The 144179-nt window shown below is 42.9% G+C and overlaps 5 protein-coding genes across 7 annotated transcripts; 2 read left to right on the plus strand and 3 right to left on the minus strand.

Annotated features, from left to right (window-relative positions):
* Positions 1–5099: 5099 nt before the first annotated feature.
* Positions 5100–8314, plus strand: LOC308133140 (ataxin-1-like; the record flags this gene model as incomplete). The annotated part of the gene is made up of 2 exons (XM_080500434.1): positions 5100–6972; positions 7637–8314. Exons 1-2 carry the CDS (start codon positions 5164–5166, stop codon positions 8312–8314), a joined length of 2487 nt encoding a protein of 828 aa, XP_080356560.1. The 5' UTR covers positions 5100–5163.
* A 6620-nt stretch (positions 8315–14934) lies between these two features.
* itga8 (integrin, alpha 8) lies at positions 14935–55536 on the minus strand (the record flags this gene model as incomplete). The annotated part of the gene is made up of 30 exons (XM_080500326.1): positions 14935–16286; positions 16357–16479; positions 16578–16679; positions 17020–17133; positions 17250–17366; positions 18745–18903; positions 20187–20292; positions 22103–22183; positions 22660–22739; positions 25361–25453; positions 26140–26287; positions 26924–26991; positions 27697–27828; positions 28168–28325; positions 28661–28716; positions 33687–33794; positions 33993–34038; positions 38216–38413; positions 41459–41664; positions 41746–41798; positions 42001–42057; positions 43631–43674; positions 44829–44873; positions 45311–45436; positions 47460–47505; positions 47959–48020; positions 51750–51873; positions 52006–52106; positions 54930–55060; positions 55343–55536. 30 exons carry the CDS (start codon positions 55534–55536, stop codon positions 16197–16199), a joined length of 3168 nt encoding a protein of 1055 aa, XP_080356452.1. The 3' UTR covers positions 14935–16196.
* A 2262-nt stretch (positions 55537–57798) lies between these two features.
* On the minus strand, positions 57799–76920 carry mindy3 (MINDY lysine 48 deubiquitinase 3). Of its 2 annotated transcripts, none has more exons than XM_080501649.1 (16): positions 76839–76920; positions 76061–76386; positions 75150–75229; positions 74625–74685; positions 74318–74530; positions 74083–74134; positions 73181–73295; positions 72918–72991; positions 72694–72773; positions 72461–72531; positions 71551–71631; positions 64455–64527; positions 62390–62462; positions 60486–60573; positions 59554–59625; positions 57799–58774 (listed from the first exon to the last, which is right to left on the minus strand). In XM_080501649.1, the coding sequence occupies exons 2-16, from the start codon at positions 76152–76154 to the stop codon at positions 58625–58627; spliced, it is 1377 nt and encodes a 458-aa protein (XP_080357775.1). In that variant the 5' UTR covers positions 76155–76386; positions 76839–76920; the 3' UTR covers positions 57799–58624. The 2 variants fall into 2 exon arrangements, with proteins under 2 accessions (XP_080357775.1, XP_080357776.1); XM_080501650.1 differs by lacking the exon at positions 76839–76920 and adding an exon at positions 75902–75930 and having other exon boundaries at positions 76061–76139.
* Positions 76921–77340: 420 nt separating this feature from the next.
* On the plus strand, positions 77341–104929 carry LOC308133092 (uncharacterized protein). Of its 2 annotated transcripts, XM_080500369.1 has the most exons (11): positions 77341–77506; positions 77636–77745; positions 77834–77979; positions 78110–78263; positions 79896–80002; positions 80102–80225; positions 81692–81784; positions 82433–82501; positions 88989–89042; positions 93866–94009; positions 103938–104929. In XM_080500369.1, exons 1-11 carry the CDS (start codon positions 77440–77442, stop codon positions 104115–104117), a joined length of 1248 nt encoding a protein of 415 aa, XP_080356495.1. In that variant the 5' UTR covers positions 77341–77439; the 3' UTR covers positions 104118–104929. The 2 variants fall into 2 exon arrangements, with proteins under 2 accessions (XP_080356495.1, XP_080356496.1); XM_080500370.1 differs by lacking the exon at positions 77341–77506 and having other exon boundaries at positions 77688–77745; positions 77838–77979.
* Positions 104930–112856: 7927 nt separating this feature from the next.
* Positions 112857–127996, minus strand: znf804b (zinc finger protein 804B; the record flags this gene model as incomplete). The annotated part of the gene is made up of 6 exons (XM_080501325.1): positions 112857–113506; positions 114296–117830; positions 118818–118948; positions 124341–124478; positions 127751–127804; positions 127925–127996. 6 exons carry the CDS (start codon positions 127994–127996, stop codon positions 113294–113296), a joined length of 4143 nt encoding a protein of 1380 aa, XP_080357451.1. The 3' UTR covers positions 112857–113293.
* Positions 127997–144179: the final 16183 nt, after the last annotated feature.

A 144179-nucleotide genomic window follows, 5' to 3' on the forward strand; every position in this document is an offset into this window, starting at 1 on the left:
TGCCTGTCTGCTGCATAACTCTTTCTGCCGTCAGCTGCACAGGATAAGGAGGAGGCCTTAGGGCGAGGAGGGCCCCAGTGCCAAGTGTCCGGGTGGGCGGGTGGGGGGTGTTTATCAGCACTGCCTGCCTGCACTGAGGGGAACATCTCTGGGGAAGAGATTGGGGAGGCCTGGGGAGTCCTGATGGGTTACTCTGCTGCTGAATAGAGGCTGAGAATGTAATTGTAGGGCAGCTCACTGGGCAGATTAGGGGGAGATTTGTCACTACGTGGAAACTGCATATGAAAATGAACGAGAAGGGAGCAGTGCATTAACGCGGCTTCGCCATGCTAACACACAAAAGCAATTTAATCCTCTGTTGGTTTCTCCTGCGCGCTCCTCTGTCAGTGTTTCTGCATGTTGTATATGCCCATGTAAATATATCCCACAGTTGTTCACATTCAGGCAGTATGTCTGTCTGAGCAAAACCCTTTCTGAATCTCTTCTCATTCTCCCTCCCTCGCTCTCCGTCTGTTGCTTCCTCCCTCCCTCCCTCCCTCCCTCCTTCTCTCCCTCTCTCTGTGTGTGAGCGTAGTCTGGGCGCTGAGCCAAGTAGAGTGTGTTTTTTTGAATGAATACCTGATGCGGCTGATGAGGCTGGCTGGGGGAGGAGCTGTGTCAGTGGAGTACTGAGAGAGAAAGGAAGGGGAGGGGGGGAGGCAGAGAGGGAAAAGGGAGAGAGGCAGAAACACACACTGAGCGAGAGAGAGCGAGAGAGAGAGAGAGAGAGAGAGAGCGAAAGAGAGAGAGAGAGAAGCAACCAGGCAGAGAGGGAGCTGGCGGTCTGGTGGCCTTGCATAACACACGTTGAAGCAGCCTTGCACGCAGGTCTTGGTGTGAGCTTCAGCAGTGGGGAACTTCCTTCACCGTCAGCCCATTGCAGGGGCAACTGGATCCTCCAGACCGGAATCCAGAGAGAGGAAGGCAGAGCTGGAGCACCACAGCTCAGGCTGCTGGAGAGAGAGCGGCACAAAGGAGAGACTCAGGAAGAGGAGTCCTAGGAAACACGTCTCCAACACACAGACACCCACATACGCACATACACACACACACACAGTGACAGGCAGCAAGAATCCTTGGACATGTTCTGCAAACAGTGGCTGTGGAGAGACTGGTGAGCTATTCTTGGTACTTTAACTAGGGGAGGGGAGGGGGGAGGGGGGTCTTTTCTTCTTGATTTGTGGCATAGTAGTATTTTCTGCCCTGCTACTACACTCGTGCGCGCGCACTGTCATCCTAAAGCCCCCAGAGGCGACAGTCACATCATCGGTCCCCTGATCTGACCACGGTCACCACTGTGGGATGGAGCAGTGTTGACCCTGTGCATCAGTAGTGCTGCTGGCTGACAGGGATGCCCGTGTGCACGCCTGTGCACGTAGATGGTGCGATCAGTGTGTTTGTGCGCGTGTGTGTGTGCGTGCGTGCGTGCATGTGTGTGTGTTTGTGTGTGTGTGTGTGTCAAGCAGTGATGCAGAACTCTGGAGTCATTGTAAAGACAAACAGCCTGAACCTCACTGCCTGTTCTTACTGTCTGCTTTAGTCTGCCACACGGTCGGTCCGCCTCTTAAAGGCACAGGCACCACAGTTGTAGAGCGAAGGGGCCGTAAAATGGCTCTTTTCAATATAAGGAAAAGCAGTGCACTGTGTTGAGCTGCCCTGTGGTTAAAGCAGCTCCCCTTGGGAGAGGGGATTGACGTGAGGTCCTTCTTATCTGCAGCGACTCGCACGTAAACGCATGTACATATTGTCTTCCATAGTAACCCCCCCCACCCCCCCCATGCCACAGCTCAGATTGATAATGATGTTTTTGTTTTCTATATATAGCCATTTGCAGTAGAGGGTATTCACCGAGTATTTATGATTGGTCGTGCAGGTGAACCGGGATGCACAGCTGTCCTGACAGCAAGTTTGTCTCCACTATGTCCTTGCGTTAGCTTTTTTTTTTTTTTTCCTTAAATCATTTGCATAAAGGTACATTTGAGGACACTGCCGCTAAAAAATCCCCCCCCCCCCCAAAAAAAATTGGGGTGTCTTCATGTTGCATCTCTACAAAATCCCCTGCAGAGAATTTGTTACTGCTACGGAGTAATGGCTCAATGCAAGGAGTAAACACAGCGGGTCTGTGAGCATGTGAGAAGACTGGGGGCTCTGGGGGAGGAGATATAGAAAGGTGGGGGGGACTGGAGAGGTTGCTGCATGAGAGAGAAGATGTAACTCTGCCCATGGGCTTCTCACCTGGAGACAGCAGTGAGGGGACGCTGAATGAACTCATCTCCGCCACGCAGTGACGGGGGGGCACACACCGCTGCACAAACCTATTTCTGTGGCTTGTGTAGCTTTTTCTGTGGGAGTATTGAGAGAAGATCACACGTAGGGGCTGGCTCCATCACTCTGTCTGAGCTGAACGGCAGCAGCGTGAAGAAATAGAGATGCCCCCCCCCCCTCCCACACTCCCAACCCCCACCCTCAATGTTGTCATTCTTGCATAAATGTCTAAAAGGTGTCAGTTGTAGGTCTGGGGACTGACTCAGGGCCCCCATGCTGTGTGGTTCACTGTGACAATCATGTCTTGAAAGCTTGCCTTTGTTCTTCATAGTATCACATAAGCCTTATGTTTGTTGGTGTCACTGTTCTAATAATAGGCTGACGCTGGAATATCTAGAGAGGCTTTTGGCTGCTGAGCTGTGTGTGACTGTGTGCAGAGTGTGGAGTCAAGCAAAGGGAGAGACACCTTCCTGTTTTACGTCTCGTCTGCTGACACGAGTGATGTTTCTGGCGGTATTTGAAAATCAGAGCATGCTGTCTTTGTCTTCCAGTAGTGCTATGAAGATAGGAGGTCCTTGTTCTTTAGATGTGATGTCATTACAGTGTTGACACACTGTTGTTAAGGTGGGGTTGTTGCCACTGAGCGATGCTGCACAGCGTAGTTCAGACTGTAGCGGCGGCTGTGTTGCTGATCAGGGATCTCTCAGCTCGGTGGGGGCAATGGCGCTCTGATGCTGCAGGCGCTACTCAATGTGGGTCAGGAGAAGCAGCACTCTGTCTTCTTCCCATTCCCCCATCTTTTCTCCCTTTTCCCCCCTCACTCCTAATCTTCTTTCTCCTCTCACTCTTTTCTATATCTCTCTCTCTCATTCCTTGCTCTCTCTCTCCTCTAACACAGTACTGTCTGTCATCTTGCATTGCCTTTTTTTCCCTGTCCTCCCCCTCATTCTCCTCTTTCTGTTTCTGTTTCCCTCTCTCTCTGCTGCTTTCCTCCTTTGTTACATCTGGTGGACCTACCACCTCAGTGGTTGTCGCTGTTTTTGGATGCAATGACCTTGTCATTGCCCGTGTAAGAAGTAGATGTGTCTAAATAGAAAATGACCAAGGTCGCCTTCAGTTTTTTTTTTCCCTCCATGTATTTACGTAACGTGTCTGTGGTTGCCTGCTGTAGTGAACCTCTAGTGTAATATGAAAGCATACTTCAGTATTGTCAGGTAGAGTGGAACACAGGGTGGAAACTGAAGGGATGGAGGTCCACACATGTGTCATGTAGTCCATTTTGGTGCTGCCTTTGGCTAATGAACAACTTGGAGCAGTGTGCATTGACCCACAGATAAGCTTGCAGGAAAGAATAACCACTCTGAAAGAGCAACTGTGGGAAAAAAGGGCTCACGCAAAGCAAAACATGGAAAGTTGACGCTATGTCAATCTAAAATATGCACGCCTTATAAGTGAAACAGACACCATATAAAAGTTTGAGTTCAAGTGGCCCTGCTGACAAAAAAAAAGTTCAAAATACGAGTGGCTACTTAAAATGCTTTCTGGGTTTGTTTTCACAGTGTGTTCTATAAATCACTTTGTTTCAAATAAAGAACTTGTTTCTCATGATAGACTCAACCCAGCCTTCCGCTTGTCTCGTGCTAAACCAATAAAAGTTTGACTGTTGTCCATCATGTGTCCCCTTAAACTTAAAAAAAAAAGTTTTCATTCATACAAGGCAGTTGACTGGCATTGTTCAATTATTTGCAAAAAGACCCAAGCTATAATCCTTCCATATGTTCTGTGATCAGGTTAAAGGTATTGTGGTTTCATTTCATTTTTCGGATCCTTCCTTAGTGAGGGTGTTATTTTGACAGCAGTCACACTAACTCAATACACTGTCTGGGATTGTTAAGACAAGAACCAAAACACAAACTCTGAGGTAATTTCTTATCCTTTCTCTCTGTTCAGCTTTTGTGCATCAGACAACTAAGCAAGATAACAGCCAATGGCAATACACATACGATGGCCCTTATCACACACACATTAACGCAAGAGTTGAGAAAACTCCTGACCAATGTTAAAATGTGCAAAAAACCCTTCTTCCTGTTGCGCAACATATGTTTTGTCTAGTATCTCAATAACTAATACTCGTGAACATGCTTGACAGATAACCTTTAGGTCCTTTGAAGAAGGATTCTTAAACATGTCTGTTGGAAGAATGTGCACAGAATCGACATGTTGGGTTGAAGTGCATTCGATTCAACTCAGATCCAATACCATCTAGTGGCAAAACAAAAGCACAACATCTTCACAAACATGAAAGCAGAGTCAAGTATTTTGGTGGTTGCTGTTTTGCATTTACAGCCCTGCTGGAACATTTTTAGAATATGGCTCGTAAACACACGGCTCTGCTCACTGAGGTGCTTCTGCAGTGCAATTAGATTAATGAGACCGAATTGAATTTTAAGTTGCGTCAAGTAAAGTCAAGTTTATTTATATAGCTCAACGGCAGAAGAGAGGCTTTCAAATCTTTGCAGCATATGATTAGAGATTTCAAACTTGTCTTCACATTACCGGAGGGCCTAAACTTTTCTTTCTCTCTGCCCTCAGATTTCTGTCAACAGCGTGGAAGACGTGGAGCAATCAGAGATGATTCCTCATGAAGTCAGTGCAGCTCATTTTCTGAGCTGGAGTGACTCTGTCTTCTCTGGTGTGGGCACTGGACCTCTCCACCAGTAAAACACAAAGACAGCCAGAGCCGCCCAGCATACAGAGAGGTGGGCCTCGTAACCACTGAGTGCAGGAGAGAAAGCAAGAAGATAGCCCTGGAAGATATAACAAGTTATACCAAGGCATATTATAACCATACGTGGCACTATGAAAGCCAACCAAGAGCGGAGTAATGGATGCCTGCCACCGAAGAAGCGTGAGATCTTGGCTTTGGAGCAGAGGCCGGTGGTAGTAGCCACAGCAACACCTCCTGCTGTGGTGGCCGCTGAGAATCCCCACACAGAAAACCTGGCATGGCTGGCCAGCGTGGCCAGTGAACGCTGCAAGTCCAGGGAGGTAGAAAGCCCGAAGTGTCCTGTTGTGTCCTCTTCCTCCTGCTCTCCTTCCACCTCTCTCCCATCTGCAGTGACCCCTCTTTCTGCACTGCCCTTGGCTTCTCTGCCTGCAGTTTATCCCACAGCCCTACCTCAGCAAGCCGGGACCATCCAGTTTGCTCAGCTGGGACCCAACGTTCAGTTCATCAGCTCTGGTCCCTATGCCGGCTACATCTCCTCTCACATCATCTCCACCAATGCTAATTCTGCACCCAACAGCTCGGGCTTTGTAGGGCAGCGTCCTCAGCTCGATGGTTACACCACTGCCCTCATTTCACCCAACACCAAAGGGGAGCAGCAGTTTCAAATTGGCCTCTCCCCCACAGAACTGACTCCTGTTTCGCTACCAAGCTCCCCTCAAGTTACCAGCCAGTACATCCACCTGGACAGCAGAACGCCTCTGACTGTCAGTGGGAACGCTGTAACCTCACCAACAACCCACCACCTTCAGCTTCACCCTCACGCAGCTGTTCTCCCACAGACTCTTACTCTCGCCCCCTCACAGCTGGTGGTTCAATATGCAGATGGTTCGGCTGGAAAGAAACCAGAGGGGCATGCCAAAGGTGTGCTCAATGGGGAGTTGGAGGTGGTGAAACAAGCAAAGGCCTCCAGCCATACATTGAACCATCAGCCAGTTCAGAGCTATGAGGCCAGGCACATCCTGCTACCTGCAGACTATGGCCAGAATCCCGCAGGACTCCAGACCTCGCTGGTGCTCGTAGCTCAGCCGAACCACGGAGCCGAACATGAGCCTGGCTCAAATAAAATCTCCATAGTTCAGACCGAGAAAGGAGGCATTTGTTTGGGGAAACCGGTGTCCAGATCATCATCGTTCACCTCTCTCTCCTCCTCAGACATGGTGAAGTCTATGGGTCCTCACACAGTCATCCAGACTACGCTACCCCCTGAGGAGCTGCCAGCCAGCCTTTACTCCTCCACACAGCCGCCCATTATCGGCTACATCACCAGTGCGAACCAGCATGCTGTGAGCTACCACGCCACACTGCCACAGCACCTTGTCATCCCCAGTGGTCAGTCGCTCCTCATCCCAGTGAGTAGTGCCAATAGTGGCACGGAAATGGAGGTTAGTCGCAATGTCAGTGCCCTGACTGCTACTACGACACCTCAGATATCCACTGCCATGCCACATGCCTATCTGGCTACCGCCCTATCCAAGTGCGAGGCTCTCGGGCCAGATGGACATCAACCACTCCCTGCTGTGGCCCAGGCTCCAGCTTTGCCAGTACTGCCCCCAATCCCAGTTCCTGCAGTGGTGACACCTCCCTCCCCGACTCCCACTCCTGTTTCCACTCCTGCTCCCGCTTCCATCCAAGCTTCTCCATCCATCTCCTCTCCCTCTTCCCCGGTGGCGCTTCCTCCGTTCTTCATGCGAGGCTCAATTATCCAGCTGGCCGACGGGGAGCTAAAGCGCGTGGAGGACCTCAAAACCGAAGACTTCATTCAGAGTGCGGAAATTAGCAGTGAGCTCAAGATCGACTCGAGCACTGTGGAGCGTATTGACAGTGGTCAAAGTCCGAATGCTGTGGTCATACAGTTTTCTGTGGGAGAGCTTAAAGCTCAGGTAAGTCACTCATGACTTGTGTAAGATTGTTTTCAAGTGTTTTAGTTAGTATGTGTCGACTTTGGAATCTGAAGTTATTGATATTATAAAGCTGCACTGATGCCTAAAAAAATTAATAATTAGTAATAGAGACTAATAGTTTCTACTGGTATTTGAAAGTGAAGTAATAACAACTTGTCTTGAACAATTCAGTGAGAGAAACAAAAAAAACAGCTTTCTTATTTCCTATTTTTCATGCATGCTGAAACTACTGAACTACTACTTCAACAGGTGGATGCATCAGGACGTGTTACGTTTATAATTTTAAAGGTTATCAGACAGAGTAGACAGAGAACTTTATGAAGGCTCACTTCTAAGTGCCACAGTAAGTGGCGACAGGCGGTGAGCCAGTAACCCTAAAGCTAAAAATCCTTAAAATGTTATTATCTATACCTGTGCATTCTCTCTTTGAGGAAACACAGTAATTACACACGTAATTGTCTTCCTTCTCATCAATACAATAAATTGAATATTACAAAAACAAATAAGTATGTGCTCATATGATTCTGTTGAAGTTCTACACGTAATGCTTTGGAATGTTTGAACTTCTTTTAAAAATCATCAATTCAGGGTCCATGTCGAGCAGAACGCTAACTGTGTGTGTTCTGAATGTGTTTCCCTGCAGGTGTGTGTGGAAGTGCTGGTGGAGTACCCTTTTTTTGTATTTGGCCAGGGCTGGTCGTCGTGCTGTCCGGACCGTACCACGGAGCTGTTCGAGCTGTCTTGCGCTAAGCTGTGTGTGGGTGATGTGTGTGTATCACTGACCCTCCGTGGATTGAGGAATGGATCTGTCACAGACAGCCAGGTTTTTGGGGCCAAGCTGAAAACTGGTTTCCTATCTGAGTCCTGTCACAGCATGGATCCCAGTGTCAGGAACAGTATGAGTCCAAACGCTGCAGGCGGTAACAGTGGCCTCCTCATGAAGGCGTCCGGTACGGACCGGCTCGAGAGGCAGCACGTCGCTGGACAAGGACCGGGAGTAGAGGTACCAGCAGGACTGGGGGTAGTTCCAGGACAAGAAGAGGGGATCTACAGAGCTGGACCAATGGTGGCGGTCTCTGGAACTGAAGAAGTGCGACAGGAATCTATGAAAACTAAACGACAATGTGGCGATCCAGAGAGGCCAACGGTCCGCAAGAGACGGTGGTCAGCTCCAGAGCGGGACCAAACTGAGAGACCTGAGGAGGAGCCTCCCGTGACTCTCCCCAAACCCTCCTTCATCCCTCAGGAGGTCAAAATTAGCATAGAGGGCCACTCCAGTACAGGGAGTGAAAGATGTTTGGGCAAACGAGTGGACTGCTGAGGGAACATTTGAAATCCCCGTGGTTTGCTATGTTTCCCGTGTGTCTTTTCTCTTTATCCAGACTACTGTGTGATTATAGACTTGAGTTTACGCAGTATTTACACGTTTCCTGTCTTATCTTTTTCTTCACCCAAGTCTGATATCTACATTTGAAGTCCAGAAAAGCATCTTCATAAGTGGTATCACACACAAGATCAGTGCAATCAATGCTTGAGTGCAGAGTGAATGTTGGGCACGAATGGCCATCACGCGTTCGAGAGACTGGCGTGTTACATATCGAGAGCTGGATCTCCTTTGTCATGGAGCTTTCACCCGTTAGACGCAGAGCGCTTTGCCATTTGGTTTTTTTTGTTTGTTATTTTCTTCTTACATGAACAAGCACAGACCCCGATGTCAGTGTGTGGAAAGTGGTTTGATATAATTTGAATAGTTTTGTGTGCGTGTGTGTGTGTGTGGTAGTACAGAGTTTGAGTCCGAGAGAGTTGGTGTTTTAATGACAATGCTGAATCATCTTGGCTGTTATTTCTGCCGTCTTATACACCTAAATGAGGTTTTTGGCTTTATACTCGAAAGTATTTTTGTTTTTTTCTTTCCTTTCATTATTCAGATCTCTACAACTACGAGCACTGCTGCAGGTGGCCTTGTCTCTCTGTGTCGTTGTGTTTGTGCCTGCGTGTCGTTTCGTGTGTTTTCTTTTCTGTGCGACTGTCAAACAGAGCACAGGATTGAGCTGTGTGTGTGTGTGTGCCTGCACGCACGTGTGTATGTGTGTGTGTGTGTGTGTGACGCTAGTTGCTGTGAGCTCAGTTATCAACCTGCAAATCAAGACTTAAAAGGCCTGAATGTAAACCACTCAGCTTGTCCTCAATACTGACTCATGATTCACGCATGTGCTGCTTGACATCCCACTGATATCCTGAGAATTCCTCACCCGTGATTTTTTTGCTATTTGTGTCATGAGAACTTGACATTGAGCTTTTATCTCATACTCACTTTCAATGTCTGCAAGTTTAGCAAATTGAAACCCAATAAAAGCTGTGGTAGCCATACGTGGGAATGCCAAGCCTCTATAAGTAGAGTAAAAACAATTATTTCTACCCTCACCACCACATGACATGTTAACCGATATGTGTAAGAGTTCACCTCACAATGAAACCTAACTTACAAATATATTTTTGACAACTTGTGGGCAACGGAACGACCTCCAAGTGTAACGACCGATGATGGCAGCTCCATGAAAAATATATGAAAGCGACAGAATATAAGAAACAGCTGCCAATATGATGCAGTCCAGGTCAACACCGCTGCAAACTTTAACCTCAACAATGAACATGGTGTTGGAAAAAAAAAAGAAAGAAAGAAAGAAACTCTCTGACAATCTCAAGCCAAATCGTAACATCATTACCTCTGTGAAGGCAGAATTTATGGCGGAGCTGTTTCACAATGATCACATTATATTGTGCAATTGTATCCAATAATAATAATAATAGCATAATAAAAAAATTAAAAAAAGGCCAACGAGTGGATATGCTCATACTAAGTTCTGCATCACGTTCACCAGCTCTTTACCAACTTGCCTGTTTGCTGATTGGTGCTGGGCAAGTAGTTCATAGTCGGTTTATCAGAGCTTTTCACAAAAAAACAAAGCAAAACAAAAAAACATCTGCCTGCTGGGTCCTAAAATAAACCCAGAGGAGAGTGTTGCAGGCTGTACAACTGCAATATTAAAATGAAGGAGGCTGAAAAGCTCTGATGAAGTGAGAGGAAATGCATGCAATCAGCTTGGGATTTCTTGTGTTTTACTTGTGAGGATGAGCGATCATGTTCATTGCTTTCTTTACAGAAACTATGGCCTTAGATATACAATATGTACCTATAGTTCACAGCAGCACAGGATTTTGTAGGGTTTTACCATGAAAACCTCAGTGACGGTATGCTTTCCTGAAGTCCATACCTGTTATATCAGTGACAACAAACTCCTTCTTATCGTCAGTAGACCAGTGTTCATGTCACTTTCTTTCTTGGAGTAGATGAATAACTTATAGTTCGTACTCAGGAACAGCGGTAACTGTTTGTGTGTGTAAATAGAATGCAACGTGTGTGTGTGTGTGTGTGTGTGTGTGTGTGTGTGTGAGTGTGCGTGCGTGTAATAGCAGTATGTACTATATATGTCCATTTTCACATGTATGCTATCTGAACAGCAGCACTTTGATAAAGCATCCGACCGGAGTGCGGTGGATAAGTGGAAAAGTGCTCTTTTCCTCGGCTGGTAGGAAAAAACAGACTGTTTTTCTCATGGCGTCACACGTCCCACAAGTTTATCACTGAGAGAAAAACATTATAGAGCTGGGCAGGGAATGTACTTTGGGCAAGCTATCTCAACTTTATATTTTTGATGATTTATAGAGCTACTATTCAGAGAGAGAGAGAGAGAGAGATGCAGAGATAACTAGCCAGCGAGTGTCGATCATGTACAGAAAAGTGTAACCTAGAAAATGTAGTGCGTATTCTAATCCTTATGTAGCCGATGTACTGTATGTGCCACAGGGCCTCCTTCTTCAGTCATTCCATTAACCAACCAAGTGGTCCTGCTCTGGTTTTTGTCAGTTCTGCTCTTGATCAAATGTTCATGAATGTGCCACAGCTCTTTGGGATCATCTGCACACTTCGCCCCTCATATTGACTTTAACTTGCACACTGTAACATACAGAATGTGTGAATATGGACTGCAATTTATCGTAATAGCCATTAAACTCCTGAAAGGTGTTTTATCGGAAACCAAGTAATCAGACTGTTCTGTTTGTGTTTGACTGCTCAGGCTAAACACTGCCCAGTGACTGTTCTCCTGCAAAATGTATGTAGTCTTATATCTGTCATTGTTACACAGTGGAGCTACTGTTTGATCAGTTTGTCTTTGTAGCCATTTTCACTCTCTTAGCCTGACCTGTGTTTGTACTTTCCTAAAAACAAAAAAAATTGCTTTTCAGCTGCAGACCAGAAAGAGGCTTCATATTTTTCTCACTGTTTACAAATCCCTTCCACTTGGCCTGGGCTCCTTCATTTGCACTGATTACAAATATTTCCATATAAAGAAACACAAAGGTGCCGTCGGGGGGGGGGGGGGGGACAACAAAAAACCAGCCAGAAAACTTCACACATTTCGAAACTGTAAATTGAAGTTTTTCGTGCTACAGTGAAACAGAACGCCTTAAATACAAACAGACAGCATGCACTAATAAAGAGTAGCACATTCACATACGTTTCAAAAACATTTCTACAATACAAGAGGGTGGGACTCAGTAATAAGAGAGAGAAAAAAAGAAATGATGGTGTGGGATTTGTTAACAGTAAGTGAAATATATTACCAACCTCTTCCTTTGAACTCCTGCAGACACACGCTGTTCATCTTTCTAGTTAGACCTGTGCTCAGCACACCCTGCTGTGCATTAAATTGGTGACTCCATGCACTAATAAGAATGATAAAAGTGAACATTATCTTACCCTAACAGGTGCAGGATCACTGCATGCCTTCAAAGTTCTGAGAAAGAGATCAAATTAAAATAATAAAAAAAAAGCGACATGCAATCATCTGTAAGAATGGAGCCGATGTTGCTTGCAGGTTCGCTGGGGCTTTTAACGTTGATTCGGAAGGTATAATATTCATAATTTACCCTCCCCCCCCCCCCCCCCCCCACCCCCGTGTTCACAAATTCGCTTAAGCAAAGACCCATAAAATATGTAATTGTCAACAGCCTTTCTTTGCAATCTTGAATATGGCATAGAAGGGCCACCCTGTGGTGAGATATGGAATTGCACTTTCAAATGTGGGTTGGGGGGGTGTTGTGTTGTGTGTGTGTGTGTGTGTGTGTGTGTGTGTGTGTGTGTGTGTGTGTGTGTGTGTGTGTGTGTGTGTGTGTGTGTGTGTGTGTCACGAATGCACAAAAGAAATGTACAGCATGTCTGAGAGGAATTGTACGATACCTGTACAACATCTCAGCGATTTGTAAATAGCCAAAGTCTTCCATTATGATGTTGGTATGACCTTGTTGCAAGTGGAGAGAGAGAGAGAGAGAGGGAGAGAGAGGGAGAGAGAGAGAGAGAGAAAGAGACAGAGAGAGAGAGAGAGAGAGTAAACACTGATCCCCATGTACAGACTTTTGAAGTGATTACTTTAAAATACAACTCATCATATATTTGACAGAAACACAAGATATTGCTTCACCTAAGATGTTTTTTTTTTTTTTTTTGCACCAGCTCAAACACCCATGCAGGAAACTATGGGAGTAAAAGACTTAAAAAGATATTTTGTAATTTGGGTCCTCTTTGGTCAAATCTCAGCTAAGATACAGGTATGTCTTATGCGTACAGTATGTAGTAAGTATCAATAATGTTCCTTTATTTTAATGGTGTTGAGATTTGCTAGTCAGAAACTGTAAAATCTTTACTCCAGATGTTTTATTTGACATTCGATCAAATATATTCAAAGAAATAAAGAGTCTGTAAAAAAAACAAAAAAACAACCCAGGCTGTGTGTGCATGATTTACTGTTGCCTATGTTTCAATTTTGTGTAGTCGGGCTTGTGTTTTTCTATTTCATGGTGACAGTTATAAATCTATATATAGACAGTGAGAGAGTTGTTGCGCTGTGACAGTATTTTATATGTGCATATATACGATTTGCCATCTGGGTGAGTGTGATAAATGTTTCCCCTTGAGATATGCCGGATAAAATCTTCACCTCTGCTCCCTTGCTTTGATATTTCAGACAACAAACTTTCATCTTCCGAGGATGGGTCAGGGCTGACAACATGGAGGGAAATGATTGATGCTGTTTAGTTTTCTTTAAGGTAATTTTCATTATGAAAGTATACAATACATGGGCTCTTGGTTACAACTTATTTTCATATTATCATCAACATCTGGTTAAAAGACTGCACGGCACATTAACAGTATCTTCTGAGTTCGTAGTTGATTTACACAATATAATCTTTTTAGAATAGATTAAAGCCCAATTTAAAGTAATCAATTAACATTGCATGCATGTTTTTGGACTGTGGGAGGAAATCAGTGCAAGGTATGAAACACCCCCCCCCCCATCTCTATTTTATCCTTTCTGTCCCAAAGCCCCTCACACCACTAAAAAGTCACTATTTAAACTTCTGTTTACTCTAGTCATTCACCCTCTATATCAATGAGTCAGACTTGGTAAATATGTTGAAAATCTTTATGCACATACCAAAATCACACATATTCAATAATTCTCTGGCTTCAAAACTTTCCGTATTGGATATATTTCTCACTTGATTTATGTATAAGATTGACAGAGGAACTAATTATCCTGTGCTCTTTTATAATGTATTATAGAAAACTACCATATATATAACTTATTAAAAGCATCAGGCATATGTTATGTTTGAGAAATTGCTCTGGTGTTATTTATGCAATGCTTTGCCCAAGCATGGTGTTCCAGAGTTGATTTAATGCATATAAATACATCAATCCGGTGAACAGACTGGAAATAAATGCTGTTTTCTCTGAGTAATGGGTCAAAACAAGCTTCGACTCGGATCTCAATGTTCAGCATAACAATTCAATAATGTACTTCATGATCGCCGTCACCAATATACAATCATTAGTTTAAAATAGACAGGAAGAAATACAGAAGTTTTGTCCACTCAAGGATGAATATGAAATACATTGATACATTACCACTCCTAAATAAAACATCAGCTTCACTTTATGAGACCTCCCTGCTGCTGTCTGCATGTTTTTATCACCTTTTTTCTCTCTCACAGATTTCACATTTCCTTTCAAGAAACACATGATTTTTCTGGTATTATTTTGTGTCTTCCTCCATTCACACAAGCAAATATTCCTCCCTACTTTTCTAAATCAGTAACAAGAAACGTAATTAACTACTGATCTCCACTTGCAACGCTGCACAGCAGCAGATATATTCATAAATCAGCCAACTTTTCTGCTCCTGAATTGTGTTACATGTTATATCAGTGGCTGCCGCAAGATGGCGCTGTCATTCTTTGTGTGCAGATTTGTAGGTTTATTTCAATGCTGCTCCACATGAGGGAGCAACAGTCCTTTTCTTTCAGGTGGAACCACTCGGCTGACAAAGGAAGAAACGTGATATTGGACCGGAGAGGATTGAATCTGGTGAAATCATCCATATAATAGATGTAAAGAGTAAAAACACATGTAGATCTAGTCTTTAAAGAGAATAATCTCCACATAGCCAATCACAGAATGGCAAAAATAAGTCCACCCAACCCAGAATTACTCACATTTTCTACCTTTGTGCTTACGCAGGGAGCGAAGTCTGTCTAAAGTGATACAGAGACGACTGTAGAACGTGGAACACGATGTGACAGAAATGTTTCCACTTGTTTCCATGTCCGCTGAAACCCGTTGTAAATCCAGTATAACACATGTTGCATTTTCCACCGACATAAACAAGCAAAGTCGGGTTTGTTGCTGTGAGGCCAGCGCGCCAACCACTACACCAGCATAGAGTCGTGATCAGACTTTATGCATTAAATCCAAGGTGAAACATCGTTCAAACAGGATTTTATTCTGATAAAACTCCACACTTGATAGACGAGCAGAAAAACAACTCAACGGAAGCAAGTTTAACTGAGGGTACTGTTGATGCATTGACAGCATTGTCCTGCCTGCCGGTGGATGATACATGAATAAAAACAACACGTGAACGCTTAAGACGCTGCTAACTGTCAGTGAGTACATATGCACAGTCTTGAAACTTTGTTGTGTCGCTGATATGGAGTGTTTACCTTAGCATTTGGCTGTTTGTGAAGAATATCTGCTTCATTAGAAATTTAAAAAAAAAAAAAAAAAAACACCCACAATAACTGACACATGAAAGCCTTCAACTGGCAGGGGCTCGGCTGTGAAGACGTGGCCTGTTCTTCAAAGATAAATCTCTGTAGTCACTGTGACACAATAATTAGTTATTTATTTGTTTTCTAGTCTCCTGACTTTGTTCTCTTGGTTATGTGGTGGGTTTCAACAAGTCTTAAGCACTGCTTTTGCTGTTCAGCCGTATCAATATCTTATATAGCAATGAATCACTTACACTATATACATAAAACAAGCTCTAAGAAAATAAAAATAAAAATGCCAGTGTAAACAAGCCTCAGTATCACACAACGCCCAAATATTGCACATACATTCATAAATATACACTTCAGCTTTGTGCCTTTTGGTTTATGCATGTGGCTGCATCGTGTGTGTGTGTGTGTGTGTGTGTGTGTGTGTGTGTGTGTGTGTGTGTGTGTGTGTGTGTGTGTGTGTGTGTGTTTGAGAGAAGAAAACAGAGATAAATTAAATAAAATTTGTGGCAAAATAATTCACTCACTGGATGAAGGACACATGATACAAGTGGATCTAATGAACACATACATATGTACAGTACACGCACACATGAACACACGCGCGCACACAAACAAACACGCACAAAAACACACACACGTAACAGCACTTGTGCATAGATCTCTCGTCTCTTTGTGCCTCTCTTACACAGAAGCACAAAATAGTTCCGTTACAGAGACATTTGAAGACTTGTCTTCACAACAATAGTCGTCAGGTCTGGTGCTTCATCACAGCCTGTGTCCTCTTGAGCCCGATGAAAGTGTCGCTTCCTCTGTTTCTGCTTTGATCCGTCTCCAGTGGTCGTCCTCCGTGTGGCGCTGCAGTCTTCACTTCGTCCCTACGCAAAGCTTCTGTAACAGGAGGGAGCAAAGAGCTTCCAGCCCAAGAATGTCAGATCTCAGCCTCCGATTGAAGTCACTCAGAAGGTGCACATCCCTCCCAACACCGCGACCGTCCAAACCGGGAGCTGTCCCGCGGCGTCTTAGGCGTCTCCGGTTTGATCGGACGTCAGCTGCTCTTGGTCGGAGATGTCATCGTCGGCCGGGGGCCGCGCCCGGTCAAAGAAGCCACACTGAAGAGGTCACGTGAAATACTTAATGTTGTATTGGACAATTAAACTACAGAAAAGAACGTGCGTTTACCTTCCACATGGCTAACGTTAGCATCGCCAGCACGAGGAGTCCCAGCAGTATGGCCAGGATGATGACCCAGAGTGGAACGGCGAAGGACACGTCGGGAGTCCCCCACAGCACCAGAGTCCCCATCTCATAGAAAGTCAAAACAAGCGGTGTTGATAAAGATGTCTTATTCCTTTGTTTCGGCCGGGCATGAGCTGAAACGTTCAGTGACGTGTCCAGCTTACCGAAGTTCGATGCTGAGGCAGCGCCGGAGCCTGGAGGCGATACGGCATGGATGTGACCATGACCGACACAGTTGAGTTGAGGACGTACGGGTCGTTACGGCGCTTCAAGACAAAACATACATTGTTGTGTAAATTTTAATGCCAAATGCTAAAACCTCCACTTTTATACTGATCAACATTGTCGTGATTAATAAAACAATTCCATTTTACAGATTAGAGTTCGGGGCACCACCGTTACGGCAGCCATCGCCCCAAGGCTTCGCCTGCTCTGATGTTGTCAAAATGACATTTGCACACATCAAAGGAGAAAATTTGGAATCGAGAGCAGACCCGAGAAACTCATTTTAAAACCCCCTGCTTCTATAAGTCGGCAAATCAGACTGGAGAGTAACGTGATGCAAATGATGGAAACAGTCTGCAGCCTCGGTGCAACGACACGAACCTGCAGGAAGGTGTGAGCCCAGAGTCTCGACCGAACCTTCACCACCGCACTCTGGCCGCGATCCAGCCGACCGACCACGCACAGGACCCTCAGACAGGAGATGTTGGTGCAGTTCTGCACGCGGAGAGGATTTGTAGAGTGAGAGAGCGAGTAAAAGACAACAAACACCTGTGAATCGCCAGTGGACGTTTGGTTTAGTTTGTTTTCTCTGGACGTGTGATGCGACTCACCAGAGTTTTACTGCTGTAACCGTGGGGGCCGCTGACGGATCGTTTGTGGCGGCGAGGAGGCGCGCTGGTGTTTCTCAAGAAACCCAATAATTCAGGTGTGTCCTGGAGAGCGGAAATCTGGAACAGGCGAGGAGAGCGCAGAAGGCGGGACAGTTATCAACACTTTAATATTGCAGGCCGGAGACTGAAAACGACAAAATCTGGACAAAGTCAGGTTTGCAGACCTTATCCTGCTTTAATGAGACGGTAATTCTATATATTTAACCCAAATGATGAAGGATTTTGGCAAATGTGAGAGAATTACAGAAAGAAAACAATAAACTATCTTGCACCAGAGCTCACTGTCATTAGTGTGAGCTAATGATTCTTTTGGAGGACTGAGATTATCCTGGACTACCAATGAGAACAACCTGAGGATTATAGAGACGTTCAAAAGAAATGTGATAAAACAATGCAATACATCCATCGTTCAAAAACAGGCACAGCATTCAGAAATCTGATCAAAAGCCGGTATGCTGAACTTAAAGGGATTTAATTTCCTGCCGATACAATCGAGCAAACAACAATAAAAGAGAGACGGACAACCAGCGGGGGTGAAAAACCTGAACGTCCTCCAGTCTCAGATTTATTTAAAAAAAACAACAAAAAAAAAAAAGGATAGCGAGGTATTTTAATTGTTTCTCCGCTGGGAGTTTGGCTTTGAACAGATTGAACTGTGAGAACAGCTTGAATGAGTATTTTAATTGAAATATTAAGGAAATTCCAGCAGCTGCGTCGGACGTGATTTACATATTGATACTTTAGTTTAAACTTTCCAAACAATGATTAAACAGCCCAGTGTTTAGAGACTCTGCCACTTCAGGAAATAAACGTGACGAAAACGGTGACTTTGCTAATCAGTTTCGTTATCAAACCAATGGGAATTTGATTAATTAACCAACTGGACAATTATAATTAAGAGACGCCGAACGAAAAGAGGAAATGTGAGGAACATTGCATGCGCAGTCATGAAATCGCACCGCTGTCTTTTCAGGTGAAATATGCTCTAATCATTTCAGTCGACAATGTTGATCTCATAGATGATTATGGCTTCACATTTCGAAAACAACTGCACATTTCAAATGACTGAGCAGATGATATCATAAACATTAGGAAAACCTTCCAGATCTCAATCGGGCTCATCAGCGTTAAACTCGCTTCTTGTGTTGAGCCAACTGGCAGCGAGTAACGAGTAGTTATGTTTGAAATAAGTGGATATAAATGATGGAGAAACTGACAAGGAAAAACCTGCAAGCAACGCTGTGAATAAAAAAATCTGAAAAAGGAGTAGGATCAGAGATTTTATCGCATGCTTGCAGATATGTGGTTAGAAATGACAGGCAATTTACATCCGTTATGTTTCGGTCTTGAGACAGTTTTTATGAAGATGTTTGCATATACATAACCTTGAAATAGGTTCATGTGTTTTTTTTGTTTTTTGTTTTTTTTAGGTTACCTGAAGACCAAGTGGGTTGAGGCTGGTGTTTGTCCGGCAGCTAATTGGTCCGTCAGTTTTAATCTCCATGGCATACAGCAGGTTCTCGTCATAGAAACGAGAGGGCCAGCCGATCTGAAGCTCAGCCTCCTGAATACTGCTGGGACCAGAGTTATGGAGCTGGGGAGGGAGAGGGAGGGAGAGAGAGAGAGAGAGAGAGAGAGAGAGAGATGTCAGTATTTTACTCTCTTTTGTCTTATGAGAGGGTCTCGAGTGGTCGAGGCTTTAATCAGGTTGCCATAACTGTGGGATGATGACGACAGAGGCCACCTGTGTTTTTATGAAGATAATACTAATGCTGCTCTCAGCCGCTGGGGATCGAAACACAAGACAAGTAAAGCCTTCGACATCGCCTCTCGCACCGTCCCGCAAGAATGGATGAATACATTTTGAATTCTTATACCGTCACCATCAATTCAATTCCGCTTCGTGGGTCACACACACACACACACACACACACACACACACACACACACACACACACACACACACACACACACACACACACACACACACACACACACACACACACACACACACACACACACACACACACACACACACACACAGACTAGGTCATTAACACTGAAGCAAGTCATCCAAACAGGACATGATCCCGGTGCTGCAGGGCAGGAATTCTGCAAGAGCAAAAAAAAAAAAGAAGGAAAAAAAAAAAGAAAACCTCTGTCGTCTCTAACTAGAAGCAGCTGCCCGCTGGGAAAAGCACCACAAATGAAAATCATTATCAGCTGGGGGACAGACCAGACACTGCTGCGCTCCACTTCAATGAAGCTGCCGTCCATTTAAAACAAAAAGAAATCACATGTACGGCACACAGACCTATTGTAAACTGTCGCCAGTCTGTCTGCCGTTCTCCCTCCGTGTATCTATTTGTCTGTAACTCTGTTTGACCCGCTTTTCTTATTCCTGACAGTGATTATTAACTATCGCACTGCATCCTCTCTTAACAACAGTTAACATCCGTCTTCCCTTCCGCGCTTCACTCCTTATTCCTTTCTCTGTTTTCCCTCCCATCTCACTCTTTCCTGCCTCCACAACAACGGTAATTAGTCTTGAGCTGGAGACCTTTGATCAGCCAGAGCTCAATTATTTATAGAGCTACTGGTGTTGCTGTGCGTGTGTGTGTGTGTGTGTGTGTGTGTGTGTGTGTGTGTGTGTGTGTGTGTGTGTGTGTGTGTGTGTGCTTTTTAGTTCAGAGCCCTGATGACTCTTTTCCCAACTTTACACACCTACGGCTTCAATGCTTTCCATCTCAGCATTTGCTTTCTAAACAAAACAAACTTCCACCTCTCCATCTTTACATCAATAAATGCATTTTCTGTCTCTTCTTAGCAGCGGACCTGACAGCCCGGCCACGTTTCAGCTTACAGAGCCGCTCTCACCTCATAGATGTGAGTGACTTGTGGTCCGACTTCGTCCTCTTTGACCGGCTTCTCTTTCGGTTCCCAGTTCGGGAAGGGAAGCACCACCTGAGAGGGGTGAGACACGCTGGGGGAAGAGGAGAGAAAGATCTCACTTATTACCATTAATAGATCATGGCTTTAGAATCACGTTAGCACAACATTTACTGTGATGATTTTAACCAATGATTCCTTGCCTTGCCTACAATTTAGCTCTTTGTTCGGTACAGTTCACAAGATAAAGTTGCTTCAGGAAGAAAACCACTTCGAGCCTTTACCACAATTTAGTCTTTCAACATAACAACATTTATGTAAAAATTACTTTGGCAAGAAACAGTTTTACAGCTATTAAACCTTATCAGAGAAAAGAAAGCTCAGAGTGTTCTTTCATAAGTACGTAGACACTGATCTGCTATAAATTCAACTTTTTAAAGGTTTATGAGATTTGACTCCAGTAAAATTCAGTTTATTAGTGTCCGGGCACTGAAAGTCCCAGAGGACCCTATTGAAACTCCAGGGTTTATTATTATTATCCTCCTGACAAAACAAATGTGTTTTTGAGGGGCTTAAACGTGCTTGAAAAGTTGCGAAACTTTGCACTCAGATCAGACGCTGCTCTTAATGTGATAATTAGGGGGAAATTACACATGTGAATGGCACAATGGCTCAACAGCGCCACCTGCAAAATAAAAAAAAAATCAGGCCTTGGATCACACCTCAACTACAGCTATAAAATTTGGCACACATATGTAACACAAGACAAAAAAAATGGTCTTACATGTGTCGTGAAAACGTTTTAGGAATGTGACAGATTTTGGCCAATTATGGACCAAATTCCACATTTTCTTACCATTGGAATGACAACATTATTGTTTTGTACAAGTGAAAAAAAAATAAAAAAAATTTCTTTAAAAAACTGGAATCAGTTAAACATTAATTATTTGTACAGGAAATTAATCACATATCTTCTACACTTTATTCAGCATAAGGTTGTGAGTTGCTGGAGCCGATCGCAGTAAAGCACAGATCATAAATCAGACTACATAGTGACCTGAAATAAGATCATATTCAGATGGAAAGCTCATTCAACTGAAATAGTAAAGGCTTCAATGTAACCTGACCTACTGGAGATGTAACGTAATGGAAATGCAAATGAAGGAGTTTAGCAGAAAGCCACATGACATAATCAAAAAGAGGTAAATGTAATTTCATTTGTTTGTTGTGTCTTCTGCCATTGCATATCATAACAGCACAGATTCCATAGGTGAAATGCATAAATGTGAGATGGACAGCTGTTGTAAACACTGAAATGTACCCTCCTTTGTCTCATCCCAGGCCGTTGGATTGTTTATGTGCACAGCTGACCACACCCAAACAAGGCCATGCAGAGTCTCCTTTAAACTGCGGCTACATGCGTGCGTGTTCACGTGTATTACGGCATCTGTGAACATGTCAAAGCCCATGTGCACATGATTTAGTTCAAATGCTTTTCTCGAAGTTTGTTTTCCATCTGCGTATAAACAGGGCGCACTATAAAGGAGCAGTAATGTCCTGCAAACAATCACAGAATTTGGACTGGAACGGGATCAGCTGTGTCTGAGAGGCTCACTGCGGGGCGATGTTGGTGGTTTAAATACCTTTGAGTGTCAGCCTGCAGCTGAAGTACCTACGTATAGATCCCAACCTGCTGAGCCGACCACCACACAACCCGAGCTACACATGGCAGCTCCGCCCCTCTCACAGCACTAACCCTCTGTCCCTGCCGAGATGAGCCCCGCTTCCCATCTGCTGAGCGTCAGGTGCATGCACAGCGTGGCCGGCCTATGTGTGGGAACTATGTGTGTCGAAGAAGCGAGTTAAAATTGGGAGACTGGAGTGTATAAAGTTGCTTGACTCACCCGCGTAAATCCAGTTGAGCTACGGCAACGATGGAGAGATTCAAGCTGACCAGGTTGCTGTCGGGGTTATCTTTGTTGGAGCTGTGGAAACACACACAAAGGATTTGAAAATGAGGTATAAAATCGCCACAATATATGTTTACACAGTTTATGTCCAAAACATTTAAAACAAGGTTACGATGCAGCGTGAGGGGAGGAAAAAAAAAAAAGAAAGACATGAAATAAAACTGCCTTTTTTTCCCCCCGTGTTCAGCTGACCAAGAAGAAATCCCCGAGCATTTAACCATCTGTATCTACTGGTGTATCAGAATTAATGCATTGAAGCAAACAGTGGGTTTGTTGTGTGGAACTTGTCTTCTGTCTGCAGTTCCTCTGGGCTATCTGTCATCTTCTGTCTCTGTGGTTAGTTTCATCAAACCCCAAACAGTGACGGGACCAGGACAGACACAGGACTTATTTACTTGGATCAGATGAAAGACAAACAGCTCTTTGTCCGTATGTGTGTGTGAGAGAGAAATGGGTTGGAGGGTATGCGTGAGTGTCGGTGGGCGTGTCACCTGTGGATCTGCAGCTCAAAGCTGATTTTGGGTCCGGCGTCTTCCAGCCTCTGAACCGAAAACCTCAAACCAACAGACAGCTGTGCGGGAGTGAGGAGCAAACGTAAGAAGAGAGGCAATGTAGTGAAGACATGACAGGAAAAAGGAGAACACACACATGAAAAAAAAAAAAAAAGAGGTTGAGAGGAAAGATAGCCAGAAATAACATGCATCTGGACATCAAAAGCCTCATGACGTCTGAAGTGTCCAGTAACAGACGGTAAAATCCCTGTTGGAAACATCCTTCCCGGTTTCTTCATCGGAGGAATATGTGAGTCTGTGTGTGTGTGTGTGTGTGTGTGTGTGTGTGTGTGTACACACGCTGATAATGGCAAAGTATTTTAAATCTTGAGAAAATCCAGACAACAGACACACACTTAAAAGCCACAGTTAAGTTTCTTGTCTCTCCTCGGTTTAAATCCCCTGTCCACCAGGCTAACGCAAAACACGTGGAGGATTTGATTCATCATCAACTGGGTGCGACAATGTGTGTGTGTGTGTGTGTGTGTGTGTGTGTGATATTCTCAGAACATCAGGTTAGCCACATGATCCAGAAAGGGAAATGACAGCTTGCAGACTTGCTCTAACACCTCAAGAGACGGGCCAGAGTCTGTGTGTGTGTGTGTGTGTGTGTGTGTGTGTGTGTGTGTGTGTGTGTGTGTGTGTGTGTGTGTGTGTGTGTGTGTGTGTGTGTGTGTGTGCGTGTGTGTGTGTGTGAGTGTGTGTGTGTGTGTGTGTGTGTGTGTGTGATGGGGTGAATATGTTGCGCTGAACTATAAAGTCTCGTTGTCTTTATGGGACACATTAGAGTGGCTCTAGGACATGAAGCAGGCTCGGGAGATCTAAAGAGACAGACACTGAGTAAGTATGAGAAACTCAGGCCAGAGTCGTCCTTATCAGCTCCCTGTCACTGATAAACGTAGGAGGAGGAGCGCTGTTCGAGGTATGGTGGTCAAACAAGGATTTACAGCACCTGATAGCCAGCCTGAATGTATATTGGTTATTGTGGTGGAGAAAATGAATCCAATATCTATGAAAACATTCCAAGAGAACTGTTTTCATATTCTCTGGGTTGCCCCTGTGCTGCATGTGTATTCAAGAGAATCGTCATTGGTCCACAGATTCTGAATGAATATTTTTGCTCAAGTGTTCGTGTATTGCCTTCTTGGCAGCCACAAAGCTTTGTCACAGTGTGTATAGCCACGATTTAGTAAAACAACCATCTTTTGGAACAACAGTGACAGAAGTGGGTTTATATTGCTGAAGCGGCGGTTTCGGAGGTTTTCATTGTTATACTTTCGGTCAGCTTTACAAGGCTGGTACGAACTGGAACGAACAAATCTGCCGCCAAACACTGTTGCAAAGCCGACAACAGAATTAAGCCACAAATTCTAAGCAGACATCTGCAGGTCTTACAGTTCACAAAGGGCATGTCTTGTACCAAAGCTTGGGGTAGCCATCAGGAGGGAGGGACAATGTCTCTACATCAAGACAATGATTTACATTTCGATAATGCTCAATTAGTACAGAGGTGCCAAGAAAACGTCCTCCCTGTACAGCCATGCTTTTATATTATTTATCCTATACTTTACTCCTGCCTTCTAAATGTTGCAGCAGACTTGTGACACCAGGCATCAAAGTCACTTAAATCATATTTCCTCAAAAATGGAATACTTAGATTTTAAATATTTGAGTTTTGTTAAAAGTCAAAAAGGAACTTAACAGCTTATGTGACGCAAATATTGCAGCCAGTGAGTGAGAAAATGATTACAATGTTTTTATTTGCCGAGAACAAGTACATTAAGATTCATCCACACGAATAACGGCTTGCATCTGGCCAAAGTCTAAAGAGCAACATGCATGCGAAACCTTGGCATTGAGTGGTTTAATAAGCTCAGTTACTAAAGTTAATCCAAAAAAGTGAAACAGATGTAGTCAAATGAGCACAAATACTGCAGTCTGCTTTCCTTCAGGCATTAACCACCTACTTGGAGGACTCTGCTCAGCGAGACGCTGCATCTCTTTGTCATGTGGCACAAGGGCCTGAACTCAAGCGATGAGAAGTATTTAGCTGCTCCATAGAGGCACAGTCTGCATGGGGTACATGGAAGTATGTTCTGCATAAGCTCATGGATTCCTGAACGTCCAACGGGGCGAGGAGAGAGTTAAATATGGGAAACATCTGGACGGCCGAGAGGGGGGGGGGGGGTTTGCACGCACAGACACCGACTCACACGTGCACGCGTAACGCCATCCTGCCCCCCACCAGTGAAACCTGACCACATAATTGATTTATCAGAATGCTGTGTGTCACCAGCCAGAGCACCACCACCACCACCACCACACCACTGGCCTTGACACCTCCTGGAACGGCGCTTTCACACGTGTGACGGGCTTTGCAGCAGGGATGTTCTAAACCAGCATGGTGGGATTTTCATGTAGAAAGGGACCACTCTTCACTCTGCAAAGCCCCGGCTTCCTTTACATGTCACCAAAGAGCTAAGTGGATCATTATCGCTCGACTGTGCACGACGGCCATGGGAGTCAGAATGTGAGGAACCGGAGGTCAGGGTGTTCAGCGGTAATCAGTGGTGAATAAAACCCGAGGAGTCACATGGATTGCTGAGGGCTGTTTTATATTAAAGTGTGTGCAAGCTCTCACCTCTGTGTCAGCCACCATTGGATTCCCGAGGTCACACACCACCATCCTGGAGTCATTGATCATCTTGTACTCGCAGTTTAACTCAGACAGTGTCTGGAGGAGGACGGGTCCAAAAAGCAAAAAAAAAAAAAAAAGAAGAAGAAGAAGAATGGGACAAGAACATTGAGTGAGGGTAAGTGAATGAAAGTGACAAATAGGGAGCAGTGAGAGTCAAGTGGTGAAAGAAAAGAACCACAGAGGGAAGCAGAAGACCGTCAGAGAGAGGGGAAGGAGCGAGAGGGAGTTAAAAAAAAAAAAGACAAGGAAACAGGGGAGTGGGGGGAGGAGAGGAGAGGAAGGGTGATGAATGCACTGACAGTAACAATGTCATCAATCAAGTGGGCCCATTACACACTCATTAGCGCACACACATGTGCAAAAAACACACACATTCGCACACACAAGCGTTGACCCCATCCATTTCCGTGGTCACTAATGCAGCGAGTAAATCATAAAAGGGGCATTTGGGCCGCTGCCAGCGAAGCCCTGCTGATAGCCTTTACTTAATCACGTCAAACAAACACACTCCACAAAAGACACAACCGGATGTGGCGTTTTACTGTAACCTCGGCTTCAAATAGCTCACTTCCTCGCTTCATACTTGACCTCACTCATGACGAGGCCACTGTCTCAGTCTCCGCCCCGCCGGCCCTCAACATCAAACAGCATAATTGACGTCAGGCAGAGTGTGCGGCGTGTGTCGCCGTGAGCCTATCGTGCGTCTTGTTGTGTGCGCTTACCTCCACTCTGCGCTGCACGCCGATGTAGTCGGCCTCCGGAGGAATGAGCGTGTAAAGTTCTGTCTCGTAGGCTCCCTCTCCTCGGTTCACCGCAGTGATGGTCAACATGACCAGATTGTCGTCTCCAATTACGATCTCGGCACGGTCCCTGTGGTTTTTTTTGTGTGTTTCGTTGGGGAAAAACAACAGTGCACAAGAAAAGGTTTTCAGTCATCTATAGGTCACAGAAAATTAAGCACTTTGCCGAAAAACCCCAAATCCTGCCCTATGGCATCTATTTTGTCAAATTAAGTTCAGTATTTCAAGGTTGGACTTCATGAGCAATATACTCAGCTGCAAGGAATGTGTTCCCTACGACCTCAACGCTAACCCCAATACTGTGTGTGTGTGTGTGTGTGTGTGTGTGTGTGTGTGTGTGTGTGTGTGTGTGTGTGTGTGTGTGTGTGTCAATGCATAGAGGGTGACAGGATGTTTGTGTAACGCTGCCATGGAGATACCGTACAGCTGGAAACACTATAGTGTGTAGGGTAATTCAACTACACATATGCACACAAACAGCCCCCCTCACACACTCACGCACACACCAATGGTAGATGGGGACTATGATGTGAGTATGTTCAGTGTAAACCTTGCTCATTGTGTGAGGGAGAACAGGCATACTTCCCTGGGTTTTTCGTTTTTTTTTCTTTTTTTTTTCTTCAGTGTGTGGATGTGTGGACATATTTGGCTGAAGTGCTGAGAGTTTACAAGCGGAGGTCGGAGGCCACAGCCGTCTGAGACTTACAAGCTGGCGGAGAGCTGGAGGTCAGGGATGCAGATATTGTCGTCACCGCAGTCCAGGAGTATGTAGGCCTGGGAAGAAAAGAAAGGTACACTAGATGTCATCATGGCACCAAAAATAGAGGATCGAGTAACCCGACGCGCTGAATGCAGGTGTACAGACGCACACAGGCACTGTGAAGGTTTGATTAAAAGTCAACACGGCAAAAACTTCTGAGTATTTATTTGAACACCTTCTTTGAGTGAGAGAGCAATCACTTGACTGTGTATTTTTCCATCGGTGTGCTTGTTTGACAAATAAAAGCCAAGTCTGAAGTTGGTCCAATGCAGGAAATTTCTATAGGCTACTATTATCATTTATATCTTATATAATAGGTTGAAAGTTAACCTCATTTTCGTACACAGGGTGGAAAACAGGCAAAGTGGAGCTTGATATCAAGTGAAGCAGATGTTTTTTTCTATTCCTGAGTAAGCCTTTTCAAAGCCAAGGTAAGCATTTTCATCAAAGAATGCCTGAATAAAATATACGATCAGGTTCTTGGGAGGGTCTCAAACTTGGCAGAATGCGCTCAGAGTTGGGCTTCATCAAATCACGTTGATTTATACAACACAGTGTCACAAACCACAAATGTGTTCCAGGGAGTTTTGCTATTTATGCGTCTCATGACACCACTGCTTTGGATGAGAATAGATACGATCTCCCTGAAAAGATGCTTTATATTCGGGGTGATGTGGAATCTGTCGAAGTCCTCCTGCAGCTAAGGCTTGTGTACTGACCTGCTCTTGAAGGAAGGTGCTGCTGTAGTGGTTGAGTACAGGCGGGAGGCTTTGGTCCCGGTGAGGTGGAGCCATACTGTAGTTCAGAGCCAGAGAGATGGGGGTCAATTTGTCCCTGAACTCATCATCCTCCTTTAGAGAAGAAACACAAACCAAGGACAATGAGCCATCAGCTTTGAACCATAAGTTGTAGAGTTTGCACAGCTAATTCCAACATTTAAGCAAATTAGTGCTTTTGTGTGTGAGCAGTAGAGGCCTGGAGGTTAGAGAAGTGGACTTGGGATCAGTGGTTTCAATCCTCTGCATGGCTCCCAGAGCATGACCCCCTGACCCCCCCAGCCCACGTTCTCCCAGCATGTCTTTGAGGTCAGCCATGAATAGGATGAGTTAAATGCACAGAAGAAATTCCCCCAAGGGGATCAATGAAGTCTGCTTTGTCTCTGATGTATGTGTCTCGTGTGATTGGCTCACCCGTAGATAAATGGTGTAGCTCAGGCAGGCATGTGGGTGGTTGTGACCAAGCCTGAGGAGCCCCGTGCGCTGGGGCTGCTGGGTATCCAAGAAGAGGACTCTCTTCACTCCACCCCTGGTGCCTTTCAACCAATCCAGCTGCAGCTCGGCTCTCAGGTCTGGACGGAGGAAGATAGCGAGGGAGAGAATGGAGAGTATTAATGAACAGGTGGAGGAGTCAGCAAGTCAGACGACACGAGGTCTAACGTGTTGTGTGGGCAACTATCGGCGTTTCACTCCACAGAGACTCGTCAGACGTTGGAAACAACACACGCCTCCGCTGTCTGCGTCTCGTGTGTCCTTTACTTGTCTTTCCTCTCTCGGCGTTTTCACCTCCACTTAAAACTGGAGCAGGAGTTTCTTAGCAGGAAACCCTAATGAGGTGTGCCGCAAAGTTGGCTGTCTTCACTTCTTCCACCTGCACCAACCCCCCCCCCCCAAAACAGCTGCTTACCTACGGAGCTGGGGATCCCCACTCCGCTCACTGCCGCACACACCTCCACCTTCAGGCTTGAAGAAAAAAAGAATATGAGAAAAACGTGATGACAGTTTACAATGTATGATAATAAATTAAAGCCTTCAGATGTCGCCCGTTCCGACACAGACTAGTGGTGTTTCAATACTCATTCAAATGAGCGAAAGCACACTAGAAGTCAAGTGCCTTTCACAGCCGACACTTGGAATGGCTCTGTAATAAACGTAGGTGTCTACTCTTTCATCTATTGCAAATGTGTAAAGCGAGCATTTCCTCGACAATTGCACGGATGCAAAAGAATTGAAAAATGAAGCGTACGAGTAAATAACTGTTCATAAATAAGGCATTTCTTCCTTCCTGTACTCCAGGGGGCGGTGGAAATTACCACGGGCCCCCCCATTAGGTGCAGACATGGGAGACTGGGAATCGTTTCTGCATTTCCTCTATTTATGTGAGTGTTACCCCCATGGGCAAGTGCGCTTTTGTGTGCGTGTGCATGTTTGTTATCGCGCCTCTCATCAAGAGCAGGAAAGTGACTCACACAGAGGAGCCTGCGCTAATGCTAAAGTTAATGCCAACTAATCATGGGAAGCTTACGGACAAACTGCTCATCTACACTGAAGACATATGAGGCATGAAGTAAATGACTCCGTGTGTTTACGGTTTGTTTGGTTTAGGTTCACGAAACCCCAACAACCAAAGTGCAGCTGTTGACTACACTTGTACGTTTGTTAATGATTAGAATCCCCATTAGACGACACAGTAATGATGAGCTCGTTTGGCCTCCTTCAACATTTATGCGGCGCAGATGTGAGTTCATGTGTGTTTCTGTTTCTGATGCAAAAATTGCTCCCTTAAGAGATTTTGACCTCTCCAGGTGGTTTGCATGGTTGTTTAATACGAGCTGCATATAAGCCTGTGAGTGTTTCATGGTTTTGGGAGGAGTGTGCATAAGTGTGACTTTAATAAGCACCGTGTGGCAAACGTATGCGGCCCTCCCAGTTTGCTGCTCTGATTCTGGGTTAGCGATTCCTGCATGTCATTTCCACCAATTTCCCACCCTGCACCCTATAGACAGAACTCAAATATCCCCTTCCTACATAACCACAGGTTCCCTGACTATACAAGAAGAATCACGGTCAAACGAAGAAAAGGTGGCACAGCTGAGAAACTGCAGAATCACTTTGTTTCCTTCTGTGGCTTCTGCTGTTTTCACAAGGGCCAGCGTTTCACTTTGCCATGATCTGGAGTGTTCGGCTCACATATAATCACTTTCTAGTCCCAATGCGGCCGAACGCAACACACAATGGACCGACGCACTTCTTAACACTAACTGGCTGAGTGTTTTCATTTCCACTGATCTTTCATCGTCAGACAAAGTCACACTGTGAAATACTCCCCACAACAACAAAAGGGCGAAACATTAGATTTTCAAAAAAAAATTATCAACACATTCAATCAACAATTTTCCTTTCTCCTCATTTTCAAAACACTATCGACGAGTTCATCCAGCAAATTAATCTGCAGTTTGTGTCCGTGTCATCAAAGCAAATTCACACACCTTTCAGAGTTTCAGCTTTTAATGGTCACAAAATGGTACGGAGGGAAACAGCTCATCAAGTCATTAATTTCTTATCACGATGAGAGACCTCAATAACTCAATGATTGTTATTTTTTCTTTCTTTCTCTCTCTTTCTTATTGCTAGCTATTTTCCAACTCTGAAAAGCAAATAATACCAAACATTTTGTTGTCAATATAAAGTGAAATGGCACAGATAGGGACATAAATGAAGAGCAGACGCTCATTCACACTAATAGTCAATTTACAATCACCAGTTAGGCTCAAACGCAAGAGGTGGACATTCAAACTCTACGCAGGAAAGCCACCAAGGCCAAAAATCAAGCAGAGATATTCTTACTTACTGTAAATGAGAGTACATAAAAAAAAACTGCAATATAACTGGCAATAAAAATTCAACTCATGTTTATGTTGAGAAAGTACATAGGTATAATTCTTTTCGTTCAGAAAACAAAGTGGAGCCTGGGAAACTGACCCCCCCTTTTTCTTTTTCTTTTGATCAGAGGGAATAATCTTTTAGCCAGCGGGTTCGAAGGATCTGTGAGAATAGTGGAAACTCACTCAGAACAACAGTCAGTGTTGTTCAATCACCTTCAGGGCCAGAGACCACCGGGTAATTATTTTTCAGGAAATCATGTGCTTCGCTGTGCGGCTCAGATATAACGGTGGTACGTGAAGCACAAACCTGGGCTCCCACATGCTTTTCTCCGGCTCCTCCAAACGTTCAAACCCTTCACCCGTCTGAAACCAAACAGCCTCAGACGTCCCCCAACTTTACTGCTGCTGTGAACTCCCTGTGTGAGTGGAAGCCATATCTAATTCCACGGCTCGGACCACAGTTTTTATGGCGGTTTATTTAAATACGCTGAGTTTTGTTTTGACAAAATTCCACAGTTTAGTGCTCGCCGTCTGTCCGACTCAAACCCCATTCCCCTTTTTTCACCCGCTGCCAGTACTCACACCACACACCACCACTCAGACCCCAACGTGGCAACTGGCCGAGCCCACGTCTCGTCCAAGAAAAGTCCCGCAGCGGCTCTCCAGCCCGAGAAACTCACGACCAACAGTCGACTGTGGTGAAGCAGCGGGAGCCTCGAGGACGGTTCTCCTCAACTAAACTCACCCCCAGACTGTTCAAAGCCATCCTGCCACCCACAGGAACAAAAATATAATCAAAACAGAATTATGCAGCTTCAAATTAATTGCACAGTCTCATAAATCTGAATTTCCAGGGGTTTAGCGAGCAGGCTTTTTCAATGTACCGATACATTAGTGCATTCGAGCCTCAGACAAACAGACTTTGGCCGACGGCAGAAATTTAGAGCATGGGGTGGAATATTTGTCACATCTGTCAGAGTGAGTGTGATTTGTGAAAGTGTATACTTTATACTGCATACCATTTCGTGATACAGTATAAGCAATGCAACGTCTGTTACAGGTCTGAGGTCCAGGGCAGCGTGGGCCTCATTAGGGACTTGTTTGTTTAAGACTTTGATCCTACACGCGTATTCAATTACAGGAGGTAACTGTAACTTACTGCAGTCTTTATCCTAAAACACCTCCAATTAACGGGACCTGTTTGTATTAACAAACTGAGGTTCAACATTAGTGATTAGATTTTTTTTTTTTATAACAGTCACAGCTGCTAAACCAGAACCAAACAAAGGTGTTGTCAAGTTGTGCAGGTGTGTAATTTTAATCAGCAAAGCCGTTTTTTTCTCTCAAAAGCGACGCTTTTAAAATAACACCATTAGAGTATATGGGCTCACGCAGAGCAATGCACTCCGGCACCATGCTGTTTTACCATTTCGCATCGTGTTTTACCTCAGGTGTTATCAACAAAGCCAGCGCAGAGCTTTTTTTAATTTATTATTTTTTCATGAAGGCTGAAATGCAACGCTAACCACTTCACATTCACAATTGCTGAGATGTCGCCACAGTGTGACTTAGTCTCATCACGGAAATCAGGTCCCTTTATTTGGATGTAAATACTGGAAAATAACAACTTGAAGAACTACTGACATCAATCAGAAGCAGCAACAAAACAGCCGAGATAAACTCAAAATATCCAGACAGAAGCGGACAGCATTTTCTAAAGGTATTAGAATTTGACCATAGTGGTCAGTGAAGGTTACTGAGGCTTGGCATAAAGGTATGAATATGTTGGAACACAATATGAAAAAAATTACGACATGTTTAGCCACATTTGACCACTGTCCATCTGGATAGTGTCCCAAAAACAAAATGACCTATAATCACATTTGGAAAAGTTTCTGTGGAAAACCTAGACCAGGGATCTGCAGCCTCATGTGGCTGCTCTGTATCCATTCTGTAGTGAAAATGCTAAAATTAAAAAAAAGTAAAATTAAAAGAAAAGAAAAAAAAAATCTTTAAAAATAAACAAAAAAACTGCTTAAAAAAAGAGCCAAAATATTCAGACCCCTGATGTGGTCTGATGAGGAGACATAGCATCCGTCCTGTGTGGATGGCGCAGCTGAAAGCTTTCTGTCTTGGACAACCAACCAAAAGTCTTTTGACTCTCATCAAAATCCTCTCGATGAGGTGTTGACAACCAACACAGAGTCAAACGCTTCTAAATAAATCTAGGGTCTTGTTTTAAATAAGCCTCACCAAATAAAACGGTGTTGGAATGGAGGGAGCTGAAATGAGGAGAAATTGTCCCCCACTTTATTACTTTCAAACTAAAAACTGAACCTTGTTGAAGATAGTTAGAGAAAAACACAAGCAGTCTGTTTCTGAACTGCAACTAATCACAGTTGTTGACACAGCAAACACAGCTTGACTGCTCAAAACTGTCACTTTTCCATTTTATCTAGACTTAGAATTTGGTGCTGATGGATGCTATTGTTCTACAAACGGAAGTGGCACATCGACACGTGGCTGAAGACTTTGAAGAATGTGGTAAAGAGTGCGAGAAACAGCTTGGAAAGCAAAACAAAAATGACAAATTGTGGGAGAGAGAGATAGAGAGAGTTTGCTTTTTTATATATGGAGTAGTGATCCAAAGTCTGCATCTGGTTCATTAATCGTAGTGTTGAACTTTATATCAGAATGTTTCGTTTAGTTTGTTTAAACTTGGAAGAAAAGAGCAGCTCTGAAGCGTTGTCAATCCAGTTAAGATGTGTGCGTAGATAAGAGTTTCCAAAACTGAAATCTTTAAAAAAAAAAAAAAAAGAAGGAAGATATCAAATGTAGAAACAGTTTATCAGATGTTCTGTAATTTGAGGAAACAATGTCCGGGCCACAAATGAGCCACATATTATTTAGATTTTAAAACACATATGTAAACTTGGGATGGGCCCAAGAAGAGAGTCATAGGTTTTATTATACATGATTCACAGCCTGGGGATGTCTGATATGTACATTACTGAGGTGAATGTGAACAGATGTTTTATTTTATTTTACCAGGTCACCATGATGTCGGTCTGAGGCAGGTGACACTGGCGGTCATCTGGATTCAGGATTCTGGGATTGAGGGTCATCGCAGCTTCCACGGACACCACAGCTTGAGACCTGCACACACACACACACACACACACACACACACACACACACACACACACACACACACACACACACACACACACACACACACACACACACACACACACACACACACACACACACACACACACACACGCACAGATAAGATAACGCCATTGGAGATATGTGGGGCAAAAATATAATGAGACTAATTGCTTTGTGAATTACCTGTATACTGACACCTCGCCTGTGCCGAACGCTCCCACAATCAAATCTGGAGGGTAAAAGAAAGAGAGAGAGAGAGATAGAGAGAGAGAGAGAGAGAGAGAGAGAGAGAGAGTGAGAGAGTGAGAGAGAGAGACGGGAAGTAAAGAGCTTCAAAGAATGCCACAGATGGGACTGATTTCAAGGTCTCCAGCAATCTTCATCAAGCGCAGACTTCTCACGTCTAATACAGGCACAAACACACACACACACACACACACACACACACACACACACACACACACACACACACACACACACACACACACACACACACACACACACACACACACACACACACACACACACACACACACACACACACACACACACACATAAACAGACACACTCACACTCACACACATACAGTCCCACACAAGCTTTCTAATATTACCTTGTTTTTCCTTTCGCATAGAACCCATACAGATTTGATTTGAGAATCGAACATGTCTTAATGTGTGTGTCCATAAACACATATTAGCCATATACATATATTATGGCTAGTGTGTGTACTCGAACGTGTCCATGCTGCATGAACATGTGTGTGTGTGTGTCTGTGTGTGTGTACGCTGGAGACAGGGACCCCACGCCACATTCCTGTGCCATTGTAAAGTTCACGTCGCTCCAATCGTGTTTTGCTGAACATTTCCCATCAGCCTCAACAGCAACGACTCGGACGTGTAAGCAGCACCAGATTCCATCTATATGTGATTTTTATTTTATTTGCTTTCATGGCTTTTTGTGACGAACACACATTTTTAATTGGCTCTTATGGTTTAAAATATAGCTGGAATTTAATGGATGCGGTCAGGGGACACATACCAATGCTACACACGCACGCACGCACGCACGCACGCACGCACGCACACACACACACACAAACATGCTGATTAAAACAATGTGAAACTGAAGAGAAGCTCTTAATGGATACAAGTCTCCACTTCCAGATGCTGGAGAAACTTTTGGGAGTTTTGTGATCTGAGACAGACAAAATAACCTAATTCTGCTCAGTGACTCAACTTGTGTTAGTACGCGTAGGTCTTTTTTTCTCTGAAAAATGACCAAATTATAATTGTCTCTATTTCAAACACGAGTTGCGTGACGCGACCAAAAAGTTTTTTACATATTCAAGAGTTCATAAGGTCTCTGATGAGAACAAACAGTGATCATCATCTGAGCTATCTGCTAAAGGAGAATGGATTAAGTGGAAGTGTACTCTTGTCGACTTGTCTTGTCATTAGCGCTGCCTCCCCTCTCCTGTGTATTTAAGAAGAAAGGGACTAATTGAATCTGAGAGCGGCACATCTGTTTCTGCCTTCGGCTGCAGTCACCAAGTCCCCCTGAAACCACAACATTAAACATTTAAGCCTCGTCCCTTCTCCCCCTGGGGGTGAGTTATGTCACTGAGTGAATATGCTGCTGTGTGCCTGCAAGGGCTTTGTATAGAAAATCTCAGAATGAAAAAAAGGTCCTGGAGATGTGAGAAAGGGTAAAAAGAAAAAAAAAAAAATCAAGCACAGGAATGAAATAAGGGCAGAGGATCATGCACTTGGTCTTTAAACCACAATCTGTGAAAGCCATTAGACGCAAGGTGTGTTTTCAGCAGCTAGAGTGTGTGTGCTTAGAGGGAGCACCTCCTCAGTCCAAATTCCTGCGTCCATCCCACCGTTAGGGATTATGTAACAAAAAAATCCCCCACAACTCCACTACTGCAATAAGTAGATAAAAAGTGTTTAATTTAGTGGTTTGTCTGTGCTCCCGATCATAAAACTCATGCTTGCAGGAAGAAGAGACGACTGTGAATAAGCCACCTTGAGGTTAAGTGTGTGTTCGAGTGTAAGTGTGGCTCGCAGCCGCATCAAGGCCTAAATCAAATAACAGCCCACTTTCCTCTTCATGTCAATCCCATTTCCTCGTGCACACGAGGAAAAGCTCTGCTGGCACTGCCGGTTGCTGCGATCGCTTTGTGTGTGTGTGTGTGTGTGTGTGTGTGTGTGTGTGTGTGTGTGTGTGTGTGTGTGTGTGTGTGTGTGTGTGTGTGTGTGCGTGTGTGTGTGTGTGTGTGTGTACTCGAACACGCCGATCCATAGCCACTCTCCAGCGTTCATACACTCCTCTCTTTGATAACAATTCTCCGTGCAGGTATGGATTTTGGTAACCGAGCTGCTTTTGCTGACGGTGGCTGTGAAAACACAACCTCCATCCAGAGTTTAGACAGACTGTCAAGCTGTCACTGGCTGTCTGCCCCGACTGCCTGTTTAGCTGCAGGGGGACTGGCCCTGTTGATGAGGTGGCAAAGGTCAATGGCACTCAGTGGGAAAAAAAAAGAGGTAGTTTTAGTAAAAAAAAAAAAAAAAAAGATGATCTAAGAATTCTTGGATACTTGTGTGCTTAATAATTTCCCAGCTTTCATACATATTCGAAACTTTCCTCTGTAGAGCAGGGGGAATTAGAGTTTTTTAGAGGAGAAAAAACAAAACATAATTTACCATTGTTTTCTATTAATTTAGCTCAAAGTATAGCCTTTGTATTGTGAAAGTAAGGGGTTGTAATTTGCTGGGAGGCTATGGTGGAGATCTGCCCCCTTTGAGTCAGCAGGAAGTGATGTCGACGTCACTTTCCTTTCTATTTCATCCTTAATCTCTCTTTTATTTAGTTTCCGAAACACATGACATCATTATGTGAGATAAAGTCAATTAAGAGCTAAAAGCGGAGCCTCGTCACCATCTCGCCTTTCCTCCTGCAGGCGGCTAATGACAATAAATGTCAATGAGTACATATGGCAACTGGAGCAAAGCCTCTCAGACGCCTGTGCAGTCGTCTCGTAACGCTGATCAAACATCCACCGCTCCTTTGAACAGTGTGACTTTACTGCCCTGCAAACGACACGCCATGTGTGTGCGTATCACTTCCGGCCACCGGCTCTCTAATGACAGACGACACAAGCGCTGCACTTAGTGTGTGCCACTGTTTATATGGTGTGTGTGTGTGTGTGCGTGCGTGTGTGTGTGTTGGCAGTGAGCTTTGCCACCCGTGAGTTTCTCCTCTACTTCTTCCTCCCAAAGGGCCCACATCAGCGCGAGCCTGAACCTGTAATCCCTGCGTGTGTATTTATTGTATAATGTTTTGTTTTGTTTTGTTCTGCATTCTTTACTGCAAAATGTTTTTAATTATGTGGGTCTGCACAGGTCCGACTGTGACCTGCACCCTGGCACACACTCAACACACACACTCTCTGGATCCTGGCCAGTGAAACTGATCACAAGCCACACATGAGAACCTGTGTGTGTGTGTGTGTGTGTGTGTGTGTGTGTGTGTGTGTGTGTGTGTGTGTGTGTGTGTGTGTGTGTGTGTGTGTGTGTGTGTGTGTGTGTGTGTGTGTTCATTCGACAAACGTCGAATGAAGAAATCTGTGATTACAGCAGAATGAAAAGGAAAAACTGTAATGGGGGCAGAAAAAGAATGAAACTAAACAAATTTCTCATTTCATGTCCAATCTGTGGAAGTTTGAAGCCAAATAAATTCTGAGAGCAGATCGGCTCTAAATCAGGGAGAAAATGGGGCAGTAAAACATTGGTTTTTACAGACCTGCTTTGTTTAGGTGGACTATGCACACAAGTATATAAATAACTTGAAAGGTATTCTCCTTTGTTTGTTTTATTTCGCTAGTAGAGATTTTGTTATATATGAGAAGTCAAATGTGGGAAAGTAAGTAGGTGTTACTTTTGCAAAGAAGACCATTTCGGTATGTAACTTGACTAAAAGCTGCGTTTTCTTGCCAAAGACTCAGCGATGTAGGCAAAGGCTTGAATGTCTGACAGGCCGAACATGCGGATAATATATCATACTTTCTTTCTTCCCTTCAATCTGAACTCTAAGGTCTCCTTCTCAAATACTATAAACCCCTAAAGAATGGATGCGGCAGCAGTTTATGGCACAACTCCTTTTACCCCTTCTGATGACTTTAGCAGAGAGGAGGAGGAGGAGGAAAGCAATATGGGAAAACATGGAGGGATGGTAGCAGAGCAGTGCATGGGGGAACGATGAAATGTGGGGTTCAGTGATGGAGAAGGGAGCCCGTAATGAGAGGGGCTGGAAGTGAATAAGTGGAGGAATGCAAGTCGGGGGAAAGAATTTTGATTGTAACATGGTGAGCGGAGAATAGACGAGCTGAGCCGGGTATTTACCAGGATACTGATTGCTGTCCAGATCTTGGCCTCCTCTCAGAGTGAATCCAAAACCGGGCAGGCTGCCACTGGGGGTCGAGGCTGCTTTCAGCTCCTGGCTCAGCTTCAGACCTTGTGTCGATACGTATCTGTTGCCATTAAAGATCAATACTCTCCCTCCACGCTCCTCGCCGCCAAACGGACAGCCAACCGCCACGTCTGAGGGATGACACACACACACACACACACACACACACACACACACACACACACACACACACACACACACACACACACACACACACACACACACACACACACACACACACACACACACACACACACACACACACACACACACACACGTATGGTTAAGGCATTAACGGGGTTAAGGCCCCGCTGAGACAGGAGCAAAGGAAAACATACAGGTAGAAAGGAAAGGAAAGAGAGAGACGGAAAAGAGCTTGACCTCTTTATACCGTGGGACCATGCCAGCATGGCCACTCATTCAGTTTGTTTAACCCTTTATCAGGCAAGTCATTATCACATTTCACCCATCTCCTTTTAAAATAAACATGGTAATATATTGATAATCACAAAAATTCATAATTTTATAATTGTTCTATACTTTGTGAAAGAAATTGCTCATTAGAGTCTATATATCTACATAATTCAGGTAATTTAGTGACTAGAAAGCATTTGTTATACCTCCATTTCTGACTTTTCTTATCTGACTGCAATGTAGTTGTTACTTTTCGTTCAATGTTTCTGCTCTGCATGGGGAACATTTGTGTAAACAACAAGAAGAAACCAGCGGTGACAGAGGGAACAGGGTGAAACAGCTAATGTTACCCCGCTTTAAACTGTTTAAACATATTTGTGGAATAACACGACACCTACACGCCAAAGGACAAATAAATACAGCGCCCCAACAAGTAGGGTACTGTAAGCACCTGCTCTGAGATAAACAGGCGCAGATTCCAAACGTCACGCACATTGAAGTATTTTCCTTTTACCTCTTGATGACCATCTACTGCACTGATCTGCATTAACGTGTGTATCAGTACTGTAACTGTCCAAACACCTCTAGACATCCTGTTCGTCTCCATCCCCCCCTCAGCCTAAACAACTGGTTCCACATGAAGAAGATTGTGGGGTAGAGAGGATAAATGCAACCATGTGTGTACGCAAGTGTATATGTGAGTTCTGTGTGTGTGCGTGAGTGTGTGTGTCTATGTGCATAACTGAATAGCTGCGTAAAATAAAAACAAAAAAACTTCTAACTTGATACTTCATTGAACTTGAAATAATGTGAAAGTCACTTATAGCTGTTGCTCAGAGGTTTCCACACAATTCCGACATGCACAACAAAAAGACAAAGAAACTCTCTTAAGAACACCCACTGTGATTGAGACCAAAACTATAGGAGAGCGTTAGTCAAGAGTCAAAAACAGGCCGACACAGCGTGAGTAATGGTGATGACACACACACACACACCACACAGCAAATTGAGTGAACGAAATGCTAAACTTCTGACAGCTGACACTCAGCAAAAGCCATAAAGAACGAGAGGAAATGGGTACGTTCGGTCCTCAGGAGGAATTTTGGAAATGAAGAGATGATGTCTCTGTTGTGGGAGGAGGAAGAGGCTCAAAGTCATCACTCGGCGAAGTATCTGTCTGTAATTATGTACCGACACAACTCAGGGCTCAGGTACACTCGAACGCAGCGGTTTGGCATTAGTGAAAAGAGGCGGCTCAAAACCCTGATGACAGTGTTTTCATGGTGACTTTGTGCCATAATTCTGCGTAATGAACTCATGCGCAGGCATGAAGGTGATCTCATCAGATTAACCCTCAACAGGCCGACTGGCTCCGTCTCCTCCCCGGACACACGGCTGGTCCTGAGAGGCCGTCAAACACTGACAGACAGCAGATGTGATTTATGTGTCGAAGCAGGAAAAAGCTTCAGTATTGATCCAAAGGCTATTGATCCAAAGGCTATTGATCCAATGGTTAATGGGTTAAAAGGGGTTTGTACACACATGAACACACAACGTCCCAAAATAAATAAAACATAAATCATTGGGATTGATGCCATACACACTCCAGATGTGTGTCCATTCATTCATTTTTAAGGCGGCAGGCTTTAGCTTAGCTGAAGCAGTCGAGCCTCAGGCTGCAGGCTTGTGTGTGTGTGTGTGTGTGTGTGTGTGTGTGTGTGTGTGTGTGTGTGTGTGTGTGTGTGTGTGTGTGTACGCATGTGTGTGTGTGTGTCTTTGTCAAATCAAAGTGAGGATAAAACAAACACATCGAAGTGGAATGAACTCTGGGCAGGAGGACAGAAACTCCCAGATGATTTTATCTCAGGGCACATCTGGCGAGGTAAAAATAACTCCAACATACACACACGCACGCACGCACGCACGCACGCACGCACACACACACACACACACACACACACATACGGCTCAAATCAGACCGTCATAGTAAGAAACACGCAGACAACCTTTCATCGCCACACTTCCCGATTGGCTGAAGAGCTTTAAGTTCTCTCAACCAGCAGCACCTGATAGGATTTCCTCAGTCGCACAGAGACCAAACAGACCAAAAGCCACCGTAACAAAGAAAAACATGGGTCTATTTTGAGGTTTACTTGAAAACATAGGCTCCATATGGACCGACAAGAACAAGAGGAAGAGGCTCTCAGACTGGAACACAATGTATGCCAAAGAATTTTGAACTCTTCCTCTGAGGAAACTGGAATTTAAAATAGAACTAATTCCTAATTGCTTTTAATGATCTTTGCTGGATTACTGAAGGTCTCTCCACGTCCATCCACACATATATTTTCTATAGTGCTTTATTCATCATAGGGTTGTGTCGCACTGGACTACAGCAGAAGTGAAAACACTAAAGAGTCACCAATTAACCTCAAATGCATGTTTTTGGACTGCAGATGTAAACCGGACGAGCAAGAGAATCACAAATTATTTCAACGTTATTTTTAATTTACTGAAATCACTCATCAATAGTGGTCCAAAGTGGAAACCGCATTGAGCCAGACGGCATGGTCATAAATCTCCAAGGCTGCACATGTGATGCACATGATCCCATGCAACTAACTGGACTTAAAGGAGCTGCTAAAGAGTCGGTCTCCATTAAAAGGTTTGTGCTGTTTGGGGTGCGGTAGGAGGACTGAAACATGAATAAACACTGGGGGAAATCATGTGATGGCAAAATGGTAAACGTAATGTGAGCGTACCATTGTATCCGTCCTGGTTGACGTCTCCCAGCGGCGCTATAGCTGTGCCGAATCGTCCGAAGACGTGGGTGCCAGTGAGGGGCACCGGTGGGGAAAAAGAGAGCGGGGCCAGCTGCAGGTAGAGGTAAACCCGTCCCACCTCTCTGGGTTTGGATTCCATCTCTCTCTCCATATAGAGGGGCGCACCGACCAGCACATCGTCCGTTCTATGGAGACATGTTGTTGATCCGGTGATAGAAATTGTTATTTTCAGGAGTATAAAGGATGTATTTTTTTTTTTTACTTACCCATCTCCATTCAAGTCAGTGACAGCCACAGAGTAGCCAAAATAGGAGGCCATCTGTCAGACAGAAAAGGAAAAGCAATTTTAGAATTTAACCAAAACCTAATAGTGTACATGTTTTTCCATCTAAGTTCTTCCTTCTTCCACCCTCTTCTTGACTGAGTTGATTAAGGAATAAATGGAAGAAAATCAATATCAGGTGCAGCTCAGTAGTTTATTAGTAACATCCCAGACAAGTGGGAGGTGTCGATGCTCTCACCTGCTCCCCCGTGAAGTTTTGGATGAAGGTCAGATTGGTGGAGTTGATCATCGCCACCTAAATCAAGAACAAACTCTATCAGACACAACACAGCAGAACTAATAAGGAAGCAGGACTTGTCCTCGCACAACACGGGGAACGAACACGGCCGAGCTGTCTGACAAACAGACACGAGAAGAATGTTGGCGAAAACTCAAGAAACCACAAGAATAAAGCTTGTACTTCACTGAAACTCCTCTTTTCTCACTGACCTCCTGCGCCACCGCCATCTTTGTGCCTTTACCCCCCCCCCCCCCCCGTCTTTCTATCCTTCCCCCAATCCTAACCCCAGTTGCAGGGATAGAGGGAGGGGGGAGGCTGAGAATTCCTTCATAAGACTTAAAATAACAACCACATGGAGATGGCCGGGGGCTACGCGCGCACACACACACACACACACACACACACACACAAACACACACACACACACACACACACACACACACACACACACACACACACACACACACACACACACACACACACACACACACACACACACACACACACACACACACACACACACACACACACACACACAGAGGCAGGAGGATACACGTTGACCCAATCACAGATGTCTCAGTGACTTACCAAACGGGGATAGACTTATGAACATGGACATATGAGGACGTGTAAACACAAATTATTAAATCAAAAGCTTCAGAGTTAACTTCTCTTTGGTCTCAGTAGTCCGACTGGTCATAGAGGAAACCTGCTCGGGCCTGACAGCTTCCCCCAGTGCCAAGTCTTCAACATGGCCAACCTGTGTCTATCATAACACTCCACCCACTGTGAGCTACGACCACCTCCTCTGTATAGGAGGAAGCTTTCACACACCATGTGTGTGTGTGTGTGTGTGTGTGTGTGTGTGTGTGTGTGTAGTGTGGTGAGTTTTGCGGTTACACTGCAGGTTGGAGTTAGGGGTCATGTATGTGTGGAGAAGGGTTAGTGGGGTTAGGTAGGGTCACCACCCTCCACATGCAGCGGAAGGTGAGTGTCATTAGGAAGGATTGACACTGTCAGCCCTGGGTACAAGTTCCCATAAGCAAGCACAAGACAGACATGAATTCATGAATAGATACCCCTCACATACAGTATTTAGGCCTTGTAGACACGTGAGGCTGTGAGTCAATATGCGACGCACGAATTTGGATGAGTTCATACTGTGCATGTGTATCTGCATGTAAGAGTATGAGCATAATCTGTGATCTCTCTGGAACAAGATGCAGACTTTCTCATAGACCTTGACAACATGTCGGGCAAAAATGTAGATAAAACACTGGTGGGTAATAAATTTGAGCAACAACCAATATCAAAAATGTTATCAGCGTGCAATACAACATATTTCCAGTCAACGGGGAAAAATAGAGAGTTTAGTTCATCCAAAAGATTTCCCCTTATATGGTCTTTGGCAGGGATGATGGACAGCATCCAGAACATCAGTCCTACCTTTAGTATTCATGGCATTTCAGATGAGCGATCAGGAACAATAAGAAGGCAATTTCGGACTATTTCTTAAAATGTTTCTTTCTTTTTTTTTGCAGCTAATCAACAACAATAAACTGGCATATCTGCTTGGCTGATTACTCACATATCCAAAGTTCTGTGCTCCTCTTGGGACTCCAGCGATCAGCTCTGGAAAACACAAAAACAAAGAAAGATCCAAATTAGTGTGAGAAAGAGGAAGAAAGGAGTCAACAGAAGTGTGTCTCAGAGGCCTGAACCCCCTACCCGGCTCACAGCCGAGTGTCGCTGAGAACACAGTGAGTGATTGGATGCTTGTGCGTCGCTTTCATATTGATTGATGAGTGCGGTGCTGCGAACATAAGGGGACGATCTGAAAGTTCCACCCAGAGAGAGAGAGAGAGAGAGAGAGAGTCCTCCGCTCGGGGCCTCAACAGGCTCAACCACGAACCTATAAACCAGTATTTCCCACTTCCATCTTTAGTCAGATCTCCTTGTTCTCTATGAAAAGGCGAACAAGCCCACAGTGATCACTGCACCCACAACACAGCACAGCAACAGACATATGTAGCCTCTTAAGGCTCGCGTTAGCACTTCAACCCTGGCATATGTTTTACCCGAAGCAGCTCAAGACCAATGCAGTGTTGGTGTGGTGGTATGCAAATGCAGGGTTGCCCCATTAACATCCAATTAAATATATTTGTTAAGTGATATTGGAAAATGAAGACCTATGCTTGTGGCGACACCAAAAAAAGTCCCGCCCAATATTACAGAAAGTGACGGCATGTGATGTAACTTCAATCACCAGAAAGGAAATAGGTTGACTTGCCAATGTCTAGTGATCCTATATACTTGGACGAAACACCTGTAAAGCTCAACACAAACTTGAAAGCGCTTTTCTGTGTCTGTTCCTCTGTTATAAAATGATTATGTGTGTGCAGGTATCTCTTTACACCTAATATTTCAACTCCAGATGAGATCTTGGACTCTCTCTCTAGACCGGCGGAGATTTTGCAGGGTCTGCCAGCAATCATTCCAATCAGTCAAAATGGAGGACAGGAAATCTCTTTATCAGTGGTTCCTGAAGCCCTGTCCCCTCGGGGTCGTGACCCAGACGCACAGAGACAGTTCTCATTATTGCGTCTGAGTTCAGACGCAGGCACGGTCACCCGTCGTTCGCCGCGATGGACGCCACATGGCGTATTTAGAGAGCGTAAACAGAGAGACCGAAAACCTGCAAACCTCGCAGGGAGGCTGCTGTTGTTGTTAGTGAGGGAGTCCTCTGCTGCATGTGGTTAGTTGTAATGAATTGTTGGCTTACTCACCTTGTTCAGAGTCTCCTGTAAACTCTCCTGCCGCCACAGAGTAACCTAGGGTAGAAGAGAGTCGCACAAGCCGACATATGGTTGAAATTAACTCAGACGTAATGATCTGTACACAACGTATGTGTCTTTGTGGTGAATTATTACATGGAGATAATTAAGATAATTGTTATTTACTTTATGGTTTGTGCAGGAGTTTATGTGTATCAGCCTGTGTGTGTGTGTGTGTGTGTGTGTGTGTGTGTGTGTGTGTGTGTGTGTGTGTGTGTGTGTGTGTGTGTGTCTTTGATAAACCTAGTGGGGCCTGACCTACTTTCTAGGGACCAAAATGTTGCATCCTACAATGTTTAAGTGCTGAGGTTACGGTTAGGTTAAGGTTTTGGTTAAAGTTCGGAAATGCATTGTGTTACTGGTTTGAGTCCAGTGTAATGCTGTACAGTTAAGTGTGTATAGTGTGTGTGAGTGTGTTTGCAAATGTGTTTTACCAAGGTAGCTGTCGTCGTGTGAGTGTGCAGCGGCTCCAGTGTGTTTCTCTCCCGTAACCTGCCTCAGTACGGCCTTCAAAGAGTAGCCATTCAGTATCTCGGCTATCCCCGCTGTCATCACCTGACCTGCACACACACACACACACACACACACACACACACACACACACACACACACACACACACACACACACACACACACACACACACACACACACACACACACACACACACACACACACACACACACACACACACGCACAGAGTTCGATGAATGGAGAAAAACAAACACTGAGGGGTGAGAGTCACATCTGTTCATGGACAGCGGTTGAAGCTCGGACCCCCCGAAGGGGAACCCCGCCGCCCGCTTCTACAGATATCTGCTGGAGCTGAACCGTCTGCTCCACATGAAGGACGCACGGGGTCCAACGATACTTTGACGTCTTCCCCAGAGGAGCGCTAACACACATCGTTTGCAGGGGAAGAGCTGAAAAAATACTCCAACGATCCTTTAAACACCCCGTGTCCACTCTGCAGCGATTGGCTCTGAATTATAGGTGTGCGCACACAAACAACACCCTTCCTCTGCTGTTGAACAAGAGGTCAAACAAACAAATGATTTTATCTACGGCCGCCCTCAACCTTCCATAAATCCTCCTTAATGTGTGTGTGCGTGTGTGTACTGACAAGAGGGGGGGAAACGTGCCCTATTAACCCTCCCTCCAGCTCTTCTCCCACTTCCTCAGCCTGCTTCTCTTCTTCACACTGAGTTTATCTCCAACAGCAACATATCACCACATGAAGTCATTATTAAGCTGCTATCTGATTAATAGGACACTTTCAGAAATTATTAGCACATATACATAAGTCACCACTCTGAATTTAAAGTGTTCTGTACACTAAAGACAACCAGCTTGAATATGAGAGGGTTTTCTTTTTTTCCAACAATGAATCAGACTGAAGATAATTGTTGTATATTAGAGGCCATAAAACTCAGCCTGAGTGCTTTTATAAACATTTGGAGGAAGTGTTTTAACTGGAGGCAGCCTGTCTTGCCATATTGAGGGCATGGAGGGCGAGCAATCCATTAGACCGTCTGTAATGACTGTTTAATGTGGTCTTCTATGATGTAGCATTCATTATTTAATAAGACGCGACAAACAGCATCATTACCGAAACAATATGCATGATATGTAATGCCTTTTGTTCTCTTTTTGTTTTCTCCTGCTTTCTTTTTACACTAATTAAAAACACATCCACAGCGTTCTTCTCTAAACAAACGGCCAATGTCAGAGATCATGTGCAGAGAGAGGAGATTAATGCATCTTTGCAAGCAATCTGTAACTGCCTCCTTTCTCTTCAGAAAGAGCCGCACGCTCTTCTGAATTTGGACGAAGCAGACAAGAGTCTCCCAAACACCTGGGGTTGTGGGAGTAGCTTTCCACTCCGACAGCTTCGCCGTGACACACTCGAGCTGTGTCTACGCCGATGAGCTGGACACTTCATCCCTCTGTGTAGTCTGTCTCTGCATATTCAGCGATCCTGCTTACCTCAGCCCTGCTTTTATCAAACAGGGGATCCATCTTTTTATCCTCTCTGACTCACTAACAAACTCCCTCACATTTCATCCCTCACTCCCCCTTCAGTGCAACATGTTCCTGTCATCTCCTGAGGAATCCTATATCATCCGCACTGTCCGCCTCGCTGTCTTTTTCTCTTTCACTCCATTCCTTTGTCCTTCTCAAACCTGCCGTCTGAGTTTCTTCCTCTTGTCTCAAAAGTTTTTTTGGAGTTTTTTTCCCCAGCGTCCTCTGCAGTTTATCGCAGGGCAAAGGGGCAGTTTCTCTACACTCCATTAACTGGCCTATCAGCTCATTATAGAGCCAAAACACCCGCTTCCTGTTACGGTGCTAAAAATCAAGAGGGGCATTACCTAAAAGGGGGAGATATTTTTAATGAGGTTTCTTTTCACAATCTCTTGGCCAAAACTCCTGTTATGAAATTCCTGCCCTGGCAACAGTTTGTATATGTGTGTATGTGGCCTGTCCCGACTGTTAAAGTCATCTCCATTGTTTTTCTTGACTTGAACACCTTCCCATCCATGAAATCAGTGACCGGACTGCAGTTTACACGCTGCTGTTTGACTTACCTTGCCAGTAATAGCTTCCAGGCCCTCCTACAACCAGCCTTCCTTCCTGGAATAAGCAGTTAGTTTGCATTAGTCGTGTGACAGAAGTTTGTCAGTGAATTAGCGCGCGTCACCGTCGGCTCGAGTGTCCAGAAACTTATTTAATGTTAAGAGCTTAGTATGTTTGCCTGCACATATGATTCTCGCTGACATGCTTGTTGACATCCTGCAGAGAATGACAGCTTCCTGTACAGAAGGGTAGAGATATACTATGAACCAGAGGTCAAAGTTCATATTGACTATACAGTGAAAGAATGTGTGTAATTGCTCTATTGTATTGGAGGCAGCAGGTCACGTCATGAGTGAAGACTTCTCCAGGGACCAATTCTCTCTCATCTTCCCTGTGTCCATAAATCTCTGAAGCTGGTCTCGTGTTTGAAACCTCTCTGTGTAAACTATGAGAGGGGACAAATTGTGTGCTGCCGAGACACTAACATGTAATCGCTGCAGCGGTCTTTACCTTGGTGAAATCCACACTGAAACCAGCCTGGCAGAATCCCTGTCCCTCCGGGTCTGGGTCATCTGGAAACAACAAACACAGAGATTGCGACTTGACGAACACCACAATGAGCATCATAAAGTCCCTCTCCCGGCTTTGATTACATCCCCCAAATTTTTATTTCAGCTCATCAAAATGACTCATCGAGAAGCTTCCCGACATCAGCCAGGACATACTAAAAAAAAATCCCTGAAGTAACTTAATGTAAATTTGCCTCTTTTGTCTTCATTCTCTGTGGAGCCATAAAGTCCAAAAAGCTGCTGACTCTGTTTCTGCAAACCTTTCTGCGATTGAACATGAGCTCAGTCGAATCCCCAGCTCGTGAGTCAAAGTATCACAATCGTGATGTATTTTATGTATCGCTCTCCACAGGCCACATAAATACTATCAATAGAAAAATATAATGACTCTCAGGAACGCTTCTTCTCTTCCTGTTTTTGAACCTCCTGCTGTCTGAAGCTATGTTTAAAACAAAAACAAAAAAAATACAGTAAGTCGACTCCAGCTCCAAAGGAATGGCCACTCTTACATCCATCAGCCGTTACATTATGACCACTGGCGGGTAAAGTGCGGAACACTGGGGATCTCGTTACCATGGCACCTGTTATTAGGTCAGATATAGTATGCAGGAGGAGAATGTTTTTTGCTCATAAGGTGTTCCACCTTTGCTGTCGTCAGAATCTATCAGAAGTGGTTCAAAGGAAGAAATACGGTGAACTTAGAATGGCGTCATGGTGAGACACGGTTAAATGATGCAAGTGAGCTGATCCAATCCAACAGATCGGACTGCTGGGACAAACGCAATCACGGTGTTTCAGTCATGTGTCTTCAGTGTTTATGAGAGAAAAAACAAAAACAAAAAAAGTAAACAAACAAACTTCCACACTGAAATGATGCTTTCATGAGAAGATTGATTAGCTGTACACAAAGTTTTTTACCAGTCCATTGAAGTATGCTGGGATGTAAAAAAAAAAAGAGTGAATGCATGCACACAAGTAACGTGTTGCTGCTCACAGCCAACAATACGCTGCACAATGTCTGGCAAGAGATCTGACTCCTGCAAGAGTTGCAGCTTCCTTCCCCTTCTGTGAGCCAGGCGGTCAATGACGCCGGAACACGCCACGTGCCATTCAAGTATATTTATCATGAATCACAAACACTCAACCATGCAACACCACTTACCCCCTTGAGGAAGGAGTGTGGTAAAGTATCTTGCTTAAAAACACAACCCGCAGAATCTCATGACCACAGTTAGGTTTGAACTTGTGACCCAAAGCTAAAATAATACACTGACCATACACGCACAAAAAAAAATCCATAATATGAAAAAAATCTGTCATTTGGGCTCCAGATGGAGATGCAGGAAATCTAATGAACTGACTCAAATGACTGACTGAAATCAGAGACACACGAGGATAAAGAGCTTTAGAAATAAAGCAAACTAGGAAAAGGATTTAGTACAAGTGAGCTCACCAGACCTTTTATCGTACACATCTTATCTTATATATAGTACCACCCTAAACTTACAGGATGTGATATTTTCAGCTAAACGTGAACTGCATTTTCTGAACTGTAGCTTGCACCACAGGATAGGTCTGTTGCAAAATACAAGAAAAAACACATTTATTTTACTACATTGATAGACCTCGGCCAGCAGCTGCCGTTTAACTATAATCTGTAAACCTGTGAACCAGCTCTGGTAGTTGTACTTTAAGCTCATGATAACCTTCTTTGTTTTTTTTTTTCTGCTGCAAGCTTAAACATTTGTTGGTTTAAATTCTGCAGTGTAGCTTCTTCTTATGGGTGACATCATGTCAAATACGGAAGTTTCTGTGTACTGTAGCAGCATTCTGTTGTCATACAGTGACCCCTAGTGGTCCCAGATGGTATGTACTTGTATATTTTGATATATAAGTTACATTTGAATTTATTTCACATGAACAGTCAAACAACTACAAAAGTGTGACTTGAACGTTATAAAGAAATATATTTATGTCCACAAGCTCGCCAGAAGAATCATGCAGTACCACTTTCTACCACTAGATCGTGCAGGGAATCACTCTTTTCTCAATTTTCATCACATTCAGTCCAAGAACAGCAGAAGCAGCGAGCAGATTCTGATATGGCGAAGAACAGGAAACTGAATGAGTGCTCGCAAACAGTGACTCACTACTGCCACCCAATATTCAGAAGTGACATTACAAAATTGTGGCATGTTGTACAATTTCTATAAAATACCTGAACAGCTAAAGGACAAGTTGACAGTAGTCAAATCATGGAGAATATAGGCAGCGTTTGACATGGAAGAAGCATGAAATATATAGACTACACACATATATATAAGAATAGTATTTATTGCATAATAGTGTAGGAGGGAAGTGGTTGGTTGGTAACTTTTAAATTAGACAATTCTGGGGACTCATACACTCTAAGTGTAGAAAGTTGTCTACAAATATCTTCTTAAGGTCAATATTAACTGTACAAGTGAGGTGTTCTCCTGTTCAAACCACTAAATGTTAACGGTGCATTAACACAATATTTATGAACACAGAAATTGTTCTCCAGTTTAATGGTGCCCGCAGGTGAGGCTTGATGATGCAGAGGCACACACAAGCACATAAACAAAGTGTGACTTGAGGGAATCTGAGTGGTTACGGATTAATTTTTAACATGGATTATAAAAACTGCTGGAGGCCCTAAAGTTCAGGCTTAAACGCTTGATAAGAAAAAAAAAGAAATCCCCTGCCCAGAGTGGTGCAGAATCATTCGTCCCGTGAGAACAGTTGAGTTAACAGTGTGATTATTCTCATCTTGATTAGTCAGCGCTGGCACAAACAGCAAGAAAGATCTTTAACAACTGCACCGATTACTGGAGGGAGTATATCTGTGCGAGTGTGTAAGAGTTTGATGAAGTGGACGCACCAAAAAAAAAAGGCTTTGTTTTATCTGCTGTTTACGATGTGCCACCTGATAGCCAACATTTCTTCTCATCGTAATCCGCTGAAGAAGAGAGTGGGAGGAGGAATAAAGGAGTTTGGGATAGTTTGGGAGGTGTTGAGAAGCGTCCCATAAATCTTATTTACAGAAGTGATGACAGAAAGAAGAAAAAGATTGATGAACTGCTAAAGGGTTATCTTCCAGTTGCTGCGGAAAATTCAGATATTGAGTCAGTTTCACAGTTTTACTTTTAATTGTTCCAATTTTTGCATCTCTGTTGGATATTTCTACTACAATCTCAATATGTCGAAGGGAAACTTCTTTTAGAGGGAAATCAAACACATGAAAAGTCGACACTTCCTGCTATGACTTGCTTCGAGCTTGAACTGGTTTCTGTAATACAGTGGCTGGTGGCAACTTCACACAGTGAATCACGTCACTTGAAAATAATGACGACTGCTGCAGCGAATCAGACTTATGGGGTGGAGGAGGGTGGAGGTTGCCCCCCATCTGAGGCTCCACCCCTGTGACCACAGCAGAGGGAAGAGAACAGCTAAATCCACACCATTCATAACTTCTATGGTAGCGGTTCATTTTAAGTATGAATGAAGAATGCAGATTAGAAATTGGAGTTTGAAATCTTCGGCCAAATCAAACCATTTGTGAAGATACAATACATTTGAACTTAAATTGGTTCTTGGTGAACTTTTAAAGTGAATATTCTTTGAATGGGAGTTGTATTTTACTACAGGAAAGCGTATGTTTATACTGAGAGTGGAGGGGAAAGAGGGAGGAAGGAGGAAGGTGTGACTCACTGGTCCTGCACGGTGAGTACTCGGCGTAGGCGCTGAAATTCTGGACGGCGACGTAGCACGTCCCCACGGGGTCCTGCTCTCCACTTATCTTCACCGTCCGCCAGTGGTACAGAGGAGCACAGGCCTGCAGGACAAAGGATGCTCGCTGTGAAAAATGAGTGACTCGCGCACATTTCTCCGGGAAGAAGGATGGGGAAAAGTCGGTGGCGTGCTGGAGTGTAGCACTCCCGATTATTTGACGCCGGGTCAAACTCACCACCACTTTTCCTCTGTGTGTCCTGACTGATGCTCCAAACCACTGATGTGATTTAAACTCAAGAGGCTCCCTGGTCCCGTTTACCTTAATCATTCTGTTATCTGGAGAGAGAGAGAGAGAGAGAGAGAGAGAGAGAGAGAGAGAGAGAGAGAGAGAGAGAGAGAGAGAGAGAGAGAGAGAGAGAGAGAGAGAGAGAGGAAGTGGAAAAGACATAAAAAAGAAGAATAGAGGAGACATTTTATGATTGTTGGCAGTAAAAGCAGATGTTGACGGCGGTAATGTGGATCCAGGCCTGTAGCGTGTGAGCACGGGAAGCATTTGTCCTCACAAGGATCACCAGCAAAAGTCTTAAACGGGCCAATAACACACATCAAAACACCATTTGCCCCCCAGAACCAGACACTTGTCAGGATATGGAGGCTTTTTATATTTTCTCTCACTCTGAGCTTTTCCTCATAAAAATCTAACTGAGCCTGACACACACAAACATGTGTGTGAATTCTTAGTATATCAGTGGAATCACACTCAGGGTGCAGATTTACAGAGATTGTGTGTGTGTGTGTGTGTGTGTGTGTGTGTGTGTGTGTGTGTGTGTGTGTGTGTGTGTGTGTGTGTGTGTGTGTGTGTGTGCGCGTGTGTGTGTGTGTGTGTGTGTGTGTGTGTGTGTGTGTGTGTGTGTGTGCGTGTGTGTATGTGTAAGCGCTTATCTTTGGTCTGTTGATGATATGTTGAGTGTTATTAAGGACCAGCCGGTCTCCGTCGTAGCAGTGCAGACCTTCACTCATTAAACACCTTCTTGTTCAACATACAGACACATGACTCACATAGGATTACGGGATGTAATACAGTCAGAAATGCAGGTGTGCAATCCATTTTTTTTTATTTTTTTACTCATTAATTTTTATTAGTTTTCTGTTTTTATCAGTCTCTCTGGAGGGAGTTCAAGGAATCCATTAAGGAGATAAGGCATCATTGTAATTTGCATATTTTGATCTTTATATACATTTTTATGAATGTTTTTACAAGATTCTTTTTATTTGGGCTGAAAAATAGTGGATGGGGTACTGAAGAAGAAATACGTGCTCAAACATGGTGTGATGCAGCAAAAGTCTGAGTTTACGTGGATTGTGAGGCTTCATTGAATACTGATGTGTTTCCCGAGGAAACAACAGAAAATCCAGAAATATCACATCTTTGTTTACGAGGAGAATGGTACCACATGTGGCGGTGTAAAAGATTCAAATTTTCACCCATGGATCATCTTGGAGAAGTAAAACAAGAAAAGACCTGAGCCTCAAGCAGTTGATTTTAAATTAGATTTTTCCCAATGAATTCAAAGATCTGCTGTCTGTCATTAATCTGTGATAACACATCGCCAACCCTCCTCCGGTTTGCTACCATGACCTGACAACATCTGCTTAATGTCACATGAAGCCACGCACACACACACACACACACACACACACACACGGATGGTGAGCATCTGTGAGCACTGTACTGGTTAATGTCCATAAATCATCTTCAGATACATTTGACTCTGTGGACGTACCTGTGAGTGTGCGCTTGAGTTTCTCGATCTGGTTTATAACCACAAAGTGTTTCTACTGTAACTTGAGAAATCGCCACTGTGGGCACTGTCATCAATCGTCCCGTGGACACATTGAACTGAATAGACGAACACATGCACATGATTTCACACACATATTTTGCCCCACTATGTATATCCCTCTATCCCTCAAACCTGAAATTACCTCCCCCCCCCACCTCCAAAACACTTCACACTGAAACTAACCCCTTTGTGAGGAGTAACTGTAATCAACTTTGGGGGGGAGCAACAAGAAAACTCTCCTCACTTTGGAGTTTTACCTTCATCTTCATATGGCCTTGCCTTAATTCAGATCAGACACTGAAGCTTTACAGGTATCGGTTCATGCTTTCATGTATCCGTCAGCTGGTCACCAGGCAGCTGTTTTACACTCACATGGCATGTGGCGAGTTTAGAATATGACATCATGCTGATAACCTCATGTGTTTTGTTGCGTATTGTTGGCACATGTTCACATCTATTTCTGAGTTCTGTCTGATACTACTTTCTTTTCTTGGCCTCCACAATAATGATGGAAATCCTCGTAAAAAAAAAAAAAAAAGAGAGAGAGGATGGCGATCTGATGGAGAACGAGACATGGGGCGGGTAAGGGAGACAGGGATACATTTTCAACATCTAATAAAAAGCAGACCTCACCCAACTTTTTTTTTTCTTCTAAAGGGGAACTAAGTTCCCATGTGCATACAGTTCACCCCCTCCTCTCTCTCTCTTTTTTTTTTTTGCTCTCTCACTTGTTCTCCAGATCAACCTCTTCTGCACATGCTGCCTTGGAAAGTCTGCATCACCAACATAACATGAACAAATATAGGCTGATTGGACAATTACTACACAAAGATAACACATTGAATTCCTCAATCAATATAACATAGACATGCAGGGCAAACCCAGAAGTCACCTTTTTCTTTTTTTTCGGTTGGATGAAGCTGATGAAATCCATATGTCTTATCTCACTTTTTCATGCAGCAACACATGTGCCATGCAGCACATGTGGACACTCACACCAGACACACAGGTTACAAAACGGTTCCAAGTTGAGCAACATCTGGGGCCACCTATGGCTTTAAAAGGGGATCCATCTCAAATGAAAGAAAAGCTTGTAAAACTTTTATGTCTCATATTCACCACACATGAGAACTCATAGTGGTGAGCATGTGTCTCAGACATTTCATCCTTTGCACATCTTGTGAGAACACCAAAGCCTTTACAGCTATCCGGTGATCTGTCACACATTTATTCTATCTACAAGAATTTTTTTTTTTTTTTTTTTTTTTTTTTTTAAAAAGGACTCTTTTTTTTGGAAAGCTTTGGATGAACTCACTGGAATTGTCGAATGGTATCTGTCTGCAGCTATCAGGCAGTCCGGGCCAGGGGCAGTAGTAGACAGCTCCAGCCTCCACGATGCCGGGCTGGGAGGTGTTTGCCTTGGGAGCCCCCACCAACACACTGATCCTGGTGGGCAGAGGGGAAACATACCAAGGTATATGCAAACAATACATATTTGCCACATAATTACCCCCCCAGTTTCTATAACTCCTACATGTGTTCCTCTGTGGAGGTTATCTGTGTCCATCCTGACTTACATCATGTTAGTCCATTATTTAGTCAACATTCTCATAACCATTCTGGCTCATTTATTAATTCATGCTGACTACACCTACAAAGGTGTACTTTAATCTCAGAAGTTTTGCAGGACCTGTTGGGACAGCCTCGGTTCTGAAGTTTGCCACTCACGTGTTGCTGTCGGTTGTAGGCTGGTAGAAGTCCACAGAGTATCCGAAATAACTCCCATCGGGTCCCCTGTAAACCGTGGGACGCTGTGCGTAAAGGTTAAAACTCCAAACTCCATTGAGCGCCGGCCAGAGGACAGAGAGCAGCCCCAGCATGAACATCCCAGCGGAGGAAACGCAGTCCCAGACGCGCTCCATCCTCCAAACAACAGCAAGCTGCAGTGCGCGCAATAAAGTCCCAAAAGTAACCGAGGAGGGAGAGAGAGAGAGAGAGAGAGAGAGAGAGAGAGAGAGAGAGATTCTTCTGTCCAGGTGAGATAAGTTTGATTTTGTCTTGATTTTTGCGCGCGCCAACTGCGTCCAGCAGCTCCGTGCGCTCTGCGTCCTGACACCCTGAAACAAGCAGGTCCCCCCCACCACCCCCGAGCCTCAGCGACATGACTGCCGCGCCCCCGCCCTCTGCACAAATCCTTACCCCCCCCACACACACATATCAAAAACCACATCTTAGCGCGCAACTGGATGGCGCGTCACAGATCCTTTTATGGCACAATGTTTCTCTGTCAATAAATGTTACTTAAAAAAAATAAATTAAAAAAAGTGTGTTTTTCCCCTCTGACCTGCCCCATAAATGTTCATAGTCACAAGGGAGCAAATAGGCTTGTGCATGTGCAAAGACATGTTGCATTAAAATAAACTTATTTTTCAGACCATTAAATGGGGTTGCGTTTCCTTCCGTTGAGAATAATCACTTGTAATTATGTCAGTAATTATTATGTCGGCTCTCAGTGGGAATCCCTTAAGCTGCATGTGCACGTTAGGCAATCTATCCCATTTCTCTCAACACCAAGAGATTTCCCCCCTAAAAACCACAGAGGTAACAGACTTCGCCTCCTCTGAAAATAATATCCTGCTATGGAAAACTCTTTTACAAGAGGTGACAGGCCAGACCAGAAAACCTTTTTGTTTTTTTTAAATTCAGCTCAGCACACTTCTGAGCATATATTTCTAGTAATAAAAAACGAAAATTAAAAAAACCCAACTCCTGTGTGACAAATGGAAAGAAAGATGGAGGATGCACCCCCAATGTGCCGTTTATCATGTGGTAAGCCTGCTTTAATTAAACTAAAGTTTTATGGGCATATTAGTGATAAACTAACCACTACAAGCAGGAATTAACTGCAGCGGAACATGCAGCACCACTGTGGCATTGGAGTGTTTTCTGTCAAGACATGATGGAAACCATGTGAGCCGGTGAGGTAAAGTCCACGCATGAGAAGAGGGACAACCTTGACCTGCCAGGTGAAGAAGTTTCTCACCTTCTTTCAGCCTACCTGCCCTTATACCCTCCAGCTCAATCCCACTCATCCTTCTTTTCCCTTTAATTTCACCAACATGGGCTTGATTGACCTTTTCGACACATCTTAAACCTGCGAGAGCAGCAGTAAAGTACGAGTGTGACAGACGGAGAAGGTCTGTTTTTCTTCAGCTGCAAATCTTAGATGAGCACAGAGAAGAAGGAAAAAGCAGAAGACATGAAAACACAGATGAGCTCCGGAGAAAAAGAAAGCTCTCGAATGATGAATTGAGGGGCGCAGCAGACGAATTCCTGCTGTTTCTCTCTAATGTGACACCATTCAGCATGTAAACCAGTGTTTTTAATGCAGCTCGGTCTCAGTGCGCACTTCCATTGGTAATGAGCTTCTGTCTTACATCCAATAAAACTCTCACAGATATCGCATTTCGAGGAATACACACATTTGCATTCATGCCGTTTGGGTTACACGTTGTCGGCCAATTTCTTCTGATCGCAGATTTATTGCAGGTCATTCAGGATTGATTATTTCATGGGAGCAGTCGTGGTTTATATCCTGCATCCACCTTCCCCGTCCCTTTCTCTCGCTCTCTCTCTTTAAGGAGATTGTCAAGTAGAGTGTTATGTCAGATTCGACCCACATCCTTCCTCCATTAGACAAATCCATTAGACACACAGCCCAGCAATGTTCCAGATGCAAATTCAAACAAGCATTACCTGCAGACCAACACACACACATATGAGGATTACTTATCTTAATAAAACACGCCAGTAAACATTTAGGAGCCTTATAAAAGCCACTATTGACATGATGTGGAGGTGCAGGTCGTTTCATCCGACTTCCCTCGTGAAATGCTGGTAATAAGACAAGCAAAACAGATCATTTTCTGCTTTCAGGGGATTCTTTTCTGTTTTCAGAGGGGCACTCCAGTGATTTGCAGATTTACTCAACAACATTGTGCCTCTCTGGGGACACAAAAGACAAGTGAGTGTGATTTAGTGATGAGACTCCACACAGATCACGGACATCTGAAACTTGTGTCTGTTCCACGTCGGTTCAAGACATGATATTTATCAGGAAAAAGGACACACATGACGTAAACGTCTGCGATATTTAAAGGCTACGGAAACCACACGGCTTTTTGAACAAAAAAAGAAGTGTTTATTCCAGAACCTTTGAGCATGATAATAAATACATGAGCACTTGGCCAACATCCTGGTGTGGTGCGCAGAGCCGACACACACACACACCCAAGCACCTAAAACCAGCTTCATCTCGGTTCAAACATTGGAAAACCTTACGCTCAGATCTCCAGATCGATGCATCTGGGTTGGTCCCTTTATGTTGTAAACTCTTAGCAGTGGGAGTGACTGCATGTGTGTGTGTGTGTGTGTGTGTGTCTGTGTGTTCTCATATGTGGAAGGCTTTGGTAGGTTTTCCCTCAAACAGTCCTGGAGCTGTATTAACAGTAGTGTATCACAGTCAACCGGCTCTAAATGTGGCTCAGTGTGTGGAAACACTTGCTGAACCAAAACTCGGTTGCAATCTAAACAGTTTCTCGCTGTCTACTACCAAACTGTAGCAGAGGTGTCGGCACAGAGCTGATGTAAAAATAAACAGTCACTCAGTTTTTTTGTTTTCCTTTTAAATAATCATCATATACATCCTGCGTGTCAATTACAAGCTATGGTGAACAGACTATAGCATGAACTGTAAAGGTAATATGTGGAACCTGTGAGAGAATGAAACAATGGATCAGAGGTTTGAATGTTTCAGTCCACAAACGTGTTTGTCCAATGCGTGCATTTTTTTTTTTTTTTTCTTGTTCTCATTCAAACGCGTCGTTTGTGTCTCAGTCTTTGTAGCCCGCCGACCCATTAGGGGTCGGCAGAGGGACAGGCTATTAAGAGGTGTGTGTGTGTGTTTATGTGTGTGTGTGTGTGTGTGGGGGGCAATGTAGGTCTCGGGGCTTAGTTGAGCGACGGAGAGCGGTCGGTGGTCCACAGCAGCTCGATGTAGGGCCACTTGGTCTGTAGGCAGCGCTTCACTGGAGTGTCGTCTGTGCGAACCATCGGGTCCTCAAAGCCCAGCACCAGAGCGGTCCCCTCCACGTACTCCACCTGAGGGCGCGGAAACACACAAATCAACACGCGGCGGACGCTCCGAAAACACATAAATTTATTCACCTCGCCTTCTTTGGAGGAGCACCTTCCCCTGAAGAGGTCAGAGGTGACACATAATGGAGATGCAAGTACACAAATCCTTCTCACAAACACGGACGAGTCAGCGGAGAGAAGCGCTGTCAGAGGGTCTGTTATTCCCATCTGCAGGCTACGGGAATGGAAATGCCATCACTGGCTTATAGGCGCCGAGCTGCCATGAGCGTGTGTGTAGGTGTGCAGCAGTTTTTGTGTGGGCACATACGTAATGCTACTTCTATAATTTCAGGTAGCAGTGTGGAAAAAAAAAAAAAAAAAAGAAGTCATTTTACATTTTACAGACTGGAAAAACGTTGACGGATGAAGAAATGGATATTCCCCAGTATGAGGTTTGCACAGAGCGGCTGATGACATCCACTGACATTCATCCATCAAACTGAGCCTGCCTAATAGGCCTGTGTTTGACCATTCATCACCGGGGGCCTGCTGACAGTGTCTGCTGGAATGACTGGGAGAAATACGAGGCTCAGCCAGGAGTTTTTAGGGATAGATGGACACGCTATTAAAGCTCGCGCATGATTTCTGTTTATTCTGGAGTGGCCGGCCGCCTCCAGCTGCGTTTGTGCACGACGGCGAAAGAGAGAGGCCAGGTAATTGGGAGAGAAGACGGAGAGGCGGAAAGGCAATCGGCATCATTAGTAACTATGAGGAAAAAAAAACGGGGCTATGAAGTGTCTCACCCTCTCCTTGTGGTTGGACTGTTTCAGTCCATTGTAGTGGTAGACGGGAAATGAGTCTGGGATTCCTGAATCCTGAAACACAGCCAGGGAGCGGAGTTAAGAAAAAAAAAAAAAAAAACCCCAAAAAACGAAAACACCCAATATGTTGTTTAAGATAGAAATAAATAATCAAAGAAGCAGAACATTTGTGAACCCAAAAAAAAAAAGTCAAAACAGTCAAATTTCTCCCTGAAACCAAAGCTAAACACGAAAAACCCCAGGTGATGGAGTTTAAGTGTACGTGTGTGTATTTGTGCAACACAAAGCCAAACTCGGATTACCACAAAAACAGCCAACACTCCAAAAATGTTTGAACAATGACAGTGAGCCAAAACACTTTGGCTTGAAGGTGTAGAAAGCTAATAGTGTGCGTTGTCTACGAGCGTGTCCAGCTTCTCGTGTTTATATGCCTATATATGAAACTCTAACCCTCGCCTCAATCCCACGTGTGTCTGAGTGTGTGTGTGTCCAGTTGGCTAATGGCGGTATAATTTCTTTGCGGCTCGGGGCCATTCCTCTGGCGAGTCCCTAAAGCCCTGATCACTTTAACACAGTTCCCTTCTATCTCCCCCTCCGTCTGCCTCATAAAAGCATCTTACCGCTCTCCCTAAACTTCTCGGTAAAGTAACATCATATGATGGTGAACACACACACGCACACGTTCCACACGGGACACCACAGGAATGTTTTGGCGTAAAATCCTTTGATTCGTTACAACAGAATTTGGTTTATGCTCGGGAAATCGACATTAGTGTCACCCGCGTGTGTGTACACAACTTCCCCACATGTTTCGACTCCGATATGGTTTTGTTTTTGACGAGTGGAAGGTTTTCGTCATACGGTGTGTGGAGGTGGGTTTTTTACTTCAGACACACACACACACACACACATACCTGATCGGGGAAGAACTCCATCAGGAATGGGCCCAGGAGGATTATTCCCAAGCTTTCTGGATCGAGCTTACTCTTAACCAGGCTGACACTGAAAAGTCACGGGAAGCAGGGATGAGAAGGAAACAAAAACAAGCAGATAAAAGCAAACACAGATATGAAGGAATTAAAAATAACAACAACACACACACATAAATCAAAAACAAGCAGAGAAGCAACAATTGGCAAGAAAAATCCATGAGGAAAACGCAAAACTTTACATTTTACACAACTTTACAGCCAAACGTGAAATAAGATGCATGTCTGTGTGAGCGTGTACAGGTTTTCATGAATACTGTGGTTCAACTAAGTAGACCTCTTTCCAGACATTCCTACATGTTGGATCAGTGTTATTATTCTTGAGTGATTAAAAAAAAAAAGGAATCTGGTTAGATTTCCCTTTTAAGGCAGAGTGGAGAGAACTGAGTGTTATAACCCAGAAATAGAGGCAAGACAATGATTATTTAACCATCTGCAGAATTTTACAAACAGACGTGAAACAAGATGGCATGTAGGAACTGCTGAAATGTCATGTCGACATGCTACTCGCTGTACTTTATACCAGATGGAGATTGAGATAAAATTCCCCTCGTCACAGCAATCAATACAATCTTCTATGGGCAAGTGATTATGAGTGAAAGGGTTAGGGGCGTTTGTGGGGTTTTTGTTCTGAACACGTCATTTTCTAATACTGGATATGACATAATGGTGCACGATGGTAATACATTAAACACACCACTTTTATTCAATGACGTCAGCTCTGTTGAACGTTTCAGTCAAAACTACACTTTGACTTTCACGAGATGTACACAGAAAGCGGATTATTCGGTAGATGCGTCACGAAAACTAAATATCCGCCCCTGATTTCAACATTAAATCAATAAAGTAGAATACAGAGAGCCATGAAAAGTTGGAAAAATGCTCTTTATGCTATTCAGGTTCCCTTGTCCCAAAGACAGATTTTTATGATATATGCTTCAAAATAAAATCTGTGCTCCAACAAGATTGTCACAATTTGTAGAAAAACACATTAAATGCCTGTAGAAAAGAATAATCCATCATGTTTCAGCTTTGTGATAATAAATAACCATAGTGAGCATTACACAGCAGAGTCTTGGGACCTTACATAGAGCTGCGAACAACCAAAGTCTGTCAACCACAAATGATTGCAGCTGACCGTCATAGGTCTCAGGGTGAATGTAGAAACTGAAGTAGCAGGAAAATGACACTCTTTAACTGTTAGACACATTTATTGAATCGTTTGTCCTGTGAATAAAAAAGGGTGCTTTTAAATTTTCTTTACACATGTAGAAATCCCTGGAACCTCAACTTCAAAAAAAAAAAAAGCCCTTTCTATTGTTGTGTGGTAAGGAATGAGTCTTGCCTCTGTGCACTGGGAGTCTCCCCACAGTTTGCCGTGTTTTGTTGTGATCTATCGGCCATCTGGGGATCTGTGGACCAGATCAGTGGTCCAGTTATTTGGCAGGGCTCACGGCCATAGCATTTAGGGTTTACGGTTGCTCCGAGGAGAACGTGCTTCTGTTTGAAGCGGCTCTTTAAAGCATTTCCTCAATCTCTCAGTCTGTCTTCCTGCTGTTAATGATCTCTCCCTTTAAGCCTCAGTTTCGGACTTTTTCTTTCTTTCTTTCTCAGCTTTTATAGTGGTCCCTCTCTCTCTACTCTTACTTTATAGTAGCCTGTGGTGAAACATGAGCACGGGGTGCTGACCTGGCCGGGCCGTGACTTATAAGTCAGAACTTTAGAAGCTCTACAGGTGCCTCATGCATACGAACACACACCCACACACGCAGCCATGCACGCACACACACACACACACACACAACCTTGAACAACATGCAAGCACTTACTACTCCGGCTCCGAGACAAGGTCAAGAGCTTTCATCACATCTTCCAGCAGAGATTCTGGGATGAAGCCATTATCTAGAGAAAGAGAGAGGCAGAAAAACACGTAAAGAAAAAACTGGCTGACCCTCAACAAAACATAAAAAACAGACTTTAATTGAAAACCAGAGAAGTCCTTCGCGTACACACATATGGCACAAGAACTATTTACATCATGGGCCTTGGGCGATGAACTCATCTGACATGGTTTACACACACACACACACACACACACACACACACACACACACACACACACACACACACACACACACACACACACACACACACACACACACACACACACACACACACACACACACACACACACACACACACACACACACACACACACACACACACACACACACACACACACACACACACACACACCTCGCCTGTCCTCTCTGACCTACATTCCTTGACCATGATGATTGCTTTACCTGAGAGAAGCTTTAAACACTAACATGTGTTTTAGTCAGCTTTGTCTGGCCGGGCACACGCAGTTTGTGTCATTTAAACGCCGGCATGCGAGCATGTGTGGTCTGTTGTTTAGATACATACAGAAAAGCCCTGAGTGCGTTGTGAAGAAGACGAACTGAGAAGCCGGTTGCTTGTTCGCTCTCAAGCAACTCAACCTTGCCTTTTGGAAGCCAGACGTTATTCTTGTAAAGTGATAATTGACGGTGTGACAGCAAATACAGAGGGCACACGCACGCACGCACGCACGCACATGAACATAAAACACAACACACAAACGTTGACAAACAATTCATGAAGAACATGCTGAGGTAGTGGCTTTCTGAGAGTGTATATTTTGTGAGTCACTACAGTGTGTATGAATCCATCTGGAGCCTTTTTTTCCACAGCGCAGGGAACCCAGCTGACTCACATTGTGACAAAGACAGATTTATGACTGTTGTATACTGCATGTGTTGTGTACAGTATATTCTTGCAAGATTGTATATGTTCAGGTCTGTGGGTGCACCCACTTCAACCAACGTGTGTGTGTGTGTGCAAAGAAAAATCCATATGGTACGCAGGATGTCCGGGGAGATGGTGGCAGAAATGGATTTGACGACAAAGTGGTGGTGTGTCTAAAATGAGGAAATAATCGGATAACAACCATGTTTACATAATTGTTGACATCGGAGCAGCTGACACTTCTCTCTACTGGTGCGGTTTATATCCTGGGAATATTGCACACCAAAAGTGCTCCATAAATCAGGACATGTTCTTGCAAACCCAACAGTGAATGATGGGAGTTCACAGGGACACAGAGCTGTATAAATATGAGGGCATGAAACCGACACTTCACCGTTTCCCATCTGAACACTCTCCAGCTCTAAGTGATGGTAACATCGTGCAGCACCGTGTCTGGAGAGCGACTCCCGACGCCTCTTCCCTCTCTCTCGTAATGTCATGTTTTTCCTCTCTGCTTGGATACGAGTGTGAAAACTAAATGTTTCATTTCAGTGCTTTTCCGTCTCTTCAAGTGCTCTGAAGCATCTCACACAGATTCATTTCCTGTCACACAGCAAACTATCATTACTATAGTTTTTGTACTGTCTCTGTGTCATGCTGTCCTTCCATCGCCTTTTTACCCCCAACCACCTGGAAGCGGCAGGAAAGGAGGTTTAGCGAAATGAGGACGAGGAGGAAGAAGTCGATTCAGGTTGACTCAGCTGTTAGAGGATCTGAACCCGCTAACCTAAACAACAACAGACAAGATGATGGGACAGAAACAGATGCTTGTTCTCCGGACAGAAGAAAAGAAGAAGGCAAGAGCAACAGAGAAGAAGAGGAAGAAAGAGAGAGAGCTGGAAGTTTGAAATGCAACTGGGAAGAAAGTGGGTCAGGGCATTGTTTCCTCTGTTTGTGTGTAAAAGTTTGGAATAATTAAAAGACATCTGTGTGCCAGGATTTTCATGTAGCTGGTGTTCCAGAGTTTGTCTGTAAATCTGTACAACAGGAAGGAGAAGGGCGAAAGATAATCATGTGTGCGCGATGAAAGCACTTTCTGTTTATTACCTTCGGGATCAAATGACTGGAATACCCTCCTGGCCTGTTCTGACGGAGACTCTGGGCCTACAAGTGACATCTCCTGTTGAAAGACCGAAAGGAAGAAGAGAAACATTGTCATGTATTCACGATAACACAATGATGCAAAATCTTAAGGTCACTCCACAAATATTAGGGTCTGAACTCTGAAGACGGGAGGGGATAGCAACGAGAGGAGCTGAGGACTTGAGATCACATTACAGGAGAATGTAGGTTCATCGGCGCTGAAACATCAGAACAGCTGTGTGGAGGATGAAGGGACGAGACGATCATCTGCTGACCACCAACAGATTGTGATTGGTCTTGCCAAAATTGAGCAGCACCAATGTGCCGCAATCTCCTGCAATACGAGTACGCACGGCCAACACAGCGCCACAAACACCAGTGGGTGTGATGCACAGCCCAACACGGTGCATGCGTGCGAGTATAATGTGTGTGTTTGTGTGTGATCTTAAGGACTGCTGTAATCACAAGAGTCCACGAGGTTATTAACTGATCTGCTGAGAAAATCTGATGTCTTGTTTGCACCCTAAAAACAAAATAAAGTCTTACGTAGCCATTCAGTGATTAATGGCGAGTGCTGCAGTGTTCTACAGTGTTTGCTGGCTATGTTTACAATGAGCACTGTTAATAGATAGAAATAGACACGGACTCACAAAATGGGCTTTCATTGCACATGATTAAAGCTGCACGGCTTTCCTCGACTTGAAGCGTTTTGATGGCCTGAGTGCAAAGTAATGCGTGCAAGATCAACAGTATCTAAAGTGTTAGCTTTTTGGTATGTATACACATTTTCAGTAGAGTTAGAAAAAAAACCCTGCCAATTGCATGCAATGACAAGTGAGGTGTGCAGAAGTGATAGCGCCAGCTTGCTTTTGGCAAACTGAACCTCTCATACTTTAAACCCAAAGAGCTGCCACTGATCTCAGAGGATAGAAAGATCTTCTCATGCGTTGCCTTATCTGGCTTAAAAACATCATTTGATATTTTTAAACTCGGTGTCAGATCTTGCCCGGAGCTCAGAGCGAGTGTAAAGGCTGAAAACCCATCAGCCCCTGATAAGCAATGCCGAAAGCAAACACTGATAAGGAGTGCAAGGGCAAGTGTCATTTCCTTGAAAATATTTTGCATGAATAGGCAGCTAGGAGAAGGAAAAAAAAAAATATCACGGAAGATTTTCTAAGATTAAGTAAAATATGCTATGTCTCGAACAGAAGATTTTTAATCTTAAAATGTTTACGTACACAGGCAAACGCAAGCATATACAAAAAGGTTAGGCAACAGTCGAATCACTGGACAAACACAATGTTTTGGGAGAGCAAATGAACCCTGCTCATCTCTTTTAGCTCGCCTTTATTAAATCTTGAGCCTCAGATCCACACAGGCTGCTCACATTTCACGGTCCACTTATTACTGTACTCTGGGAGAAAAGGGAGAGGGGGTTCAGGGGGACACATCAAGAAGAGATGACTCCCAGCTGCAGCCTCTTCGGATGCAAAGAAAAACAGTCACACACTCGCCAACAGGCACTCACACACGCTTCTGTCACATAAACTATAGCAAGGGGCCTGATGTGTTAACATTACTGGCTCCATAAATCCGACACTAGATTTGTCACGAGCGAGATATGTCTGTGTTTCACTTACGAGGGTCGACAAGGAATCCCGCGGGGAGGATGTGAGCAAAAAGTTCATTCGCCGTTGACTAAAATCTCTGCATCAAGAAACATGAACTGCTTTGTCAAACTGCTGTGTGCAGTGTTTTCTCGAAGAGATGAGAGACTTAATTAATGTTAGGCAGCAGCATGAAGTCAGAGATACCTCCTCAGCTGAAGCCAAGTTAATATGGTTTAATATCGTTACAGATGGACACATTCAATGTGGATCATCCGATTGTAGCGTAGCAACAATTGGGGAAAGCTGTGTGTTGGTACTGTGTAAAGTATCTGTTTTAATCTCACCAATGTGGGCAGATGGAACTGGACGGAAAAGACCATGACTCATGAGACCATAATATGGTGCATACACACAGATGCATCATGGCAGCAGGAATTACGTGATTGTGTGTGTGATGACAAGTCTGCATGGCCGCCTTTGATCTGTGTTTTATTAGAGGCCCGAGGAAGATGCTGCTGAGTTGGAAAACATGCCGTGTAGCTGTCGCACTCAGCGGGGAGGCGTGCGTAAGTGTACGTTTGTGCGCACTCAAACCCACTGTGTTTTGTGTGAGAGACGGCCTCGTACAACAGTGAGGCCTGTGACCAAAACAAACACATTTTTAAGCTGTGGCATTGGACGTGCAAGGACACAGTGAAATGACACTGTGCACCATGCTGAAGCCAGGTTTTCATACGCATAGCTTATAAAAATCAAGGAGCGCATTCCAAACTCTGCAGCCTGGACCTTTTTGTCTTGACCTCTACGAGAGCAACCACAAGCTACCTGGAAGGACCAAAGCAAAAACAACACACAAAACACCCCAAGAGCCTGAATATTCAGTGTAACGAAGACCATTTGCTCTTGGAAAAACTGGAAGTGGTGCAGTAAAATCCTTGACACTTACTTTAAATGACCGAAAGCAGGACTGTCTTTTGATTTAGGTTACAGATTTAGGCTTGTTCCAAACCATAACATATATACGGCCCTATAGATTAGATGTGGGATATCGCACTTTATTATCAGACCAGGTTTCCTGCATCGTACGCTCCAAGATAAAGCACAAAGCTTGGCTGACACATGTATGCAGACCTGAACCTCCACCTCTCTTCATCTGCACTTTTGTTAAACTCTGCTCACCAGACTGAGAGTCTCTTGTAGGTTGACAAGTCATGCCCTACAGGCCCTCTCCCTCTTTCCTTCTTTCCCTTGTCCAATTTACCCCTTTTTTCACCTCCGTGTTCCTGAGCAGAGTGGGTACTCCAGTTCTGGAGTATTTCCTTCCCCTCCCAGTCTGACTTTTTGTTCCATTCTTCCTCGTGCTTTTCAGCCTTTATCTCCACATGCAGGTAGCTACTTCAGGTAAGATGGACAGGCATAGCACTTTACTACAGTCGCCCTTTTCTTTTTCTCCGGCCTACGTAAAGAGCTATTGTGCCTACTGAGAGGCTCTGAGTGGCCACAGAGTGCGTCTGGAGGGATCGGTTACCAAACAACAAAGCAGAGGTCCCGGACAGTGTCTCCTGCCTTGTTCCTAGCAGGTACCGACAGCCTTGCTACATGACAGGCGGAGGAGAAAGACACCGTGTGCGGTGTGCCCTTGAATGGACTTATTTAGTCAGTTCACCTTAACGAGCCAGTGGCCCAAAAGCTCATTCTCTCATAAAAAACTAATAAAATAAAGAAAAACAATGGGGAATCTTTCTGTCTTATGAAATAATACATGAATACAGTTTTCCGTTTCAGTTTTGTGTGTTTTTCACATGTTGAAAGTGAGGACAGAATCGTGATATATTACAACTGTCCTTGATGAGCAAAAGTGCGTCTCACTAGAAAAGAGACGAGACACCAGAGAGCAGTTACACAGCGAAAAGATGGGTCTCATAACCGAAACCAACACCCAGGGGGAAAGGAAGAATAATGCAGCGCGCACACACACACTGACAAAGATGGCCTTTTATGCAAGTACAATGGCCTTTGGTCTGACCTGTCACGGATTATTAATGACTGTTAATGTACACCGCTTTGTTATTTTGTGTTTGCGGGTGGCCCGCACCCACGGATCATGTGAAAATCGGAAAGTAATCCTGTTTAATGGAGGTAATTCAGAGCGCCTGTAGACTGCTTTTATATTACAATGTTATAAAATGCATCATTTTTTTTGTACATCATTAAGAACCCAGTACTAATTTGTGTTGATATAACTGTGATGTTGAGATTAGTAATGGTGAGAGGAAATTGACCCCCCCCCCCCCCCCCGACACAAACACACATTCTTTTCACTTTATACCAAGCCGAACTCTATTTGCATATGCAGCGTTTGTGTATTCATATATCTATATATTTTTCTTATACATTTGATTGTTTCCCAACCTTATTTGTACTATTCTTAAAATGTTTGCAGTTTTACATTTGTTGCATGGCGGGAGGTGAGACACAAGCTTTGATTTCCTGCTGAAAACTGTTGTTTATCTGCTGTACACATGCCAAATATCTTGAATCTTTTTTTTTTTAGATGTACAAATACAGTCTTCTTTATATTTTCCAATATACTTGCAACTACACTAACAATAAATCATTTGCCATCACTTTTGCTATATTATGAAATATCATTACTGAACCTGTGGCACGTCTGGGCTTCAAGAAAACAAACACTCTGAATAAATCTGAAGTGAAGGTCCCAGATGAGTTACACAAACTGCAGAAGAACATGTGATGGCGCTGAAATAAATGTGCATTGTTATATTATGATAATGAACCCAAATCATACTTGTCACTTCAAGCTGGGTAAGGTACTGGCGAAGGTGGTGGAGTGACAGTGATTATCTCCATAAAGCCTGGGTGAGTGGAACTCACCGACAGTAAATGTGTCTACACACCAGTTCCTGCTCCTCACAAGCCTTGAAGGACTTTCGGTGAAAGTACAAACAGAAGCCACACTCTTAAGGGACATGGAGCGCCATGACGGCTGCTCTTTCTTCTAGTAAATCACTGACCCTGAGCATGACTACTGTACACATACACACACACACGTAACTCCCTGGAGGAGCTCGGATACAGCCTGTGAACCTCATCACTCAGTGAGGGCAGAGAAAGAGTGATGAGAAATGTCACAGGAGGATCACGTCCCCCCCCACCCCACAACCTCTTTTCCTGAGTAACCACCACACGGCTCTTTAAAGCGCATCCTTCCTCTTGACTTCCTTTCTTCCTCTTTCCTTCCCATGAGGGACCAATAATCTGAAGAGGTAGACTGAGGTTGGCTGGTGTATCCTTCACTTGGGTAACCGACCTACTGTACACCAGGGTGGATAGAAACTTCAAAGACAACGGGGGGGGGGGGGGGGTGAGGAATCCTTTTTTAAACCTACAACATGTCTCATCAATCATGTCCCTTTGACCATCTATCTCCTATCCTTTCTCCCCTTCAACTGTTTAGAAACTCTTGTCCAAAACCAGATCCCCTTACATGCCATTATACACACTCAGCCTCTTTTTTTTCCACATACGCATAATACATAGTACATTAATACAACAGAGGACAAAGTGTGTGTGTTGCGGGGGGTGTTGTGGGTAAGGATTAAAAAAAAAAACAAAAAAAAAAAAACAAAGGCAAAAAGGCCTTTGTGTAGGTAGATTAGATAAAAACACTAATGCTATTAAGCTGATGGCCTGAAAGCCAGAGTCACACACTGACAGCCACTCAGGGGAAAACACACCCGTCCCCAGTGGCAGGAAGAAGGAGCCACCGACACATCAGAGGGGCGGATCAGGTTTTCTGCTTTTGTGAGCACGGCTCCATATCGGAGTTAAAAGCCACATTTCCAGGTAGTGCGTAATTTTGTTTCACAAAGGTTTAAAAAATGTGTCCTGAAACATAGATTCCTTGAAACATAGAAAAGAATCGCAGAGAGTGAGTACAAACAAAAAGCCCTTGCTTTATGTTTTCCCTTTTCAGCTGGGGTTCAAAGTCGTAGGACGTCTTACTTCTGGCTCAGTGTGGCGTCAGCTGTGTACGTCAGCAGAGATGCATGTGTGTTTTTCAATGCGTTTACAGGCACCAGATGAAAATACATCCAGATGAAAACATTGGGAGTCACATTCCGTACAAGAAACTTTTTTACCTGAAACCACGCACACGCAATAATCAGGATTCGGTTTCATGTGTTCTAGAACGCGTGTGTGTCCAACCATGTGTGTGTATGTATATGTGAACATGCCACTAGCGCTGGGGGAGTTGGGAGCAATTGGTAATTCATCAGCGTCGGCTTGACGACTGACTTTGGATCATCACTAAGACAACATATGATCTACTCCCATGGCCGGCTTGAGCTTTATTCACTCATGTAACTGAGCTTTTAGTCAATGCTATCTTGAGGGTGTGGCATTACGACGGAGATGATTGCCTGGGATTTTTTTCCACTTCTCTGGTGCCATTTTCTCAATAGCAGGGAAAATCGATTTGCAACAACTGAAACTGCGAGCCTTGGTGAACAGGCTCTGGTGATGTAGTATATTATGTTAACTGATTGAGATGATAACCGTGCTTGAGTGAGTAAACCACAGTTAAATCAGAATACAACCCGTAGCCAAAGGTTTTTCTTAAAGTTAAAGAAGAAAATAGGTTGTACATTCTCTATTCTGTGTCTTGTGCATCCGTGCATGGATGTTCATAACTGTAAATTTCAGTGAATGCTGCAGGAAAAAGGTCTATCGGCACTTTTCAAGGAACCGTGGAAAATTATTAGAACTTCCCTGTTGTAAAATTGTAAATAACACAGTTCCAGACAATCTGCTAACCTGTCGAGTGTCCCAGATGTGATTTTCTACTCATCGGTGTAGCTGTAGCAATTTGTGAGATATAAAGTAAACAGATGGGAAATAAGCTAGTTCCTTAAGTTGTGTTTCTTCCAACGTCATACAAAAAACATGCAGCAGTACAGGGACAAAGCTGGATTTGTAATCATGAGTGGAAGCTCTCATTTGAGTGGAAGTGAAGAGGTGCACTTCATTTTCATGCATTATGTACAACACATTGTTTAGTTAAATGGCTGAGAAACTAATGCTGCATGTTTTCGTGTGTGGGAAAACGAGACGACAGACGACAACTGTGTACATTTGGATTTGTCAAGTTCTTTCTTGGAAACTCTGGATATTTTCTCCCTTCATAGGTGAAACACTAAGAAACAGCACTGACCATATACGACTATCTCCTGCACAATTTCCCCCCCTCCCCTTTTCTGTTCCTTCACATTGTTATTTGACCCACACTATATTAAATCCATTAAGCACCTACCGTACTTTGTTTTTTTTTTCCAACCTGTTGAAGAGATAGGCTTATGTTACCTCCTATGTGTCTGTGTGTGTGAAATATGTGTCGGCTCTGGTATGGATCAGCGTATTGAACTTGCCTTGGTGAAAAATACAGAGAGGTGAGTTTCACTGCCAAGGATCCAAATAGGGAACTTTGGAGACTTGAGGAATGTCCCAACCTAAAACACACATAGACAAAAAAAAAGAAAAAAGAAAAAGAAATGCTCAACAGCCAAAACAATATTTTCAACAGGCGTTGTGAAATGCACTCCATATCTCTGTATGTAAGCAAATTTCCAAACCAATGACTTTGATTTGCAGCTTGCAAAAATGATAAATATTGATAAAACGGAAACTCCAACACTAATAAGTAACTTAATCTAACGACAAATTTTCATTAACTCCCATAATACAAGCGTCGACTTGAAAGCCTGTTTTAATAGGATCCCTTTGTAAAAGACACTCACATAAACAGTTTGAGTCGATCTCTGAAAAGCGTCTTAAGGATCTTTTGGTTGCTTGTGAAACCGCCTTCTTGCCATCAACCAATTTACGGAGTTCATGGGTCAACTTCAGCTTTTTTTTTTTTTTTTAACCCTTTCTTGTGTAGGCAATTGTGTAATCAATTTGTAACGCCTGTGTGTCTTAGTAAATCCCCCCCCCCCCAAAAAAATAAAATAAATAAACAATATATATATATATATAAATACGTGGGGATTGTGCCGTTTAAACATATTTTCACATGGGAGTTTTGGAGACTGTAAATGTCCCACATTTCCATGTTAAAAAAAACTAAAACAAAACAAGACCGCTTGTTTATTTATTAGTAGTACTTGCTCCCCTCTCAGTTTATGCAAGGGATATCCACACCATATACACTGTTAAGAGTTTATTAAAATACCCTCAAACACGTACACAGACACACTTGTATACACACAAACTCAACAACTGGTGCGCCCTTTGTTTGCACATTTGAAAGATGTTGTGAGGATGTGTATATGTCTGTACCTTGCAGTAGCGGAGTGATTCCATGAGCGTGAGGAAGCCGACAGATGCTTGTTTATGAATTCCATGGAGTTCTACATGAAACGGACGGAGAAAAGAACCCGGAATAAAATATGAACATTACTCAAATGAAACAGGCAAAGGCTTTTTTTTTTTTGCAATATTGTGAACTTTAGGAATGCCAGGGCTCGAGGGAATATGACTAAAATTTAGGACTACCAATAGCAACATCTTACTCATGCCAGAACACTCTCGGTCTCCATCCCATACATTAGAGACAGCATGGCCGCTTACGAGGAGATTCACAAGGCTCTGACTGCATGAGATAGAAAGAAAGACATCAAGAGTAAAATGGAGAGAAAATACAAGATATCCTACATGAAACACTATTACAGAAATATGTCCTCTCATAAATCATTGGCAGACTGTAAGTGTTACAGGCAGCGATGTGTAGTTCTACCTTCCATGGCCGTGCACAGGATCTATAAGAGGCTCCATCGTATCCTGAATCTCATTCTTTATATTCTCAATGCCCTAAACAGAGAGGACCAGAAGAAAACAAAGTCTCAGGTTTATTCTATGGAAATAAACACCGATGCAAGGATTTGAGAACGTGCTAAAACTATAACTATAAAGTTAAGCAAAGTTACTTTCCAACTGTTATTAGAGGTATGCTCTACTTAATATTCAAATGTTTCCTCTCAAATCCCTTCAGTTCTTTACCTTAGTGAGGATGACCGAGTAAAGAAAAAGCAAGACTCCACAGCACCCTCTCCAGGTGTGGTAGAGAGACAGCACCTCTTCTCTGAGATCGGACACTGACATGACGGTTCGCTTGCTGCAGGGTTGAAACAAACATAAGGACAACTTGAGAAACTCAAAAATTAAATTTACAAGCTTTATCTGGTCACAATCAAAATAATGATTGCAATAGCATTGCCTATAATGGCTGCAGCCCTGTGACGGGTTGGCGACCTGTCGAGGGTTTACCTCGCCCATAGTTAAGATGGTTTGGCTCCAGTAAGCCTTGATCTTGAAAAGGATTAAGGAGTATAGAAGATGGATGGATGAATTGATAACAGCAGGATGCACTTTTATAACAGGGCAGAACTCAACAGAATGCATATGGGAATAAAAAAAAAAAAAAAAAAAAAAAAGTTAAAAGCCACATTCCTCTTGAGCTCAACCTTGGAAAGCTTGCTCGTCCCGCTTCCTGTCTTAGTTGCCCTCCATTTCCACATTGTGAGTCAGCGCTACTTTTTTGCTGACTGAAAACTCACCTGCCAACGCACGGTGTGATGGAACCTCAACATTAGTCTGACAAACGTGACCTTGCATTCGATAAGCTTGTGTGTGTGTGATGGACACTATACAAGTATGAAAAGTTACTGAGGTTTTTTTTTTTTTTTTTAAATTCAGTAATTGGTCCAAGTACCGAATCAGCAAACTGTGAGCAAAGTCAAACAGCTGATCAAACGTTAACGCTAACTCTTTCAGATGAGGTGAATCAAACATCATACTTCACCCAACCTGTGACACTACACAGGCTTACTTGAAGTCAACAATGAAGGTAATGAGTATAGAGAAGGCGTTATATCTTGGCCAGAATATTTAGAGCCACTTACTGAAGAACACTGTGAAATCGCTCAAAGCCAAGATCTTCAACAGCCAACGCAGCTAGGTACAACAAAAAAACACATCAATACCTTACTATCAAAGCACGACACAGCAAAATCACAAAGCATCCAAATGTTAGTCAGACAACGTTTCCAACTTTAGCATATAATCCTAAAAACAAGGCTTTATTGAGTGGCTGAATGTCAACAAGTATGCACTATTGAGGGGTACCGTAAGACTCACTGGGTTGCTGTTCTTGCGATGGCTGGCTGCTCTCTGGCTTTGGCACGTCCTGTGTTTGCGAAGGTGACTGCGTCTGTGTGTTGGTTTGTGTGCTGGTGTGTGGGCTCTGCCCTTTGGCCCAGGTCACCAGGCAGAACCTTGTGGAGGGGCTGGAGCACGCGGACTCCAGGATTTCACTCAAGGTTGAACACAGGGCTGCTTTCTGGTCCTCCTCTAAGAGATGAATGTATGAAAAATTAATTTTACAGACAAATACCACTAGATTTCGTAAGGCAAGAGCAATGAGTGATGGCTTTCGAGAATTTACCTGACATCTGTCTCCAGTTGGAGCTTTCACGATGAAAGAGAACATTCTTCAAAAGGAAAGCCTGAAAAGACAAAGTTATCCTCAATAGCTAGATGAAAATATTAAATGGTGATGCAGTTCCTGTAATCACAGACAATACTTTTAGACGTATTTTCTAGTATATGATCAACCTTCGTTGAGCAACTAATATGATAAATACATGTCCAAACTTCTACTTTGGTATATGCTGGACGCCCCGTTTGATTTTCTTAGACATCTTTCATCTGCACCCTTTTAAGACTTTGATTTGAAAGAGTCAAAGCTCAACTAAAACTTGGAGCAAGACCGACTTTTCAAACCATCGCTTTGCAGGGTGTTGCTTTGCATGAAATGTTTGGGAATAAGGCATTTACACTTCCAGAACTGTGTAACACAAGCAGCAAAACTTTGTCAGGTATCAATAAACCTCTCGTTTACAAAGACATCTTAAGACTAATAGATTTCGATGCACCAATAACATTATAAGGGTGTTAAACAAAGCCATACCTGAACAGGAGCAATGACAGCACATGGCCCTCCTTCAAACTGCTCCAATGCTGTGTGCTCATTCTCACTAAAAACAAACCCTGTAATAAAAACAATGAAAAAGTGTCAACGGAGGACATGAAATAGACAAACAAAAGCATGCATCAAAAGCAAAACAAAGCAAGTTTACTTATATTGCACCTTTCAGACACAAGGCAATCCACAGTGCTTTACAAGGAAATACAATAGAACAAGAAAAGCATAATGAATGAACTAAAACCTTTAATAAGATAAAGATAATACAATAAGTAAAATCTATTGTTTATTGCAAAACATGAGGAAGTAATAGTGTTTTAAGGCCTGACTGAAAATAATTGAGTGTGCCAGTGGGTTCAAGAAGTATGTTCTACATTTGAGGAGCATAGGAATGTAAAGCTGCTTCAACTTGTTTCTTCCGACTCTGGAAACATTAAGTAAACCTCTTCATGAGGACCTTGCGAATCTGGTGGTAACATGTTGTACAAGTAAGTCAGAAATATTTAGGCGCAATACTATTCAAAGCTTTAGACATCGGAGCTCAGGTGTAAGATATTCCATCTCCTTTGTGATGGTGAGAACTCCAGCTGCAGCAGTGTACAGATTTTTCGAGGAGATGGAGGTCCACTGATTACACTCAGGCCAAGCATGTAGCTGTGTCTTAAAGCAAATTAAATCTGGTCAAATGGACTTGATCATATATCTTGAATGATGATTCATCAGTACATGCTGTTGACCTGATTCAATTTGCTTTACTGCCTCCTCCCTGGACAAATGAGAGTATACATAGACATGTAGTTGTGCAGTTTATATTTTATACATATACATACAAGTGCACTGCCGCCTGGGAGTGAAATATCATATGTCAAATCAAGGCAAACACAAATGGCACATACCTTGTGTCCATCTACGGAAGATGGAAGCTGACACGACTCCACCTGAGGGTCTACTCCAAACCAAATCAAGCACCTCTTTATTTAACTCCGACATGTTAGCATTCAGTTTTGGGGAAACCACCAAGCCCCCCTCCGCCTCGTCCTCCTCAGTCCGACAGCCACGTGGGGACGCAGGTATCTGTTGATCTCTGTCGACAGTCCACTTCTGAAGGCAGGTGCAGCCCGCGGCATTGGCCACAGGCTCGCTGGGTTTCGGAGAGCAGGCTCACGCTAGTGGTTGGCAGCAAACTGGCGCGTAGGAAAGACATCAACGTAGCCAAACCAGCCTTCCCATGTGATGGGACAAAAAAAAAAGAAAGAAAGAAAATAGACATGAGCATAGAAAGGACAACAGTTTATATCCGAGGCAACGGCAGCACGTTAGAAACGATCCTGCCTTATCAGCAGTGTTCAACGTTGGTTGGGCGACAAGCTAAGAAAGCTAACGGTCGCTTTACGGCTACAAAAGACAGCTAACAGTGTAATTGTACACACCGGGGTGGCGTGTGGTTGTTTTAGGGCTACTATATTACACTGTTACGCAGAGACTTCTGCGCTGATCACAGACCGTAAGAAGTGAGCTGACTTTCTCATGCCAGCGGTTAGCGTTAGCATTCCCACTAGCAGCTAATCTTTCATTGCTTTGTCATTCAATTATTTCACAGACCGTAGGGCCGCATGGACACAATGTCGGACCGCGTAACTCGTCGATATCTATATATTAGTTGGCTTTGCTTACCTTTATAAACAGTCGACTACCGGAACGCAGGAGTGAAGATGGTTTTTGGTAGATATTAGCCGTCAGCCGAGTCTGTCATTCGTTTATTTACAACAAATTGCCGAAAAAAACTGTACGCACAAATGACGTGACTCCCCATTGGTTTGAATTCAGAGAGTTCCAGACACGTCATTGGCTATGGCTGCAGATGGTCATATAATTGGTCAGTCACCCCATCAATCACAAGGAACACCCGCCCAAATGTAGATATTTTGAGCAATTAGTGACTTAGAAATTCAAAACGTGTGCTTGTGTAAAAGTGCACGTTTATCTTGATTTATTTTATCACACGTATATTTAAAATGAACTATTTGTTCAAATTTGATATTATATCTGATAATAGCCTGTGTTTCGATGTGGTTCATTGCGCGATATGGGTCTTCTGGCCCCTCGCACTTTCCGTATCAGCGGACTCGCCGCGTTACTGCGCATGCGCATTGCCTCCCTCCGGCTCACTTGAAGTTTCTCCGCACGCGTGTTTAACGTCCACGCTTCGGATTATTCCTGTAGAATAACAAATCAGTCTGTGAGACTTTAATCATTAATCTAGTATTTGTTCAGCATGGGGGGTCAGGCTAAAGGCAAAAAGAAAAGCAAGCCGAAAAGGACAGACAACCGCTCAAACAGAGGTAAGTTGCTCGGTGATTTAGTTATTTACAGTGTGACAACACGTTCCTTGATAACAAATAACATAAATTCGTCTGTTTTGTTTTGGCTTTTGAGACAAACTCATTGAAAACCTATCCATGCCCTTGCAGATGGAGGGTTTGTCTGTCTGTCACCACAAGAAAGGATGAAAGTAAGGATGCACGAAAAAGCCAAGAAGAAGTCGGCTGAGAAGTACTCTGTGCAACAACTCCTGGAGAAGGTCGAGCTTAGCACAGATTCACGACAAAGACTACCATATGCTCAACATGTTTTGTGATTCTGTGATGCTGTGCTCATATTTTGTGCAGACAGAAGAATACATGGACAGCTTTGACTTTGAGATGGCTGCTCTCTTCTGTCAACGTGCTCTGGATGTGGAGTCCACCAACCTGCAAGCTCTGGACATGCTGGGACACATTTGCTCTGAATTGGGAGACGCACAGAAAGCTAAAGGAATATCCTTTTTGCATTCCTCTCTGTCATGTATGTGTGACATTTGATCAGTTCTCTGATGCATCTTGGTGCCATTTGTATTTTCCTGTCGCAGCTCTATGGGTTACAGCTTCCATGACCTTGTTTCTGTAAGCTTTTCTGCGTGCAGTCGAGTTGAGTCCAGATGTTGGCCACAGTAAATATATGTACCTGGGACAAATCCACACCGGCCAAGAAGCTGTAGACTACTACACTAAGGGAATACAACTTCTTCTCTCTGCGTTAGAGGAACAAAAAACAGCATCCGTGAGTACACACCCAAAGCCACACCACCCCAATGAAGAAGATTACACTATATCTTAGCTTTAATGATGGTTTTTGTTATTCAGCATCATAAGAGGGATATATCTATCTCTGGATAAAGTGTCAGGATTCTAGATACTTTTGCCATTTTGCTGTCACTCACATTTTACAGCTTTTCAAAATGCTGTTCCCTCAGAGTCATGACAACAAAGATAACGTGGCAGAGAAAAACTTTTAAAAACGGTTCATCTTTTTAATATTAATGTAAAGCACTTTTATGTAATTGATGTTTTTGCAGCATACCTTTTTCTTTTAGCCTTTTCTGTTTTATTTGTCTGATACTCAAAATGTTTGCTGAATTGATTTCTTTAACTCGATATAAGACATCTTTTTTTCACACAGCACACATTTATTTGCATTGTAAAAAATTGTATCATTAAATCAGGCAGGCGTATCTCTGAGGCACATGTATAAAAAGTACAAAGTAAATACTGAGGCAAAGTGGAAAAATCACATTTGTTTACATTGTATATGAATGTATTATGTATATGACATATGTGTTTACAACATACATTTTCTAACCACTTTAATTAGCGGCATAAAAATAGGTATTATTTTCACTTGGCATGTTTATTATTATTACTTTCAAAGCGGATGTCTATGAAAAACAGCATATGGTCGCTGCCTTGCATAATTCTCACATTTTCATGAATCTTTTTTCACAACAGATATTCTGTCAGTCAGTGAGAAAAAAACCCCAGAGCTGTCACTAATAACATCAACAATAGTCTATTCAAGTGTGTCAGCATCAGCAAGCCCTGAAAGTGTGACAGTGAGTCAGCATGCACAATACTCAGATCCCAAGGCTGATGCAATGAATTATACATTTGTTCATGTGAAGCTCTGATTTTTTTTTAATAGTTTGAGGAATTAATGTCTTTTAAGAGGGAAAAAAGTAGCATTTTCATACCAATTCTTCAAGAAGTTCATTAGAATTATATATATATAGTTCTCTTAATATTCATATCTTGCACATCTGTACATGCATCTATCATTTTAAACAACAGGAAGTCTGACCCTGTCAATTTACAATCTAATGACTAAGTAACTTTTATTATCGAAGGCAAAACAATAGCTTCTGATAGAAATATAATGTTAAACATAGGAATCCTTTTTTGTCATCATGTATTCCCTTCCATACACACAACAGAATTGAAATATGAAGTCCTGGCTTTCAAAACAGAATACACTCAGATGCTAAGTACAAATAATCAGAATATTCAAACACGGTGTGTTGTCCAGGCTGAGCTGAATGTACCTCCATCTATGGGGAAATTAGTGTCACTAATGAACCTAGCAAGCATGTCATTTTATTGTGGGATGAAGCTGGTTCGCCCCCCCCCACACACACACACACACAAGAAAAAAAAACCCGCAAACAAACAAACAAAAAAATAAACATCCATACACAGAGAGTACAGGCAAACTTCACACAGGGGGGTGGGGAAAAAAAAAAAATTTAGTCCAGAATCTTGCAGTAAGGTGAGAGTGTTAACCCTCATGCAGTGGCTCTCCTCAGTGTTGCCAGTCAATTTTTTTTATTTATTTTTTTATTTTATTTTGCTTTACCTGCAGGCTGCTGGAGCTGCTGCACAGCCAGAAGAAGACCATCAAGTCCCCACGGAAAAGGATGTTAGTGTAGCCTACTGCTCCATCGCTGAGATTTACTTAACAGACCTCTGGTACTATAGCACACAGATTTGTCCACATGATTTTTGCTACTCCATTTCATGTTGCGCTTGTTGTAATGTTTGTGTGTGTGTGCATGTGTGTGTGTGCAGTATGGAGGAAGGAGCTGCAGACAAGTGTCGAGAGTTCATTGAAAGAGCATTACACTATCGCCATGACAACCCTGAGGCTCTACAGCTTATGGCCAGTTACCTTTTCAGTACAGAGAAAAACCAGGTCAGTTCACTCCACACACACACACACACACACACACACACACACACACACACACACACACACACACACACACACACACACACACACACACACACACACACACACACACACACACACACACTCAGGATGAGTTATCGCCGCATTAAAGCAGAAATCTGCTGAGTTAATTATTCTGAGCAAATTGAATAGTATGCAATTAATCAGCAGATGGAGACTTGCATTAACACGCACACACGTGGACGGGTCATACTGATAAGAATGGTAATTACTGGCCAGCAGATCGTTGGGGTCACACCATCATCTGATACAGGGAGATAGATGAGGGAGCAGGTATTGGACTCAGTTTGGAAAAGGTGCCAGAGTATTAGTTAGAGAGAGATAATATGACAGAACATCTTTTCTGTTTCATGCAGTTTTGTACATTTTTAAATATATTGCCTCTACAAGAGATGGGGGAAGGCAGAATATCCATTGGACAGTTTGCCAGTCCTTCAGAGGGTTAACAGAAAGAATCAATCGCATACTTTCACATTCACGCCTTAAAAAAATTTCTATTCACTTATTAACCTCAAAAATATATTTTGGGATTCTGAAAACCAGATCACACAGTGGGGGACAAAATGCATGCACAGGTGCCTTGTATGCTATATGAAAGGCCCCTTAGCCTGGACTCCAGCAAGAAATATTCTTGCAACGAGGCAAGATTGCCAACTACTACACAACGTTGCCACGTGGCCCCTATCGCCACGAAAGCACTTTATCAATCAAGTTTTAATGCCTGAACCTTTTCCTTTTTATGATCGCTGTCTCGGCGAGGTCTCCCTTGAAAAATAGATGTTTGATCTAATCAGGAATTACCTGGCTAAATATAGGCTCGGTTAAAAAAAAAAACACAACAATTTACAAGCTTAGATCACATTAAAAACTGTTTTGTATTGGAACTTTTAAATAGAGCTCACTATTCATGAGTCATTATTCATAATGATGTCTGGTTCTTCCCTTGATTTTTGTTGGTAGGGAGGCACCTATCTAACTAGCTGCAGTTGGTACCTCAAAAAAATCTTCCAAAATGTTTCTTTGTGCCCACACATCCACAAACTCAATAAGAAAGAAGACCAAACGAAAAGCTGAAGTGGATCTGTAATACCATCTGGAGGCTGTAGGGGTCAGACTGGCTCCAGTCACACTTCACAGCTTCCCACAATCTGTGGCCAAAAGTTGCCTTTTCATTTACCCTGGAATTATGTTTAAAGGCTGAAATGTTGAAATTGAGCCATAATTACTCGTGTGGTCATCTGTATTTAAACAGAATCAAACACTCGTTCTGTAAAGTGGATCAAAATCATATAATTCGTTTTTAGAATTAATTTGAGAGAGCGAGAGCACACTCTTGGTTCTTGTTACATATGTATTTATGTATACATTAATAAACTTAAGCATTTCTTTCCTTCCTCGTCTGTCTTTAGGAAGGCAAAGAATACCTGTTGAAGAGTGTTGGAAAGTGGTTACCTGCACAGAAAGAAATGGCTGCTGCTTCCACATCAGACGAAGCCATGCAGGTGAGTTGAAGCTGTGTTTGTCATTGCTCTCAACGCCACCAAAAGAAGATCTCAGTTTATTTATAACGCCCTTTCAACTAACAGGATTGTCACAGTGTGCTTTGCAGTGCACGCAAACATAAGGACGCTAGGAGAGATAAAAAAAAAAATACAAATAGGAGATAATGAAATGAGGGACAATAAAAATAAAGGATGAAATGAATGCATCACAGAAGTCTTTTCTTTTGTGAGAGTGCGTGGAGGGAAAACAAACACAAAAGGAGGCAGCAGAAAGGGATGTAAAGGATAACAGGGGAATTAAACGATGAAATAATAACAAGTAATGTTCGGGTTAGATTGGATGCTAAATGGCTACAAATAAAAAGCACTGAAGTTTTGGTTGAAATACTGAAGAAATGCGAAAGAGGAATGTGTTGGTATGAAGGTTTGATGCAAACAGCCCGGTGACTCCACTGTTATGACTCTTATCTTGTGGAGCAGGTTGATCTGAACACACCCTGCTGACACTTTTGCTGTGATTAACAGCCACATAGCTGCAGAACGTTTTGTACCTTGAAATTGGATTGTGTTATTATTATCAGACAGTGTTTGTGGATGCCCGTGTAAACACCCACAGCAGAGGTGGCTGTATTGTCCTTTTCTCCCCAGAATGAGATCCCTCCGTATGAATCTCGCATCACCACGGCCAAACTGCTCATCGAGTCGGAGGAATACGAGGTAAAACGTTGATGCCTGTGCGCAACTGCTGTTTGCCGGTCTGTGTATGTTTCTTGGCGGGGGGCAGTCTGACATTTGTATGGACGTCTGTGTGACTTTGTGTGCTTTCCTTTCAACAGAATAACACTGGAGGTGGCAAGGCCATGCCTGGTCTTTATCCCCTTCAGGGTTCAGTGTCAATAATTGAAGAGTGATATTTACAGAGAGGGACGGGGCTTCGAAGGGGGCAATGCGGAGGAGGAATGAGGAGGGAAAAAAAAAAAAAAAAAATCAGTTTTGATGAATTGCTGCCATATTTTTGAAACACTGCACTTGTCTACTAAATCACTCGTCAATTTCCAGTATTAATGGCCTTGATTTTAGTGGCTCACTGCCTTCAGTGTAGTGCTAAAACTCCTTCCAGTCATCAGCTCTTAAGTCATTTTCTGTGATTACTGCCACACCAACAGCAGTACAGCTATTTTCTGTTGTGATCCAATGATTAATTTTTAGTCTGTCTTGTTGGGTGGTTTATGGTTATTACTGACAGGAAATGAGAGTGCTGTTTTTTGTTTTTTTCCCTCTCACCTTTCTTTTTTTTTTTTTTTATCTCCCCACACTCATACGGCTCAGCAGCATTTATATCTCTGGGTGTATGTGTGTGGGAGATGGGCTGTCAGGTGTATCAGTAAAATGACAACGTCTCGGTCCACGGTTTCTGACATGTCATTTGTCTTCATCCTCCTGTTGGTGTCATCAAGCCCGGGGCACAAACCGCACCCATTCTCAGTGCTTTATCACGTCTAATATTTTTGCCAAGTATGCATATACACATTCATGGATAAGTTTGGTCACATTTGCTTAAAGTCATCAGCTACTTAAAAGTTTGAGATAGAAGTTTGAGGGTGTGTGTAGAAACTGCCTGCCCCTGCCAGACTGGGATTTGATGGGGTTCTTCGCCTCCTCTGTCACATGTGCACACACATTTGCTCACTTTATTTTTTCTTCTTCTTTTTGCTTACTGTCTGTCCCTTTGGGCTGAAGATCTGTTAATGACTTTAAACTCTGAGCAAAGTTGTGTACTCTCAGTCTGTCGAGTTTTTCAGCTTGGAGGCTACCTTCTTAGCGGGATGCCAGAATGTGAACATTTGCCTGTATTTCCTCCCAATTGAATATTTTGTTTTGTCTCCCAAGCTGTGCCATGGTTTTAAAACTTTGATTAATGTGTTTGCCAAAAAAACATATGAAGGGTTTTGTTTTTTGTTTTTTCTGTAGCTGCAGAGACTATAGGGACCCTGCCGGTAAGTATTAGTTAATTTTAGAGCAGGGACGACCATGTTTTCTTTAGACACCTTTTTTGTGTGTGATGTATGCATTTTGGTCTTGGATAGGGTTGCAGTTTGAATTTGAATCATTGTGATTTAAGCAGTGTTCCTATTTGTGTTTCAGTTCACTGGTCTTGACCATATTTAAAAAAAAGGGAGGGAAAAAATAGCGTCTGACTTGGATATTTTTCTCATTGATATTTTTTACAGTCGAACAAAAGGTGTAACTAAACACGAGTCGGGCTTATATTCAACATCATTTCCACAACAATGCTGTGTGCTGGGTTACAAGCAGCACAATGTTAGTGGAATTATTGTGGTGGTATTTTTATCAGCTAAAAGCTCACCCACAGCTTTTGAAATGTATAAACATGCCAAAACAGCAGCAGGAACTTGAGCGTTGTGCACATCAGTTGCAATCTGCTACAAGGATGTGTTGCTTCTGTGACCTGTTTTCACCCCGTCTTTGGTCTGTTTTGCGTCGTGTGCATTCACAGTGAGGTTGAACTTTGAACGGGAGAATGTTGCCAACCTGTTTTTCAAAGGGACTCGGTGGGTAAAACTTTATTACAGTTAAAGGGAGCAGAGATCCATATTGGTGAACATTCAAGACAGCGCTGACAATATCCAGACTTGCACAACAAGAGATGCAGTGTTTCAAGTGTCAGGTGACCTTTAACATATAAAGTTCATCTTCTGCCCCACTTTGTCCTGCGCAGAGTTGGACAGACAGACAACCACACACTCACATTTGCACTTATAGGCAATTTAGGGTCACCAAATATCATTGCGTGGGTATTTTGGGATTGCAGGAGGAAACAAACAGGGAGATCATGCAAACCCCACACAGCAGCGCCCGGCGAGTGTTTGAACCCATGATATTCTCGCTGCGAGGCAGGAGCACCGGCCCAATATCCAAATCACCAATAGATACATGTCACAGTAAACAACCAGGGACTTTCCTGTCTTGTTCTACTGAAGCTGTTCTGTAACAAATTGTTCTATATTTTTGCGCAATAAACCTTTGACCAAAAGTAAAAAAAAAACTGAAATCCTTCATTGGGGTTACACACGTTTATTTTCCGTAGCTTCTGTAAACAGATTTGCTGTTACTATCAGCATCCCTGGCCAGCTCACTATGTTTTATATTGTGTTATTCCTTTCTTTCACCATTCTACAAATAGAGCGCACGGAAGCGGCAATCACACCAGGGCTAATTTTATCTGACCAAGCATGACAAGTGTGAACACACCCTTAGGCATTTACCAAAATAAGGGCATCATTGTGTGATTACAGTACATTAGCCAAATTTTAGAGATGGGGCAATATTGTCCTGTTAAAAATGGCTTTTCAGCCGACAATGACAAATCAAATCGCAAAAAGTGAGATTTTTTTTCCACGCACAACCTTAACTTCGAAGACACCATATCATCAATTGTGTTTGTTTAATGAGTTAAAAGCTTGAACGGTAACTTCCCTTCACCATAATTGGCCTTTGCTCTGTGAAGCATCACTCCTGCTCCTTTCCCTCTCAGTGTTTCTGCTGCTATATTTTATTAAAGGGAATACATTTTTAATGATGTTAATAGGGCTGGCCAACAAAAAATGGTGTTGATGTGCAGCGTCTGTAATAATGACAAGCCAAAAGTAGAAAAGTGCATAAAAAGTAAGATTTTAGGGAGAGTAAACTGGTTTCCTATAATGGAAAGTATGTGAAGGCCACAACTTTCAAAAGGAATGTTTTATAGCAGAGATTTTCTTTTAGTTTTTTGAAGAGATCACACATGAAAAGCTGAATGCGATAATAGATTTGGCTCACTCTTTAATGTTCGGCTCGTTTAAAGAGGTGAGAGCACAGAAACTGATTTTTACCACTGCTGCATTTTGTGATGGACACCAAAAAAGTCCAATGGGTTAAAAGAATTCATAAAAACCTTTATTTTTTTTTTTTTTACATCTGCTCCTCTTTTTTTCCCCCCAGTTGTTTGGTTCTGCAGGAGATGGATCTGTGCCATTTAAATTAGAGGAGACAAATGTAACAGAACTCGGGCAAAAAAAAAAATGCTCAAATCCATGCCAGATTTGTTTGTGATTTCAAAAATAGAAATGGAATAAGCACAGATGAGGGGTTCTTGAAAACAGCTTGTTACAACAAGTGAAAACACAAGTAGGACAATGACTAAGGCTTCCAGTTTCTCAATAACACCGAGCTTCAACTGTAAAACAAGCTGATTTATAAACCGACCGATATACAGACGAGGAATTGGCAGCTTTTGCTCCTCATTAATGGTTTTTAGTCATTTGTCCATTAACAGAAATAATTCCCCACTACAAATGTGAATTATTCCGGGGGGGGGGGGGGGGGGGGTGTTTCACACCAAAAGGAATCAGTTTGATGTTTTCTCTTTTTTATCTGTTTCATATTATGAGTTCAATTTGAAACACATGAAAGGAACAATTGCTAGAAAACACACATTTGTCCAAATTTTAACATCATGAATGGCATTTCATTGTTTGATTCGGGATCTCCTACGAGCTGATGGAAGCAATCAGCCCCTCGTCTTGGGGTCTACAGGAGCACTAATGCATGGCAGCTTTAACTACAGCGACAATATGAAGAGTATACTGGCATTTTACATCATTAAAAAAATTGCTTTGTAATTACAATGCCTGAATTGCCTTTGCTTCGCCGCCGCAGTTGACGCACACACTGACAATGCCATGATCGTCACCACCACTTTGCTTGCCAAGCAGCAGACAGACAGACAGACGTAACCCTCCCTTGACAGCCATTAAGGTGTCTTTCCGTGTAGTTGTCGCTGCAGCTGATGGGTAGTTACTCGCCTTGTCGTTGTCACTCTTCTTTCCCTCTGTGTTATTTATTGAACGCGCCTCTTCTTAAATTTAACTCACGACGCACAGCTCGTTCTTTTCAATATTGCTTTGCGAGTACAGTTAGCGCCGACGTCCCCAGGATTTATTTACTTAAGTGGAGATGTCCCTGTTTGTGCATGTGCGTGTCTGTGCGTGAGATATGGCTTGCCCTCCCTTGTAAAGTGATTTGTCTTTCTCCTGTCTCTGCTGAGCGCTCCAGTAAAATGATTCTGTTAAACAGGATTGCCTGAAGAGTATACACACACACAAACACACACACACACACACACACACACACACACACACACACACACACACACACACACACACACACACACACACACACACACACACACACACACACACACACACACACACGACATTATAAATGCGTTTCACCCCATAGTGCTGCATTTTTTATTTTTTTTGTTTAGCCAATCGCTAGAACAAGCCTCGAAATAAGGAGGACACCATGTACATGGTGTCTTGTGTGTGTGGTGTGTGTGGTGTATGGTTTCTATTCATGGAGTATATTGCAATTGTTCATTAACTTTTTTTTAGTACCTTCCACTACAATATTCTCACTTTTTCCTGTGCAGTAGCCCCATTTCCCCCCTTATCTTCACGGGAATATTAATCTTGTTGTTGTTTAGAGCGTGAAGCGGCTTAAGAATCTCTGAATCTTTAATCACTCGCCCCTGGGCTGACCAGTGTAGTTAGGAAGGAGTGCTGTTGGAGACGATATAATGGTTATCATTGCTCACTTATCCTGGCTCGCAGATATCTCTTGTTCTATTTTTGTTCCTCCAAAACCGCCTGTTCTATCAGTTGTTTAATACCCAGACAGATCTTTGCTCGTATCTTTTCCATCTAGTGCTTGGCTCGAATTACTGTGCACGCGTTTGTGCGCGAGTGTGCGTTTTTTTGCTTCTTTGTCACATTGGTACGATACAATGAAAGTCAAGTAGATAAATCTGACGCTGGGCATGAATCCATTCATCATCAGCAGGGATTAGGTGTTTTTGTTTGTGTATTTTTAATCAGCCATTAATTAATTAAGGACAATAGGTATTCAGCTTATAATTGGCCTGGCAATCAATCAAATGACTCCCTGACATGCACATTTGCACAGTCTTAACGAGATACTCTCAATTAACCTGACTCTCCTCTCGTCTATGCAGGCAACAGACCTCTTTATCGCCACCGGAACGGCGCCGGCTTAATGAAAAGAGAGGAGAACTCTGAAGAGCAGGACGGGGGGAAAAAAAATTAGGAAGCTCTCCAGCTAATAAGACTGCTTTAACAAGAAACAAGTGCAGCTTGTTGTGCTCACTGTTGTGTGTAGCTTTGTTGCGGTGCCGGCCGATGTGTGCGCACACGCACAGATGCGCACGCGTCTTCTATTCTCGCCCTTCACCACGGGTGATTGGCTAACAGTCGCCTCCAACCTGAAGTTGACAAAAATCAATATATCATCACCTGGGGCCTACACACACACACACACACACACACACACACACACACACACACACACACACACACACACACACACACACACACACACACACACACACACACACACACACACACACACACACACACACACACACACACACACACTTCTAAACCACAGGCTCCACAAGGAGAAGGACGGAGCAAAACAAACACCCAACCTACTTTAGTCAAGGTCTGATTTCTGTAACGGAAACTTCCCTCAGAAACTGACCCAGGCAGCGCTACAGTGACAAAGGTCACCTAACATTTAACTCCTTTGAGACGTCAAACCCAATGTCCAAGACTCCACAGAATGGAAATCAGAAAATAATAAAACTTGTGCACAGAGGTGGATGGGAAGACTAGGCCAGGTTGCTCTTTACCTCCATTCATCGTTCATCCTATAGCGACAAGGTGGCGGTGCTAAGATTATATTGATGTGTAAGATCAGTAAATGGATTAAATGAGGCTATCTAAGACAGCGGCTAAAGTGACTATTGACTGTGTGATAAGCACTGGTGAGCTTGACTATTGATGGTCATGTCTGTTGTCTTGTTTGTATTGATGACGCTATATGTGGGATGTTGACCTCCTCAATGCTTATCAGGCCTTTTGATCACTCTGATCGATCGAGCTGCCCCGAAGATGTACAGCATCATGAGAAGAGGTCTAACTATGCATTGATTAAATTGTTTGTGAAAAAGGTTTTTTTCTTTCCAAGTATCTCCTCTCAATAATGTAATTTTTCTTAATGGCTCATTTAAAGTTTTTATTTGTCACATAAGTCTCCTTTTTTCTGTTTCATTATGCATCAGATGGCAGTAGACGTGTTGGAGGGTCTGTTGGAGGAGGATGATGAAGTTGTCCAGGTAAGCATGACTTTCAACTTGGGCTCCCACATTGTGTTTTAGTTTACACTTTGCATTACCAAGTGTCTCAAATGTTTTATGTCCCCGAAATCCCCAAATCCAGCCCCATTGACAAACGGAAGAATGGTGCCGGGATTAAAGTGTGGATGAGATTGATGCAGCTGGAAGTCATTTCACAAAGATAACAGCTCTTAAATTGACATATTTGTCCGACTGTCTTGTAAAATTAACAGCTCCTAGCGAAATGCTACAGCAGTCTGGCCAGCCAAGACATTACAAAACACTTGTCCCATCAACAAATTGAACCATGGACACAATGCCGGGGTGGATGAATGAAGTGAAACGAAAATGTTCAGATTTTTAAACAAACTCTGAGCTCTGGGGAGAATAAATGTGTTGCAGCGTATGTGTTAATGCTCGTCAGTCCACGGGATTAAGAGATGTCTTTTCATGAGTCCCCTCGCAGGCAGACTTATTATGTTACAGTGGCCACGGTTGAATCAGACCAACTAGCAGGCAAATCTTTTGTTATTCCAGTGGGAAGAAGTATCTACCTGTGTACTTAGTTTTAGATGCAGCAGAATAAACTATCACCCACACACATGCATTGCTTCATTGTGCGGCAGTGGAGCAGATTCCAGCTCACTATGGGGGAAGGCGAGATACACAGTCAGTCACATATGCTAGGATGCTATAATCACGCCCAGTGGCTATTATAAAGTAACCAAGCAACCTTAATTTTTTTTTTTTTTTTATAGATGATCTGCGAAATTCCACACATGCGGAGCAAAACTTGATCTTCGTGGCGTTATAACTGACAAAACAGTTCTCTTTTCAATAATATTCCCATTTTCAGAAAAGTGCCTGTGGAGCATGACACTCAACGTATCACAGAGTGGCGTAAATGGCAGTATTTTCTGTTCTTAGCGGGAGATCTGTGCTGTCACTTGTAAATCCTCACTGACAGTACCATGGAAAGTGAAGGTGAACCACTGAGTGTCAGATGTAAGGCTCTTTGGCTCTCTCTCTCTCTCTCTCTCTCTCTCCCCCCCCCTCCCAGGCTCAGACACGCGCACGCACACACACACACACACACACACACACACACACACACACACACACACACACACACACACACACACACACACACACACACACACACACACACACTTCAGCTGACAGATTGAGAGCAGTCATCAGGGGGCTGAACTTTTAAACTCACTTCAGAGATGTACAGCTGTGACACTCAGTTTGAGTGGGCCTTCAGCCGGGCACATAACCATGCAGTCACCAGTACTAATGGTCAGAAAATGCTTTGTCTGATCACTTCACAGCTGCGTGGCTGCAGTCACACTTGTGATGTCAGAAATGTATGACAGACACATTTGACTACATTGACTACATTAATGTCCCTTATGCCGTCTCTCTTCCGACTCTTTGTCTTACTTTCTCTCTTATTTTTCTCTCTTAAGTGCAGTAGATAAGTGGCTGGCGCTCGCTAGCGTCTACTGGCTTTTTTTTGTGTATCTCAAAGTTGGAGCCTTCCTTATATAACGCTAAGTCTGCACAAACAACTGAGCTGGTTCCTTGCAAATCTTGTTTCAAAGGTACTCTGTTGATTCATGATGCTTTTGTTCTTCTCTCAGCGGCACCATATGGGAACTAAGATGTGCCTTCACTTTGAAATTACAATAGTTCCAGTGATTTGATTGACAGGCAAAGCGTTTATTTTATTATGTGTGTTCCTGTCTGGGGCTATAGTAGGGTACAGTGAATCCTGTGAAGTTCTTAATTAGCTAAGTTTCTCGTGTTTTCAATTTCAGTGCAGATGCTCACACAATCTTTAGCACATATGCAAAGAATTCACTCTGGGCCATCCATAATGATTTTCTTGGTGTTATTCAGTGTAAGAGACATCCATTGTGTCCGCTCAAGAAGTCTAAATCTTCATCACCCAAATTCCACTTTTTCCTCTCTTGGATATACACATGTACAGTAGATGCACACACACAGGAATGCGTTTTCCTTGTTTCACATTCATAGAAAATGTTTCAGTGATCAAATAGGTTATACTACTGGTTCTGCAACATCACTACATTTATCCACTGGTGCTGTTGTTCTACTAAGTATGGCTGCAGGGGGTAGCCTCCCACTCAGCATGCGGAGCGGCGATTTCAAATTCAATGTGGCATGCCTTGATGTGTTTGTTAGCTAAATGGCTGATTTGGCAGAGGTGCAGGTCTGTACTGCCTCTGCCCTCAATGAATAATGAATAAAGCTAATATTCGTATCTTGGTGTTTGAAGAACAGTGGGTGGGTGATCTCTGGCCTCGGATGAGAGGAGCACACACACCTCCAAGTTCACCGCCGGTTGAACGTGATTGTTTTCAGAGGCGGAAGACAAAGGCTCACTCAGGGTGTGATTATGTGAAAGCGAAAAAGTGTAATTAGGTGGAGAATGAAAATGAGCTGATTTTAAAGTTCCAGCATACCACCTTTAATAAGAAAAATGTTCCTTCTTTATTTGAACTCTTCGGAACACTTGAAGTGAGTTTTTTTTTTATTTTTTTATTTTTTATCAAGTTAAAGTTTGTTAAGTTAAAGTAAAGTCTTTAGGTGACTGAATAAATGGGGTAGCACAGTACTGATTAAACCTGTTAACCCAGAGCATTGATGGCATCGCTGAATGTCCAAGCTGGGTGTCAATGGAACCATTTGCTGGAAGAAAATCAGCAGTGCACAGTGTCGTGTTTTCCATCACCCAGCAGTGATTGCTTGTCCGCTATAATTTGGTAGAGTTAAGGTAAATACATACTCGACAAGAACAGAACAATTTGTTTCCCTACGTGCAGATTCTTGGGAGTAAGTAAAAACAAATAAGTTGCATAGAGGTGGCATGTTCTAACATGGTAATTTCCTCCAGGGGATCAATAGCATGTGCTGTCTTATTATTTCTTCTTCTTCTTCTTGTTTGACCTCGTAACTTCATGCTTTGTCTGTCAGTTGAAAGACCTTTTGAGGTCTGAGCCTTTAGAGTCGCCAGTTAACTCAATTCGCACGTCTTTCAATTCTGGGATGAGAGAACCAATGCATGCACTAGGGGAAGATGCAAACTCCAAAGACAAAGGCCCGAAACAAATCAGAGACCTTCTCACTGTGAGGTGAGAGGTTTTACCAGCATTCCACTGTGTTGTCCTGTTTTAAAGGTATGTTACGTAAAATGAAAGAAAAACCTTTCTGCAGTCGGCTGCAGTAATGAGTCACTGTGGTGCCCAGCTTGTCTTCTGTCCAGCTTCATCACATTTCTGTCGGCTTTGGCAGTTTGGTTTTTAGTGAGCAATTTCCAGGAGCTCCAGCCTCTGTTGTGTTTACTATCCAAGCGGCATTTTCACATTGGACTGACAAAAGACTAAATGATGGATTAACATAAGTGAACAGGCATCTTCAGTAGCCAAACCTGCTGCACTACACAGGGGCGCCAATAAAATGACATAATTGTGGTTGTTTGAAATGAAATCACATTATATGCTGAGCTTTTAACATTTATATCTTCATGATGGACTCTACATGAAGGAATCATTTCTTGTGTAGTACCAGCATCTTGTCTAAAATTGGAGTTTTGTAAACACGAGGATAGACTTGCTGCTAATATGCAGCAAATGCAATGACTTTGTAAAACACTTTTTTATTCAACAGATTCAACTTTGTTGTTGCAAATATGTTCATTTCATCATGGAAAACATCTAATCTGCTCCAGTGATGTAAGATAATGATAATAATGTATTATTATTATATTTTTTTTAATTATTGTTTTGGCTTGAACCAAGCCAGCTGTTGGGGTTTCGTATAAATGAGGTGCGTGTTTGGGAAAAAAAAAAATCATCAGTATTTTGTCACACTGATGGATCTACAGCCATGTGTTTGAATGATCTAAAGCTTGATTCGGTAAGTGAATATCGCCTGCGGTGTGCAGATGTTCTTTTCTTTAGACAGCAACATACACAAAATGATTTGTTTGCATTTCTCTTTTGCTCATTTAAGGACGTGTTTCACACACTTAGGCTGCAAACATGAAAGACTAAAACAGTCAATGTTGAAAAAGCAGATTATAGAAAACTCCTTTAATTTACTGGCCAGCGGAATGCTGTGAAGATGATTTAAATTGAAATGCAAAGACGATATGTGCCTGAGGGTATTTATTTTTTGTTTTATTTCTCTACATTGTTTAATTTTTCTATCTTTGCTTTAAAAATATATAAAAAAAAAAAAAAGCCAAATTGCTCCAAGCAAAATAAAACGGTCAAGACACAAATCACAGCGTTGAATTGGTGATGAATGTGCACATGGCTGATTTCATGTAACGGTTTTAAATAAGAACAGTTCTCGTTGGGTTTGGATCACATTGAGTTATTACGTGAATGATGGACTGCTCGACAGCATCTGTCACTCTGTGTGTGTGTGTGTGTGTGTGTGTGTGTGTGTGTGTGTGTGTGTGTGTGTGTGTGTGTGTGTGTGTGTGTGTGTGTGTGTGTGTGTGTGTGTGTGTGTGTGTGTGTGTGTGTGTGTGTGTGTGTGTGTGTGTGTGTGTGTGTGTGTGTGTGTGTGTGTGTGTGTGTGATTCCATATTATACTGTTTGTCGACTCAGAATGTGGGATTTCATGCAGACCTGCTCCGTCAGGGTCACAAATCTCTTTCACTTGTCACAGCACACTTACTGCAACAAAAAGCCTTTTCTATTCCTCTGTTGGACTCTTGGCACCTTGTGGCATGCCAACTCTGACGTTTTTTTTTTCTTTTTTCCACTCTCTTCTATGTCTTCCAGGTGTGGTATCTCTCTGGTTGGGTGTGCTACCTCCAGTGGGAAAAAGCAAAGGAGGTGCAAGGAAGAGAGGTGACTGAAGAGGAAAAGGAAGAGTGGAAGGCTTTGACAGAGGCAGCCAGATCCTACCTAACCAGGGCCGTGAAGGTAATTTTTATCAGTGCTTTTTCCAGTATTAAAAACTTTGCAGGAATCTTATATAGGCAGCAGTGGCGGCTGGTAATACATTTCTTAGATGGGGCTCTTCATTATTCTTCAATTTCAGCCAGTATTCAGTATTTGTGTTTATAAACTACATTACAACAATCTTGCCTTTGTATGATTGAGAGAGGCCCCCAGTGATGAAAATCATTGTCCTTTTAACCAGATGGTGAATAGAGGGCGCTTATTAAGATGACTCTTTTATTAACATAGTTGCAAACTAATACAAGCAGATGCTTAATTAGTTCCTTTTAGGAAATTAATCTTTTGAGGCTGGTTTACTTGAAGTGACCGTCTGTAGCGAAAACTAAAACAACCTTAGGTAGATTCTCACCTCAGTCCATCTTTAAAGGCATTTTAGAATTGTGTCTCAACTTGCAACATAAACTGTGCTGTGTTTAAGCTCTGAGATTTTCAGTTATCAATAAATATGAGCACATCTAAACATTTAAAACAATAACAGACCTGTATACATTTGCAAACATTCTGAATAAATTTCTGTTTGTGTACATTTAAAAATAACTATAACAGACAAAGTTGAACCTGACCTGCAGCGTTTCGGGCAAATTATTAGAGATATAACAGAATAAAAATTCAGGGACTCATTGCTTGTTGTCTCCATCGCCACATATCAACATCTCGTAGGAAAACGCAACAACAAACCAGAACTGACTTTCAGCCAATCACCGAGCAGGTCTGGCGATGGGCAATTTACAAAGCACCCAATGTCTCGGACATCAAATGACGCTCATTGGTTTAATTTCATGTCAATCACCCATAGTGTTGATCAGTATTGGGTTTAACTGCGCCCAAGCCCCGCCTCCTCTGGGGGATTTTCACAGCGCTCAATCTGCTCACACACACACACACACACACACACACACACACACACACACACACACACACACACACACACACACACACACACACACACACACACACACACACACACACACACACACACACACACACACACTTACACACACATGCATTCCGGAGAGAGAAATCAGCTATTTCATTATCCATAGAAAAGTAAGCGAATACAATTCAGGGCCCATTGTTAGTTTGTCGGACAGGCAGTTGAACGTTTCTCATTTGTGCAATACATTAATCCGTGTGTTACCAATGGGCAGAAGCAGGGTACGCCCAGAGCAGTTCTCCAGTCCATCACAGGGCAAACAGAGAGATGGACAACCGCACACACTCACACACATTCCTTCGCAAATTTTTTTCGCCAATTATCTTCACATGCAGGTTTTGGTCTGTGGGGGGAAACTGGAGTACTCTGAGGAAAACCCACTGAGAACATGATAACTTGAGACAGAAAGGGCCGTTCTCAATCCCAGAACTTTCTCATTTTGAGGATAGAGTGCCCACCATTACTACGCCATGCAGCCCCGAGCAGGAAATAGAAAATGTAGAAATTGTTATTTTACCAGACACAAAGACTCGGTCATATATCTTGGAAGACGACGGAAGTTCTCACTGTTTACTAGATCAGAGTGAACCTTCTTGGATAAGGGCGGAATGTCTTCAAAGACATATGATCAGGTCCAGTTGACCTGATTCAACGTGCACAGAGGTGCTTCCTAGTATTTTCCAAGTAGAAACAAAGGAAAGGAAATTTCTATGTTTTGACCACTGGAACCAAGGCTAAATCTTTTACCTCCCAAAAGAATTGGTGAGTGCTATTGGCAGGGTCGGATACTTGAGTGAAGGTCTGCAGTGCTGAACTTATTTCATTGGGTGACTACCGGCCATATTGTCTTTCAACCAACATGCTAACTCCAACAATTTCAATTACAATTTCATTTCTGGCATTTTGAATGTCTTCGTGGCATTGTGGTATAACTTGTGGTCAAAATACCAGTCATACCTTTCACTTTGAAAGCCTCAAACCTATTGCCAAGCAACAAGTGTTATCTGTTACCAAAATATCTGTCTTCCACAATCATACCTTGATATAATGTTATTTTGGATTTACAGACAATCCAACATCAAACGGAAATACTGTATTTGACTTGGGACAAATGTGCGCATTGTGAGTTTACTCTCACTTTCAGAAGTGACAGCTCTCCTTTTAATACGTGATGTGTTTTGACCGGTCAGTGAATTAGCTTTAATCACCTTTTAAGGGACATCAATTTATTCCACTTTGCGGTAAAAATGACTTGGCAGACACGGCTGTCCGTAGACCACAGCGGGATGTTTCCCCTCCACATCGCATCGGTTTATTTTGTTGAATACTGTACCCATTCTAACATTTTTACCTCATCACATAGTGTACTGCGAGATTGTGCAAAACTGTAAAGACATTTTTAATTTCTTTTTCGATTCATTTTCACAAAACTTGTTATGACAAATGTTTCTTTTCTTTCATAATGCTCATCTCATTCCCTTACTATCACATTTGGTGCAACTCAAAAAAGTGAACCGCTTTCATCAAAGAAATGAAGTCAAATTGCCTCGCCATTATTAGCACAGCTTAAGCGCGCAGCTGGTTCAGAAAACCATCAATTAGAATGTTAAATCCATGTGTCACTTATAATCTGTCGAGTAAAATGTAGTAACACTTCTTTGTAGACAACTTCAAAGTTCCAAAATGATCTTTTTTTTTTAAAAATAAGCACGCCTCAGGAAATATCCATACATTCTTTAAACTTGCAAACCTTTTTATTTTTATATCCGTGTGCAAACTTCTGAGTGATATGAGTTCATGTTTTAATCTCTGCTCAAATAGTTGCCAACATTATCCCTGCGTTTCTGTACTTGACATGGGGTATTCTGCACAAACCGTCCCACTGCTTAATAGTCAGTGCTCTCTTATGCCCATAGTCCTTTAATGTCTTTCTTTTCTGTTGAACAAGAATCAAGAACACCACCGATTTCACATCTCCCTTTGTTTTCTTTTGCCACTGAAGATAACATCATGGCACTGTCGTGCTGAGTTGTTGTGATGACCGGCTATAATGAGTGTACCGTGGGGAAAAATGAAATCGAGAAAGTGAACTGGTACCAAAGCAAGTAGTCCTGGAGCGAGCACCAAGTAGAGGAAGCTCAGTTATACCTAAAAAGAGTTTAAAAATAAAGAAAAAGGTTGGCGGTAGGTTATGAGTGTCTCCGCTTTGACTTTGCGCAGCATTTGTGGGTACAGATAGTCACAATAGGTAAGTGTCATAAGTGCTGGTTCTTGTTAGACAAAGGGTACATGCAGTACTGTGAGTTTAAAAAGATACAGAATAATGTAATTCTGAATATATCCTCAGACATTTAAACACGCGCGCACGTATGCATGCACACTCTGAGTGATGTGTTTCATTCATTCTATCAATCTGTCAGGGAGTAATGCCTCTGTGGAGCAGTGATTCATGTTTGTCTAAAATCCAATAGGCTTGTAAATCAGACCGCACAGGCTGAAGGATGGCAGCCCCCCCCCCTCTCTCTCCCTCTTTTTTAATTCTCCTCTTCCTCTCACATATTCTTGGACCTCTACCTTCCCATTCAACATCACCACTTGTCTCGTATTTTTACACCCCGCTGTGCTCTCCTAGAGTTGAGTTAGGGCAGCTCGGTGGCAATACATTGATGCCTGTCGCTCTCTCCAGCTGTGTATTGACGGGCCTGTCTAACCAGCATTCACTACACAAGTCCACACGTGGAGACGGGAGCGGGGTGGACTTAGGCTCTCTGGTGAGGGGTAGTGGGAGAAACTGTTTGAGCTTCCAGCTTTGAGCAAAAAATATAAAATTGACTGAAATGTATTCTTGAAAAGAGTTGTATTTACTACTTAGTCATTTTTACATAGAGATGAAGAATGGAAAGTGAAATATTAGGGAGATCGCCGCCCCAACCAATATTTTTACCAGTCTGAATGTAAATAGTAAGCCGCATAGAACATTCTTTCATAAAGGCTGAAGCAACAGGTGCAGAATAATGTGCGAAATTACTAAGACCTTGGAAAGGGTGAACTGGAATCTCGCTCCAAAACACTCTGACTTAATGTGCATATTCCTTCTCACATGTATATGCAGGAGAAATTTCCCCTTGTTTTTTATCAGAGCTTTGTTTCTGAGCATCACTGTGAGTGTTAATTATTAACGATGAGTCAGTCTGCTAGTTAAAATTGGCTCCAACATGGAAATGAGGCCTCAAAGCCCAACGGCTTGTTTTGGCGCCAGTCCACTTCTCTGCATACTTTATGACTTTGCCGAGTGCTTGTGCGCGCGCTTGTCTCAACTGATGTGTGGTGTGAAATGGTGAGAGGAAGCGTGCGTGGTATGTGTAGGCACACCTTATGTGGATGCACATATTTAATTATGGCAGGGTGTGCCAACTTGCATATCTAATTATTGGTTAGGAGACATCTTCATTATTCATCTTTTCTCTCCATACACATGCACAGCCGCAGAGGCTGCTTTCAGCCGAGGCGCTCTAAAAAGGGCTGATAGGGAAGAATGGATGGGTTGAGAGGACAAGAATGAAGTGCAGGAGAAGAGCAGGCGAGTGAGCACAAGTGGGAGAATGAAAGGGAAGGCAGAGAAGGGAACAAATTGGATGTGGGGTGTGTGGAGGAGTGCAGGGGGTGTAGCCGGTGAATAGGGGCGAGGGTAAAATCAATAGTAAACCGGACGTGAAATGGAATTTGAGCCTCAGCCAGATAGGGTGCGATTGAGGGGGGATCTGCAGCGTATGCACAAGGGACAATGTTATATGTGTATGTGTGTGTGTGTCAGGGCTTGCTGCTAAGTGTGTGTGCGTGGAGGGAGCTAGGCAGCGAGGGCAAACGGAGGTCAAAAGCTTCACTATTTGAAGTGGCTGAAAGGGGATCCCACGAGCACAGGGTTCCTCCGAGGTGTACTCGTCCTGTAATTTCAATGCCTTTTCCTCCTAGGATGTGACCGGAGAACTTGAGGTGTTAAGTTGCGCGTGCATGTGTGTGTGTGTGTGTGTGTGTCGGTGTGAGTTTGTGGTCAGCTCTCCCAAGACTCCCAGTGACATAACCTGCTCGCGCTCAAGAACATCTCAGCCACTGTCACACCTTTGCCGTCAACGAAGCGTGTCTGTGTTTATATGCCAATAAGATTTAGAAATTAAGAGGGAAGGTGTGTTAAAGCTTTTCTCTTCAGGGTCTTCAGGGTCTTATCACCCTGTCCATAATTTGAAGGATGCTTGGTTAAACCAGTGTACCGCAACTTTTTCACCTGATGTTCAGTCTTCCGAAGTGGCAACATGTGATATTTATACCAAGTACGTTCTTTTAAAAAGGCTTCAAGACAACCTGATTATAAATACAACAAAACTAAACAAGAGGCCATAGTTGTAGTACTATTCTTCCAAACTGGTCGACATCTGTGTACAGGCGAGCATTGGTGTATGCGTAGAGATGTGTCAGAATATGTATTTATCTAATTGACGCGAAGGTCAATTGGTTTGACTGTACCAGTTACAAAGTAGCAAAGTGGCACAGAGATGACATTCAAATTGAAAGCAATCGCAATTGAATGAATTGCACAAAAAGGTTAAAATAAAAGTGGAAGTTAAGTGCAGACATAGAGCAGCAGCTGGAGCGATGATGGAAAGATTAAGCCTTTTGCATTGCAATCACCTTGTCATTTTTAAACATGGGATGTATAGAAAAAAGAAATGAAAGAAATCCACTGGGGGGTGAGGTTGAATTTGTGCTGATTGTCACCCATTACCTCATGACATTCAGAAATGCAGTAAAATATGTAGAATCATTATCTATATTTGGCTGTACCATAGTTGCATCTTGGTACACCTTTTTTCTTGGGTCAGAACTTATTTGTAGTGTTGATTGGTGCATTTTTACTGTCTTTGTTGCCGTCTGTGTTACAACAAAACAAGCGAGCAGCCCCTGCAGGCTGAGATGTAATGACCATAAACAGTACAAGACCTCATTCTGCTCCGGAGGTAGTATTGTGAACATAATTTCTGTTGTGTATTAAATTCCATAGGCCCATTTAGCGCTGCTCCCCAGGATTGGCACCGTGGCTGTCATTATCATGAAGTCTTAACCTGCCAAGTCTTCCCGGTAGAAGCGTCTTCTCTGTGGGCGCTGCCATGTTGATTTATGCTGCATTGTGTCCCGAAATGTCTGGAAACATGGAGCATGGGCATCGAGTGTGAGTTTCATATTCTCATTTCTGTCCAGAGGCTGGCCAGCTGAATATGAACTGGTAACAGGCCTTGCAGCAAAGAAAAAGATCATTCCAAACCTTTCTGAATGTAGGTATGTTGTTGGTATTTTGTTAGTTGAGGCTTCTTCCGTGGGTTTCTAAAGGATGAATGACCTTGGACATAATTTACAACCTACACTTGCTTGTTCAACCGAATGCCGCCATTTATATAAATGGTCAATACGAAGCAGTGGGAGTTGAACCAGTTGAGACACGGCCTCTTTAGAATAGGAAAGTCTGTTTAAGTGTTTATTTTATTTCACTATCTGTGGAGTTTTCATACTAAGCATCCAGGTGACGGTATAAAATGCAGTGTGACTGGTCGTAGTTTAGACGTGCACTGCATAGTGAGACATGACATGTATTATGCATGTTTTAGAAAGTGAGAATGTAATAACAGTGAATACAAATATTATGTTGACGACAGTGAGGAAGCAAAAGATCATATGGCTCGTATGGCACACCCTCCAAATAGAAACCAGAATGACCGAGTTGTTTTCTTTGAATCAGTTTTTGTATTTTTTTATGCGTCTTACAGTGAACTAATGCACCTTGATATTATTAGCTATTGCACTTCATTGTCATCTGTTTTACAAAACTCTGTTTATCTTTTAAAATTATTCTATGGTAACTGGCCTTTATCATTTTAACTATTGTATACTATTAAATGTGTTGGTTTTAAATCCGATGATGTGACGTGTGCTGTGGACCCCCTGGCCATGTCACCCTTGCAAAAGAGTCTCCTGATCTCTTTTCCTGGTAGAATAAAAGTTAAATGAAAATACATCGAATAAAAATAGGCTCAAACTAGTTTGTATGACACGACAGTCTCAGCAGAGACATAACTAAATAAAGATGCCTGACAGCGTGTGTCTTGGCATTTTTGACCAGAAAATATGAAAGTTCTCCAATTTTGATGAGAAAATCATTGAAATATTTGGAATCACATGGACAATCCCTCCGGACTACATGACGAGATGCAAATATTGTGAATAATTTCTTTTCCTGATTATTATTTCCAGGTATCTGGTTCGTTGTGGTCTTGTTCAGGCAGCACGGCAAAAAAAAAAAAGGGGGGCTCTGATATTATATTTTTGCAAAAACAAATAAGATTTAACAAATGTTACAAAAGAAGCTTCTATTTTGATCAACAAGATACTGACAGTTTGAGGCTGAAGATGACGTGTCCTGGTGTCAGGGAAGCTGAGAGCGCGAGACAACCCTGCTCCAGTTCAGAAACATAGTGATTAACTTAACACAAGAAATGGTCAGTTTATTCATAGTTTATATATTTTTTTATCTGTAATTGTAGAGTATTTATTTTCTGGATACCATGAATGTCGAGTTTAGTGCCAATTCATTTAGTCGATGCTGAAATGTTTCATTGTACAGCTGGAAACTGAGCTGCTCCCAACTAAATTATTCAAATACATCCTGCTGGAACTTTAGATATCCGTACTGGCCAAATCATTTAAAGTGATGGACAGATTTTGACCTATTGACCCTCGGAAGAGGCTGAACGTCATTAGAAATTGTCTGTCCAATGAGCAAAATGGCAGACTGACAGACAGACATGAAGCTATCCATGACGTACAGTACCCCGCCCTTGCGTGGTGTCTAATATGTTATGTGTGCGAGTTGTTATAGTGGTGGTCAAGTGTGCTTTGGGCCGTGACTCTGGGCTTGAAAGTAGAGCAAAGTGGACCATGAAGAAGTTATACGATCACACACACACACTCACACACGCTCCCTCCCTTCCTCGGCAGCTCTCTGGGCCGTGAAAGTGAGGAGAGAAAACATGGGCTGTAGTAAATGAGAACCGCCTGCACGTTTTGTTTTTTTAGTTTTTTTTTCCCCAGGATGTCGGTGCTGATCTCAGCAGCGTTCATTGCAAAACACATGAAGAATAGCTCCTGTTTGTTTAGCCTGCTGAAAGTATTACAATGAATAATCACATCCTGTCTGGCAGACACAATGTGCCATTGATTTGTTGAAAATATAACAACGTTTGCATACAATCTCCAAGCGGTGCTCAGTTTTGTGGAACATGCGGCCGTGTTTGCACGTGTTCACTGTATCTATTACAGTATGTCCTTCCCGCAACTGGTGTGAAAGACACCATCTACCTTTTCTACCCCAAGCAATGATGTGCAATTATCCGGGGTTATTGAACCAAGCCTATTGTAAAGCAAACCAAACTTTTATTCAGAGCGTTCAATGTAGATAAACATCTCTGGGCATTTCAGGGTGACACGGGCGGAATTAAAATCGGTGTGTGTATTTGTGTGCGTTTGCGTGCATGTGTCTGCAGCCGCGGTGCAATAAAGGGTCTGAGTGGGTACACTCTCCTCTGCTATCAGACCTCGCGGCTGGACCAGGGTCACGCTCTACCTCCCCGGAGCTCCAACCTGCAGAGACAGAATCCACTTAAACACACACACGCACGCACTCACACATTCTAACGCTCCAAATGAGTTCCCATGGGACTGCGTGCCTCCTGTCAGGACCTACTGTTGCTTAGAGACTGGTCCTGGGGCAAAGCCGTCACAGACACTTTTCTTCACTCTCGCGGTCTTGTTACACTTTTAGTAAGAATGATGGTACTCAGCTGCTTATTGTCCACAAGCCGGAGTGACCCCCGCATGTGTGTGTGTGTGTGTGTGTGTGTGTGTGTGTGTGTGTGTGTGTGTGTGTGTGTGTGTGTGTGTGTGTGTGTGTGTGTGTGTGTGTGTGTGTGTGTTAACTGACGTTGGTAGCAAGTTGTATTTGTAGATCATACGAACCCACTCACTTGTCTTTGTCTGTCTAGTTTTTGCTTCCGGGAGAAGAGGTATAAATATAAATCACTGCATCCGCTCCCCTCGGCCTGTATATACTGTATCAGCGCGCTGAGACACAGTGTTACGCTCGCTGTCCTTAGAGGTAGCGCGAGTAGTTTTATCGCCCGGCTCCACTTTGAGTTCAGTAATTACACACAAGCAGCATATTTTACAGAGATAAATCTGCTGGCTGCTTTGAGAACATGGCTGTTTTTATCTTCCTCTTTCACGGCATATTTCACAGAGATAACTTTGATTATATGTGCGCGTTCGCACATAGACGCCAAATAACCTTATGTGCTTCATGACACGTTTCTGTGCATGTGTGTGCCTGTTGTACCAGCAAGAGGAAGATAAATTGCCTTTTTTTTTTTTTTTCAAAGCCTCCTGTGCGACTGAACCATGTATTAAATGTGCTGATTTACCAAATGAAAGACAAAACTGTTCACTCGCACTTTGCTAGCCGCGACTGCCTTGCTGACAGAATGCAGATGCCGTTGGATATTTCAGGTGGCTTAACCAGCACTTAGAGACTTAGAACCTCAAGGCTGCTCACTTGCCTCGACTCCCAACACTGCCGCTGTTTATGGACGCTGTAGTGAGGCACTGTTAACTTCAGTGACACAGGGAGAGAGGGAGCTCGTTCTGAAAAGCTTCTCACTCACCATATCTCATTTCTTGTATTGCCCCTGCAGTATAATTTTGCACTTCAGATTTGGTCTCAGCGTTTCTGCTCCATAACCTACTTTCTGTTCAAAATTTTCATTTCTTTTTCCACTCTACTTACCAGCTTATTATACACTTGCATCATCCTTTTTTGTCTTACGCCCCCCCCCCCCCCATTTGCCTTTTCCGCAGCTGTACGCTAAGCTGCAATGTGATGACCAGCCGATGTTGGAGCATGTGAAGCAGCTGCTCGGCGAACTGGGAGGAGAAATAGAGGGAGAGGAGGAGGAGGAAGAGCCGGCTCTGGATGAAGACTATGAACCCTGTAGCGATGAGGAAGACGACGACGCAGAGGCACCGATGGAACACTGAGCACACCACCTGTCGTAGTCTCCCAACATTTTCCCCTCATCGTACCTCCCCGTCGTTCCAGTTTGCTCTCTAAAGTGCCTTTTTAATGGGTTTCCTTTCACAAATGCTTATCAGAAATTAAAATTGAAATCCGGTGATATACACAGTGGCATTAAAAGCTGCCGTCTACTCCATCTTCAGTCTTTTTTTTCTTTTTTGTAATGCTTTTGGTGAAATAGGTGTGAACTCCAGCAGCAAGGCATCATTTAAATCTCCTCAACAGATGTTGATGAAAGAAATTAGTTTGAAGCTTTTTTGTTTCTCTCCACAGTAGCACACGCAAAATATCTTTGAGTGCTTTCACTTCTTCTGCGCAGCCACACACGGTTTGCACAACGAAGCAGACGGGACACATCCGCACATGTGAACAAATGAACACAAAGGCAACACATTAATTACTTCAGGCCTTCCTTGGTGCAGCAGGAGCGTTTCCACTCAGACTTCAGTAAGTCACTCAATATCTCATTGTGAGAAAACTTTGCCAACAAACAGTTAATCCTTGTTTTACATGTTATTCTTATATTTTAAGTTTATGTGCACTTTGTGAATTTATATCCAGTTCAGTTTGTTGGTTTTTTTGTTTTTTTTAGCTTCAGTCTTTTTTTTTTCCAGGGGACTCATTGAATTTAACAAGACGAGACACAATAGAAAGTTTGACATCAACTTTTGCAGAGTGCACCTCCCTCCCTCCCTCTTTCTCTCTCTCTCTGTCTCTCTGTCTCTCTGTCTCTCTGTCTCTCTGTCTCTCTGTCTCTCTGTGTCTCTGTCTCTGTCTCTGCTACTGTTCAGAGTGACTTGAATAAAGCTTTTCAGAACCGAGTAACAGGCAACTGACTCTTGAAGCAATTTTTTTTTATACATTTCACCCCTTCAAAGCGGGGTTATGTAGTGTAATGGCATTGGTGATTGTGATGGCATAGCACAATAATGGACTGATACTTTTCAATTTCTTTGATATTTTAATGCAAGGTGAGGCTCGTATAGGAGTGGTAGACTACTTCACACATTGCCGTGGTCTGTGAACAGAGACTATTGTTGTGTTTTTCCAATTTTATTCAAACCCATCAGCAAAACGCAAGACCTTTTCTGTAATGGAAATCTATTGATTGAGGCTAAAATGGCAGAGGGCATTTTTAAAAGCTGAGCTGTGACAAAGTCGCAGCTCAGCAATGTCTTACGTCTAAGTATGCTTCTGCGGGGCGTCGGCTGATGGGTTTAATTCAATTAGCAATGGTCTTAACTCAGTTTTACTATTGTAAAATGAGCATACACTTTATTTAAGCAACATAACTGATTATGAATTCTAGACTTTATTCTAGTGGTTTGAAAAGTGTAACTTTGGGAGGGTTGAGAAAAATCTCTGGGTCAGAGGCATGCCTTTTCCCAGTATGACTACAGCTTTTTAATTTTTGAGCATATATCATGATACAGTAAGATAAAGCATATTTGTTGCAGGATGTAAGTGTAATATAGACATTAATGGAAATTGTAAAATAAGCTGCACTGCAAAGCTCTCTCAGATACAACAGTTGGTCATTGCATATAAATGACCATATATCTCAAATGAAAAACATTTTTAAGACCATGACTCATGTAGTTCATAATCCATGTTAAGCGTTTCTCTCTTGATGGCAGCAGTAAAGGCAATGTGACACATGACATACATGCTGTTAATAACAACCACCTCAGAGTATTTCTCCATGCGCCATGTCTGTTCACAAACACAACACTCTGCAGGCAACCACTGCTGCATGCTCCCTTTGAAGAGTTTCATAACCGGTAAATGGGAACGTTATCTGAGATGCTGCTCCCGATAGTGATCCAGCTGCAAGCGGAGAGGCCTGTTTAGAAATACAGGGGTTCAGATAACGTGATCTGATTGTGCATGTTTGTGTTTAAGGAACACAAAATATAGCTGAGGAGAAACGTTACAAGCATGATACTGTGTGTGTGTGTGTGTGTGTGTGTGTGTGTGTGTGTGTGTGTGTGTGTGTGTGTGTGTGTGTGTGTGTGTGTGTGTGTGTGTGTGTGTGTGTGTGTGTGTGTGTGTGTGTGTGTGTGTGTGTGTGTGTGTGTGTGTCAGCACGCGTGTGTCAGCATGCTACAGATTATTATAGCCTAATGTGATATGATGTGATGTGTTATTTGTGGACTGGGCTTTTGCGCACAGATTTCCTGTCTGATGGTTATTGTATGGTAATGTACCGGTACAGGCCTTGAGGAGGGACTACCTGGAGCAATTCTGTCATCTAGAATTTGCTTTTTGTAATTATAGTAGGCTTGTGTGTATGTGTTGGTGTCTGTGTGCACATGCGTGTGTGTGTGTATGTGTGTGTGTTCATGTCTGTGCAGCTCATCTGCAGTGCCATGTGATTAATGACTCCAGGGGTGAGTGAGCACTGGTGGTCAGCCCTTTTCAGTTATTCTGAGCTGACCTAGTGTGAGCAGGCCATAGTGGACACAAAAGCCTCAGGCCTCTCAAAATCCTTGGCCATTCTCTCACCTGTACATCGGCTTCGGCGCTGCAGGGATATTTTCACTCGCTGAGAGCGGAGAGTGCAGTTTCTACACAAGGACACACATTCAATCGTAGGGAAAGGACACTCACTGTTTGCTTGCATTCTTTCCAGGTGTGGCTTGGAAGTCGCTCTTCGAAATGCCACAATGTCTCTGAGGGGCCCAGAATCCTACAATAATCAGACTTGTGTGACTTTTGTCGTGTTACAGATATACAAGGTATACGTCTTCATATTTCAATGTCACATACCTTATATTTATTATATTGTCATATATTTTGCCTGAACTTCATTCATACATGAAGCAAAGCTCCTCTTTTCTTTTGTGTTTTTAACCTGTATGTCAAGTTATCTTTGCCATCTGTGTTCAGTCTCCAGGGTAACCAACCCATGATTAGTACTTGCACGTGCACGTATCACGCCTGCATGTTTTGTTTTGTTTTTTTCTTTAATAATGAACGGTAATGAGATGAACAAAAACTAAAGGGGAGAATAATCCTGGATTAACAGCTTTCAAATGCATGTGTTGTCATACCAACATCCTGAATGGGAACTAATCGTTAAAATACACACACACACACACACACACACACACACACACACACACACACACACACACACACACACACACACACACACACACACACACACACACACACACACACACACACACACACACACACACACACACACACACACACACACACACACACCAGCCAGCAGTTGTCCACTCATCAGATAGCCGGATTCTACAAGCTGTGGGTGTGCTTGTTTATCCTGCGTTGGTGCTTTGTGTATTGCTGACTTAATTAGAGAGTTAAACGGGGTGCTCCTGTGAAGGGATTAGGTCGGAAATTATCTAAATCTGGAGACTTAAAGCTGAAACCAGTTAAATGGAAAGAGGAGGAAGATCAAGTCTCTGGAGGGGAAAAAATAAGTGTTGGAGGCGGTGTCCTTCTCTTTTCCTACCACACATATTCACTCATTCATTTGTGTAATTCAATTCCCTGAAGCCATGATTAAGCACTTGAATTTACTTTGAGGTATTCAAATGTTTTGGGGAACCCGATTTAGCGGTTGTTTGAGTGTTTTTGAGTCATGGACACTGGAACCTTTGATAAAACAATGTGTAAACCTCGGAAGGGGTCAGAAATTCAAACCAACGGGGCAAGAAAAGGTGAAGGGCAACATTGAATCTCCTGATGACAGAAGCTGTGTGTCACTCTTTGACATCGAACCCTTCGAGACGTGGACATGCATTCAAACTGTGAATTAACGACATACTGGGAGTGATGATCATCTAACCTGCCGGTGCTCGATGAGAAGCAAGAACTCCCATGAATCAGGTGACCTTTATCCTACCATGTGAAACCATTTCTTGTATGAAACTGATTTCTGATAGATGCGGTGTCTCACCTATGAAAAGCTCTGCAGTTATTTGATACATATCTCGGGTTAATAATCACAGTTTTTACAGGCATGATATAATCATTACAACTTTATATGTCTTTGGCCAGTGCTAGAAAATCTGTTTTTCCTCAGATCAATATGGCGAAAGGTCAGTGTCGATTATATGATTCATTTGGCTCCTTTAAATGAACTTGCGGGGAGAAACTTTCTCCAAATAACTGTTGTTTTTCTCTTCGTTGTATTCTGCAAAAACTCATTACATTTCTTAATTAACTGAGAAAAGTCGTCTTTATCATTGATCTGTGTTACTTTAGAATACGGCTATTTTAAACTAACCTACTGCTGCTATTGTCTAAGAATTTAATGTGCTCATGCATCTGTGCATGCACAGGGGTTTGTGTGTGTGTGTGTGTGTGTGTGTGTGTGTGTGTGTGTGTGTGCACATAGTAATCTTTGGTGAAAACATCTGTCTCTCAGAGATAACATAACCAGGGAATTAGCCATGCTGTCTTACAACCATGCATCACATCTCACTCTTGCAGCCCCCTAAATTATACCCTATTACACCTCCATATGTGTGTAAGCGAGTGTGCCTGTGCAGATGAGTGTAAGCAAGGTGCTGACGGGGTCGTGTCCTTGGGGTGCCCGTGCCTAGTTTAAAAGTAGCACTGAGCTCACTACCTCTTCTAATCCCTAAATCCACTGTAGCCTGGGAATCACATAGTTATTTCTACATAATACAAAGCCGACAGACAAGTACAGCTTCCATAGGAGTGCAAAACAAACAACAGCAAATGGAATAGAATAATACAAAAGTAGACTTGGTGTTGTGTGGGACAAAGACGCTTTTGTGCTTCGGAATTGCAGAGATTGATGTGTTTCAATGTGAATCCTCTTAGTTTTCCTCTTAGTTTTCCTTATATTTTGCAGCTACAGCAGGAGTATATCCCTTAACACATTAGTGGTGACAGATTGCTCTTTGAAACAAACCTGTATGGGATTTTCAAATGCTCACAAAACAAGGTGATGCATCAAAAATAACCAGAACTGCACATGATAGTATATCACGAAATGATATCCTCAAGGGCTGGAAGAAGTTTTGAACAAATGGAAACCTCATTTAATTTACTGCTTTTGTTCTTTATTTTTGCTCTTTTTGCTTTTGGGTGTGGATTTTGGTGGTTGGAGTAGTGCAGTTAGAATACTACTGCTGCTAGTCAGAGCACCTACTCTGAAAAGTCACTGAGATCCAGCAGGAGAGGGGATAAATTGGAGTGGAACAGTGTGGTACCGTATGTCACACGCCCACGAGGAAGGGAAACTTTTAATGAATGTCACTGCGAAAGAAAAGGTATGGGGAGGGCTTTTACAGGGTAATAATAACACGGCGAAACACATTGTGCTGTGAAGGTCTGTGCCCTACATCCCATTCATACATGTAAAACATGTGAAGTCTGAGTTGCCAGGATGAAGTCAAAAAGTACCTTCTATGCTGCGCAGTCAGAGCAGAACCAGAGGAGTTGATCACAGCCCCACTGACCTGCTTCTGTAAGAGAACAGTGGGAGGCAACACTATATAAAAGTAAACGAAGAGTAATAGTAAGACATAAAGAAGGGTCTCACTTAAATAACATAGTAATTGGGGCCGATGGATCACTTCTGTAGCAAAGGGCGACAGAAGTGTAGCCTAACATTTTTTATTTTTTTTTTACTCAGTGCAATCTATAACTTGCACCAAATCTCACAGTCAAATGCGATACCAATGTAGGCTATACTGCTACGGCAGCAAGCTCCCTGTGACTTTTTTGGTGTGTTTGACTGACTGTCAGCTTTCGTTTTTATTTCTCATTAATTCTCAGGAGCAATAGACTGAGGGAGCCGCTTCCTTTTCGATCATAAATCAACTCACACTCCAGCGTGCGCACAGGGCGACAAAACGTGAACACACTTGGGGGCAAATCTTGGGGCTTAGGTAATGGTTTAATCAGTCACTGACAGAAAGTACAGTGATATTGTGATTACTAAGTTCCACATGACCTGCCTGCGTGGATTCTGCTCTTTTTATTCTATATGGTTGGGATCAGTCTGCTTGCACACTGACCCATAGCGACTCAAATGAAGTAGTTTTAAGTGATTTAAGTTGGTGGATTTTAGGAAAAGCTTAGCATGTAGCAAGTAGGGGTGGCTTGGAGAACTTCTTTAGGCAATGAATGTAAAACAATATCCACAATATAGGGCACTTCATGATCATAATGTAGTCATTTTTCTATGTGTAGGACTGTGAAAATAATTAATATTTGTTGGCTTGCTTATTTGATGTTCATGCATGTCCTCCTCAGACATCAGGGGAAGTCTTGAAGTTAAATTTGGAGAGGAAAAAAAAAAATAAAAAAATTAGCAAGCTAATTTTTCTATCAACTCATTGATTATCAGTGATGTGGTCTGGAGAAGTTGTTGCACATTTGAGTACCTCTAAATTAGACTGCGTGAAAAATGTGTAAGTCGGAGCGGCAGAGGTAGCGATCGAGAGGTTTGATGCTGTAACAGCTGCTAATTATTGCTGCTCTATATTTCACACAGTCTGTTTGATCTCCTGTCCTGTGGAGACAGATAGGGATTCTCTGTTTCTCACAAACTCGCACACTTCGCACACTCTGCATACAAGCTCAGGGGTCACAGGGAGGAGAAAACAGGCTCATGCTCCAATTACTGATTCCATGCTAAAATTGACTGATGTTTCCAGCCAACACTTCAGGATGGAGAGTGTACATTTTGGGTCTTATTCGTGTGCCTGCATTTATGTTACCCCATGCTGGACCCCCCTCGTTTTCTGGGCAGTGTTCACTGATATCACAGAGGGCAAATCAATCCAATCTCTCAAAGCACTCTGGGTAGTCCAAGTCCATAGACCATCTGGATGCCACTCTGTTCTCTTCTGTGTCCTGCTCCCTGAGTGTCGGCCGCTGCAGTGATCAACTATTTGGCACAGAGCTTTGATACATCACTGATCACTCGCCTTGAATGCGTAGTAACAGTTACCAACGTCCATAAGACATCTTAGAAAGACTCTCAGATGAATTTTCATTTGTGATGTGAAAAAGCTTCTTTCCTCATTCCTCCTGTGTGCAATTCATTTTTTTCCATATGATTTTCAACAATACTGACATTTCCTTTCCAAGGTTTTGCCTGACTTCATCTACTTTTTTTTGTGCCTCTGGTTGATGGCAGCTGCAGGCTGAAGATATATTTTGGGCTTTTCTGTCAATTCCTGTCGATGATAGACATATGCCAGCCAGTCACATTTTTGTCAGGGCTTAATCTGCTGACTGCCCTGCAGGCGTTTTGTTGAGTTTTCCTAATTATCGCAAAGGTGACCTCAAAGACTAAACGTCAATGAGATGATATATTACTCCTAAGTAAGTTTAAAGGAATGGCTTAACAGACAAATGCATATAAACCAAACATTTATGAAACTGGCCCTAATAATGAAAAAGCACTATCTCATTATCGTGGCAATTCTTCGTTGGTGGGATATATTAGGCAGCAAGAGAACATTTTGTGGTAGTAGTTCATGTATCAGAAGCAGGAAAAAAAAGCTAAAGTAAGTATTTGAATGGCTTTGATAAATTGTCATGGCTGGACATTTGGGTCGGAGCATCTCTAAAACCTGCAGCTCCTGTGGGGTGTTCCAGAGCTGCAGCGGTCATTTTCTATCAAAAGTGTTCGAGGATGGAGAAGCAGTGAACCGGTGACGGGGTCACGAGCAGCCAGTTGAAGCATGCAGGGAGCTGTGATCCCATCCAACAGATGAGTTACTGTAGTTGAAATGACTGCAGAGTTTAATGGTGGATCTGATAGAAACACTGTGCATCGCAGGCTGTTATTTATGGGGCTGCATAGTTGCAGACCAGTCGGCGTAACCCGGACAATGTCAACAATAGATCAGGAACATGAAGGAGGCCTGGTCTTACAGGCCATCACGTGGATGGATACATGTGCCACTTATCTGGATTGCACATAGCACTGCAGGATGCATTATGGTATAAAGTGCAGCTATGGGAGACAGTATGATGCTTTGGCCATTGTTTATATCAATAAACCTTCATGTTGATCTTATATGAAGTACTAACTTAAGCATTTTAGTGCATCATGTGTACACCCAAGTTGTGATTTGCTGGGAGGGATAGCAGATAGATCACAAGCAACACAATGTATTTGTTGAAAGCTGAGAGCTTCAAGGCTTTACTTGAATTTTCTTCTGAAAATAGAAACTTCAGAAAGTCTCTGCAACAATTATGGTCTGGTATTGCACTTACTACATTTAATTTATTCTTTTTTTTTAAACAATGGTGGCATCTGTAATCTTTTAAGTTAATGTAATTAATACATTATCAAATCAATCTTTATTACCATCTGTATTCATTTTCCTATGATTTCTTTTCACTTTTACTTTGACCACCAGCCATGAATGGTTTGACGGACACAGAAAAGAGTTTGAAGTGCTGACCTTGCCTCCAAATTGAGAAAAGTGAAAATGCATAAAAGCATTTTTATGTCTCAGGCAACACAATCATAGTCCAAACATATTCACCTTGTGATAGAAAGGGCAACAAATAGAATGTGCTTCACGATAAAGAGGTAGAACTGAGAACAATTTAAATTAATGATTTAAGAGCTGAGCCACTGCTTTTATAGGTTGTAAAACACAATATTTTCTTTTCCATGTGGACTTCGTTGCAACACGTAGCCGGGTCAATAAGAATCAGACAAGAAGTCAGCAGAAATAATGAAGTCCATTTAATTTCACACACACTTTAATGTAACATGTTGGATTCATTCATTGCTGTCTAAACACCTGATTTGTTAAATGCTTTTTCAAAAACAAAACAAAACAATCTTTCACACTTGAAAAGTGCTGTGAACTGTCTGTATTATGGAGGAAATTATAGAGTAAATATGCATTGTTTAACAGGTCAAAGTTTACTTTTTCTTTTTTCAATGTTTCCCATCATTTGAAAATGATCGCTCAAAATATAATAGTGATTTTAGAGAACAAGCTGTTTTTTCACATGTGGTAATTATTTGCTGTCCGTTGTGTTGAATAAATGTATCTGTTTTAAATGTATCCTTATGCATCATTTGCTCTCGCTCACACAATATACAGTGTACACCCAAGGTGAAATGGCTGACCCTGGGTCCTTGCAGTGTTACTTATGTTTGTTGAAAGTCGCACTGGAACTCAGATAACCTGCCTGAAATGGAGATAAGGGGGAGTATTATCACTTTCCCTTGCCCCTCTGTCCCTGGTATGAAGGATACATCAAAAGGCAGCTGGTCTGTCTTTGGTTCAGAAGGAAAGTGAAAGGATGACACAGCCCAGCTTGTCTTTGAATAGCAGGTGCACCTTTTCTCTTTATTCTGGGCCTGAATGAGGAATGATGGCAACAGCAAAGGATCAAAGTCTGTTTTCCCCCACTCTCGGCAGAAACACAGCAGAGGTTTAATAGAGAAACACATTTTCATTTGAAAACAGTCAATAGTTTGGCTCTTTGTTTGTGTACATGTATGTGAGTATGATTGAAAGCATATGTGAGGGGAGCTGATACACGTAAAAGCAATGGCACAGCTTAATTTCAAAATACCAGGCTTTTGTTTACACCAGACATGCTTTCTTGCTCTCTTTCTTTCCATCTCTCTCCCACTCTCTCCAGTTGGTACTGCCAAGGAAGATTAAAAAATATGGCAGCCACTCAGTGAAAATTATAACGCCTTCTGTTGAAACTTCACTGGCCACGAGCTGTCTATGAAAGGCTGCGGGTTCAAGGGTTGTAGGACTACTTGGGACAGTGGAGTGAGAGGGGTCGCATGGAAAGTGGCGGACTGGGGGAGGAGGGGAAGAGGATGATGGGACAGCACGATGGAGGGAAACAGGGAGGAGATGGAGAAAGGAGAGAGGTGGAGAGAGTGAGGGAGGTTCGGATGACGAGGGTGGGAAGGTTGTGGAATCTGAACAGGGTGGATGGCAGGGGAGGGGGATGAGCTGGTCGCGGGGGAAGTGTGGGGGTCCATGGCGAGTCCTGCATGCTGTAAAATTATATGATGGAGATTAGAAAGAGGGGGGGATTGTGGCACTGGGGTCAAGCTGGGAAACCGCTGAGCCAATGGCTGAGTGAAAATCTCTTGTAAGGGAACATGTGGAAGTGGGATACTGACCTCCAGCGAATGCTGTAGTACTTGTCTTTGCATTTGATCTGTATGCATTAGCTGGATTTGAGGCTGTGGAAGGTTGTGCAAAGATGCAGGGGCGTAATGTTCATCTAAAGTCACACAATTCTGTGTTTGTGCTTTCTGTGTGTGATTTGTCTCTGTGTGTGTATCTGTCCATTCTTGCATTTTCTCCAGCACTTTCTGCATGTGTTCTCTCGCCTGCTCCTGCAGCACACGATATTTGTCCATCTCCTCGGCAGTAAAGCTGATTGGTAGAGCTGTCTCTCCACCTGTCTGTTGGCCGTCAGTTCTAATCTGCAATGGACAGGGATTTGGCATACTGCTAGGGTTTGAGTCAACTGTGTCCAGAGGATATTTTTGACTGTCTGTGGTGACTTCACTAGGACGTCCTCCAGAGCCTTTGACTTTGTCATCCTTTTCTCTCTCCTTCTCTTTACTTTTTTCCAGTAATCCTTTTTTCCTCCGGGCCTTTCTTTGAATTGATGGTAATTTCCCTATCAGAGGGAAAAGCAACATCTTAGCTGATTTTTGTGGCACGGACTTATTGGGAGATGGTTCTGGGAGAGTTGTGCCTGAGCTGTCGGTGCTGTTTGGGTCAGAAGGTCCTTGGCCACAATCAGACTGTGAATCAGGTTCCTTTATTCTTGTATCACACTGGGATGAGTTGAAACGTGGAACTGTTGAAGCACACTTGGATTTGTAAGGGGAGGAATGTGAGAGGGGGCTTGAGGAAAAAACAGATGAAATGGATGTAGGACTGCTGTGCTTTTTTGCACCTTGAGGGGCGTCAGAAGCCCGTGAGGATGGACCGCAAGAGCTACTTGTTAATCCGTCCGCCATGACTGTTGAGCAGGTGCTGCTCCTGCTCCACTCCCAGCTTAGCTCAGACATGCTGGTGCTGCTACAAGGACTACAAGAGCGCGGGCTGTGGTTTCTGCTGCCTTGAATGTCGATCACACTCTGGCAGCCGTACGTCTGTTGGGTCGTCCACCACTCGGGACTTGAGAACTGTCTTGAACTTGAGCGTCTGGTACTTGCACATCTCCATGCACCGCCTTGACTGTCTGTGCTGTCCACACCTGTCTTGAAGTCTGACATGGACCTGTGTGTGCCCCTTTCCTCCCAGCTGTCGCTGCTACCCCATGTCCATCTGTCCACACTGCATCGGTCCCATTCTACATCTTCATTGCTGACGTGTGTGCGCCTCCTGCCCCAGCTGGGACTGGGGCTGAACCTTGCGACTTGATCCCACTCCACCACTCTGTTTTTTGAGTTCCACCTCGTCCTTGAGCTTCCCTCCTCATGAGCAGTTGGATGATTCCCATCGATCCATTCCCACTGTTCAGCATCTGAAATCCTTTCTCTCTCTCTGCAGCCTGAATGTCTTCGCGTTTTCTGTCTCCTCTCCTCCCAGACTTTACAATGTCTCAAACTCTTCTGCTTACTGTGAATGAAATTCCTGTCCCCGCGGAGGAGTTTTCTCTTTTTCACAGGGCTGCTACCACAGCTGTTGTCAGGGTAACAGCAGTCAATGAAACTCCTGGGGTTGCTATGGTGACCTTTTTCCCAAAACAGCTTTGAGTTACATCCTGGTGAGAAGGAGGGCGAGTAGAAGTGAGATCGCCAGGGAAAAGTCAATGCATCCCCGTCTCGCTGTCTCTCCTCGTCTGTATTTCTGTCTACTGTGTGTCTGGTGAGCGGGGAGTAGGAGCTGGAGAGCTCTCTGTCTGGCTGTGACTGCCATTCAGTACTGTAGCTCCTATGAGGCCTCCTTTTCCTGATGGAGACAGATACTGGCTCAGTGTCACATCTCCCCAGGAGACAGCTGCTCCCTGCTCTCCCCACCTTCCTCATTCTTGTCCCTCTTTGTCTCCTTTTCTTTCCACATCTCCCTCCAGCACCTCCTTGCCGCCCTCTTCCAGTGGAGACGGTGGAGACAACGCTCCTCACTTTGCACCTTGCTGATTGGCGCTTGCTTGAAGCTTTTTCCATCTTCTCACCCCTCTTTCTCTTCCCCAGCTTATATTTCTTTGTGCTGGCTTTCCTCTTTTTGTGTGATACCTCCGAGACACCCACATATGGCTGTGGAGCCCTGGCACACTGGCATGTTGTCTCACTCCCACACTCACACCTGGACGGCCTGATGCACATCCCCTGTGTGACAGACTCTAATTTACAGCTCAAGGCTGTGATGGCTCTCTCCCTGATCCCGCTCGCACCCTCTAATCTACCTCCCAGTGGATTCTGGGAGTTCGTGTCTGAGCTGTCACTATGAGTGGGGTCCAGTGGAAGGGAGGTTGCCCTCACACATTTCTCCATACTTAGCATGCATATTTCTTTCCTGGGTACTGTTTCTAAAGATGAATGGTTTTTGTTCTCAAGGAACAGACTCGCTTCTGTCTCCACTTCGCTATTCTCCCGGAAAGCCTCTTTAACTTTTTTCTTTCTGTGTGCTCTCAACTTACATCTTGTCTGTCTTTGAGAGGAAGAATTATTTTCCTGCGTAAGATGAGCTGGCACACATGCCTTTGAGTCATCTTGTTGTGACTCCTGTACATCAACTGTGAGTTTTTCTGGCTGAAGAAGGTTTAAGCAGCCAGGGTTGCAGCTGTAGGAGATATGGGGCTGAGACTTGGTAAACTTAAGCAAACTGACAGGCCATTTCAAACTCGTAGATTCATCTTTGCCCAGCACACACACATACTGCCTCAACTCCCTCCCCTTCTCTGTTTCCTCTTGCATTATCTTTGCCTTGCTGTCTGAGTCCATATGGGCCTGTGCTAATGCCGTGCCCCATATGGTCACCTGCGTTTGGGTCTGCAATGATGAAAGCAGTGAATCATAGCTCTGATTATCAGGGGCTGTAGTTGAAATGGGGAAGGTTTCTTTCGCTACATCTCTTTTTCCATTCTGTTCCTCCTCTTCTACAGTCTCTCTGGGAATCGGCTGAATATTACCCTGTAAGACACTGTCAGAGCTTGACTTTTCCATTTCACTTTCGCTCCGATTCCTCTCATCTGCTCCTCCAATTTCCTTGTCCATGTCCTCCATGATTTCCTTTATCCTCTCCTTCATTTGCTCCCTCTTCTCCCTGTCCTCCTCCTCCATGTCCGAGAAGACAGAGGCGGAAGGCTCCAGTCTTGGCCCCCTACGTGAGAAGCAGAAGGAGACTCCGAGCCTGCCTCCCACTCTCCCCTGTGAAGGAAGCGGCAGCTGGGGACACAAGCTGGGGCAAGACAGGGTGTTGAAGGTGAGAGGATCTGTATTGAGTGTGGGCAGATTGATTGGAGGAGATTCTGCCAGAACAGTAGATGGAGGTGCTTGAGGACGAGATTGACATGGATCTTTTGACTGGTGAATAAAAGAAGGTTTACAAGGTTGAGCACTGGGGGGCCGGTGTGAAGGGTTGGTGCTTTCCGATTTAGACCCAAGGCTATGGTCTCTTTTGGACTCATCTTTATCCTGCTGCTGGCTCACAGTTCTGAGTGCACGCCTTAGCCCGGAGGTCCTTCTCGGGACTCTGTAGCAAGATATGATAAGATAGAAAGACATAACTTCAGATGACTGTACTTTTATTTGACTTTACCTTGGTTCAGAGCCGGAGTCCTTAGACGATGATTGTGTTATTGCTGACCTCAAGAAGTTTAAAGTGTACGCCTTGACCCCAAGATATTTCTGTTGGGCATGCTTACAGCTGCACTTAAACCAGAATACTGCCACTCCTCGTGATTATGTACAAAGGTAAAACAGGTTTGAAACTTTAAACCTGAGAAGGCATTTAAATTCAAGCCAATTATCTGATCATGAAGTTTGCACATTCATAAAATCATAAAGGACAAGAAATAAATAAAAAGAAGGAGCGGTGTGCTATCAGCAGGCATCTGGTCAGTAGTCACAGTATAGTGTTCAAATGTAGCCTGATGATTGTAAAGCACACTCAACGTTTATTTCTATTGCAATGACACAGCATTACAACCCAAGAAGAGAGAGGGAGCGAGATAAGGAAGGAAGGAAGGAAGGGAGGAAAGAAGGAAGCAGAGAACACAGACAGAAAAGAAAAATGAAGACATAGGGAGGAAAGAAGGAAAAAGAGAAGGAATAGGTGTAAGTAGATTATTGTATAATGTATTCTGTCTTATCAGTTATTTTTGATTGCTTATTACTTTAGGTGTCTGAGCCCAGAAGCTTTAAGTGCATGAACTCACTTTATGTGCTTGAAATCTTTTGCTTTAAAGTTTTCCTGCTATTCATTTTGTATGAAGCTTTATTTCCTCCACCTACAAACCATTTTCTGTGAGTGCCAGCAAGAAGGGGGCTTCATGTTATATTTACCTCACCTGTGGCCATGTAGGCCAACTGAGTGTTCTCATATCTGTGGATGCATCCATCAATTCTAAGAAACATTGACTGGACGTGACACACTCTCAACCCTCTGGACTCCGGGCCCTGGTCTCATTACACAAACTGCCACAGACGCACAAACCAAACGCACACTTCTCCCACTCACCGCTGACTTTCTTGTTGCAGCTGTGCAAGCTGGTGTAAACGCCTGAGAGCCTTCTCCTGTTTGCGCTGGTCTTTCCATGATTTTGAGGCCACATTTCGAGCAAACTCTCGGTGTTTGAGTTCCTTCAGCCTCTGCATGAAAGGGAAATAAACAGAGGAGTGGAGGAAGAGGATAGGGAAGATGAGGAGAGATGCAAGAGCGGGACAAAGCCGATAGAGAAGAGAGTGAGTGAGGGATTAGTTTTAAGAAGCTCTCTGCAGGCAGCTGTCTTTCAAAACATACACATTAGTCAACAGTGTTTGCAGATGTTCTCCTTCAAAGCTCGTGTTCAATTAGCTCCATTCAGCTTAGGAGAAAGTGTCTTTCCTTCAACACCCAGCTCGAGAGCGAGCACAGCCCAAATTGTGAATAGTAGATTACAGATGCAGTTGAGATGAGTGGCACAAGTGATTTAACGATGCTGATTTTCTTTCTAAACTGTTGGACTGACACTTTCTCTTGGCTCAGTCCCTTTCAATCCAGTGGTGTGCCACTTGATTTAAAAAAAAAAAAAAAAAAGAGAAAAAAAAATCAACCCTTTTACCATCACCAAAGCTCAGTTCGAAGAAATGTCTCATTTAATGACATCTGCTTTACAGCTGGAGAATACCAAAGGCATGCTAAAATAACACGTACCAATTCTTTTTTTTTTTTTTTTATCGTTGGTGAGGACTGGACCATTATTTGTTTAATAAGGTAGCTTTCTTAAATTCACTTGAACACAAATGCGAGAAAAACAACAGTAACAATTAATATGAGGCCAATGTGAGAAAGATTTTATTTTGAGCAGTGTTCTCAATCTAACTGTGTTGTAATGCAGGGGAAAAAAAATAATTATCCACGCTATGTGCATGTGTGTTTTTGTCTCAAATTTAACATCTATAAGCCATAGGTGCATCGGTTTCTCCGGGAAACAATCATTCATGCCTCTCTGCCTCCCGTTTCCCTTTCTGACACACTTTAATCCCTCCTTTATCCATGCTTGGCAGGTGCATATGTGTGTGTGTGTGTGTGCGCCTATGTTGTGTGTTTCCTTTTGTCTGTGTGTGTCTAAAGGGTAAGCAGGGGACCCAGGAGTTTGGAAATAGCTGCAGTATCGTGCACCCACATCTCTCCTGTCTCCTATCTTGAGTATTTCTACCTTTCCAGTTTATTGTAGGTACTTCAGTGGGTAATCTACTCTAAATATTAAATATTTGTTATTTACTTTCTATATTTGTGAATGTACCCTTTAGTATAAATTGCAACAGGATTACACCACAGCCACTTCCAGATGATGTTATGCTATTATCCACCCATACAATATGTATCACACACGCGCTCACATGCACTCATCAGATTAGCCCCTCAGACATCAGATTTATTTATACACTCACTCTCTTTCACACCCAGATCGTATGCAGGAGCTGACAGTTGTCAGGTTAATCTCAGCTGAGTCCTACACAAGCTGGTGTCTTTTTACATTATCGCTCGATGCTTAACATCCCGCTGTCAGCTCACTGAAGACAGCAATAAGTATGTGCCACTGGAGATGCACTTCTGTTTGTAACTCTTAAACATACACCTCAGCTGGAATAAAGATAGGTGCATTGTAGATGGGTGCGCTCACGTGTGCACATTTGTTAATATATGGTGGGAAGCTTTGAGGAGTTTGTGATGCCAAACTCATCCTGTAGGAAATATTAATCTTGTTTAAACACGAGGGCATACATAATGAATCACTGAGGATGAAGAAAGAAAAAGGAGAGGAGAAAACTGGGAAGAAATAGATCAGAGTTGATGTACTCTAACAAGTGACTATGGCAATGAGAGCGAGAGAGAGAGAGAGAGAGAGAGAGAGTGAGAGAGACAGAGACAGAGGGAGAGGGGTATATAATAGATAGGCTATATGAAGATGAATACTTCCTGCTTTCTCTTGCGTTTTCACACTGCCAGTTTATTGTTCTCTCTTAAAACAGGTCCCACTGCAGGCAAACCTGTAGCTATATTTAGAGCCAAACAAAATATTGCATGCAGAACCATTTTTTGTGAGCGCACAGGGCACACGCACTGCTATTTCCTACCTTAAAGTGGATACTTTTGTCTTCAAAGACGATGTCGTGTCCCCAACAGCAGGAGCTGATATTATGCCTGCTCTCCAACATGCCTGTCTAGCTATGTGCTGTGAAGCTCAATGTGCCTGTCAAAGCCTCAATCAATATTCCTTTAGATGTGTTAAGGAGTGCTCACACTGATTCTGCTATGGATGAATCAGAATTGATGCACATCCACTAGAGCCTTTGGATGGGCGATGCTGTGTTCTTAGGTAGCATATGAGAGGACATCCTAATGTGGTGATTGCTTTTTTTAGTTAAATGGGAGTGTAATTCTGTTGTAATGAGCAATTTCTGTAATCAGCAGTAAATGCTGATAAAGCCCTGTATTCAGACATGTTTATCCCTGAATCGATGACAGGAAAAGAAGACAGAGCAAACGCAATCAGCTTCCATTCTCCAAAGCCAATACTCCTGCAGGGAAGCTGTCTTCGGCTAGGATTTCATCTGTTGTCTCGTCCGTGCGTGCATTCCTGTATTTGTGTGTGTGTGTGTGTTCCTGCACTGCCAGTGGCTACTGTCAGCCCAGTGCCTCATGCAGCTCGTTTCATGTCCCTGCCGCTGGCTAAAACAAAGCATTAACATTGGCCTGCAGTTGCTTCAATTCATTTTCAAAGAACAATGACAGAGAAGGAACAGTCTTATTTAATGTTTTTTTCATGATACACAGTGTGGGCGTTCACAAGTGGGATGCGGCTTGGCTTGTTTGAGAGACTGCCTCTGCATTTGAGGACGAGTGGTGTGCACGAGTATGTGCGTGTCTGTATGCTTATGCATGCGAGTGTGTGTCTTGGCTTAACAACACATAGCTATAGAAGAATCAGCGGAACCTTCAGCCAGAGTGGAGGTAGTGTATGATAATTGATGTGAAAACCAAATGCAAGAGAAAAGCTGCTGCTGAGGCTTCTCATAATGGTCCCCTGGCCTCATCTCGTCCAAACCAGAATAATTACCATCAGTAGCTATAGAGCTTGGCAGCTGTTCACTGCACATATACAGGAAAAACTTCATCCTCAGGCCAGTAACTTGTGATCAGACTGGGTGAGGATGAGAGGACACTCTCCAATGCTAAAATAAAGCGAACAAATATAAATTGATCCCCCACCTCTCTCGTGCTGCGTGTGTGTGTGTGTGTGTGTGTGTGTCATGGTATTGATCCACCTTGCAGGCTTAAGTCACTTCCAGGAAATGATCCAATCACCCAGAACAGCCTTCATTTGAGTGCTACCTGGGCGATATGAGCCCGAGATAATGAATGTTGTGCATTTGTCAGCTTAGGGTCTTATGCAAGATTACACAGGAACTGTGTGATTGCATATGTGGACTCGCTCCATGCGAGTGCATCTGAGCATATTTCTTTCGGTGCAAACTCATCTTTATGTACCACAAAGTTTTCTTCTCACTCTTAGATCCTGTCAGGATAATTGCTTTAAACAATAAAATATATATGCACAAAGAGAAAAGGCATGAACGCAGCAAAGCAGTAGTGTGTGTCTCCTATTTGTTGAAGTCATGCGTACTCAGACAGCCAATCCCCCATCTTTCTGTTGCGTTGTAAAAATCAACTTCTTTTAAATCTACTCACTTCAAATTATTCTAATTTTTTTTTAACCCACAATGTGCACCAACAAGTATGGACCCACCTTCATAAATGCATCTACACATGTACTGTCGCTCACACACTTATACATGCAGAGTCACACACACAGTCTGTCAACCTGATATAACGGTGCCAAATTAATCGCGACCTCAATTTACCTCACGAGCATAAATCTGTTTGCAGAATAAGCACAATTGATATGGCTTCAGACGTGAATGGACAGTAATTTTTCACATGATGGTGTGTGTGTGAGTGAGTGTTTGCTCAGGGCTGGGAACGTATGTGTGCTTCTATGCTTTTGTTCATTTCCACTTATCCTCCAAATGTCAGCAAATTGTCATTTTATTCCTCTTCATTGCTGAAACCAGGCAACAAATAAGAGTGTTTAAGAACCACTGCAAGAGTTTCCGAAGCGAGTACATTATAATTTAATGTCTTGAGCTATGTTAGAAATGAACATGTCTGGATTTAGTGGTTTTACGCACGTGGAGATTCAGCAGTGGAGAATATGTGCTTTGGAAACTAATGTTGCACAGTATATTCATTAAAAAAAAAATCTTCAGAAACAATAAATCCCTTTAGGGAATCTCTGCCAGCAGTACAGATTCAAACGGTGGCAGCACCTTTCTGATGCAATTGCCCAGTCACTGCCGTCATTCTTGTTCAGACTGTCCTCTTTCTTTCTCTCTTTTTAATAGAATCTTTCTGGAGCTGTGACTAATAGTCTCCATGTTTTATTTTGGTATCAAATATTTATTTGTCTTTTTAAGGAAGCACAAATTGAGAAACAAAGTGAATCAGAGCAGCATCATAAGTACCAGATACATACAAATTAACTGCTCTAAATCCTGCACTATAAAAAAAAAGGAAGCATCTATCATGGACTTGCAGCTGAGAAATCCCAGAGCACTTAAATGCTAAAAAAAAAAGAAAGAAATGTTCTGTCTTCATTCTGCTTGCTTTGATTTCTGTTTTTATTTACTTATAGATTTAAATCAGTAATTTTCCTTCATGCAATCATGCAATATTAACACAAATATTTGATTTTTGGCCCCAAAGTCTCTGGAGACCCTCTCGAAAACATACTTAACATCACATTATCACAATGCTGTATCAGGATTTTTCCTGAAATTACAAGAAAAGTGCTGAACTATATTTTGTTGCATGCAAATGCAGTATAATATACACAGTAGTACATTTTCATTTGTGCAGCAGAGGATTGGTTTTAGATAGATAGTTCTTTAGGGCTATATTAAATATCATATGTACCTACATTGTTGTGGCTGTCACTCAAATTGTCCTGTGTTAAATCAATGATTTTATCCTACATTGTTACACCACAGTGATAAAGTTGTAAATCTCCGGTAAAACAAAGAAGCCTAAAGACTTCATTGTGTTTGCTTACAGCTGTCTTTTTTGAGGTGTTCCACCTCGGTGTGTGTGCTTGTAAGAGATGATATGGCTGTCACACTCTTATTGTTACCTGCTGTGAAACAACCCAATGGGCAGATTGACATGAAAATGTAAAGGGGCTTTCCTTCAATGCACCTATTGCAAACACACACACATTATATAACAAGACATAGAAGAAATGCCTGTCTGTGTCTGTTTGTGTGCTGCTACATAGTGACCTGTGTGTGTGTGTGTGTGTGTGTGTGTGTGTGTGTGTGTGTGTGTGTGTGTGTGTGTGTGTGTGTGTGTGTGTGTGTGTGTGTGTGTGTGTGTGTGTGTGTGTGTGTGTGTGTGTGTGTGTGTGTGTGTGCGTGTGTGCGCCAGGTGCATCTCATATACCTGCTTGTGAGCGTGGTCGTAGGAGTTGATGTGGTTGTCAAACTCTTGGTGTCTGAGGTACTGCTTGTCACACAGCTCACAGTAGAAAAGAGCCTTCAGATCCTCCGCTGAGCAACCCAAAGCCCTCTCTGTGCATTCCTGGAGAAAAAGAAAGATGGAAAGAATGAGTGAAAGCATTGCAGGGATTCGGGATGACAAATGAGAGCGAGTAAAGAGAGAGCCATAAACAGACAAAGACATAAAAGGTTAGCGAAAAAGAGAGAGAGAGAGAGAGAGAGAGAGAGAGAGAGAGAGAGAGAGAAGTGGGCGAGGGAGATCAAGAAAATGGCAGATTGTTAGCCATTTAGAACAAATCTGCATCCCAGACACATCAGCAATAATAGCCTCTACATGTGCTCTGCATAAAACTGTTAAACGGCTCCCTATTAAAGTACATTGCCTTTGCTGCCACTGCTGGAGGTTGGACAAAGCCACCGAAGCCCTGTGCTCTTGGCAACTTGAGCCTCGGGACACATTTAATGCAGCCACTATAATAGAAACCTGCATGTGTAGTATAATGGCAAAATAGTCTGACTGCAGAGAAACTAGTGGTTGACAGACTGCACAACTCAGACTTTTGTACACCAGTAAAACCGTGCACGCGAGGAAGAAAAGTTTGAGGCTCACACACAGATACACAGGCACGTAAACAGCACATGGACAGACAGATTCACATTCACATGCACTGTGCAAATGGCATGTGGACCTGAGGGGATAGAATGCTTGTCTGCATGCTCACATCAGCCACAGGGCTTTTTTTTTTTTTTTTTTTTGAGGGGGTCCAGAGACAAGCTCACTTGAGTGTGTGTGTGTTTGTGTGTTTTGTGTGCGTGTGTGCACGCGTACACTTGCATCTGGGTGTGTGTGTTTAGGGGTGTGTGCATTCATGCCATGCTCTGCTTCAGAATGTAATTTCCCTCAGGCTAGGGGCTGCCAATAAACACTATTGAATTCTGTTCTACACTGACATGATGGGAATTTAATTTGAGGTTGTCACTTCTTTCTCTCTTTTCGCCCCTTCTCAGCGTCTTTCCATCGCTCCGTCCATCTCCGTCCATTTCTCCCTTTCTTTGCTTGCTCATGATTTTATGGTCCACCTTCAAACTCACTCTTTTCCCTCTTTACTTTATATCCCCCTTTATCCCTTCTATTTTCTCTTTTTTTTCCCCTCACTTTCTTGTGTGCTTCTTTTGTGTTTGGCAAGTCTTGGGTCAGGCAGTGACAAAGTCTATTGGCCCCAATTTGCCTCAGTAATATGCCTGCACAGGAACAGAGGTGAGAGGGAAAAGAGGAGTACAGGAATATAGGCAGGCAAGAGGATCAACGACCCCTTCCTGCCCTTGCAGACACGAGTGCAGACTGATAAAAAGACCTGAGCATTGCTCTTACCACTGTCACAATCATTATCATCAACCATCAGTAGCTATAGAGCTTGGCAGCTGTTCACTGCACATATACAGGAAAAACTTCATCCTCAGGCCAGTAACTTGTGATCAGACTGGGTGAGGATGAGAGGACACTCTCCAATGCTAAAATAAAGCGAACAAATATAAATTGATCCCCCACCTCTCTCGTGCTGCGTGTGTGTGTGTGTGTGTGTGTGTCATGGTATTGATCCACCTTGCAGGCTTAAGTCACTTCCAGGAAATGATCCAATCACCCAGAACAGCCTTCATTTGAGTGCTACCTGGGCGATATGAGCCCGAGATAATGAATGTTGTGCATTTGTCAGCTTAGGGTCTTATGCAAGATTACACAGGAACTGTGTGATTGCATATGTGGACTCGCTCCATGCGAGTGCATCTGAGCATATTTCTTTCGGTGCAAACTCATCTTTATGTACCACAAAGTTTTCTTCTCACTCTTAGATCCTGTCAGGATAATTGCTTTAAACAATAAAATATATATGCACAAAGAGAAAAGGCATGAACGCAGCAAAGCAGTAGTGTGTGTCTCCTATTTGTTGAAGTCATGCGTACTCAGACAGCCAATCCCCCATCTTTCTGTTGCGTTGTAAAAATCAACTTCTTTTAAATCTACTCACTTCAAATTATTCTAATTTTTTTTTAACCCACAATGTGCACCAACAAGTATGGACCCACCTTCATAAATGCATCTACACATGTACTGTCGCTCACACACTTATACATGCAGAGTCACACACACAGTCTGTCAACCTGATATAACGGTGCCAAATTAATCGCGACCTCAATTTACCTCACGAGCATAAATCTGTTTGCAGAATAAGCACAATTGATATGGCTTCAGACGTGAATGGACAGTAATTTTTCACATGATGGTGTGTGTGTGAGTGAGTGTTTGCTCAGGGCTGGGAACGTATGTGTGCTTCTATGCTTTTGTTCATTTCCACTTATCCTCCAAATGTCAGCAAATTGTCATTTTATTCCTCTTCATTGCTGAAACCAGGCAACAAATAAGAGTGTTTAAGAACCACTGCAAGAGTTTCCGAAGCGAGTACATTATAATTTAATGTCTTGAGCTATGTTAGAAATGAACATGTCTGGATTTAGTGGTTTTACGCACGTGGAGATTCAGCAGTGGAGAATATGTGCTTTGGAAACTAATGTTGCACAGTATATTCATTAAAAAAAAAATCTTCAGAAACAATAAATCCCTTTAGGGAATCTCTGCCAGCAGTACAGATTCAAACGGTGGCAGCACCTTTCTGATGCAATTGCCCAGTCACTGCCGTCATTCTTGTTCAGACTGTCCTCTTTCTTTCTCTCTTTTTAAAAAAAATATGTGTCTTTCATCTAAGACAGATATGACAGATCACCCCACTGACTCCAATGAGGACTTGCATGTAGCTGTCACGTCACACATAATGAACACCCAGGAGAGGCTGGTCTGTTCTCACATCAGACTCAGCCTCAGTTTGACCACGGACCTTCTGCAGCTTTGATACCAGCCTTTACAACCATGTCCAGTATGCCTTTCTGATGGTCCAGGAAAACATCTGTAACAACTGCAAGAACTATTTTCTTCAAGATTTCACTTCCTGAGCAACAAGGCAACCCCACGAAATCCAGTTTCATCCACACAGCTGAACACCCTTCATAAATCAGTCCTACAATATAACCACATGATGTTGATTGCACTGACGGACTAGATGATGAGAACAGATACATTAATGGGGACGCTGCAGATTGGTGCAACCACAATCAGCTACAGTAAATTGCAGCAAGTCGAGGCCAAAGGAACGGAGTGTCTCTCAATCAGCAGATACCTTCTGTGCTGCTTTGGAGCAAGCGGGACTGGACAGGCAACCAAAAGAAGCAGACACAGCTATATTTTCTCGACAGTCTGAGATATATAATCATCTGCAGGCCTTTTCTGTACGCTGCCTGTACCTTACTGTTATGGCATGGCGAGCCGGGTTCTGGGGTGAGCGTTCGCACAGCAGACTATGAGAAGAAAAAGGAAAATTGAGCAAGAAAGTGAGCGGCATCACAGGGGCAGAACTTGACACACTTCAGCAGGTGGCAGAGGTGAGGATCGCCTCACAGTGGACCTCATTAACGAACAATCCCATGCAGCCGCTGGCTGCTCCAAGCCGGGTCCAGCAGAGCTCCGGCAGCAGCAGCACCGATCCCCATGCAGTGCAGGACTAAGTGCCGCCGGAGGTTCAACCTTCTCGCTGCCGGGAGATTGTCAAAGGTGCAGGAGTAATTACTGCACCACAAATACACAATTTGTACCAGTTAGCCATACATTACTAATTAATACGGGTTATACACAAGGTGTGACTTGTGGTTCCCACATGTGTGCATGTGTTTACGCTATTCGATAGAATTCATGAGAAGTGATAAATACAGATTGGATTTTAGCTTAAAACTACTGCTCAAAACTGATACTTATTTGAGTGAAATGCAATTTAGAAGCGATAGTAAGATGAATACAAGGAAGACACATTCTAAAGTAAGCTCTAAAACAAATCCAACCAATCGCACATTTGCAGGGCTTCGTAAGAAGAAGTAACTTCTGACTCCCAGCAGTTCTCAATATCTGTTAGCTATATATTTCATTGTGAGAATACTGGAATTCATGCGTTCAGTCAAAATGTACTATAATTCCCATGAGGTCAAGTTTATGTGGTTTAAAGTTAGGGCATCGGGCAAGTGTCACTATCGATGCCTGGGAGTTGGCAAGTCCGGCTTCGCCCAGATTTTAAAAGAGGTTTATTTGACATTTGACGTTTTATTGACCTGTCTGCTTTACAAGCAGCTTTAATTGCTATGAGGAAGGAGTACATTTTATTCTTAATTTAGCAGAAGTGGGGCAACATAGACTATTTTGAGACATTTTCCTGTTAAAAGCAGCTCGATAAATTATGTTTCTAGAAGTAATGTTATTTTCAAGGTTGTTTTGATTTTCTTTTATCATTTTGTGGTTGTTGATGTGAGTGACTTTGAATGTAAATGCTGTAACAAAGTTAGTCTTTGATATAGAATCCATTTAAAATCATCACATCAGCACATTATACAGGGACCTTTAAAGGTTTCGAATAATCATAACCAAACATTTTTCAAAAGTTCCCATCTCGTGTTTGACCTTCAACACTGCTGATCTACACAGAAAGTCTCGGATGCATTAGATAAAAGTCACTTTTTATAAGTTAACTCTTGACATAGATTCAAAGTCAGGGGGAACAATGTCAAGGACAAAGAGAGGCTCGGTGTATCATTCAAAACAGGAAGAAGAAATCAGCTTTTATGTAAAGTTATGGTGTTTATACACTCAAATTCTCAACAAATCACGATCTCTAAAGAAGAAAAAAACATTCTGGGTAAGAAATTTTAATCATAGTTTATTCTATTTGGGCATTTACATGATGAATTATGACTTTGTTTATTACTCTTAAATACCACTTAAGCCAATTCCAGTGATGCAGTCAAACATGTTTATGTCAAAGGAGCGACTCAAATGTATGATTGTTGCCTTGAACTGTTGTGAATTTTGACAAAGAAAACACAAATGTGGTTGAAATCACTAAAAAGAGACTCCCTTGAAGACTGAGGGCAACAGTCTGAAGTCATTTTTTTTAATTAGCTGTCTTCTTGAGTGACGTGATAATTTGTTATGATTTAATCTACTCTATTAAAAGAGAGAAGTGGAGTGGTGTTCATCCGCCCCCTGCACTTGAGCTAAATTATTTCACTCGTCTCACTGGTCATTTTCTTGTTGGTTTTAATTAAATATTGAACACCATTTTTGTGGATTGCTGGACTGAACACAGAGGGGGTGTGAGGCGTGACAGTGGAGGTGCACGGAATGATAATACAGGAAAGTAACTAATACCCGCTGCTTGGAAAACAGTGTTGTCGTTATTTATTTATTATGTTTGCTGTCAGATTAAGCTGTTTGGATGAAACTCAAGAGATCACTGAAATTGCTGCCTCAAACAAAATAGACATCTGTGAGAGAGGGTAAGAGAACCATTTTTGTTAGAAATAAAAGAATAAAGAGTAGGAATGTAAGTAGTTTATCCTCATCAGATAATGACATAACCTTCAAGTCAAATGTTATTAAAAAATATAAAGCCTCTCTTTTTATATTTGTCAAGTGAATTGGGGGGAAATTTGATAAAATATGTGCCATCATTTCAGGGTTCCTTTGTTATCTACCTTCGATAATGACTCTTTCAGCACGTTGATGAATGAACCTTAATAGATGTTCATTAGTAAGTGGTGAGTACTTCGAGTAGCAATTCAAGAAGAGCGTGTGTGTGTGTGTGTGTGTGTGTGTGTGTGTGTGTGTGTGTGTGTGTGTGTGTGTGTGTGTGTGTGTCCTCACACTAATTCATTATGTTGCTTTCGACATACTGATAGGTAACTGATCAGACGTGATAACTGTTAACAGCACTGCAACACAACTTTTAATTGCTACGACGGTTCGGTTAAGATTTCAAAATAAATCCAGACTAGCATAGAAATAGAACGAAACAACAATCATCCCACATAACAAATCAGCGTGAAGCGAGAACGCCAGACTTGTAGAGGCACAGCCGATGGTAAAAGATTCTGTTTGAATATATTACAATGATTTTCCTCAAGAAAACCGGCACTCTGTGAGAGTCTGAATAAGATAAAAACTTTTGCAAATAATTATGACAAACTACTAAGAGAGTGTTGTTTTACAGTAACTGTCACAGCTACACTGCCGAAACAAACACAAACCACACAGTGTTATTATGCTGTTTTAGAACCATGAGCAGGACTCTGTATGTATGATTTAATCAAATTGAATCACACTTCTGCATACAGCCTTCAATATTTTCCTTATTTGAAAAACTTTTTGACAGTATATGCATGAAGATGAGCATATATTATTCAATTACTGACAAAAGCTAATGACTGATGCACCTGCGTTTAGATGACGTCAGGTTAGGGACGTCTCACTTGCTATTTTCAGTAACTACAAGGCCTACATTCATTTATAAATCCAAACCATATTGACTTATTCAGTTTTCAGAGACTGAAGACAAAACAATACATGAGAAGAGAAGAGAAGAGAAGAGAAGAGTGACGACACAGGGAAAAGCCATGAATAGAAGACATTTATAAATTCAGCGGACTTCTAATTGCCAGTGCGCCTTGTGAGAACAATTCAATAAACAACTCACAACTGTTTATCAAGCCCAATTAAGTCTTTAATTATCTTCAACTATAATTATCACCCTAACTGGGCCACCGTAATGAATTGAAACAATTCAATTTGTGATAAAGAATAAAATAAAATCAAATTGTTTTCCTGCTGCTGTGTCCTGATCCCTCACTGTATTATACTCTTCTCCCGCTCTGTTTTCTTCCTTTTTGTTTTCTCCTCTTCGGTCTGTCTCTAAAGTGTTCCTCTCATTCCCTACATCAGACACACATGTATTCACACATGCACAAGTGGAGAGACTCTGCCAGTGAGAGAGTCTGGCAGTGTACTGTGATTTCTTCCCATGCCTCTGTAGCCAATGACAGCTGACCTGAGGGCTAAATTGCTTGTTACTGTAATGACCTGTAGATCTCGGTGGCAGTGATACTTGTGCACATGAACGCGCACACTAAGAGCAACTGCCAAACAAGATAGCTGAGTGTTAATGAGCTGGTATTTGCAGCCCTCATGCATCTCTCTTGACTGCCTTTAATGCGCCTCTGGGGTCTAAGCCCATCCATTCACTCCTTTGATTTGTGTGTACGGATCTGCATGTATGTCTTATCTTGTGTTTTTTATGTGTGTGTGTGTGTGTGTGTGTGCGCGCGCGAGTGCAGCTGTCAAGTAGGGTTGTTGTGTGTCTGCTTGTGTGTTTTTGTTTGCTCCAGATCATTATAGCCAGTCAGAAAGAAAGCCAAAGCAAGTACCCGGCGTGGCCGTAGCCAAAGTCGCAGATGTGTTGACCATGGACACAGTCATTAGGAATTTGTCTGAGCCAAGAGGACAGATGTGTTAGAACCAATGAGCTACATCATCCCGCACACTGCCAGCAAACACAACTCTGTGAGAGAGACACCACAGATTGGCTCAACTCATTTAGAAAATACTATTACTACAAAATATAAACATTTATTTCAGTGATTTTCTGCCACACTGCAGATTACAATGCTTTTGAAAAAAAGACCATAATCCACAAGAGCTCATAGAGGTGGCCCCATATTAGAACATCTAAAAGACCAAAAAAAGATACTTTCTGAAACAGTGGGAAAACGTTTTTGTTTTTTTTGTTTTTTAATCTTGCAAGCTAAATCAATTTATGTATGGGCTTCTGTGAACTTAAATAACATGGCAGATATGTATTACTAAGTTCAATAATTTCCTATAGATACAGTATATATATTTTTTTACAATTTACAGAGCGATGAAGGAGAAAGACGCAACTTTTGGAAAACCTTCCGACTCTGTCACCTTGTCAACTGGTGAAAAAGCAACTTTTTTGAAATGCTGCTGCTGCACATGCACATCAAGGCTTTTTGTAAATAGTTTGTTTTTCGGCACATCCCTGAGTAGATGGACAAAAACAACAATGGTGGCCTCCAGAGTGTCATGACTCCCAGTTCATATTCCCCCGGGACTTGGCAGTTTTATAGCTCAGACTCAGAGCAATAGCAATCTGACTTTTTTGACTGTCCGTATGACACCTAATACTACATTATTTTTTCGTTATACATTTCTGCCATTTCCATTTAAACTGACAATTTTCAAAACGTTGCTGTGTAAATGCAAAACTTTTCTGAAACAAAAATGTAAAAACGATGCGTTTTCATTGGAAATGTTGTGTAAATGGGACCTGATAGCTCGTTCAGCAAATTGGTAGCTTGACGTTTACATCAGCTCCTTAAAGTTTTTGTTGATGGCACTTTCTGTAAACCTCTCAATTGTAAAACGTAATTTGAACTACCAATCTGACAACATTTTACTTTGTTTTTGAAAACCTCTTGAAGGTCTGTTGTAACTGGTGGTCACCACCAACACCATTGGAAGGCGATCAACAGCTACTGTAATATGGACTCCAGTAGATCATAAACGCACCGGATCCAGCATTCGTCTAAATCCCGAACACAGGTCAGAGGTGACAAAACAATATATATTAAACTCATGCCAGTGATCAGATGGTGAGTTTTGCTGGAAGACTAAATCTTCTTTCTTTTGCCAAACACTGATGAGGGAAAAAAAACAAAACCCTGTGGATTTTGTTTTTCCATCACTGTTTGGCTTCACTCTGCTGTTTTGGCAAATCAGAGATCAAATGAGGTCCACAGTCTTTGTTAGAGTCCAAGGGGTCTCCAGGGATGGTTCTAAACCACAGCTTACGTTATCATCAGGAATACCACACAGTACCACGAACTGCTTATTTCTCACTTTGACCTTTCTAGTTGAGTGTGTGTAGGGAATAAAACCCCAGCTGAATTAGTATATGAGGAAAAGACTACTTTTTTATTTGCTCTTTCTTGTCTGCTTCATAGACTTTATGTACCACTGTATGTGTCTCTCACTGGGTTTTGTTCATCCCAACTCTTCATGTCCACTTCAAATTCAATCAATATTGGGACAGCATCCCAATATATATATAAAAAAGCTTATTTCATGCTAGAGTGTACTCTTGACTACATTTGAATTTAACTCAGAGGTGTAATTGTCCATTTCCAGCTTTCAGTTTCACTTCGGAATAAATGTATGGTACTTCTTCGCTGCTTTGTTTTAAATTACTTGATTACCCTGCCTTTATGTTAAGGCCCAGTGAGCTGCTGCACCCTAACACTACAGAAAATGATTATTCATCAGCTGTAATTCAACATTGCTTGCACTGTTTACTTGGTATGGATGTAAACCAACTCAGTAACACTTATGTTGACTGTAAGTACATTAACCTTGTGGGCACTGTGTTATTTTAATGTTGGTAAGTACATACAAACTGTTGAGAGTTTGTCAGGGCCGTAATACGTACAAGCAGCGCCGTAAGCGATGCTTTCATGCTTGGTTAAAGGCTCTTACGGCTAAAACGGAGCTGCTCAGAACACACCTGTACACCTATAAACTTGTCTCTATAAAAACAGAACCAGAGTAGCTTTCTGACTGAGCAAATCCCAACATGTATAAAAGAATTGTGCTTCAAAATAGCCGTAAAGCTTTTGTCTTGAGGCTCCAGCAGGGAGGCTGCAGCTTCGACAAATTGCACCGCTCTCCTGTTAAAGTCATAAATCTATGATTAGTCACAAGGCCCGACCAAACGATCACTCAGCCGGCAATCAAAATTTAATTCCCTGTCCATCACAATGCAAGGCCAAAGACTCCTCTGCTGATGTGTCCACCCCTCGCTGATTTCTCTCCATCTCACACTTTCTTCTCCTCCCTGTTCAACAGGGCGACCAAGTTTTCACAGAGGTATTCATGTTCTGTACCATTGATCAACGCTATTCTCTGCCACATTAAAAATCTGTCCAGCTCTCAACGTTCCCGCCCCCCTCTCTCAATCTCTCTCTGTCTGCTCGTGCATCCTGAATACAATGCGATCTTTGCTTCTGGCTTGTGCAGGACAAGTTAAACTGATTCAACCGGGGCGGAGAATCGCTTACAGATAAAAAGAAAAAGAAAAAGAAAAGAAAAAGAAAAAAATGGTGGGGATCTCCAGACTCTTTCTTTCTTTCTTTCTTTCTTTTTAAACCGCATTGACAATCACAAGTTTCTTTCTAGGCATGTTGAGGATTAAATTCTTGATGGGTGAAATGAAAGCAGAGATGTATAGGTGTGAATGTGTGCATGCAAATTCCTGCGAATACCCTGGAGTCCTTCAAACTGTGGTCTCCTCTGTGCCTTTGAATGTATTTTTTTGTGTGATCCAACGACTTACTCACTGTTCTCTTCAGGGACTTGGATTTGATTCTCACAAAAGATACATTCGCCTTAGTTTTCTTTTAATGCACATCAAGGAAAACACATATGGGTTTTAAAGTGAGAACAATGCGAATTTTAGGGTTGGTAAACTTTGTCTCTGAAACTTCTAAATGTGAATTTTGGTCTTTTTAGTTTAGCTTTGATTTTTCCACACACAGATGCTAATAAGGGTGAGGCTGATAAGAGTTTTGGATGAATATATTGGTGAGGTTGTTCTTTCATCTCTTATCACCCACTTGCTTTGGTCCTTTATTTATTTATTTATTTTTATTGTCGCCTAATATAATATTTTGGATTCATCCCATTTTTTGCTCTCTCATATCTCTTTTACTCTCTCGTGCACTAAAAGCACTTGTCAATTAATGCGTCCTTCCATCTATGTGCCGATCAGGCTTCTCGCCACTCTTGCTAAATGTCACCTCTAGTATTAAATGCTTTTCTCTCTCACAAAGTGCAAAGAAAAAAATAAAAATGTGGCAATATATGGACCGTACACTCTTGACATTTAAATTACACACACAATTGAAAACCTTGTATGGATAAATGGCTGCAGACCACCGTTCGGTTATCACACAGACACTTCAAACACTTTGCGCTCATGTGCCGTCTGTGACACTCCTGTCTGTCCAGACCGAGCAGCCGACTGAAGGCTTCAAAGAGGATGGAGTCTCTATCTGTTGAAGTTATCCAACTGGGGTTGTAATCCGTCAGGGTGCGTTGATACAGATTAGAGTGAAAGACAAGCTAAGGAGATGAAGGTAATCAGTTTGGAAAGTGACAGATTTAAAGAAGAGGATTAATGTGATTGAAGATTACATGCCTCCCTTAATGCTCGGCTCTAAATCTCCAGAAACTTACAGATGATGGGGGGGGGGTGAATGGATGAGGGAGAACGATGGGACGCTGATGTCGATGAATTGGGGAATGATTGCTCCCTTTCAGACATTTGTGATTGCAGATTCTGTCGAAGCTTTCCGGTCAGTGTGAGAGTTTGTGTGTTCCCTTTGTGTTTCAATTGTACTACCAAAGGGTGGCTAATAAAAATGAGTTATCGCATCTATTGTCAAATGAGTTGAGATCCGTCGTCCTGTGTGATCTATGGGCAGTATGAAAAAGGTTTCCATCATAAACATCACAGGATGAATGCACAGATAACCAATTATACACGGCAGGCACAGACAGGAAAGCTAAGAAGATGTTTGGGAGACACATGAAACGAATTACTCAATGTGCTTTGCATGTCAGTATGATGATTAGACCAACATCAACATTTGATGAACTTGTTTCTGTCTTTCTGCTTGATGACTTGGGGTCTTTACATGTGCAGAAGCGTTCGACTGGATTGGCTTTGTGGTGTGTGGAGAAGTAGTGAAAACAGCATCAGCAAAAATAGTCTGAAGATTGCCACAGCAACATTCATCTTGATCATTTAAATCAATATAGCCTAAGCCACATGACCAATATAGGTGATACACGACAAAATCCAAACATAATCTTAAAATATAGAATGTCAGAACTGATTTATGAGCATAAGTATGAGTAACAAAATAAAAGTCATATTGATGATAATATAAATCTATCAGAGGTGGTTTAAAATGGTTAAACAAACAATGAACAGAGCACACATGGCTGTAATGACAGGTTGTAGCATGGATCAAGACAACTAACATCCAGCAATTAAAATTGAATACTAAAATAGTTCTGTCACTTATTTCCCCACTTTTGGCATCAATCCTTTTATTTTGTTCAGAGCGCCATCCAACTAAACATGGATTTGCATGCTGCCAAAAATAGAAATGTCTTTGTTTTGTTGAGGTAACCAATCAAACAATAGTCGTCAGACACGGTTTTAGAAACAAAGTTTTTCCCAGACGATGTGGTCAGGACAAGTTTCAAGACCTTACAACCCCGGAAAACATACATGAAGGTGCACATTTAATGATTGACCAGAAGCTGTGAGAGTACCAGTGAAGTCATTTAAATTGTGTGCTCTCTCAGAAAACAATATCTCAAGAGAGAAATTCCTTCAGTAGTGAAATTTTGAAAAAATTAACAGTCCTGGACAAATTGTCACGTTAAGACTATGATTTTTTTCTCTGCAGATCATCAATATACAAAAAGATTGAAAGTGGCAGGTGGGCATGCACAGGAGTTTTAGAGCTGTGAAGAAACAAGTTTATATGGGGAAGTTACTTCTGCTGACCAGGTTTAACTCATCCCAGTGCAAGTCATTCAAATCTCAGTTGGTTTGGGCTTTTCCCGTTTGACATGGAGCATTTTCATCCTGTTTGAGCTTTTAAACCGATTTTATTGGGAACATCAAGGTCCACATAAAAGTACCTTTTTTTTGTAGTTAAGACTGTGCACGGCCGTGGATTGGAATCCCAAAAGAGACGATGCTTCCTGCATCCCGCTTTGCCGCCTTCCATCTCTCAGCTTTCCAGATCAGTTTCTATCTCTGGCGGTTCTCGCTATCGTTCTTAACTTCTATCCAGGCATCCGTAGAGCTGCATTAGTATGTATGGCCGTGTAGCTCAGGGTTTAGAGGTTTATGTCTCCTAATAGACAGAGATTTGTCCTGTCACACCAACACCCACATACAGCTTACAACAAGAGACAGGGGGAGAACGACTCCGTCCGCTCAGTGTGTGAAGGAGAGAGGGAACGTCTATGTTCTTGTCTTATCTCCAGAGAGAAAGGTTCCATTTCTTACAAATCATAAAGCATTCATTTGAGGCGTTCACTTCGTTTCTCCCACGCGTTGCATCTTCTTCTGCTCCCCCCCTCTGCTGATCTCCCTCTCCCCCATTCTCTCCCTCTTTTACTCACCCTGATTGGATTAATACCAAAGAAACAGTGAGCAGATGAGGAAGGGATGAGGGCTTATTAAGCATGTGAGAGGTGAGATGACATTAAGCTGGAGAGAAAGAGATTGAGGAAGAGGTGTGTGGTTTTGTGTGTGTGTGTGTGTGTGTGTATGTGTGCACATTTCAGTATTTTTCTGCACAGAAGGTAGGTGAGAAGCGGGAGGAAGTCAGGCATTTAGCTGTGGAGCACTTTAATCAAGGGGCGACCAATCCTGCATGACCCACTCCGTCATCCATTATTGATGCCTGCCTCAGCCAAGCTGATGAATCATTAAGCCACTCATCAGGCCTGGGAATTTTGCCTCCTCCTCGGCCGATGACACTCATTTACATAAATCACACGCTGCTATTTTTCACACACTCGCACATAAACACAAACACACACACCCACGCACAGTCGCAAACACAAAGTTCAGAGATTTTTGGCTGACTCTAAGATGTGCACGGTGCATACTTTTTTTGGGGGGGGGCACACACATTTCTGTCATACCTGCAAAATTAAAGCCGAGCTGAGATGCAAATGTGGAATTAGCAATGAGGCTTGCTGTTCGTGACGACCACTCAGCAGCTGCTACACCCTCACGCCCGGTGATGAAACACAATATGTTCCACATCCTCCGGACCTCACAGCACATTTGTTTCCCTTTACCCGTTAACAGACGTGTTTTGCATATGCAATCCAAACAATTACACACAAATATAAAGCTAACCTTACATCTGGAGAGAAGACGTTGAGGCAGGAGGAATGACGGAGTGAGAAACAAAACCAGGCAGAGAGAAGCAGATCTTACAGAGTTTGTGTTTGCCTCTTGCCTCCGGCTTTTGTGGCAGAGGAAGAGGAGAGAATCTTAGGGAAATTGATGAGTACCCATAGCATGCAGGCACACACCAACAGTGACACACACACATAAAACCCACCAGTGGATTTCTTCTCATCTTTGTGGGGTTTCCCTTCATTTCCTCCTCTTCTCCACTCCTTCACTGTCCCTCTTTTCAACACCCCCTCCCGCTGCGTTTGCATCTTTCCATTCACTGTTGTGACTAATCCTGTACCACAGGGTAAGAATATACCTCACAGCAAGGATACAAAAGCCTCATAGCAGAGTCATGAGGAAATGCAGAACCGCAATCATGCCAAACATACGTACACAAACAGACAGACAGAAGAAACAGGCACCGTGCCCATGTAAAGGAGTTAGCCAAGGCCTGGTGGCTGGTAGCTGGAGGCTGCTTACAAGACCATGGTGATCCTACCATTCTGGCAACATGCAGCTAGGACATCTCTGCACAGTGCGAAGCTCAGTGCCAGGCATCTCCAATTTGCTAAACACGGGAATGCTGCTGCTCATGGTAATTGCGGAGGGCTGTTTTCTGCATCGCGATTGATATGAAGACTGGTTGTTGCAAACGGTATGAATTATTAGTGCGTGCATCATGGCTCACGGTTCTGGTGGAGGTAGGTCTGATATAATTTGATGCATTGTTACTAATGCATGACCGACCCTGCACTATCAGAATATCCTAGTAGCATCTATCTGCCGGTATACATAAACATGAGGAAACAACAGAACGAATACACATGATAACACACAGAATGTGATCATAACAAAATTCATTTTTGCAACGCATGCTGATTTTTCCCTTCCTTAATTTTAGGGGTATGGCTACCTAGTGTATGACTATGTGACAATGACCTAAAATGGAATAAAAAAAATATTTAATAACACCCAAAATGAAATGACTGATCAATATACTGAGCCCACAAATTAAAAACTTTTAATATTACATTATGGGACAGGCTAAATATTTTCCTCGAATAACGTAAGGATTGTATTACAACATAAAGTGAGTCAATGATTTATGGATTGGGCTTGAACTTGAACTGCTTCAGCTTGAATAACACTGAAAGAATGGGTTCTAAAAGTTTGGACTATTTGTTTATACCTATATACAGTTTAGAGTCGTATTTTATTAATTACCTTTGGAAAAGTTCTTCACCGAATTTGGCAGGCATGCGAGTGTGTGAGTGTGTGGGAATGGGTGTATGTGATGAACCATGTAAAGGGCTTTGGGGGCTGCTCACACAGTGGAAAGAGCAGTATATAAGTGAAGTCCAGTTACCATTCCCACACAGTGCAGCGCTCAGAGGGGAGGGAAGGAGTTTGCTGAGGGAAATCTGGTTTTTAGTCTGTAGGGGAAAGCCAGAGTACCAGAGGAAACCCATGCACACACAGGGAGAACATGATAACTCCCCACAGAAAGTCTTGGATTTGAACCCATGACATTCTCACTGTAAGGCGTCTAACCACGGCGCCACAGTCAACCCAGTTTGTCGTATTCATATATGCATCAGTACAAAACAATGTATAATCATTATACAGATAGGGAACACATTTTAATTCTTGTTAAATCTTTTGACATTATTGACCAGGAATTACATTTTGGGTTTTATTACATTATATTTTATAACAATTCGGGTTGTTGTTCCATTTTTTATGTCGGTTTGATAACGCCACATTCATCTCTTTTATATCTCTGAATCCTTGACCCTGCCAGTATTTGTTTTAACCCTTCATTCTTTGCACAGGGTTATCTGACAAGATTAGAGGCTAAAGGTGAAAAGTCTGCAGTAGGAAAATGCAGCTGGCGCAGCAGAAACAAGAGCATCTCACCTTGAGATTCAACAATGCTGTTCTGACTGGAATGGCATGAGGAGTTTTATTAGATCAAAGCATTTGCAGAATAACACAAAATCCCAGACCCATCTGTTTGAGATTAATGAGATTATCACATGTCATAATGACAAAGATGATCTCAACTTTTCACTAAATGACTAATTCATGATGAGCTTTACATCACCATTTATTTGTGCAAATAAACAACAATCTTGTCTTTTGGCACCCTTGATTCATCCCATTATTTACAACAATCTATGTGAGTGTGTACCAAAGCAGGCAGTGTGCACTATCACAGTCTATTCTCTGCAAGGCACAGTAGTGCAAAAACATGAAAGCCTTGATCTTATGTCAACGAATTCAGGGAAGTAAAACTTGTTCATATGCATTCAATTCCGTCTGCCACTTTGATCTATAAATGCAAAGTGCCTGCCCGACTTCTTTCAGCCGTAGTTATTTTTATAAATCACCCTTATGCACATGAAAAGTAAGGCGGGGAGAAAATAGTGTGAAGATCAAGCTGAGAATGAAATCCAACTTGCTTTATTCAAAAGGCATCCCTCGGTCTCTGTTAGGCTGCGAGTAATTCCTGCTGCATCTGCATGAGGTGCCGGTTCACAGCCTCTCTTTTAGTGAGTCATTGCTCCTCCAGAGGGGAGATAATTAATTTGTCTGAGCTGTTCTTAACCCCGGCCTGCGTGGCACTGTTGGAGACTCGTGCAGGCATTCAAGCACACAGGTACAAACACATGCAAAGCACATACATGCACATACAACTTGGTAAAGACGTAGGAAGTCGATCTCTGACTACACTGCCACATCCGTACCTGCATGAAACCGAGTCCAGGCAAGAAGCCGATTTGATGATAAAAATGATTATTGAAGGAGAGAAAAATTGGACATCAAATAAAGCCCACCCTTCACTTCTCCTCCACTCCTTCAAGGACTTTTCAGCAATATTGCAACTGCAATATTAGTCCCATCACCCACACAAACTCCTGTACAGGCATCCTGTACACCTGGATTCACACTCACACAGACCCTCACACACACTGGATTCAAAGGCCTAAGCAGCTGACCCTTTGACCTGATAAAAAATGAATGGACTTCAGTGATGAGATGAAAAGCAATAGTGGAGGGAGGCAAGAGGAGTGTTCTGGAGACGGTGATGAGAGCAAAGGATACGGGGGGAGGGAGAGAGAGAGAGAGAGAGAGAGAGAGAGAGAGAGAGAGCAAGCAAGAGAGAAGGTAGCGGAAAATTATAGTCCAAAAAAAGAGACAGTCGCAGGAGACGCACAAGTTTAGAATACATGAGGAAGTCACATCAGGAGAATAAAACCAAAGGGAGACATGGTGTCCTCGTGGCTGTGAAACACAGATGCTTTAGTGTTTTCAGTTCTCATCTGTTATCTTGCGATCAATCATTTTCTGCTGAAGATGGACAGTGATACTCTTCTGATAACCACGGTTGTTTGGTAGTTTTTTTTTTGTGTGTTTCTCATTTTGTTTTGGGCCTCTTTTAATTTTTACCCGGCTTTCCAGATGGTTCATTAAACATCCCTTAATTATCAAACACTCGCTAATTGTGTGTGAGCGTGTGTGTGTTTATGTGCGGCTGTATCTCCAGGTGATTATCTGATGCTGCGATCGCTAATGACCACACAGACAAACATCTGTCCCGAGGTAATACACAAAATGAGAGGTTGGCCATCTGCTGTTTGTGTACATGTATGTACGAGTTCGTCTGTCACTTACAATGTGCAGTTGATGCCAGCCTGTTTATTTTAAAGGTGTTTAAACACATCTTATGATATGTTTATTTTTTTTCAATCAATACAGCAGCCTTTGCTAGTTAATCACACTCAGCCCACTCAATACCTTGTGAACATAGTTATACATACCCACACAGAGCCGAGTCGGTCATTTCAACCCAACAGACTTCTTCAAGGTTATGCTCCCAAAGCCATAAGACATCAATCCTTAATTGTAATAAATCAAAACCTGAATCCATAAACTACTTTAAGTCATTGTGAATGAGTACAAACATAAGTCCTCTGGGTGGAAAGAACCAAAACACCTGATTTATGTGTGAAAAAAAAAAAGCTTTTATGTGTGAGTTCAAATGGTCGTCGAATTCATTAAAGTTAAGAGTGTGCAGGCGTGCTTCTGCTTCCAGTGTGGAGCGAGTCAAGTCGAAGACACAACCGAGGAATGAGTCAGTTATCGGTAAATGGAATGAGGATCAGCTCCATCTCGAGCAAACAGGCGTCACAACAATGCGAGCACACACAACCACAGAGATAGCTATACAAAGATGCATATGCTCTACATCCCACAGCACCCCCCCCCCCCCCCCCCCACCCCACCCCACCATTCCTGAGGGCATACTCCTCTGTTGTTCAGAGACTGACAGGTTATGTCACCTCAAACAGTGAGTTCATTTACAAGTTACACAATGCATTGCAGACAAACAGGAAGAAAACTTGAAAAGAAGACGAAGAAGAAACTGAGGTGGAGGAGAAATAAAACAACAATGAAAAAAAAGCTGAGAATGACTTTTTCAAAAGTCGGAAAGTAGTCAAGCACCAGATTATTGGCTACACCTTTTCTCCAGGGAACCATCCTGGTTATCAAGTGGAGGTTATTATGCTATGAAGCACTAATGAATTCATTAGCTAAATGAAATGTCAATAAAAGCTTGAGAGAGTGTTAAAATCGATGCCAACTGCACCCCCCCCCCCCCCCCCACCCGCCACCTCTTTCTCCTCATCCTATCTCACCCATCTGTCCCAATTATCCACCTTTCTCCCCAACCCACAGTTGTGCACACACTCTCTCTGGAGTGCTGGGTGTAAGCTGTGATGGAGGACATTAGCAGTGATCAGTGGGAGCACTTTGCAGCGGTCAGCAGGAATGGTCCAGTCATACAGGACTTTAGCATTCAGCAGCACTCACCTGCTCACTCTCAAACAGCTCCGCAAGGGCCAAATGGCTGTGTGTGTGTGTGTGTGTGTGTGTGTGTGTGTGTGTGTGTGTGTGTGTGTGTGTGTGTGTGTGTGTGTGTGTGTGTGTGTGTGTGTGTGTGTGTGTGTGTGTGTCTGTGTGTCTGTGTGGATAAGCTTTAGACGTTACGACTGAGACTGACTGCAGGGCCTTGATTCTCAAGACTCAACAACTCAATAGCTGCTTTCAAACTTCTGTTGCAAACATTTCTGTTTCCAAAAAAAAAAAGCTTCATCATCTTCTTCTTTCTGACATTTGAACTTGATAATGTCAAGATGCTGTTGCAAGTTTGCACTCCTCCTGTGAGCGCCTGCACACTGAGCTTGGATCTCTTTTTGTTGACGATCGTCTAAAGTGCCTGGATTAGAGTTTTTGGGGATATTTTGTTTACATTGATGTGCAAACTGGAGGCAGACGTGAAACCAGGGGTGGGGTTGTGGGGGGGGGTTGCTTGTCTCTCACATCTGTTTCCTCATGATGGCTCAATATTCATAGCTAACTACTTGACTCGATCTGAGCACGGCTGTTTTGTGCAGCTAAATAGTTGTTTCAAGGTAATTGTTCGGGGCATGCGTTTAAATGCCACCTCATTTACATAAACACTGTTCAGCTCCCTGCGGAATCAATGAAAACACGAGGGCGCACATACGCGCACACACACACACACACACACACACCACACTCTGGAGCATTTGCACTCACATTGACACTGCGCTGTATAGCCAACGCTTCATCTGTTTCCTGCAACGCCAGTGAAATACACATCAAAGTGGTCTTCAGTGGGTGAACAGCTAAGTATGCATATACACAAGGCCATATTATTCTATTGAAAGTGGGTGGAGGGATTCTAAAGGGAA

This window comes from Blennius ocellaris (assembly GCF_963422515.1).
Source record: "Blennius ocellaris genome assembly, chromosome: 8".
NCBI classification, from domain to species: Eukaryota; Metazoa; Chordata; class Actinopteri; order Blenniiformes; family Blenniidae; genus Blennius; species Blennius ocellaris.

What these genes read in the sequence shown, in the direction of transcription:
- mindy3 (XM_080501649.1), bottom strand. Translation starts at nt 76,154, where the DNA reads ATGTCGGAGTTAAATAAAGAGGTGCTTGATTTGGTTTGGAGTAGACCC. An exon ending in CCTGTGCACGGCCATGGAAG is followed by an intron (nt 72,774 to 72,917) that starts GTAGAACTACAC and finishes TATCTCATGCAG; the next exon opens with TCAGAGCCTTGTGAATCTCC. An exon ending in CCAGTCATTTGATCCCGAAG is followed by an intron (nt 62,463 to 64,454) that starts GTAATAAACAGA and finishes CTCTTTCTCTAG; the next exon opens with ATAATGGCTTCATCCCAGAA.
- LOC308133092 (XM_080500369.1), top strand. Translation starts at nt 77,440, where the DNA reads ATGGGGGGTCAGGCTAAAGGCAAAAAGAAAAGCAAGCCGAAAAGGACA. An exon ending in GACGCACAGAAAGCTAAAGG is followed by an intron (nt 77,980 to 78,109) that starts AATATCCTTTTT and finishes CTTGTTTCTGTA; the next exon opens with AGCTTTTCTGCGTGCAGTCG. An exon ending in TCAGTACAGAGAAAAACCAG is followed by an intron (nt 80,226 to 81,691) that starts GTCAGTTCACTC and finishes GTCTGTCTTTAG; the next exon opens with GAAGGCAAAGAATACCTGTT.